At 37.1% G+C, this 116,913-nt stretch overlaps 2 protein-coding genes across 3 annotated transcripts; both read right to left on the bottom strand.

The window, feature by feature from the left end:
* Positions 1 to 20,416: 20,416 nt before the first annotated feature.
* Positions 20,417 to 22,378, bottom strand: LOC147404771 (uncharacterized). Its single transcript, XM_086437906.1, has 3 exons — positions 21,760 to 22,378; positions 21,497 to 21,711; positions 20,417 to 21,364 (listed from the first exon to the last, which is right to left on the bottom strand). Exons 1-3 carry the CDS (start codon positions 22,376 to 22,378, stop codon positions 20,417 to 20,419), a joined length of 1,782 nt encoding a protein of 593 aa, XP_086294032.1.
* Positions 22,379 to 37,184: 14,806 nt separating this feature from the next.
* On the bottom strand, positions 37,185 to 96,065 carry LOC147404770 (serine/threonine-protein kinase STY46-like). Of its 2 annotated transcripts, XM_086440845.1 has the most exons (17): positions 95,595 to 96,065; positions 95,169 to 95,283; positions 91,664 to 91,761; positions 90,658 to 90,774; positions 77,365 to 77,419; positions 69,391 to 69,501; positions 67,979 to 68,029; positions 64,823 to 64,908; positions 56,440 to 56,625; positions 56,254 to 56,361; positions 40,145 to 40,218; positions 39,820 to 39,995; positions 38,310 to 38,405; positions 38,032 to 38,112; positions 37,861 to 37,914; positions 37,599 to 37,733; positions 37,185 to 37,497 (listed from the first exon to the last, which is right to left on the bottom strand). In XM_086440845.1, the coding sequence occupies exons 1-17, from the start codon at positions 95,786 to 95,788 to the stop codon at positions 37,411 to 37,413; spliced, it is 1,824 nt and encodes a 607-aa protein (XP_086296971.1). In that variant the 5' UTR covers positions 95,789 to 96,065; the 3' UTR covers positions 37,185 to 37,410. The 2 variants fall into 2 exon arrangements, with proteins under 2 accessions (XP_086296971.1, XP_086296972.1); XM_086440846.1 differs by lacking the exon at positions 64,823 to 64,908 and having other exon boundaries at positions 56,440 to 56,615; positions 95,595 to 96,062.
* Between the last annotated feature and the right edge of the window lie 20,848 nt (positions 96,066 to 116,913).

The following is a 116,913-nucleotide window of genomic DNA, read 5'->3' as shown; positions in this document are numbered from 1 at the left end:
TCATTCTAAAACGAGTTAAAAGATTTGTCTCAGACAAGTCTTGTCTCATACGAAATGAGTTAACTCGTCCAAGAAAACTCGGTCTCGTCCATGGACGAGACGAGACGTCAAACCTAATTTTGAAACCATGGTTGGAATCCATTGGAGTATTCTTCGCATTCCAACCTTAGTGATCAGGGTGTGGAGCGAGTGCAAGAATGGGAGCAGAAGTTAGAATGCAAGAGCGCAAAATTCAAAAATATCTCAAGGTGTAGAGCTCCTCTAGAACATTATATAAATAATATACTCAAATATCAATTTTATTTTTTGTATGCTTCATTTGCTTACTCATTCCATTATCACTTACTCTCTCTTGCAAAAAATACCTCTTTTACAATTTCAAATTGTCAAATTTTATGAAAATAATATATTTTATTCAATAAATTTCATATTGAAAAATACAATCATAGGTTCACTATTATCCATAACTATTATATTTTCATTTGTCCTATGCCCATGGAGAGGATGTATTTTTTAACTATTTATATAACTTGAATAGTATCACCAATGTTGTTATGCTATTCCCAATAATATTTTAAAATTTTCATCATTACACTATAGTTGTTTTCTAATTGAAGTATTCACCAATATTTCATTGTAATGTTTCTTTTTGAGGATGTATGTGACTAATCATTATGCAAGAAAAAAATAACTATTTAATATAATGGACATAAAGGAAACCTTTGTGAAAATGGGTTTCGAACATCTTGGGAGTGAGTTCCCATATTTTGAGAAAGGGGTTAGAGAAGGATTTACTCTCAAAGTGTTAGAGCATGGATTGAGAGTGCTAGTGACACCCCCAACATAAGGGTTTGAGCTCGTTATTCCAATTGTATGTATTGCTGCCCAATCTATTATGATTTGGCAAAATTGAAGCAAACAAGTATGAGCTCCCCATCAAATACAATTGAGTTCTAAAACATATTTATTTTTTCTCAGAGAGAAAAATGCACTAGACTACTAATGTGTACTGTAGAGTTAAATAACCGCGCAATTATCTAAACCGTACACATGTCCAAGTCGGTTGAGTGGTACCATGTGCAGATCAGCATACAGGCACTACCCAATAGTAGAGTAGGTCAAAGCAGAGAGCACCTAATTTTGGTAGAAGGGCAGCACAACACTGAATAAGACCTGATCTACCTGTAGACAGCCCATTTTTGCATCCGCCTGATTAATCAACTCGTCAACCCGATTGCAATGATTCCCAATGATGGATGTGTATTCTATTGCTTTATTTGGTTACCAGATGTGTTTCAGAAATCCGGATGAGGTATCTCGAACTGACAAAACCTTAGAAACCATGCTACGCTAGGAAAATACGACCCCAGAAACATAGAAATCATCATCTTGCAGATCAAAAAGAAGTTTTACGATAAAAATCACTAAAAATTGACCAAATTACCAAAATACCCCTAACCTCAAGACAACCCTAGAGCCTACGTTACGCTTAGGAAAACTCTCTCGAACACATAAAAAAATTGGAATCAATAAATCATTTCGCCAATTTTCACAGAATTCGACAAAATTACGAAAATGCCCCTCATAAAGTTCACAATCATTTCACACAAAAAATTTCATAAATAACACAAACCAATATTTTCATTGAATTCCTTACGAAAAATCGATTCTAAAACATCCTAGAACATTAAAAATCGACTTGAAACGTGAAAAGTCCTCTCCAGGGGCAAAACGGTAATTTCACAATTTTCATGATAAAAAATTCCGAAATTAATAAATAAAATATTAAATAATTAAATTGAAACATTAATGAAATTAATTTAAAATTTTGAACCTAAAAAATCGATCAATCGGACTCTCAGGCAAAATTGTTGAGGGTTCGTGGGATATTTCTTTAAGGACCCCTCCATTTGGGGGTCCAAAGAATTAAAGAAATAATGGAAGGGGGTTCTCCAAAAATTAAAAGTAAATCAAGCAAGACTAAAGTCAAGGTATTAAAGTCAATCAAGTGAGACTAAAGTAAAAATTAAAGTCAATTAAGCAAGACTGAAGTCAAAATATTAAAAGTCAATCAATTAAGACTAAAGTCAAAACATTAAAAGTCAATCAAATAAGACCAAAAGTCATAATAGAATTCTAATTAAATAATAACTCTATCTAATAGAGTTCTAACTTAAAAACAATTCTACCTAAAACAATTCTAATTAAAACACAATTCTACCTAAGACAATTCTAATTAAAACACAATTCTACCTAAGACAATTTTAATTAAAACACAACTCTAATTGAAAGATCTCTAATTAAACACTAACTCTATCCAAATCAACCCTAAAAAACATCTATAAATAGAGGTGCTCACACCCTATTTTCGTATCAAATTATAAACCCTAGGAGAAGTAGGTCTAGAAGCTCCCATAGCCCCCCATAAACCCTAGTTTTGGAGCCCCAACTCCTTAGCTAACATCCCTCCTTCAATTTTAGTATAGAAAACGCCTAAAAACCCTCCAAAAACACCCCCAAATCCGCAACAAACTTGAAGAGTTCAGATCCAAAAGCAAGGAGATACCTCGGTCTAGGAGATCCGAAGTCAAATCCGGAAACAGAACGAAGCAAGGGAGCACGGTACAAGGAGCCCTTTTTGTCAGAACTGAGGGAGTAAAGTCCTTGCACCGGAAAGGTATTTTTTTTATTTTCTATTTTTATCTAGGTTTTAGCAATGTAATTTACTTGGGAATTTAGTAGAGACCGGCTTTGACCGGGCGGGATTGGTGCCTAACACCTTCCAATCCCGTAACATGATCCCCGAATTCAGTTTTCTCGGTTTTAGATTAGTTTTTATCCGTTTAGAGTCATTGAACGGTTCCTAGACCGTAATAACTAGGTGGCGACTCCCAAACCTCAAGGGTCAAAAGCGGATCCGCGCACCCCGCGGATCGAGGGCGCTTTCACTACCAAGCAAGGCAGACCTAGTCAAAGAATATCCATAATCTTGATATGTGCACATCAACCCTTGAGATCTCGGAGTTCTCTCCAGTATAGTATATCCAATCCAGAAGATCCTCATTCTGTTGATGGTCCAATGAATCAAGGAAGTCCCTGGGATCACCCCCCGTGACAAGGGGAAATCCTGATTCATAGGAAGAATCTATAAATAACACAATTTACACTAAGGGAGGGATCTTTTTTAGCGGATTGGAAGTCTAACCAGTTTATTAGATTGTTCCTATGCTTCTCTAACTTGAGCATCGAAGAGTTTTTGACAGGTATCACACCGGCACAAGGAAGGAGGTGATAGGACTGACTTCAAACCTATGAGGTAGAGTCTATCAACACCGTTAACCGAATTCTGACCACACAAATCTAGCGTCGTCTATGGGAAACCAATAGCATATTGATTTCAGTTGAAACAATGGTGAGATCCACTAGAACCACCGAAGTTCATACACCTCCACCTGTGGCACAAGTCGCAGATGATCAACTCGTAGCAATGTTAGAAGCCATGAGAAAATAGAAAAAAGATATACAGAAGAAGATGGATGACTTGGCCGAACAGAATCGAAACTTGAGTCAACGTCTTGAGAACCAACACCTAGCAAGACAATATATCCTACCAAGAGATCCTCAACCTCCTGTTAGGGATGATTGCATTTCAAATGCAAAAGGAAGTTCTCAACTGTTGATCCCAACAAAAGAGGGAGAGATAGAAGTTGTTATTACAACTACTCAAGCAGAGCCTGCAATAGGTCTGACTCGAGAGGAGATCAAAGAGATGGTCTAGATGGACAAGGAGACAATGAAGAGTGCATATATTGTCACAGTGGCAGCGCAAGCTATCAGGGGAATTCAGAGGTCTCCATTTACAATAGAGATCTTAGCGGGAGAAATTCAAAAGAAGTTTATGCCGTCATGTTTCACCCCTTAATCAGGGACAAAATACCCAATGGAGCATCTATTTCACTTTCGACGGATGCTTGCTTTGTGGGAAGAAAACGAAGGATTAATGTGCAGGTTGTTCCCTTCTAGCCTGCAGGAAAATGCATTAACTTGGTTCCACAAGTTGTCATGTGAATCAATAGCTTCTTTCGATGAGCTTTGTACTGTATTTGTAACATGATACATTAGCAACAGAAATAGTGGCGGAGACGTAGACGCTCTGCTCAGCATGAGGATGTCGTTTGGGGAAAGCCTCAAAAAGTTTACAAGGAGATTCAGGGAAGAAGCGATGTCCCTAAAGAGTTGTGACGAGAGAATGGCAATAATGGTGTTCAAAAACTCTTTGCCATATAGCTCAGGGTTTTATAGGTCTCTTGTGAAGAAGAAGAAGATACCAAAAACATTAAGCGAGTTGTTCGAAAGAGCAGAAACATATATTAGATTGGAAAACGATCCCCAAAATTCGACTGGAAAGAGTAAAGTAATACATACTGTGGTGAAGCCAGGCAAGCAGCATCAACCACAATAATAGAGTAGGAAGAGACCGCTCGAGCAGGACAGGAAGCGAAGGAGACAGAAAACGTATTTCTCTATGTCCCCAAGCAAGATTTTACCGCTCATCGAGAATGAGCCTTACTTTGAGTGGCCAGCGCCACTTCCTCGAGATCAAATAAATCGATATGAGCGATACTATGAGTATCACTAAGGTACAGGCACATATCACTAACAGGTGCCAGGTGTTTAGAAGATTTTTGCAGAGATTAGTAGAGTAGGGCAGACTAAGAAACCTTCCTAGAAAACAAAGGAAGAATCCACCCCGAGACAGGAATCAAAGGCCTCAGCCACCTGTTGAAGGTCAAGATGGAAGGACAGCAATTATACATGTTGTCCTTAAGCAGGAGAGTAGAAGATCATACTTGAGCAAGGCTAACGAAAGAACCAAGAGACGACGAGCAGAGCACTTTGTTCACGTCTACACAACAAAAAACATGCCCACAGAGCAGACAAAGTCCTACAAAGAGCAGACCGTGACTTTCATAGACAAGGATTTGGAGGGGGTAGTGAGGCCCCATTATGATGCACTGGTTAGGGGTGCACATGGTTCGAATTGGTTTGGATTTTAGTAAAATTTGAACCAAATCAAATATGATCGGTTCTACAAATTTGGAGTCAAACCAATCCAATTATCCTATAAAACAGAACCAATCCAAGCCAACCTTGATTCGAATTGGTTCGGATCGGTTCTCGGTTCTCATACTTTCAAAATAGAAAAAATAGTATTTTTTCTTTCAAAAGAGGAACCCTTTGGATAAGATAAAAAATAATGCCTATTTTTAAAATGAAAATGATTTTATGATTAAATTTTGACTGAAATTTGTATAAATTGAAAATTAGAGGAAGTTCAATGAGACTAAAAAAATTACAATTTTAAAATTGGTATTTTTGATGGATTAGTGGGGAAACTAATCCATAAATGGTAGATTAACGAATCCAAGCCTAGGTTCGTTAGTATATTTCATCTAACAAACACGGCATAAAGGTTATCGTAAAAAAATAAGGAATTCAACTCTTTGAAAAAAAATTTCCATAAATGGATTGATTCATTTGAGAGTTAAGAGAGAGATTTGTATACATTTTTTATGAGTTTTTGCTAGAAAAAAATAAATGAGATAAAGTTGAAGACTTTGATAAGTTACCTCTTCATAAAATATATACGTCGGATTCGTTCAGTTCTATTATACCCCTAATCCGAAACCGAACCAAATCAATTGGATTTTTTATATACAATCCGTACCCGAACCAAACTATGCTCAATCCGAACTAATCCAATTCAAAAGGCTTCGGATTGGTTCGGTTCTAGAATTTACCCAATTCAATGTGCACCCCTAGCACTAGTGGTAACCTTTTAGGTGGGCACATTTACTCTTAATAGGGTGTTGATCGACAACAGTAGTTCTGTCGACATTTTGTATGCTACGGCCTTTTTGAAGATGGGTATTAACAAAAACATACTTACCCAAGTGGGAACCCCTTTAATTGAGTTAAACGGGATAACAAACCAACCATAAGAAGAGATAGTCTTGCCTGTGCAAGCAGGTCCAACAACCTTCATGGCCAGGTTCATGGTCGTCAAAGCAAGTTTCCCATACAATGCCATCTTGGGCAGGTGGTGAACCCATGAGATGAGAGTGGTTCCTTCAACATACTACCAGGTCCTAAGGTTCCCAATGCCGCAAGGGATGTAAGATATACGAGGGGATCAAGTGGCAACCCAAGTATGTACGTTGGACAAGGAGGAGTTCTCCAAAGATAATGTCCAACAATAATAGTTACAGTGGGGAGAAACCGAGCCTAGAGAACCCCCATGCCTAGAGAACATCAAGATGGTGGATGTAAGGGAAGGTGGGAAGATCGGGATAAGAGCAGAATTGGTATCGGAAGAGTTGAAAGAGCTAACAGACTGCCAGAGGAGGAATCGAGATGTTTTTGTTCCATAGAAGAGATGCTAGAGATCAGCTCAAAAGTAATCTGCCACCACTTGAACGTAGAATCAACTATCAATCCAATAAAATAGAAGCCAAGGAGTTTAGTACCACAATTCAGATAAGCGGTTACAAAGAGGTATGCAAGTTGATCAGAGCATAATTTATCAGGGAAGTGCAGTTTCCTAATTGGATAGCGAATATTGTAGTAGTGCCAAAAAAGAATGGAAAAGTTAGAGTCTGTATTGACTTTACAAATCTAAACAATGCTTGCCCTAAGAATAGCTTTCCTATGCCAATGATAGACCAATTGATAGATACGACTTCAAGCCACGAAAGACTGTCCTTAATGAATAGCTATTCAGGCTACAATCAGATATAACTTAACCTAGTAGATCAAGAAAATACATCCTTCATCATTGAGCAATAGTTCTACCGTTACAAAATTATGCCCTTCGGGTTGAAAAATGCAAGAACAACTTATTAGAGGCTAGTAATATAACTCTTCAGAGATCTATTAGGGAGGACTGCAGAAGTCCATATTGATGACATGTTGGTGAAAAATAAGAAGGAAGATCATGTTGTTGATCTAGAAGAGGTGTTTTCACGAGTAAGGAAAGTTGGGATAAAGCTAAACCCGGAGAAATGCACTTTTGCGTTAACTTCGGGGAATTTCTTGAGCTACCTGGCTACAAAAAGAGGTATATAAGTCAACCTAGACCAGATCAGAATACTACTAGAGATGCACTTCCTGAAAATGCAGAAACAAGTCCAGAAGTTAATAGGAAGGGTAGTAGCCCTTAACAGATTCATTTTCATTTCTTCAGATAAATATAAGCCACTATACCAACTATTGCGAAAGAACACCAAGTTCGAGTGGATAGAGGAATGTGAGCAAGCCTTTGCAGAGCTGAAAAAATATCTGGGTAGATCGCCTATACTCTCTAAACTAGAAGTAGGAGAGGAATTAGGACTGTATCTAGTTATTTCAAAATACGCACTCAGTTCAGTCTTGGTCAGGGCTGGGACAGTAGTAGAGTAGCCTATCTACTTCTTGAGCAAGTCCTTCACCGATGTAAAAACACGTTATTCCAAAATTGAGAAAATGGGATTAGTTTTAATTTATACAACTTTGCGCCAAAGATCGTACTTCCAAGCACATCGAGTGCAGATCATCACAAAGTACCCCCTGAAGTCTGTCCTAGGACAGACAGAGAAATTGAGCACAATGGAAAACTGGGTTGTATAGCTAACTGAGTTTAGACTTGAATATAAGTCTAGAGTTTTGTTAAAAGGCCAAGTAGTAGCAAATTTCTTGGTAAACTTTCCAGTAGAGGAAAAAACAGATATGTTGGTAGAAAAGCTGGAACATGCTAAATAAGAACAAGAAGCAAACAACCATCCACGATGGAGTGTCTACGTGGATGGATTTCAAACTTTGAAGGATCAAGAATAGGAGTGGTGCTGATCACTCTTGACAGTTTCAAGATAGAGAAAATAGTCAAGCTGGGATTCAGAACATCAAACAATGAAGTGGAATATGAGACAATGCTGTTCGACCTCAATTCATTGGCAAAGCTAGGAGTAACTGAGGCTACAGTCTATAATGACTCATAGCTAGCAGTTAACCATGTCAACGGGATGTTTGAAGCACAAGATCCCAAGATGCGATTCTATTTGGAGAAAATCAGGTTTGCCATACTTCAAGCTGGAGAAGTTAGAATAAAGTACATATCAAGGACAGACAGTAGACATGCAGATGCCCTAGACTTCATAGCCTCAATGTTGGCAAGATAAGACATAAGAGAATTTCCATTAGGCTACCAAGAAATACCTGTGATAGATGAGCCGAAATTGGTCAGTGTTATAACTACAGTAAGATATCAAAAGGGTGAATGAGCTTGATTTTTACTTTCCTGCAGTTAGGAGTGTTGGTCAACGATTTGAATGAGGTAAGATGTGTAAAGGGTAAGGTAGAGAGATACACTATCCTAGATGGGAAACTGTACAGGAAATCAGTAGGAGGTACACTCCTACATTGCCTAATGTCAGAAGAGGCAAAGGACATATTGAACGAGATCCACGAAGAAGATTGTGGGAATCATTAAGGGGCAAGGTCTTTGGCTCATAAAGTACTCTCCCAATGGTATTTCTGGCCATATTTGTAAAAAGATGCAGCTCTACACGTCAAGCATTGCGACAATTGCCAAAGACATAGGAGAATAATCCGACAACCAACAGTGCAGCTCAATTCCCTCATCAGCCCTTGGTCTTTTGCACAATGGGATATTGATCTAGTAGACCCACTGCCCAGGGCACCATATAACATAACTTTCTTGCTAGTGGTGATAGATTACTTTGTCAAGTGGGCGGAAATACTCCCTCTAGTAAGAATTCGCCAGTAGGAGGTCCAGAAGTTCGTATGGGAGAACATAATCTACCAATTTAGCATGCTACGTAGTATAGTCAATATGAGATAATTTGCAAGAGAGCAGATCAGAGATTTTTGTAGAGAGCATAGGATAACATAGTTATTCTTTACGCCACAGTATCCCCAGGGCAATGGACAGGCCAAAACAACAAACAAAGTACTAATAGATACGCTAAAAAAGAGACTGAGAAAAGCGAAGGGAAGATGAATAGCAGTCTTGCATGGTGTGCTATGGGCCTCCATGAAAACTATCAGAACCTCCATGAGGATGTCTCCATTCGCCATGACCTATGAAATGAAAGCAGTAATACCAACAAAAAGTAGTTTTCCCCCATTAATGTTAAAAGTAGTGCATATTGACCAGAACAATCAACCGATAATCATATAACTAAATTTGGTGGAAGAAAAATGAGAAGCAGCACTGATAAGGCTAGAAAACAATCAAAAGAAACTGTAAAACTACTTCAATAAGATAGTCCTCCACAGACAGTTTAAAGAAGAAGACTTTGTGCTGCATAGAGTATTCTAGAATAAAGAAAAGTAGAATAGTGGAAAGTTGGGTCCTAACTAAGAAGGGTCATACAGTGTAGCAAAAGTAGGCTATAAAAGAGTTTATTACTTGATGACAATGATCGGTCAAGAACTGTCTAGACCGTGGAATACATATAACCTGAAAAGATATTATCAATAAAAAGATCTCTTTTGCTCGCTAATAGTTTGCAAGTGGATATAGTACTAAAATTGGATCCCACTTAGATCTGGGTCTACGTGAGTTTTCTCTGCCTTAATTGACAAAGTAAGAAACTGGTCGGGGCCCTACTCTAACGAGAGTAGCACTACGTGGGTCTTCTCTACCTTAATTGGTAGAGTAAGAAGTTGGTCGGGGTCCCACTCTGACACGAGTATTATAGCACTAAAGATGGATCCCGTCTGGATCCAAGCCTACGTGGGTCTTCTCTGCCTTTATTGGTAGAGTAAGAAGTTGTTCGGGGCCCTACTTTGTCACGAGTCCAAGAGTACTAAAGATGGATCTCACCTAGATCTAGGCCTATGTGACTCTTCTCTGCTTTAATTGGCAAAATAAGAAGTTGGTCGGGGCCCTACTCTACCACGAGTACAATAATATTGAAGATTGATCACACCCGGGTTTGGGCTTACGTGAGTCTTCTCTACCTTAATTGGCAGAATAAGAAGTTGATCGGGGCCCTACTTTGGCATGAGTAACATAGCATTGAGTTAGGCTCTTTCTAGAGTCCGATCTTAAGTGACAAAGCACAGATTTTTGTTTAACTGAAAAGCAAATCCTCGAAGTCATTCTCTACCTATGGTTAATAGAAGATTGCTGAACGACTGCAGTTTACCTTAAAATAATGAAAACGTTGTAGAATAGACGTTTCAGGAACAAAAGTGAATATTATGCCCTAAAATCCATTAACGTATATGCTGTATAACACTAAGTTATAACCTTCTTGAAGGACAGTAACTCAAAAGTACATCCCCAAAGAATATAAGTTAATGTTGCACATAATTTTTTATTATGTGGTTATTTACGAAAAGGTTACACTTAAGTAAAATTTACAAAAGGTAGAACCTTGGGGGAAGAGGTAGTAAATATAAGCAGTGCAAGAGAACAAATCTGCTGAAGTATTTAAGTAAAACATATTGTTAAAATTCAAGAACAATAGTTGAGCGCGCAACACAGAATCGTAAATAGAGCATTTTGTTAAAGATCAAGTTAAGTTTAAAAAACAGACTAGCAGATTGTGTATACAGTGTAACCAATATGAAGAAATAAAATTTATATTAAAGATAGATCTGCTGAAGTATTTAAGTAAAGCATATTGTTAAAGTTGAAGAACAACAGTTGAACGCAGCACAGAAGCATAAGTAAAGCATTTTGTTAAAGATCAAGTTAAGTTTTAAAAGCAAACTAGCAGATTATGTATACAGCGTAAACAGTATGAAGAAGTAAAGTTTATATTAAAGATAGAACAGTAGTTGATGTGAAAACAAAATTTTCTCATTAATAGCAAGAGGAAGTACAAGAAAAATCCCAGTAGAGGAGAGTACAGAAAATGATAGCAAAAACAGAGTAGCAACAGAGCACAACAAAAAATCAAGAGGCACGTCTTCACTCCATAATAGATGGATGACTAGCAGGAGATGAAACTTCAGTAGGATTTGGAGGATCGATTTCTTTGTTCTAATTGACGTTGATAATGGGGACATGAGGCAGGTCACTGACATGAACAGGTGAACCGAACGCTTTGGCTTGATCCAAATCTATGGTTTGCCCAGCCTCCACCAATTTGCCAGGAACTCAGTCTAGGATGGCAATTGGGTTCCCCTCCTCATCCAATTGGGAGGGTGGGACTCGCCCATGGTCACCAGATCAGCTGAAAATCTCTTTGATAGGAGGACCAGCAGGACCTTCATCCTCATTGTCTTATTTATCTTCTTCCTCTTCATACTAAAGCCGAGCAGCCTCAAAGCCTTCGTGATAACCCTCAAAAGAAGCTTTCTCTACCAATCGAGAGTATTGGGCCTGTTGCCTTAGCAGTCTTTTGGTCTTAGCTAATCTTCATTGACCTGAATTGCCCTAGTTATCTCAATACCAACCCTAAGGGAGCCTAACTCAAGCTCTTTCTGTTGTACCTTCTCTTGGAGATCTGCCAGCTCTTCATCTCTCTTTTGTACTCTCTCCTTGTAACTAGCCAGTTCCAGCTGAATAACATCCTAGAGATCTGTTAGCTTTTTATTAATGGCCTCCAAGTCTAAGTTTTCCTTGAAAAATTAGGCCAAGCCTCCATCTCCTCTCTAACCTCTTGGAAAAATTGGCTAGAGGAGGCCAACTCAGCCTAGAGCAAAGCAATTTTTTCTTCAAGCTTCCTAGTTAGAACAACCACCTGGTCCTCAGCCTCACACCATTTCAGAAAGGCCAAGGTTCCATAGGCGTTGGCTTGCCTGCGAGAAGAATAAAGAAGTTAAGTGAGTAAAGCCTGAAAAGTAAAAAAAAAAAAAATAGAGTGGAATGAGATGAGGATTACCTAATAAAAATTGTGAACAAATTGACCCGAGCCTAGGTCAGCATTGACCCGGTCAACAACATCCCAGTCCTTAAGAGAAATTGAGTGGGAAAGCAAAGAGGCAATAATGACAAGGTTCCTCACCCCGCAGCTCCTATTGTAGACATGATTAAAACGTGGTCAAAAGTCATTATTCTCATGTCCATCCTGGAAGAAGGCTTCACGACCCTCCAGGAGAATGCAACTTCCTCTAGATGAGTCTTAGGTGATTGGGACCCTCTTGCTCAGACTCCTCTAGAGGGAAAGAACTCCTTAAAATTTTTCTAATCAGTCTACGCCTCTTATATGGCTGAAGTTCAGAGACAAGGCTATGCTCCCTAATGGTGTCCAAGCTCTTCACCGCCTGAGCCTGAATCTCCTCAGGAAGCTTAGTGGGAGCACCAGCTGCAACAGCAACAGCAGTAGTAGCAACAACAGCAAAAACAAAAACAAAAGAAGAGGTAGAAACTGGGTCCTCTCGCTCCCCATGCACCAATGTCAGTTGACCTGCTTCTCTAGTGAGGGTGAAGGCACGAGGGGCCAGACTTTTTCTTCTTCTTCTTACTTTGGTCAGAGGGATGAGTAGTTTTGATGGTAGGGAAGAAGGACAAAGGGAATGTTGAGAGGTCAATATTTATGGTGTTGAAGGACCCTAAGGGGGTTGGAGGAAAAGGAAGGCGAAAAATAAAGGCAAAGGAAGTCTGATCAGAGGAAGCCCGTTGTGCAGGTGGCCAAGGCAAAATGGAAGGGAAAAGATATATCTGATTTCCCTCCACCACCCCCTCAACAGCTCTGGTTTGGAGGTTCACTGCCACTAGTCTCCTATCTTTGGATGTTTTGCGCTCCTATTTCCTAACCTTAACAGCGAAAATGGTATAAGAATTTGTGGAGAGAAAGGAAAGCAAAGTTAAAATCAAATTAAGTTGCAAACAGAATCGAAAAATGAAACATGGCTAGGTATCGAAAAACCAACCTTACCCTGGAAGGTCCGAGGGACTATAAATCCCTCACAATGAACGTGAAGAGCGAACTCCCAATTCCCAGAGGCAATCAGGGGATCCTTGTACCACCCTTTGTCAACATTGGGGAGAGATGGAGCCAGTGCAACTGCTGCACTCTTGAAAGACAACGAGTAATACCCAGGGCGTTGGGGGATATCTTTCAGGTTATACTTGGAGAAGAAGTCATTGGGGGTTATACCTATCTTCTCCACTATCTCCATCAGATTGTAGAAATTGCCAGACATTGGGCCTAAAGCCCAGTTCATCTTACTCAACACCTCCCTAAGGAAGGGAGAGAGAGGAAAACTAAAGCCAATCTTGGCCGACGTAGACCATAATCTTCCCCTGACGACATTCCTTAGGGTCCTTACAGACCCGAATAGACCTAGAGATAGGGATATAAAGCAAGATCAAGTTTGCAGAAAAGAAAAGAAAAGGGAATAAGATTACCTCAGTCTGAAAGAGGAAAAAATGGCAGTAAAGTAGAAAGAAAAAAAATTTTTCGCAAAATGCAAAGAGACAAGATCACAGAGAGCAATAACACAATAAGAGGGAAAATGAGCACTAAGTCACTTATTTATAAGAGAACGTAAGGAGTGTGTACGCCTAGGAGAATAGCCTAATCCAACCTAAATGTCGTAGTTTGGGAGCTAGTGCTGATGATAGTGGAGCACTTGGACAGACACAGATAAATGACAAATAGTTTAGCTGTCAGAAATGATTTGAAACGACATTGCATTAAATGCTTCGATTCATTGAGAGTAGAAGTAATTATAGATAATTAAGGCAGCCAATAAGAAAGAAGTTACGTGTCTCTAGAAGATGGTGAGACTTTGCATCTCCTCGAAAAGGGGTAATTGTAAAGGGACATAACCGCATAATTATCTACATCGTACACGTGTCCAGGCCAGTTGAGTAGTACTATGCGCAGATCAGCATATGGGCACTACCCAACAGTAAGGCAGGTCAAAGTAGAGAGCACCTAATCTTGTTAGAAGGGCAGCACATCACTGAATAAGACCTGGTCTGCCAAGCAAGGCAAACCTGGTCAAAGAATACTCGTAATCCTAATATGCGCACGTCAAGCCCAAAAATCTCGGAGGAGATCTCCCCAGTATAGTATATCCAATCTAGAAGATCTCTATTTCGTTGATGGTCCAAGGAATCAGGGAATTCCCTGGGATCACCTCCCGTGAGAAGGGGAAACCCTGATTTGTAGGAAAGATCTATAAATAACACGATTTGTACTAAGGGATGGATCTTTTTTGACTGATTGGAGGTCTAATCAGTTTATTAGATTGTTCATTTGCTTCTTTAACTTGAGCATCGGAGAGTTTTTGACAGGTATCACGACGGCACAAAGAGGGAGGTGACAAGACTGACTTCAGACCTATGTAGCAGAGTCCATCAGCACCGCTCATCGAATTCTGGCCATACATGTACCATACACCCGAATATACATATGGTAATGTTCATCTCCTACTAAAAACAAGTCATTTATAGATATTATCAAGAGATCCATACAAATCCAGTATAATTCTTTTTTTCATTCCATAAGGATCTAGATCAAATGAACGCTTATTCTTTTTCTCTCAAATGAAGATATTTCTAATCTCTCGGTGACTAATAATCAAGTGAGACATAAATTGCTTCGTATGGATCCTTTTGGTAAAAAGGAGAACAGGATTCTAGATTATTCAAGACCTGATCGAATCATATGCAAAGGTCATTGTAATTTCATGCAAAACAAAAACTAATTTTGTAGAGATCAATAATTATTTTCCAATACTCAGTACAAGTTTTTTTTATATCTATTTTCTTGATAGTCCCTACTAGGCATGTCAATGGATACCCATATATTTTCTTTATAGTCCCTAATAAGGGTATCAATGGATACCCATTTAATTGAACTCAACAGAAACTGGAATTGATTAGATGATTCTGGGTCCTTTTTTTTATTGGAACTAACTAAAATTAGTAGTCTTGGAACCTAATTAATTGAAAAGAGAAACGTAATTCTAACACAAATCCCTAGGATTTTGTGTCAAGATCTCAAGGTGCTAGCCAAACATTCTACCTCAAAGACACCATGTAATTAATTAATTAAATAAATAAATAAGCTGCGGAATTAAATCAAACTCAACTAGTATTAAAATCTAACAAAGTAGTAGAGTGCTATATATAAGTTAATTCAGCAACATGTCTTCAACAAAATATAAAGAGGCTACTCCTCTCTCAAACAAATACCCCACTCTCAAAGTTCAAACTTAAACCCTACTCTTCTAGAGAAGATCAACTATTATAATAGTATCCATACTCTACTCCTGGACAGTGGAAAAAGGGTTATCCACGTCTATGTGACCTTCCAGAGGTAAATATTCCTTAGAAGGGTCATATCGGGTGTCCTCAACAAATGGTACTTTTGAACTTGAAAATGTGGATTGTGTGAGTAACGGAGGTTACCCAGTAGGAAAACTACCATGTCTAACCAATAATCCCCTAAGTATGCAATGATCAAACAGACTAATTCCTTTGTAACATAATATGAAATTGTACAAAATAAAATAAAATATTCGATTAAACACATGCTGTAAAATTAAACATATAGAAGGATTATAATATTTCATTTTTCATTCATTTCTATCCCACACGTGAAACTTTCAACATACACACAATTTCCATAGGTACCTGGTTTGCTCACCCTAGTCAATCAGAGGCTCAACCAACCACTGGTCTATTGCTTCTCGGTACTCACCTAACCGAACAAGTTTGTTTAACCGAATATATCCAAAGACTCATCCTATCGAAGAGATTTGTTGTCTCAAATATAATCCTAGGGACTCACTCAAACTCAAGGAGTTTGTTATCCCCTAGTATAGCTGTCAACTCACCCTCATCAAAGGGGGTTTGTTGTCCACACTATAGTCATGAGAGTCATCCATACCCAAGGGGTCTGTAACCTCTTTTGACACTCTGAAACTCATCCACACCTAAGGGATCTATTATCTCACATGACAACCCTAAGAATTACCCTCACCGAAGGGGTTTGTCTCCCCAAAATGTTCCAGAGACTCACCCCACTCAAAGAGGTTTGTTGTCTCATCACAGACTTTGGGTGTCGCATGCACATGGTGGCACCACTACTAATTTTGTATGGTTCATTCTAGGTACCTGTAGATGCAAGAAATTGCCCTACACTTTTCTTTTCTCTTAGCTCGGGCGGACCTGCAAACCAGCCCACTCCGACGATCAAGTTAGACAAATTGATCAGTGTAATTTAGTTTTTTGAGAGAAGAAGAAATCGAACCTCTTTTACCCATATCCCTCTTCTTTTTATAGGCATTGATCTGGTTCGATTTCTGTGCCACCCTTTGAGGTGACATAGGGCAGTTAGCTCATTCCCTGACATGTCAGCTACAGGAGTTGTTACAACTGCCCTGCTACTTCTGGGATGACGTGAGTTGTTACCGCTGTCAATCAACTGTCGCATATGTCAGATCCGTACATCCGACCTATGCTGCCATTACCCGTACTACCTAACCTATCGGTGACTCGAGTTCGAGCTCAATCATCCATGGCACCCGAGGAGTTCAATCTGTCGGGCTTACATACCGACCATCCGAGCTTTGGAGATACTTCCGAGCTTAAACTCATGCCACGTGTCCTTATTTCAGAATTTCCCCTAAAATACCCCCTCTCGAGGATTCGGGCGGATTGCTCGGGTGCTCGAGAATATCAATAAGAAACTAGTGAGTTGACACGTGGCAGCCTCTCATTGGATCTCAGCTAGGATTAATGACTATTTTATGGCGAATCGTTACTTAGTCTTTTCGTTTTTCGAGGGCGACGGTCGGTTGGGCTGTTATCATAGTGTGCGTCCTGTCTGTTGGTTTAAATGGCGCAATTATTGCATAGAGTACACGTGGCGCCCAGAGAATTGCTCGATCCGCGCGAAAAGGAGCGAACAGTCATATTGGATCCCACAGCGTTTAATGCCTCATCATTATTGATCTGAGAGACCCCGTCCGTTGATCCCGAGTGCATATCTCGAGGCCCTTCTCGTCTATAAATATCCCACTCATTTCTCATTCGTACTTTACCTTCACTTTCATTGTCGTTATTCTGCCCTTTTTGCCTCCACTTGTGCCTTCGCTGTGTCCTCGCCGCGCCAGTCATCCAGTGGCCTGAAGTGTCCGGTCGTTCGAAGTGCAAGGTCAAGGGAAGGTAACGAAAACAGAGGCCCCTCTCCTCTTGCTTCCCCCTCCTCCCTCTTCTCTTTCTTTTTATTCAAATGGCCAAGGGAAAATCCCACGCCCCTACTCGTCCTCCGCTAGAGGCGGTTAGGGACACATTTGGTGTCCCTGCCAGTGTAGGCATGTCCTATGTGGACGAGGCCTCCTCTCTCAGGGAAAGTCCCCCAGGTACCACAATAGTACACTGGGGGCAATTCAGGGCAGGCCTCAAAGTCCCTCTGAGCAGGTTGACTCGGGAGGTCCTGAATTTTTATAGGAGGGCTCCCGGACAAATTAGCGGAAATTTTTTCCAACTCATTAATGCCTGCGAGCATATGAACAGCAGGCTGGAGGATGGCCTCCAACTCGGGCTATGGGACATAAGGGCCCAATTCGTCCTGAAGAAGTGCCCGAACAAACCGGGCTTCTTCTACTTATCTAAGAGGAGAGGGAAGCCGTCCTTGGTCGATCTTCCCGATTCGGACAAGGAATGGTTCTTGTTCCCAATTCGGATATCCGGAGGATGGGAGAGCGTTCCTGGTGACGAGCTTCCCTCTTTAGCCCACCCCTCGTTCAACCCCCAAGGTGAATTTTTTACTTTAATTCTCTTCTCCTCGCCTTTCCAATTTCTTTTTCCCCGGTAACTAACTTCAACTTTTCTCGTTTCTACAGTTCCGAGTAAAGACAAGTTCCCAAGTGATTCGGTGGTGATCGCTCACCTGCTATCGAATCCCGAGCTTTACAACTACGCCACAGCTTTCCTTCCGCCAACCATCCGTCCTCCAAGCATGGCATCGCAATCAAAAAGGCCACCACCTATCCTGGGATCCGACTCCGAGGATGAAGTCGCTGAAGTCCCCCACACCCTGCCAGCAGGAACGTCAGGGGTTGGGCATGCCGCTATGGAAGAAGATGAGGAGGAAGAAGACCATCAACCCCTTCTCAAAAGGCTCAGGAGGGGGGCCGCCCTCCAGCCCCGGAGGTCCAACTCCAACTGCCTCCTCCCCCTTCTGCCGAGGTGGTGAATCAGCCAGTCGAGAGATCTCAAACATCCTCGACTGGTTCGGTGCAGAGGGGAAGTCTTCCACCCCCCTCCCCCTGGGTCGTAACTCCAAATGTAATGGGGAAACCGGTCTCGGATAGGGACTCAGCCCTATCCGACCCGGCGGTGGCCAAGGCAGTCTTCGAAGCGTCTGCGGGACGTGGAGAAGGTTCGTAGAAGCTATGCCGGTGACTTGGCTAAATTTGCGAACGACGCCTTCCGGGCTTTGGCTGTGGTAAGCTATTTTTCTTCTTTTGATATCTTTGTTATGTACTTGAATCTTTCTAAGAATCTTTCTAATATTCTTTTTTTTTGTCTTACCAGGCGCAACATGCCGTAGCCAAGCTCGTGGAAGCTCGTGACATTTCGGCAGATAACCTCAAAGCTGCTGAAGGTCGCCTCTTCCAGTTGCAGGAAGAAAGGGATGCCGCTGCGGCCAATTCCTCTAGGCTCCAGAAGAGCTTGGATAGCGCACTATCCGAGCTAGAGCAGAATAAAGATCGACTTGCTCTGGCGGAGGGGAAGGTTTCCTCCTTGGAAGAACTAGTGAAGGCTAAGGAAGTGGAGTAACAAAGAGCCCTCCAGGACCAGCTCAACTCCCTTCAGGCCCAGCTAGATTCCTCGGAGAAGGCCTGGGAGAATGCCTACAACAGGCTTAAAGCAAAGTTAAAGAAAGTTGAGGCTGCAGCGAAGAAATCAGAGGCAACTCCTAACGTCATTCTTGAGCCGACTGCTGACATTACTCCCGAGCTTATTCCACAAGCTGAAGATACGCCAGCCGAGGAATGCCTACCCGGTCATGCCGAGAACAATGCCGGCGCTGCTGCCTGATTCTTCTCTTTTTTTTGTTGTAGTACGATTTTTGTAATGTAACCCTCTTTCACATTAATAGAATTACTTTTTGCAACTTTGGCATCATCTAATCTTTCTTCTTCTTTTCCTTTTTGTTTTTATATTGGGATCCACTGTTGAAGTTTAGTTTATGTTTTAACCAACTTTTTACGCTCGTCACTTAATCTCAGCTCCTGTTGAGGGGGCCGAGGTTTTGCCTTAGGCCAACTCCTCAGTTGGGCTTTGGTCCCGTGGGGGAGCCAAGGCTGTAGCTCCGAACCAACTATTTAGTGGGGCTCGGCTCCTGTTAAGGGGCCGAGGCTTTGTCCTTAGGCCAACTCCTCAGTTGGGCTTTGGTCCCGTGGGGGAGCCAAGGCTGTAGCTCCGAACCAACTATTTAGTTGGGCTCGGCTCCTGTTAAGGGGCCGAGGCTTTGTCCTTAGACCAACTCCTCAGTTGGGCTTGACTCCCGTGATGGGGCCAAGGCTTTAGCTCCGAACCAACTCCTCAGTTGGGCTCGGCTCCTGCTAAGGGGCCGAGGCTTTGTCCTTAGACCAACTCCTCAATTGGGCTTGGCTCCCGTGATGGGGCCAAGGCTTTAGCTCCGAACCAACTCCTCAGTCGGTCAAAAGTTTGCTTAAGGTCTGTTAGATGGTCTCCTGCTTTCTTGCTTTTTACCAGTAAATCGTCGATATATACCTCTACGATCTTCCCGATTAATCCTTCGAACATCTTTGTCACGAGTCTCTGGTAAGTGGCCCCGGCATTTCTCAAGCTGAACGGCATGACCTTAAAACAGAACAACCCTTGCTCGGTGATGAATGATGTTCGTTCCTGGTCCTCTACTGCTAGGGGGATTTGATTATACCCCGAGTATCCATCCATAAATGACATTCTCTCATGACCAGCAGTGGCATCGATCAACCTATCGATCCTTGGCAGCGGGAAGTTATCCTTTGGGCATTCCTTCTTTAGGTTCGTAAAGTCGATGCACACTCTCACCCTCCCGTCCTTCTTCGGTACTGCCACTATATTCGCTATCCACTCTGGGTAATCTACTTCCCTAATAAACCCAACCTTTAAAAGCTTCTCGATTTCCTCATTTACTCCCTGCCTGAGGCACGGAGACAGCCTCCTCGGCTTCTGTCTAACAGGTCGGAAGCTTTCATCGACATTTAGTCTATGGCACGCCACCAACGGGTCTATTCCGGGCATGTCCTCCAATGACCACGCAAACACGTCCTTGTTTGCCCTCAGAAGTTGGAGCAATGCTGCCTTCTCCTCCTGCAACATTGTGGTGCCAATACTAACTAGCTGACCTCCGTCATCGCCGAGGTCCACGACTTCGACTTCTTCAACTGTTACCCGCTGCTCCCGTTGTTGCTGCTTCTGTAATTGCTATGAAGCTTCATTCCCAGTTGGTGGCACCTTTCTCTTCTTCTGAGGAATGGCCTCGGGGCCTCGGTCTTGTTTCAAGGTCAGGTGAAAACACCTCTGCGCCATCTCCTGGTCACCCCTGATCTCCATTATTCCTTCCTTACCCGGGAAACGAATAACTTGATGATAGGTTGACGGGACTGTTTTCATCTCGTGTATCCACCTCCGCCCCAGAATCGCGTTATAGGCTGAATCCGCATCTATTACCACGAATCTTGTCATTACCACTTTTGACCCTGCTGTGATCGGGAGTGTGATTTCTCCTATCGAACTGCTCGGAGCACCATTGGACCTATAAACGAGGGTTGGTGTCGGTTCCAAACTCTCTGAAACCCCCATCCTCTTTACCGCGCTCAGGAAAAGAATATCCACTACGCTTCCCGAATCCACCAGTATCCTACGGAGCTCGACGTTTCCCACTGGGAATGCGATCACTAGTGCGTCCTGATGAGGCCTTGCCATTCCCCTCAGGTCATCCTCCGTGAACACAATTGCCCGGGAATCCGCTCCGTTGCACGTCGTTCCTGCTACCCGTACTCCTGATGCCACACTGTTGACCCCGACCATATGTCGGATCTTTTTTACTCTCTCCCGAATCGCCTGCACTTCGGCCCCCAACACCCCCGTGATGGTATGAACTATCCTATGCTCTTCCGTCTCTCGACGCCCTCCTTTAGTTGGTCTTATTTGCTCGGGCTTCCGTTCGGCTCTCTCGGCAGTTTCCCCTCTTCTTCCTCTTCCCGCCGAGACATACCTTTTGAGCTTCCCTGCTTCGATCATATCCTGGATGATATGGCGCAGCCTGTAACAATCCTCAGTAGGGTGGTCCTCAGCCTCATGGTACTCGCAGTACGATTTTCCGGGTTTCCCCTTATACCCCCGTGGAGGTTGAATGAAATCGGGTTCTCCCTTTATGTGCCTCAGTATCACAGATAGTTTTTCATTGAGCGGGGTATACACCCGGCCTCTCTTCCACCATGACTGCTCGTTCGAATCTCTCCGCCTTTTCTTGCCTCATTCCCGTCCGAGGTGAGCCGATACCTTTGTAGCATCCATTCCCCCTTCGTTGCTGGCCACCGTCTGAGCACTTCGTCTCCTGTCTTTCACGAATTCCTCCACGAGGATGTACTTTTCCACCTTTGCATACAAATCTTCCAAACGAGTTGGGTCAGACTTGATCAAAGACTCATGCAACCGTGTTCCCGGGACGACTGCAGCGATATACGCCGCGCAGGCTGTTGCCTCATCGATGCCTTCTACATCAAGGGTCTTTGTTCAAAAACGAGTTACGAATGACCTGATACTCTCCCCGGGCTCCTGTCGAAGGTTAAACAGAGTGTTAACTCCGACCTTTTTCCTTCGCAGGTGCACGAACTGCCCAACAAACATTTCCTTTAGCTCGAAAAAGTTCGTAATGGACCCAGCTGGTAAAGCCTGGAACCACATCATGACTCCGAGCCTCAAGGTCGATGGAAATAGCTTGCAGAGTAATGGATCATCGTTCTGGTACAACACCATCTGACTTCTGTAATGCAGAATATGGTCCATAGGATCCCGTGTTCCGTCATAGGTTTCGAACTTCGGCATGTGGAACGATCTGGGTGGTTCTGAATTCATTATTATCGACGAGAATGGTGTCCCTTTGAGTTCCCGAATTGCATTTCGTACCTTTTGTGCGGGATCCTTCCCTCGTGTGAATTCCTCATCCCTCATCTTGAGCATTTCCTCCACTTCCTTCTTCGTCATTGTTTCTTTAACTTCAGAGCTTCCTTGCTGCGTTTTGACTGCTGCTGAGTCTTCGGTCCAGTCTGCCTCTGTCCATGCTACTCGGACAATATGATCACTACTTCGCTCTGCACCTAGGCCTTCTTCAGTTTCCGCACGCTCACTTAGCCTTTGCCTGAGCTCCTCATTTTCCCTCATTATGTTCATTATTTCATCATTTTGTTTCTCCAACCCCCTGCGCATTTCCTCTCTCATCTTCGTGAGTAAGTTGTACATTGCAAGCATTGGGTCTTGCGCGTTTGGAGGTGAGTCTGCTGGTAGCGGATTTGATGGCTGAAAGCGCCCTCGATCCGCGGGGTGCGCGGATCCACTTTTGACCCTTGAGGTTTGGGAGTCGCCACCTAGTTATTGTGGTCTAGGAACCAAACTAACTCTAAAAAAGGCAAACTAATCTACGAAAGAGAAAAAGAGTCCGGGGATCACGTTACGGGGTTGGAAGGTGTTAGGCACCAACCCCGCCCGGCCAAAGCCGGTCTCTACTAACTTTCCAAATATATCACATTGCTAAAAACCTAGATAAAAATAAAAAAAAAATTTCATACCTTTCCGATAGCAAGGATTTTGTTCCCTCAGATCTGACAAAAAGAGCTCCTTGTACTGTACTCCCTTGCTTCGTTCTGTCTCCGGATTTGACTTCGGATCTCCTAGATCAAGGTATCTTCTTGTTTCTAAATCTGAACTCTTCAAGTTTGTTACGGATTTAGGGATTTTTTTTGGAGGGATTTTAGGTGTTTTCTAGACTAAAATTGAAGGGGGGATGTTAGGTAAGGAGTTGGGACTCCAAAACTAGGGTTTATGGGGGGCTAGGGGAGCTTCTAGACCTACTTCTCCTAGGGTTTATGATTTGATACGAAAATAGGGTGTGAGCACCTCTATTTATAGATGTTTTTAGGGGTTGATTTGGATAGAGTTAGTGTTTAATTAGAGATCTTTTAATTAGAGTTGTGTTTTAGTTAAAATTGTTTTAGGTAGAATTATGTTTTAATTAGAATTGTTTTAGGTAGAATTGTGTTTTAATTAAAATTGTTTTAGGTAGAATTGTTTTTAAGTTAGAACTCTATTAGATAGAGTTATTATTTAATTAGATCTCTATTATGACTTTTGGTCTTATTTGATTGACTTTTAATGTTTTGACTTTAGTCTTAATTGATTGACTTTCAATATCTTGACTTTAGTCTTGCTTAATTGACTTTAATTTTGACTTCAGTCTCACTTGATTGACTTTAATACCTTGACTTCAGTCTTGCTTGATTTACTTTTAATTTTTGGAGAACCCCCCTCCATTATTTCTTTAATTCTTTGGACCCCCAAATGGAGGGGTCCTTAAAGAAATATCCCACGAACCCTCAACAATTTTGCCTGAGAGTCCGATTAATCGATTTTTATGTTCAAAATTTTAAATTAATTTTATTAATGTTTAAATTTAATTATTTAATGTTTTATTTATTAATTTCGAATTTTTTAATTATGAAAATTGTGAAATTACCGTTTTGCCCCCGGAGAGGATTTTTCACGTTTTAAGTCGGTTTTTAATGTTCCAGGATGTTTTAGAATCGGTTTTTCGTAAGGAATTCAATGGAAATATTAGTTTTTGTTATTTATGAAATTTTTTGTGTGAAATGGTTGTGAACTGTATGAGGGGTATTTTTGTAATTTTGTCAAATTCTATTAAAATTGGTGAAATAATTTATTTGGTTCCGATTTGTCATTTTATGTGTTCGAATGGGTTTTTCTAAGCTTAATGTAGGCTCTAGGGTTGTTTTGAGGTTAGGGGTATTTTGGTAATTTTGGTAATTTTTAGTGATTTTTATCGTGAAGCTTCTTTTTGGTCTGCAAGATGATGATTTCTATGTTTCTGGGGTCGTATTTTCCTAGCATAGCGTGGTTTCTAAGTTTTTGTCAGTTCGAGATACCTCATCCGGATTTCTGAAACATATCTGGTAACAAAGTAAAGCAATGGAATACACATCCATCATTGGGAATCATTGCGATCGGGTTGACGAGTTGATTAATCAAGCGGGTGCAAAAATGGGGTGTCTATAGATGCCCCTCTTTGGCAGAGGGTTGAAACAACTAGATAGCAAATCTATTTTGGTAGATAGTGCGATATCTGAATGCCAAAGCTAGTGACAGTTCATCTTGCAGCCTGATTTAGCAATTCGTCGAGGTGTTCGGATCCTTGAGGGTAAAGCTCTCCCCGAATTAAAAGGTTGTTAGGTCCTTGAGTGTGAGCTCTCACTGACAGTGTCAGATCCTCAAATTTTAGAAAATTCTCCCTGACTAATGTAAATGTGCACGTGTGTGCAATGGTGTGATGCTTACTGAGTAAAAATGTGTCAGGTCCTAGAGATCTTCTCTCACTGACAATAAAGATTCAAAATTGAGATGCACTTATGCAATGAAAACAATCATGGCAAGGTTTAACAATGTGGTAATTGGAGTCGTAACATTGTAGGAACTTCATTAAATCCTATTTGAAATTCTTTTTTAGAGTTCGAAAGAATGAGTTTCATTTATCGAATTTGAACCTATTGTAACCACGCTTCTCGGGCTAAAGGACTTAAATAATCTTGTTAATTCAATATGATTCAAACAAAGCTGGAGTCTCGTTTCTCGGACTCCGACTAAGCTTTAGAGGAACTTAAACAATCCTATTAAAATTGGAGTTTCGCTTCTCGCACTCGAACCTAGTTTTGTGGGCACTTCAAAAAACCTACTCATTCTATGATTCAAAAAGTTGGAGTCTCGTTTCTCGGACTCGCACTTAGGTTTGTAAGCACTTCCAAAAGCCTACTCATTCTATGATTCAAAAAGTTGGAGTCTCGTTTCTCGGGCTCGAACTTAGGTTTATAGGCACTTCGAAAAGCCTATTCATTCTATGATTCAAATAGTTGGAGTCTCGTTTCTCAGACTCGAACTTAGGTTTGTAGGCACTTCGAAAAGCCTATTCATTCTATGATTCAAAAAGTTGGAGTCTCATTTCTCGGACTTGAACTTAGGTTTATAGGCACTTCAAAAAGCCTATTCATTCTATGATTCAAAAAGTTGGAGTTTCGTTTCTCGAACTCGAACTTGGGTTTATAGGCACTTCAAAAAGCCTATTCATTCTATGATTCAAAAAGTTGGAGTTTCGTTTCTCGGACTCAAACTTAGGTTTATAGGCACTTCAAAAAGCCTATTCATTCTATGATTCAAAAAGTTGGGGTCTCGTTTCTCGGACTCAAACTTAGGTTTATAAGCACTTCAAAAAGCCTATTCATCTAGGATTCAAAAAGTTGGAGTCTCATTTCTCAGACTCGAACTTATGTTTATAGGCACTTCAAAAAGCCTATTCATCTAGGATTCAAAAAGTTGGAGTCTCATTTCTCGGACTCGAACTTATGTTTATAGGCACTTCAACAAGCCCACTCATTCTATGATTCAAAAAGTTGGAGTCTCGTTTCTCGGACTCGAATTTAGGTTTATAGGCACTTCAACAAGCCCATTCATTCTATGATTCAAAAAGTTGGAGTCTCGTTTCTCGGACTCGAACTTACTAAGCCACGTTTCTCGAGCTTAGATTTATAGGAACTTAAACAATCCTATTAATTCATTCTATGATTCAAAATCGAGCTCAAAGTTTGAAAGATCAGGCCTTTATTGGCTTATCATGTATATGGATTCGTAATTATCATTGGACTTCGCCAGACTTTTAAACTTTTGTATGATTTTCTTTTTATCATGTGATTAAGAACAAAAACTTTAGAATTAAATGACCTTCAAAAATGCCCCTAGTTTCAAGGTTGACTTTAACTGGGACTTGACTACGAGACTGATGGAATGGATTACGCTTGAAAAATATGGACTCTGATGTATGATAGATAGAAGAACTGACATTCTCTTAAATTTAAGATTCTTAAGATTATCATATGTGCAATAAAGAATTGATCATTTTCTTTCGAATTTCTTTTGAAAAATGCTTAAGCTGGACTTAAAAAATCTTGATAAATATTAGAATAAAAGATCTTCCTCATCAAAGTGGTTGATGATTCTACATCTTCCATTAGTGAACACTTGAACAAGTAAACATACTTTTGAAGATCCTACAATGTTCAAGATGACTTCTGATTTTTTTCAACTTCAATATTGTCTTTGTCGGATGTGAGCTCTTGGCTAAAAGACAAATATCGTGGCTTGAATGGTTCTGCAGTTTCTACACAAGCTTCCTTCTGAATTTTTCTTCTTGACGGGACCTTTCCTCCCATTTGATGATGCCCTAATTTTTGCCTAGATCGCCTCTTCAGGTTTTCAATCTAGCGGGCTTTGCTCTTTCTTTTTCTGATGATACCTTGATTTTTGCCTAGGTCGCCTTTTCAGGTTTTCAACCTAGCAGGCTTTCTTTTTTATGGTTATGCCCTAAATTTTGCCTAAGCCGCCTTTTCAGGTTTTCGACTTAGCGGGCTTCTCTTTTTTTTTTTCTTGATGATCTTGTGTAACCAAATCGATAATTTCTCAGTTTCCTGCACCTTAACCGAGTCAATTAGCCTTCAGGAGGACTTAATAGGTGGGCTTAGGATATGGTTTAGAAAGAAAAGATATAAGGCTCAACTTCCCAAAATGCCCCTAGTTTGATATTCTCTCTTTTCTATCAATTATTTTGATTTTTTTTCTAAATGCCCCTAGTTTGGCATTCTTTCTTTTTGTCAATTCTTTTGATTCTTTTTTCTAATGCCCTTAGTTTGGCATTCTTTTCTTTTGAACATTTCAATAATAGATTTTTCTTTTGGATGACACTTTCCTTAAGAGAATACATTTTTCTTTTAATGACCGGGCCTGAAGTAACTTCTCAGGTTGCCTACGTACCCCAAATATTTCTTTTTTTCCTTTTGGGATCAGGTCAAAACGTAGTTCATACTAAGATTCCCTCCCAAGGTTGGTTGGTGTAGTTTAGAAAGAAACAGGCTATTTGATTTTTTTAGAGGCTGCAAGGGGTTAATGAAGATTATATTTTTCTTGGTAAGACAGGAAAATGGTTCGACCAATGAAGGCCTCTTTTTGTGAATGCTGCTTAACTCGATCAAAGTTTTAGGAATTCGATATCTGGATTACTCTGTCAACTAAGATTTCCTTTTGGAGACTTCAGTCTTCTTCTGAGAAAGAGTAATCTTCAGTCTTCTTCTACGGAGTTGAGTGAGACTGAGTTCTTTGTATTTGACATTGACTCGTTCAACTATTTCCAAACTTCAAAAGAAATCTCATATTCTTTTGTGAATGAGAACTTTCTTTACTTGAGTGAAAAACATGGTAGATCCACTTGTAAGTCTTAGCATCTTTGTCGATGCTTTTAGCTATATCATCTTTGACAGATAATCTTTGACTTTGAAATCACTCTTGACTTGATCTATGTTTTTGTGTAATTCATCCATATATCCTTATGAGATCATGTAAGAACGTTGTTGAATTTCTCAAGTAAATTTATTATTCTTCTCATGTTCTGCTAAGGAAAATGTAGTACCCATTTGCACTTCTTAAGTGTACTCTTTAATTCCAATATTTATTAAGTTTGATTAGTGAGCTCTAAGTCAATCCTCATGTTAGATATTATGCTCAAATCATTATTACACGTATGATAATCAGAAGCTTCTATATTTTATTGGAATTGAAAAACATTGATTGACAAACTCGACTACTGGATTTAAAGAATGACAAAAACTGGATTGAAACTCAAAGAAAACTCAGGGACAATTATCTACAAAGAGAGAAGGTCTTTCTGGGTGGATGGACTACTTAGACTTGACATTGGTACTTGGACTAGACGATTCTTTTGAATGACCCAAAATGACACAGATGAAGGTTTAGAACGTTTAGGGACACCTAAGATTAACCATCGATTCTGAAGGTTTGACTCTTATCCACATGATTAAAGTTTCGATATAGAATAGCCCAAGTCCGGTGGAAAATATCAAATCCAAATGCACCATAAGTCTATAGTGACCAAGAAAGTGAGAAAGGTTAGATGCGGGTCTACCCCTGATTGGGATTGAACCTTTGATCAGATAAATTAATTTGATCTTAAGATCGAATCTTTCTAAATAAAGTGGTCTGGATCTTTAAAAGTGAAACCAATTAGTCCAACTGATTTGGTATTGATCAGTTTGATCCATTTGTCCATTGGGTCAACTGGTTTAAGTGGTTCAAATTAATCAGTACATTTCACCGATTGGGTAGGACCGATATTGCGGGTTTTGTTTGATTATTCTGGATCGGTCTGCCCACCTACCTGTTGGTTGGATTGAATAAAGCAACCCAGGAACACCCATAGTCAATTCGGGTCGTGACCTATAGGAAGGCTTCTAGACTCTAGGTTTACTACGTGCAATGCATTTTTATCTAGCCACCCTTGCCCAAGCACACCTATATACCTTTCGATACGTGGTGACTTGGTTTGATATACCGTATAGGTGATAATCTAAAACTTCAATTCACTTCTCTGAAGCCAAAAACAGCCAGTTCGATCTCCAGTTGAGAGGTGGCGCACAATGCTGAGCAAGGGCCCACTTAAATACCTCTCGTCTAGAATAGACGTAGTCTATCCCCCTCGTACAGTAAGGTACAGCGGGGCAAGATCTTGCTTAGGCACCGGTTTTGACCAAGAAGTACAATTGATATACTTAGACTATCTGTTATACCTACGGGTACGAGTCAAGAGTTGTAGCTTTCATAAATGGTTTGGCATCCCACGAGGGGACCGACCACGTACTAGTACTACGCTGGCAATCGGGACATGTGACTGTGTGGCTTACAATAGGTCAAAGGCTCAGGTCGCTCCAGCCTGGGTGCATCAACATACTTCTCAGAATCACCTGATCAGATGGTATTGATGCCCCCAGTTTGATATACCGTAAGGTACGTGACTGGAGTTGTGGATTTCATGAATGACGTCGCATCTCCGAAGAGACCGGCCCACGCACTAGTGCCACGTTGGCTAAATGGGACGTGTAAGTGAGTAAAACAGTAAACGTGCATGTGGTGTGTGCAAAACAGGGTGGGGTGTGCTCGGGACCTTTTTCAAACAAATGGGCCCATGGATCCAATCAAACCAATCATACATTTAATCAAAACCAAAATCATTCAAGTCATATGAATATTCAATTAAGATCACATTATTCCCATCACATAAGCACATTAACATTACGATCAACATCAATCATGTATTTCAAGCAAGATCATGGTAAATTAATCAATAAATATGGCATATGATAATGATCAAACAAACATTGCAATATGCATAATTTTTATAATTTTTAAGGTCCAATCAATGATCACTTTTGGGTGATCCAAAATAAATCGAGATTCCAATAGGTGTTACATTGATGATAGAATGACAATGGTTGAGATGAGCTCACTCTAAAGAACATTAATTGTGCCAACATTAGATAAATTCAGATTTTCTGTAAATTAGGAAAATACAATCTGAACTTGCATCGATGATATCTAAGGCTCCCGATAACGAAATCGAGTGAACTCAAGTTCTAAATTAATCTACTCGACGAGATCTACATTTTATTAAGAGGTTCCCAGACTTAATTCTCACTAGAATATTCTGTAAGAAAGTTTTAACGTTGCTGTCCCAACTTTCATTCAGAAATAATTCCAGATTTACAGATTGAACTTGCATCGATGATATCTAAGGCTTTCGATAACCAAATTGAGTGAACTCAGATTCTAAATTAATCTACTCGACAAGATCTATGTTTTATTAAGACATTCCCAGACTTAATTCTCACTAGAAAATTCTGTAAAAAAGTTTTAACGTTGCTGTCCCAACTTTCATTCAAAAATAATTCCAGATTTACAGATTGAACTTGCATCGATGATATCTAAGGCTTCCGATAACGAAATTGAGTGAACTCAAATTTTAAATTAATCTAATCGACAAGATCTACGTTTTATTTAGAGGTTCTCAGACTTAATTCTCACTAGAATATTCTGTAAAAAAGTTTTAACGTTGCTGTCCCAACTTTTATTCAGAAATAATTCCAGATTTACAGATTGAACTTGCATCGATGATATCTAAGGCTTCTGATAACGAAATTGAGTGAAATCAGATTCTAAATTAATCTACTCGACGAGATCTATATTTTATTAAGAGGCTCCCAGACTTAATTCTCGCTAGAATATTCTCTAAAAATGTTTTAATATTTCTGTCCAACCTCCATCATTCCATCATTTTCATAGGTTAATTTGAATCTTTCATTATTTAGGAGTCATCAAAAAGTGATCCTTAATTGGAAAAAAAAAATGCAATACCCAAAATCATCTACAATAAAGATAAAAAAATAAATAAAGAGAAAAAATAAATAAAATAAATCCAACTAAATAAAAAAAAAACTAGGTCATCTTGGCAATGCTCCCATACTTGGGGTTTTTCAAGTTTGATCCTCAATAGTCCCCAGTGGAGTCGCCACTGAAAGCGCCCTCGATCCGCGGGGTGCGCGGATCCACTTTTGACCCTTGAGGTTTGGGAGTCGCCACCTAGTTATTGTGGTCTAGGAACCAAACTAACTCTAAAAAAGGCAAACTAATCTACGAAAGAGAAAAAGAGTCCGGGGATCACGTTACGGGGTTGGAAGGTGTTAGGCACCAACCCCGCCCGGCCAAAGCCGGTCTCTACTAACTTTCCAAATATATCACATTGCTAAAAACCTAGATAAAAATAAAAAAAAAATTTCATACCTTTCCGATAGCAAGGATTTTGTTCCCTCAGATCTGACAAAAAGAGCTCCTTGTACTGTACTCCCTTGCTTCGTTCTGTCTCCGGATTTGACTTCGGATCTCCTAGATCAAGGTATCTTCTTGTTTCTAAATCTGAACTCTTCAAGTTTGTTACGGATTTAGGGATTTTTTTGGAGGGATTTTAGGTGTTTTCTAGACTAAAATTGAAGGGGGGATGTTAGGTAAGGAGTTGGGACTCCAAAACTAGGGTTTATGGGGGGCTAGGGGAGCTTCTAGACCTACTTCTCCTAGGGTTTATGATTTGATACGAAAATAGGGTGTGAGCACCTCTATTTATAGATGTTTTTAGGGGTTGATTTGGATAGAGTTAGTGTTTAATTAGAGATCTTTTAATTAGAGTTGTGTTTTAGTTAAAATTGTTTTAGGTAGAATTATGTTTTAATTAGAATTGTTTTAGGTAGAATTGTGTTTTAATTAAAATTGTTTTAGGTAGAATTGTTTTTAAGTTAGAACTCTATTAGATAGAGTTATTATTTAATTAGATCTCTATTATGACTTTTGGTCTTATTTGATTGACTTTTAATGTTTTGACTTTAGTCTTAATTGATTGACTTTCAATATCTTGACTTTAGTCTTGCTTAATTGACTTTAATTTTGACTTCAGTCTCACTTGATTGACTTTAATACCTTGACTTCAGTCTTGCTTGATTTACTTTTAATTTTTGGAGAACCCCCCTCCATTATTTCTTTAATTCTTTGGACCCCCAAATGGAGGGGTCTTTAAAGAAATATCCCACGAACCCTCAACAATTTTGCCTGAGAGTCCGATTAATCGATTTTTATGTTCAAAATTTTAAATTAATTTTATTAATGTTTAAATTTAATTATTTAATGTTTTATTTATTAATTTCGAATTTTTTAATTATGAAAATTGTGAAATTACCGTTTTGCCCCCGGAGAGGATTTTTCACGTTTTAAGTCGGTTTTTAATGTTTCAGGATGTTTTAGAATCGGTTTTTCGTAAGGAATTCAATGGAAATATTAGTTTTTGTTATTTATGAAATTTTTTGTGTGAAATGGTTGTGAACTGTATGAGGGGTATTTTTGTAATTTTGTCAAATTCTGTTAAAATTGGTGAAATAATTTATTTGGTTCCGATTTGTCATTTTATGTGTTCGAATGGGTTTTTCTAAGCGTAATGTAGGCTCTAGGGTTGTTTTGAGGTTAGGGGTATTTTGGTAATTTTGGTAATTTTTAGTTATTTTTATCGTGAAGCTTCTTTTTGGTCTGCAAGATGATGATTTCTATGTTTCTAGGGTCGTATTTTCCTAGCATAGCGTGGTTTCTAAGTTTTTGTCAGTTCGAGATACCTCATCCGGATTTCTGAAACATATCTGGTAACAAAGTAAAGCAATGGAATACACATCCATCATTGGGAATCATTGCGATCGGGTTGACGAGTTGATTAATCAGGCGGGTGCAAAAATGGGGTGTCTACAATGGCTCTCCACGATTTTTGCCCCTAGCCCTTCCCATCTTGGTCGTTTTTCTCCTTGTAAGTTTCTCACGGACGACGCCAAATTGTAGATGTAAGAAATTGCCCTACACTTTTCTTCTCTCTTAGCTCGAGCGGACCTGCAAACCAGCCCACTCCGACGATCAAGTTAGACAAATTGATCAGTGTAATTTAGTTTTTTGAGAGAAGAAGAAATCGAACCTCTTTTACCCATAGCCCTCTTCTTTTTATAGGCATTGATCTAGTTCGATTTATGTGCCACCCTTTGAGGTGACATAGGGCAGTTAGCTCACTCCCTGACATGTCAGCTGCAGGAGTTGTTACAACTGCCCTGCTACTTCTGGGATGACGTGAGTTGTTACCACTGTCAATCAACTGTCGCATATGTCAGATCCGTACATCCGACCTATGCTGCAATTACCCGTACTACCTAACCTATCGGTGACTCGAGTTCGAGCTCAATCATCCATGGCACCCGAGGAGTTCAATCTGTCGGGCTTACATACCGGCCATCCGAGCTTTGGAGATACTTTCGAGCTTAAACTCATGCCACATGTCCTTATTTCAGAATTTCCCCCACAGTACCTAAGTACATACAAGCATGCACCAATTCACCGTACTCATAATCAATTCAACCATCGTATCGACATTCCAATATTTTCATGATGTTCGAAAATAATTCTCAAATGTAATTGATACAATAATGTTAATAAATAAATAAAAAGGATAATCATGTCAAAATTCAAGTTTTAGAATCATTTAAATCTGGCTCAGAGGGATTCTAGTGACATGTGATAGTGGTAGGCGGCAATGCTACGCTTATTGGGCTGTCCAGTGTTGGCAAAGGGCTGAAATCGACGGTGCCAACGCCAAATTGTGGCGGTGCCACCGCTTGCTATTAGGCAGTGGCAACTCTAGGTGTTGCCCAATGTTTGAGAAAATTTTCCACAATTTTCATCATTTTCTCTAAACTCGATTTTTTTTTTTTTTTGTTTATTATCTTTTTTTTTTAAGTCTCAAAATCATAACCTAACTATCGAAACCCTCTAAATCAATCATATATTTGACCTAATTTTCTAAAATTTAGGATTTTTGGGTTGGGAGAAACTCTACAAAAAATTACAATTATTAAAAAGGTCCAAAAATCTTCCTAACTCAATTCCTGCATTGCTACAACGATGATTACGATCTTCGATTTTCAATGTTCTCAATTCGACTTGCTCTCATCACAAAAAAAATATATGAACCTAGGAAAACCTAACAAGGGTTTTACAATATACCCAAAGAAATATCAACTTGCATCGATCACGAAAAATATATATAACCAAAGAAAAATCGCAGTTACAGATTATACACTTTCACTTATATATATATATCCCGTTCGGGGGACAATGTTGGGAGAAATTTTTTGTCCTACATGGCTTAAAAGTTTTGGATTTGGCTGATTTTTTGTAAGGGTGATCTCTATGGTGAGGAGATCACTCTAAAAAAATCAGCCCAATCTAAAACTTTTAACCCCATCAAAAGTGGTTTAGAATTGTGGACCATCGATTTTTTACCGTTAATTTTTAAATCACTTTTCATGGGGTTAGAAGTTTTATATTGAAATGATTTTTTGTGATGATGATCTCTTCACTATATTAATCATCCTCACAAAAAATCAACCCAATCCGAAACTTTTAAACCATATAGGACAAATTTTTTCTATCAAAGTGATGACCTTGATACGGAGTTGCTAACTATGACAAATGCACTAACTTTGTATATGTATATGATGTCGAAAATAGATCGATTTGATATCAACCTTCAATTCGAATTAGCAAAAGCAATGTCTCCTTGCATAATATGGATTCCAAACATTCATGATCAGTATGTGAATGAATCGAATTATGTATCCCTCGGTCTCTTAGAACCCCAATTTATAAGTTGAAGAATCATAGACCGTTAGTTTGTAAACCACTTTTGATGAGGTTAGAAGTTTTGGAATATGTTAAATTTTTGTGAGGATGATCTCCTCATCATAGAGACCATCATCATAAAAAATCAGTTTATTCCGAAACTTTTAGCCCATATAAGACAAAACTTTGGCCTTGAACCTAACCCTCTATACGTATATTCCTCACCCCAAAAAAAAAAAAAAATTTAACTAGGGTTTTATATAATATCAATAAAATTATGAGAATATCCTTAGAAAATATTCTTGAACCCCCACCTACCGAGCAAGGGGACTGCTGCCCCCTCCCCAACCCCAAGAGAACTCAACACTGAGCTCAACGAGAGGGACTCGTGGCTTGATTAACAGTACCTCCTTATTGACAGTATCATCAAGCTCCACAAACCATTACATCTTTTAGTATAATTTAACTTATTTTACTGTTATATTAGTTTTTGAGATATGAATCCCAAATCAGGTTGGATCTCAAAGGGATCAAAGTAAGTGTATCAAATCCAACCACCTTGTCATAGGTAAATTAGATGTATTCTCTCTACGACAAAAACATAGGGAGAACTCAAGATCAATATCCCTCCAATGATCCCTATCCCTAAGTTTCAAATCAAGTCCTTAATCCAGAGAATAACAGAAATATTGAGTCAGAAAAGTTTCCTGACTGTAACTCCTGGTGGCATCTAAAAACATAAATCAAATTTTAACAACTAATAATAAAACATTGAACAAAGTTATTTTTCACCCCGGACTTTAATTTTATTTTTTAATTTGGGGATGATTCGGTTAAATATCTATTTTAAGAGTCTTTGATCATCAAGCCCAAAAGTTTGTTTTTCGTTTTTTTTATAAGGCTGAGGTGTTATTTGGCCAACATGGCAGTCCATGTGCGCCCCATAACCCTTACTAAGAAATCTTACCATGTAATTAATTCTCGGTGTGGAATTACCAAAGTTTTACATGATATACTACTGGATCTTGGCCCTACTTATTCTCAACTCTTTCAACTCCAAAGTAGCTCTCAAGACTTATACTTTTATGCTAAATGAAATCCCAACTTTTCTTTTTCATAATTCATTGTTACCTAAAATTTAAAGAGTATTTTGAGAAAAATGTTTATAAAATAAAAAAGATTAATCCCATCTTGAGTGTATAGGAATTGAAATAACCCTTTGGGCCCTATTTCTCAAACCTTGATTTTTCCCTGAAAAATGCATCATTTTCAACTACTATAGGAAAAAATAAAAATTTCATAAAAATTCTTGCTTTTTCCTCCTTAGAATCCATGGTCTTCTTCCCTTGATTTATTTGGCAAAATAACGTAAGATAATAATATTATTTATTTTCTTCATATTTATTTAAGAGATGAAATTTAGAGAAAATTGAACTAGTTATCAAATCATGGGGAGATCAATTGCCGATGTTGGGTGGGGCGACAATTGGGGTTCGAAGGTTTTAGGCAAGAGGTTGAATTTCATCACTTTTTTGTTAGTCTCCTAAAAGATGACCACGGTCATGAGGTATCTCATCAGTTTGAAAACTCGGGATACTTAAAGTATTCTAGGAGGAAATTGTCTAAATTATCCAAAAATGTTACTGCATCAAGGACAACTTTTTTAACAGAAACCAACAGATAAATCCCACCTCACATGTTGTAGCAATATGTGATTATGGGTTCCGCTCTTCTCTCCTCATTTTGTTCATTTTGGATTTGCAATGTATTCGTTGTTGTCAAGAAAGATCTTGTTGTAAGCATATTTTTTTATAAATCATCATATGCTAATATAAACTTTGATAGGCCTTTTAAAGGAAACCAATCGTTAACAACTAACAATGAATGATTTAGGCTCAATGGAATGCGATTCGTTACAAAACTAGAACCGAAGTTATCAATAATAAATCTATAAAGAACAATTTAGCAGTCCCCTTTCAACTCTAGACTGACTTCCTCCTTATCTCCCTTCTATGGATCACTAGTAGGCCTTAATGATGGAATAAAAAATAACTTCCTCTCTTTATCATTTTTTCTAGAGAAAAGCCTTTGATCTTCTTTCAATGTTCTTGCTTCTTGAAAATTACCGTGAAATTATTCATCTAATAGGGGAAGTAGATAACCACATATACATATAGTTAGGAGTAGAGGGCCTAGATCCTCTTAGTATAGTAATCTAATCCATCAAAGATTCTAATTCTTAACCAAATAGAGATTTTCCAAAATAATCCAACTCTAATAAGTTAGCCAACATTATTGGCTAAACTTCTTTAGCCAGAAAAACCCAATAAGGCAACTTTAAAATCATTGGGACGGTTCTCATAAGCTTAATGGGACATCCAAGTAGACTGTAGGTCCAAATACTTCAGTTGACTTTCATCAGACTTGATGGAAGCAATTACTTTAGTGGTCTAAAGTAATAGAAATGTTTTTGAAGCAAAAAGGGTAATGTAGCCACTTTCTTTTGTTTTTTACGTACCTAAATTTCCTTTTTAACATTTTATTTGTAAGTCAATTGACAGAAATTACAATTCTCAGTAACTTTTTTCTTGACAATTGTACTTTTCACGATCTAAACACGAAGAAGACGATTGGTGGCGGGAGTGAAGTAGAGGGTTTATATTATCTAGATCATGCTCTTGCTAGTACAACACTTCATTCATCCTCTAGCTCTTTTCAATGGCACTATGGGCAGGCTAAGCCTTTTATTTATTTTTATTTTTTTTACTTTTATTGTTGGTCTTACTGAAAGAAAAATTAAAAGAAAAAAAAAAAATTTGAAACTGGAAGTACTTTATTACCTCAAGTACACACAATGAAATCATTTGAGCAGTAAATTAGTATTGAAAGGCTGCAAGAATTGTGCATTAGTAGATGGACAATGAAAGGCTGGTAAGCTGTTAAAAAGGACAAAAAATCACAATTATATTTTACAGAGAATGTAAAAGCATAATGGAAAATGGCTCACAATAATAAACAGCTATCTGTGTTCCCTCTTTATTTCAGTGGTGAGCTCCCCATCTGAGAACTGAAAGGAAACCACCGGATGATGACTTCTCCTTACCCGAGTCTTCTCCCTCATCCCCAACCTGTGTTCCAACCAAAACTTCATGAGATATAATCCAGTCTTTGTGTAAATTAAATGTCCAATAGAACCAAACCAAATAAAGACCTTTGGAGAATGGCGTACCTCCTTGGCGGTTTGTTGCAAAATCTCTATAATTTCAGAGAATTCGGGCCTTAATGTCGGGTCTTGTTGCCAGCATCTCTCAAGTAATTCTGTAAGCTTTGGATGAGTATGCTTTGGGATTGTAGGCCGAAGACCCTTAATAACAGGGGAAGAAGCAACTCAGCCTTTTTACTACAGAATAAAAGTAAAAAACTACATCTCGAAATTGTTGATAAATGGAAGAATTGAAGCTACTGAAGACAATGTTAAAACTAGTAAGTACCTTTTGAACCACGCCTACTGCTGCTTGTAAAGGGGTTAAGTACTCATAGGGAAGCTAGCAAAATAAAATGATAGAACGGAAAATTTGGTTAGCGCTGCAAATGCAATCATTGTCCTAAAAGAAACTGAAAAGTTCCATTTCCAGTTTCAAGGAAATACTAAAAGGTGTTACCTTTCCCGTTAGCAGCTCCCATAGAACGATACCAAAACTAAAAACATCAGCCTTGTGATTATAAGGTTTGTGCTCTATGACCTACGATGAATAAATATAGGGTTAAGTGGAGACCAGGACAGTAATTCCCAGAAAAACTAAGCATACAAAATATGATAAAATTTTGGGTTTAGAAACTAAAGAAAACAAAAATATTTGTATCGCATCTCCTTTTCATTTTCTATTAAACCAAATACGAGAGATGGTAGAGGAAGCATATACTGTCTGAAAATGCCCACCTCGGGAGCCATCCAACGATATGTTCCAGTCTCAGCAGTCATCACACCAGATTGAGCTTGCACCCTGGCAACTCCAAAATCAGCAACCTTAACAACCTGAAGTGCAAAGCCAAAGGAACTTTAGGTGAAGAGCAGTATGATCCCACAAGTATCCTAAGTTACAAGAATTACCTATCACACGTATATAAACTGGATAAAGGTTACATATATGAAGTTACACACCACAGTATGAAAGCCTAATACATAAATTGTGACGGGTATGTTTAAAGCCATGGGGAGAAAACTCAGCCAGCAGGCCAGGTTGAACATAATGTAAATTTAACCATCTTTCACGTACTTATGCCCGACCAGACTTATTATAGGCTTAGCTACTCATTAAATATTAAATTCATGTAGTAGTGCTTTGAAAAATTATTAGGCAAAATGTTAATACGTATTCCAAAAAATCCCTACACTATCAAACTTATGATAGTTCTATTATTTAGGGTAATTTTGTAATATTTAGGAGGACAGTTTTGTAATACCCATTTGCGATCTTGTGTTAAAGAGACCACACAAACCATCCTTTGAGTTTCCTATATATATATATGGGTTAAAAGTTGGGAGCCAAAATTTGTCTTATATGGGTTAAAAGTTTCGGATTGGACTGGATTTTTTGTGAGGATGATCTCTATGGTGAGGATATCATCCTCACAAAATCTCAGCCCAATCTGAAACTTCTAACCCCATCAAAAGTAGTCTACAAATTAACGGTAAAAAATCAACAGTCCACAATTCTAAACCACTTTTGATGGGGTTAGAAGTTTCAGATTGGGCTGATTTTGAGAGGAGGATATTCTCATCATAGAGATCATCCCCACAAAAAATCAGCCCAATCCGATACTTTTAACCAATATAGGACAAAATCGTTGGCTCCGTGTTGGCTCCCTAACGTTGGTTGCCGAACGGACCCTATACATATACATATACCATCAAGCGACTTTATTGCAACCACCCATAATTAACCACAGGTCTATCCTTAAAAGTAGAATTTTTGTTCGGTTTTTAAAATATCATAATATCAAATCTATAAGTTTGTTTTTGATAAAAATAGAACCAAAGAAAGTCATCAAGATCCTTACAACCAATGATTTAAAAACCATAGGACCACCCAGTTGAACCAGTGAATTGCTTCCACATTTGTACATAAGCTTAAAGGCTAAAAGTAAACTTCCAAGAGTTAAACTCTAAGTGTGTGAGGAACCAATTGAGAGTGTGTGAGCACCTCAATGAGTTGAGGGAACTTCTAGGACTCTTAAGTAAGTTGGATTAAATTATATCACGAAGACTATTTCAAGTGCCACATGGACACTACGTGAAGCACAAAACAAAACATATTGTCAACCTGAGCAAAATTTAATTATATAGAACTAATAGCATTTTTAATGCACCAACATACAAAAATACGAAGATGTTAATATTGAAAGAGATTAACAAACTGGCATGTGCAGGGTGCACTGGAATCCCTTACTTCATTCTCATCCATCAGAAGATTAGCAGCTTTCAGGTCCCTGTGAATTATATTATTTTGGTGCAAATAGTTCATTCCCTTTGAAACATCAATTGCTACCTTGAGTATGGAAGGAAGTTTAAACATACCCTTCTGTTTATGCAAAAAATCATACACACTTCCACCAGACATAAATTCTGAAAAAACAAAATAAAATAATATAAAATTAGCAAATCTGATGACTTAGATGGGATAATATAAGAATATCAAACACAGATTCTGAAAATGACAACTTTTACAGCACACATCAGTAAAGATTTTCCAAAGAGTAATCAGAAATATTTACCTGTCAGGATGCACAAGCTGGGAGGTCTGGTGCAAGCCCCGATGAATTGTACAACATTTTTGTGCCGAACTTTCCTGAAATGGTAACGAAAGGAAAGTTGGAAAACACACAAAAAAATGGAAATCCCAAATTCTCATTCCACCTTTTTATAAGAAATAATGTACGAAAGTGATCAGATTAATTGACACAAAGATAACAGGAGGTTAAGCTCAAAGGGATTTGATCCAGAATGTTGAAAATAACTTACTTACATAAAATAGAACTCACTGGACAAGAAACAGTATTTGTGAGGAAAGAGATCGGATTCATTAGCACACAGATAACAGGAGGAATGCTCTATAGGCTTTGATCCAGAATATTGAAAATAAGTGAACTTACATTAAATACAACTCATCGGGATAGAAACAATATTTGATCAAGACATCAACAAACCCATTACAGTTTCTAACACAAATTATCTGAAAAACAAGCCGTCATTAATTTCTATTTGAGGAAATAAATACTAATGAACTACATGCATCTAAGCAGAAGTTAGAAACATATTTAAGAGTGGTGAATCTGTTACTGTCAGTTTATTCCCATATCTTAAATGTATATACCTAACATATTATATAAAAGATTTAAAATTGCACCCAGAGAAAAACAGAATGAACGATGTTTGGGGAAACTAGACAAAATGAGCAAGGATTTCTCAGGAAAAAAAGAAAGATGGCAGCTCAAACATTTATAAAGCATATTTTCTGTGTACTTTGTGATAGCAGCTCAAACAAGTCTCTTACTTCATTCCAACTCGTATTCAGGAAAGTCAACTCACTTTTAAACTATGTAACAATGACACGTACTGTCATGCCCTGAAATCCAACACTACTTATCAACTCGGTGTAGACACCCCATTTTTGCATCCGCCTGATTAATCAACTCGTCAACCCGATCGCAAGGATTCCCAATGATGGATGTGTATTCCATTGCTTTATTTTGTTACCAGATGTGTTTCAGAAATCCGGATGAGGTATCTCGAACTGACAAAACCTTAGAAACCACGCTACGCTAGGAAAACACAACCCCAGAAACATAGAAATCATCATCTTGCAAATCAAAAAGAAGCTTCACGATAAAAATCACTAAAAATTACCAAATTACCAAAATACCCCTAACCTCAAAACAACCTTAGAGCCTACGTTACGCTTAGGAAAACTCTCTCAAACACATAAAATAATAAATCGAAATAAAATAAATCATTTCACCAATTTTAACAGAATTTGACAAAATTACGAAAATGCCCCTCATAAAGTTCACAATCATTTCACACAAAAAATTTCATAAATGACACAAACTAATATTTCCATTGAATTCCTTACGAAAAACCGATTCTAAAACATCATAGAACATTAAAAACCGACTTAAAACGTGAAAAGTCCTCTCTGGGGGTAAAATAGTAATTTCACAATTTTCATAATTAAAAAATTCGAAATTCATAAATAAAACATTAAATAATTAAATTTAAACATTAATGAAATTAATTTAAAATTTTGAACCTAAAAAATCGATTAATCGGACTCTCAGGCAAAATTGTTGAGGGTTCGTGGGATATTTCTTTAAGGACCCCTCCATTTGGGGGTCCAAAGAATTAAAGATATTTTAGAGGGGGGTTCTCCAAAAATTAAAAGTAAATCAAGCAAGACTGAAGTCAAGGTATTAAAGTCAATCAAGTGAGACTGAAGTCAAAATTAAAGTCAATTAAGCAAGACTAAAGTCAAGATATTAAAAGTCAATCAATTAAGACTAAAGTCAAAACATTAAAAGTCAATCAAATAAGACCAAAAGTCATAATAGAATTATAATTGATTAATAACTCTATCTAATAGATTTCTAACTTAAAAATAATTCTACCTAAAACAATTCTAATTAAAACATAATTCTACCTAAAACAAGTCAAACTAAAACACAACTTTAATTAAAAGATCTCTAATTCAACACTAACTCTATCCAAATCAACCCCTAAAAACATCTATAAATAGAGGTGCTCACACCCTATTTTCGTATCAAATTATAAACCTTAAGAGAAGTAGGTCTAGAAGCTCCCCTAGCCCCCCATAAACCCTAGTTTTGGAGCCCCAACTCCTTACCTAACATCCCCCCTTCAATTTTAGTCTAGAAAACGCTTAAAAGCCCTCCAAAAATACCCCCAAATCCGTAACAAACTTGAAGAGTTCAGATTCAGAAACAAGGAGATATCTTGATCTAGGAGATCCGAAGTCAAATCCGGAGACAGAACGAAGCAAGGGAGCACGGTACAAGGAGCTCTTTTGTCAGATCTGAGGGAACCAAGTCCTTGCAATCGGAAAAGGTGAGTTTTTATTTTTATTTATTTTTATCTAGGTTTTAGCAATGTGATATATTTGGGACTTTAGTAGAGACCGGCTTTGGCCGGGCGGGGTTGGTGCCTAACACCTTCCAACCCCGTAACTTGATCCCCGAATTCAGTTTTTTTGGTTTTAGATTAGTTTTTATCCGTTTAGAGTCATTGATCGGTTCCTAGACCGTAATAACTAGGTGGCGACTCCCAAACCTCAAGGGTCAAAAGCGGATCCGCGCACCCAGCGGATCGAGGGCGCTTTCAGTGGCGACTCCGCTGGGGACATTGAGGATCAAACTTGAAAAACCCCAAGTATGGGGACATTGCCAATAACCTAGTTTTTTTTGTTTTGCTTATTTTATTTAATTTTTAGTTAGTTTCATGTTATTGTTTCTTTATTATTTTTATTCTTGTTGGTACGTCATTGATTGTTTGATTCTACTTGGAGCACTTTGATTTGACATATCATCTTTATGGTTTAATCAAGGGCCATTCGGAATGATCCGAAATAATACGAGATTTCGAAGGAATACTTTTATTGAGGATGAGATTTTTGGACCATCATTTTTTTTAATATAGAAGTATATTTCAATTGAAAATTTGGGTGTGTGCTGGATTTAACATTTGACCGTTTTCCTTAAAAAAAAAAAAAAAAAAAAAAGGGATTTTTTATTATTAGTTATTTGTTTTTTCGTTTATAAGGTAGGTAGTTGTTTTTATTTTAGTTTTTTAGGCAAGATATGCTGCCCTTTGGCAGCATATAGGAAGTAGTAAAGTAAAAATAATTAAAAATTAAAAATTAAAAATTAAAAAAAAAAAAAAAAAAATCGACTTTTTTGAGGTTCTATCGACAGAAGAACTTGCTGGAATCGAGGTGTGCCATAAATAATACGATTTCCTTGCGATTTACACACCACCTCAACATTGAGAGGGCGCTGGTGGGTTTGGTGTGCTCCTAAAAAACGTATTATTCTCATTTCGGCACATCATCTTCCCAAGATGATAAATGGCTGGGTTTAACGCCGGATGAACTCCTCTCTCTGCTGTATCGATCGGAATGTCGGCCCCATCCATGACGATTTTGATTAGGATCGTTGATTTCTGATAGTTTTTCAAAGAGAACCGATTCAAACGTGATGATCTCGTCGTCCTCAATGGAAATTGACTGGTTCGAACCAGAAACCGATCGGTTCAACCACTCAAAACCTTTCGATTTGAACGAATATAATCCCTGCCTTTAAAGAAAACTCGAGTTTCTTTTCTGAAATTTGGGATCATCAGCCCCTGTATAACCAGCTCGACCTTAATCTCTCTGTGTTCTTGCTCGATTAAATTTGTCGAAGCTATCGGTTGTGGTTCTTTTCTTACTCTCGGTTCTTAATAACCAAGAACGTTAGTAGCCGAACACCGAGTTAATAACAGCGATTCTGCTGTTTTAAAACAGCACCTAAGGCTGATCTCGACGCTGGTATACCGTTATAGGCTGATCTCGACGATTAGCCTGCTGTTATATGATGATCTCGACGCTTTATCTCGACGACAACATGCTGATCTCGACGACTAGCTGCTGATCTCGACGATTAGGCTGCTGTTAAGGGTTGATCTCGACGATGATCTCGACGTTAAGCTGACGTTGATCTCGACGTTAACCTGCTGATCTCGACGTTAAGCTCGACGTTATTATCTTGGTTTTTTAAGATCAATTTATTTTCTAAAAAAAGGGGGAAATTAATTTGTTTCACAAAAAAGGAAAATCAAAACAAAAAAAATAAAGAGTAGAAAGTTTTTTAAAAAAAAAAAGGAACTTCAAAAAATAATGGAATCAAATTTTTTAAATGTTGCTAATGGCGACATATGCTCAAGTTGTTTTGTTTTGAATTTCCTTGATTGGGCTCAATTTATTTTTTTTAAAAAAAAATTAATAAATCCTCTTTATCTCATCAATCATCATTATACCCTCAATTCAAAGCCCTTAGAAATTTCGAATTATTTCGGGTCGCCCCAAAACACCCTTGATTGGACTATGAAATTTATCAAAATATTGCGATGATCGGGACTATAAACTACCATGATTGGTAGATGAAGGTGATGTGCACGCTTATTTCCATGGTTCGGACCATATTATTAATTATAATTGCCTATTTAATGTGCCATAATATCATTGGGAATGCATGTTTGATGTTGGTCATAATGTTAATCATGATTAAATGTTTATGTGATTGGAATGATGCTTAGTTTGATTGGGCCATGGGCCCATTTGTTTGGAAAAGGCCCCGGGCACACCCCACCTTACTTTGCACACACCACATGCACGTTTACCGCTTTACTCACTTACACGTCCCATTTAGCCAACGTGGCACTAGTGCGTGGCCCGGTCTCTTCGGAGATGCGACGTCATTCATGAAACCCACAGCTCCAGTCACGTACCTTAGGGTATATCGAACTGGGGCATCAATACCGTCTGATCAGGTGATTCTGAGAGACATATTGATGCACCCATGCTGGGGTGACCTAAGCCTTTGTCCCATTGTAAGCCACACAGTCACATGTCCCGATTGCCAACGTAGTACTAGTACGTGGTCGGTCCCCTCGTGGGATGCCAAACCATTTATGAAAGCTACAACTCTTGACTCGTACCCGTAGGTATAAAAGGTAATCTAAGTATATCAATTGCACTTCTTGGTCAAAACCGGTGCCTAAGCAAGATCTTGCCCCGCTGTACCCTACTGTACGAGGGGGATAGACTACGTCTATTCTAGACGAGAGGTATTTAAGTGGGCCCTTGCTCAGCATTGTGCGCCACCTCTCAACTGGAGATCAAACTGGCCTTTTTTGGCTTCAGAGAAGTGAATTGAGGTTTTAGATTATCACCTATACGGTATATCAAACCAAGTCACCACGTATCGAAAGGTATATAGGTGTGCTTGGGCAAGGGTGGCCAGATAAAAATGCATTGCACGTAGTAAGCCTAGAGTCTAGAAACCTTCCCCATAGGACACGACTCGAACTTATCGTGGGTGTTCCCGGGTTATTTATTGAATGAATGTCTGTTGTTGGATGAATGTATGTGAGTGATGTGAATGATGAGATCAAAGTGCATGATTGTCCTCAAGGATCAAAGAAATTTTATTTTTGAAAATTAAAATGGGTGCACCGACCCAGTAAAGAGTCCATTTTTTTACAATAATGACCCAGTCTATCCCGATCCAACAATCATGATGGACCGGGCAGTTAAATCAAAATGGAAATCGAATTTTCAAAGAAGAAAAAGAAAATATTTTTCAAAAAAAAAAAAAAGAGATTATTTTCCTAAAGAAGGCTTCTTTAGAAGAAACATTTTTCAGAAAATATATTTTCCAGAATAAAATATTTTCCAAAAGAAGTGTTTTCCAGAAAAAGTGTTATTCTCAAAAAAATGTTTTCTAAGAAAAAATATTTTCTAAAAAAAAATGTTTTCCAGAAGAAAATGTTTTCCAAAAGAAAAGAAAAAAAAGGAAAAATTTGCAAAAGATCTATTTTTGCATGAAAAGTTTTTATGGACCTTGGAAAACTACCAAAAAATGTTGCAAAAAATAATCAGATTTGTGAAAATTTTTATATAATAAAAACATTATTTTCCAATAATTTTCAAGAGTGCAACATAATTATTTTTCTTCTGAATAATCATTGAATTGATGAATTTTTTTAATGGATTGGTGCACAAAATTCAATAAAATCTCAGGGTTCATTTAAAATGTTATCAAGGGGGTGACACTGAAATTGGTTAAATTCACCTTCAAAGAGGTTTAAGGGTTATCATTGTATCTAAGCTCAATCGTCCATCGTCTATCTAGGGTTGTAAATCCGGTCAGTTAGAGTAAACGTCAATATCAAGTCAACAGTCAGAAATGACCTCAAATTTCTCAACATCATCCAGTTGTTCTTTGAAGATCATAGTGCCTCAATCCTGTTGGTTGTAAGCAATGTCTCAGTCCTCAGTCCCAATCAAGCCCATTGTGGGTAGTTGTATTGAGTTTTCATGAGTTATTTGAGTTAGCTCGAGTCCAATTTTTCAATGTCATATTTTCTTTAGATCGAGTCTACTTTTTTCCTATTGAGTCGAGTTAGTTTATTGAGTTTATAGAGGTGTCTGTCGTCCCTTCTGAATTTGATTGAATAAAGAAAATTTTTTAATACCTCAAGCGCATTAAAGAATTAACTAATAATCTAGCTTCAAGGATATATTTTTCTCCTGAACAAGAAAGATAAGAGTCGGGCTCAAGAAAGCAAAGGTTATTGACCTCGGAACAGAAATAAATTCCTAAAGAGATTCAAATAGAAACCATCTTATCTCCAGAAGAACACAAGGGGATAATGAATTTTCTTAGAAATTTCGAAGACTTGTTCACGTGGGCCTATGAGGATATGTTAGGTGCAAGTTTGGGTGTTGTCTAACACGGATTATATATTGACTCGTCTATATCGATGGAATCAAAGAAGATGTTATAAAATACATCACCACTATCCTTACTACATCTTGAGTTGCAAATCACATATTATCAATCGATATGGGGATACCTTTTGAACTGATCTCTGATAATGGGTCGTACTTCAAAGCTTAAATCATTACTCTGTGTTCAAAGTTGAAGATCCGGAATCACAAATCATCCTCCTACCGTCCTCAGATCAATGGAACGGTTGAAGCAGTTAGTAAGAGTATCAAAACTATCATCAGGAAAATGAGTCAATAACATCGAGATTGGTCAGAAAAATTATCATTCACGCTGTGGACATATCGAACCCTAATTCGATCCTCTATTGGAGCTACTCCCTACTCTTTAGTGTATGGCATGGAAGCAGTCTTGCCAGTTGAAATGAAAATTCCGTCTCTCAGGGTCTTATTGGAAAATCATTTGTTAGAAACAGATTGGGTTCGTCAGCAGTATGAAGAATTAAACTTGATCGAAGAAAACGAGTTAAAGCCCTATACCATGTGCAAGCTTATCTAAGAAGAGTCACCTGTGCATTTGACAAGAAGGTCAAAGCTCATCAGACTTCAAAGAAAATTGAACACTCCTCATCGACTATAGGAGAAAGTCTAAATTGGAGAAATTCATTCATTAAGGAAATACTGTCTGGAAAAGTCGTCAGACTTCAAGATCATGATGGAGTTGAACTACCAGAACCAACCAACCTTGACCAGATCAAGCGGTACTACATTTAGGGAGGCCATCTTTGGCCGAATCAATCCTCATATTACCCAGTTACCCTGTTCAACATATCCTTTCTCAACCCTTTGTAGCCTTTTCAAAAAAAAATGAATGATGCCTTTTTTCTTTCTCAGCCCGATCACCTAACCTAGGGGAGGGAAAGTTCGAACTACGTTTTGGTCTGATCCCAAAATTCTGGGGTACGTAGGCAACCTGAGAAGTTACTTCAGGCCCGACCACATCAAAGTAAAAAAAAATATATATATATATTTCCCCTACACAGTAAAAAATCAAGAAAAAATTCAAAAGAAAAAGAAATATCATCCAAAATGGGGAAGAAAGTTCAAGAAAAAATTTTAAAAGGAAATGCCACACAAGGGGCATTTGGGTTTTTGAGCCTCAAAATTCCTTTCTTTTTATACCCAGTCCCAAGCCTACCTATAAAAGTCCTCCTAAGTACCGTACGAGAAGTCAAGGAAGATAGCAAAACATGATTAGACAGCGACTCCAGAAGTTCAGAAGAGAAGGAAAAGATAAAAAATGATGAAGCCTGCTAAGTTGAAAACTCGAAAAGGGTGACTTAGGCAAAAATTAAGGCAAGCTCGCAAAGTTGAAAATCTGAAAGGACAACTTTGGCAACACTCAGAGCCAAGGAAAAAAGCTCGCTAGATCGAAAACCTGAAAAGGCGATCTAGGCAAAAGTTAGAGCAAGCTCGCTAGATTGAAAACCTGAAAAGGCGATCTAGGCAAAAGTTAGAGCAATAAAGAAAAAACAGAAGAAAATCCCAAGCTGAGAAGGGTCCGAGCTAAAACATCAGAAGTCCGAATAATCAAGTTCAATACTTAGCTTAAACCCGGCATAGACTCAGAAGCCACAAGTATCTTGTCTACGATCGATCTGAAAATGTTTACTACCCCAAGTGAACCAAGGGAGATAAGGGTGAATTCTACGATGAGTCTCGAAAGGAAATAATTTTGTACTCTTGAGCCTGACTCAGAACCTTCAATAAAATTAATCAAAATTAAAAGTTGAGTCTTTATTGCGCTTGTGGTAATCAATTATTTCAAACCTTCATACAAGGGGCATTTTCTTTCTTTTTTAATGTAACTTTTCCCCCTTATACTAGGGGCATTTTTTTGCACGATGTGTTCAATTATTTTCAAGGTCATGTTCATTGTCAAACTAGGGGCATTTTGTCTTCGAGCAATGTTAATCCAAAAAAATAATAGGAACCCCAAAGTTAAGGTTACCCTCTTGATAACAGTTCTTTCGAAAAACTTTTGAGGTTCAAAAGAAATAAAAACTCAGGTTTTAAATTCATAAAACTTTTTGATAAATCCTTGAGGTTCAAACAAAAGCATATTGGATCTCACATAGGAGATATAACATTCTTTCGTTCTCCAGATTCTTTTCCAGATTCAATCATTCTTGGAATCAATCATTTCTCTTCCAGATCTTCCAGATTTATTCGTTCTCCGATTCGTTCTAATCAGTTTTCTCCAAAATTCATTCATTCCTTTGCCAGTTTTGCTCAATCTCCGCCAAGGGTTATCTTGGATTTTGTTCAGTCTCCGCCAAGGGTTATCTTGGAATTTGCTCAGTTTTCGCCAAGGGTTATCTTGGATTTTGCTAAGTTGCCGCCAAGGGTTATCTTGGATTTTGCTCAGTTTCCGCCAAGGGTTATCTTGGATTTTGCTCAGTTGCCGTCAAGGGTTATCTTGGATTTTGCTCAGTCTCCGCCAAGGGTTATCTTGGATTTTGCTCAGTTGCCGCCAAGGGTTATCTTGGATTTTGCTCAGTTTCCGCCAAGGGTTATCTTGGATTTTGCTCAGTCTCCGCCAAGGGTTATCTTGGATTTTGCTCAGTTGCCGCCAAGGGTTATCTTGGATTTTGCTCAGTTGCCGCCAAGGGTTATCTTGGATTTTGCTCAGTTGCCGCCAAGGGTTATCTTGGATTTTGCTCAGTCTCCGCCAAGGGTTATCTTGGATTTTGCTCAGTTGCCGCCAAGGGTTATCTTGGATTTTGCTCAGTTTCCGCCAAGGGTTATCTTGGATTTTGCTCAGTTGCCGCCAAGGGTTATCTTGGATTTTGCTCAGTCTCCGCCAAGGGTTATCTTGGATTTTGCTCAGTTGTCGCCAAGGGTTATCTTGGATTTTGCTCAGTCTCCGCCAAGGGTTATCTTGGATTTTGCTCAGTTGCCGCCAAGGGTTATCTTGGATTTTGCTCAGTTTCCGCCAAGGGTTATCTGGGATTTTGCTCAGTCTCCGCCAAGGGTTATCTTGGATTTTGCTCAGTTGTCGCCAAGGGTTATCTTGGATTTTGCTCAGTTTCCGCCAAGGGTTATCTTGGATTTTGCTCAGTTGCCGCCAAGGGTTATCTTGGATTTTGCTCAGTCTCCGCCAAGGGTTATCTTGGATTTTGCTCAGTTGCCGCCAAGGGTTATCTTGGATTTTGCTCAGTTGCCGCCAAGGGTTATCTTGGATTTTGCTCAGTTTCCGCCAAGGGTTATCTTGGATTTTGCTCAGTTGCCGCCAAGGGTTATCTTGGATTTTGCTCAGTCTCCGCCAAGGGTTATCTTGGATTTTGCTCAGTTGCCGCCAAGGGTTATCTTGGATTTTGCTCAGTCTCCGCCAAGGGTTATCTTGGATTTTGCTCAGATACCGCCGAGGGTTTTCTCGGAATTATGCTCAGATACCGCCGAGGGTTTTCTCGGAACTATGCTCAGATACCGCCGAGGGTTTTCTCGGAATTATGCTCAGATACCGCCGAGGGTTTTCTCGGAACTATGCTCAGATACCGCCGAGGGTTTTCTCGGAATTATGCTCAGTTACCGCCGAGGGTTTTCTCGGAATTATGCTCAGGTACCGCCGAGGGTTTTCTCGGAATTATGCTCAGATACCGCCGAGGGTTTTCTCGGAATTATGCTCAGGTACCGCCGAGGGTTTTCTCGGAATTATGCTCAGATACCGCCGAGGGTTTTCTCGGAACTATGCTCAGATACCGCCGAGGGTTTTCTCGGAATTATGCTCAGATACCGCCGAGGGTTTTCTTGGAACTATGCTCAGATACCGCCGAGGGTTTTCTCGGAATTATGCTCAGTTACCGCCGAGGGTTTTCTCGGAATTATGCTCAGGTACCGCCGAGGGTTTTCTCGGAATTATGCTCAGATACCGCCGAGGGTTTTCTCGGAAATATGCTCAGATACCGCCGAGGGTTTTCTCGGAATTATGCTCAGATACCGCCGAGGGTTTTCTCGGAACTATGCTCAGATACCGCCGAGGGTTTTCTCGGAACTATGCTCAGATACCGCCGAGGGTTTTCTCGGAATTATGCTCAGATACCGCCGAGGGTTTTCTCGAAATTATGCTCAGATACTGCCGAGGGTTTTCTCGGAACTATGCTCAGATACCGCCGAGGGTTTTCTCGGAATTATGCTCAGATACCGCCGATGGTTTTTTCGGAACTATGCTCAGTTACCACCGAGGGTTTTTTCGGAACTATGCTCAGTTTATGCTTAGATTATATTCAAATTATGCTCAGTTTATACTCAGACTATGCTCAATTTATGCTCAGGTTTTACTCAGTTTCACACAGTGCACACACTTGCACATTTGCACTTTTTAGTCAGGGAGAATACTTTAAAATTCAAGGATCTGATACCGTCAGTGAGAGTTTGCGCTCAAGGACCTGACAACCTTTTGATTCGGGGAGAGCTTTACCCTCAAGGATCCGAACACCCTGACGAATTGCTAAATCAGGCTGCAAAATGAACTGTCACTAGCTTTGGCATTCAGATATCGCACTATCTACCAAGATAGATTTGCTATCTAGTTTGCTTCAACCTTCTGCCAAAGAGGGGCATCTGTAGACACCCCATTTTTGCATCCGCCTGATTAATCAACTCGTCAACCCGATCGCAAGGATTCCCAATGATGGATGTGTATTCCATTGCTTTATTTTGTTACCAGATGTGTTTCAGAAATCCGGATGAGGTATCTCGAACTGACAAAACCTTAGAAACCACGCTACGCTAGGAAAACACAACCCCAGAAACATAGAAATCATCATCTTGCAAATCAAAAAGAAGCTTCACGATAAAAATCACTAAAAATTACCAAATTACCAAAATACCCCTAACCTCAAAACAACCTTAGAGCCTACGTTACGCTTAGGAAAACTCTCTCAAACACATAAAATAATAAATCAAAATAAAATAAATCATTTCACCAATTTTAACAGAATTTGACAAAATTACGAAAATGCCCCTCATAAAGTTCACAATCATTTCACACAAAAAATTTCATAAATGACACAAACTAATATTTCCATTGAATTCCTTACGAAAAACCGATTCTAAAACATCATAGAACATTAAAAACCGACTTAAAACGTGAAAAGTCCTCTCTGGGGGTAAAATAGTAATTTCACAATTTTCATAATTAAAAAATTCGAAATTCATAAATAAAACATTAAATAATTAAATTTAAACATTAATGAAATTAATTTAAAATTTTGAACCTAAAAAATCGATTAATCGGACTCTCAGGCAAAATTGTTGAGGGTTCGTGGGATATTTCTTTAAGGACCCCTCCATTTGGGGGTCCAAAGAATTAAAGATATTTTAGAGGGGGGTTCTCCAAAAATTAAAAGTAAATCAAGCAAGACTGAAGTCAAGGTATTAAAGTCAATCAAGTGAGACTGAAGTCAAAATTAAAGTCAATTAAGCAAGACTAAAGTCAAGATATTAAAAGTCAATCAATTAAGACTAAAGTCAAAACATTAAAAGTCAATCAAATAAGACCAAAAGTCATAATAGAATTATAATTGATTAATAACTCTATCTAATAGATTTCTAACTTAAAAATAATTCTACCTAAAACAATTCTAATTAAAACATAATTCTACCTAAAACAAGTCAAACTAAAACACAACTTTAATTAAAAGATCTCTAATTCAACACTAACTCTATCCAAATCAACCCCTAAAAACATCTATAAATAGAGGTGCTCACACCCTATTTTCGTATCAAATTATAAACCTTAAGAGAAGTAGGTCTAGAAGCTCCCCTAGCCCCCCATAAACCCTAGTTTTGGAGCCCCAACTCCTTACCTAACATCCCCCCTTCAATTTTAGTCTAGAAAACGCTTAAAAGCCCTCCAAAAATACCCCCAAATCCGTAACAAACTTGAAGAGTTCAGATTCAGAAACAAGGAGATATCTTGATCTAGGAGATCCGAAGTCAAATCCGGAGACAGAACGAAGCAAGGGAGCACGGTACAAGGAGCTCTTTTGTCAGATCTGAGGGAACCAAGTCCTTGCAATCGGAAAAGGTGAGTTTTTATTTTTATTTATTTTTATCTAGGTTTTAGCAATGTGATATATTTGGGACTTTAGTAGAGACCGGCTTTGGCCGGGCGGGGTTGGTGCCTAACACCTTCCAACCCCGTAACTTGATCCCCGAATTCAGTTTTTTTGGTTTTAGATTAGTTTTTATCCGTTTAGAGTCATTGATCGGTTCCTAGACCGTAATAACTAGGTGGCGACTCCCAAACCTCAAGGGTCAAAAGCGGATCCGCGCACCCAGCGGATCGAGGGCGCTTTCACTCGGCAACATGACTGAGGGATGCACAACCTGCCCCAAATCTCGAGAATCGAGAATAAACCTCGAGATATGCAGGGGGACACCAGCCATGAAACCTATCAATCTAGATACCATGCCTTGGGACTCCCGTGATTTCCAAGGTAGGAATCGAGAGTCGATATGATTCAAAGACCTTTTTACCCAAAGAAATTCCATTTCCGTAACAGAGGGTAAGTGTGATAACCCCTACACTCGTCTAAATAGACCAGGTCACTTTCGGATTCTTGATTTTAGTTACCAAAAAAAAATTCTTACATCATGTGTTGAGATCCGTTGAACAAGGCAAGGGAAGTGTCTCTAATTTCGTTATTGCATTTTAGTTTAGTGGCTATATAACTATTAGCCCCCAAATGAATGATTGTAAAATCTCAAGTTTGCTTTCTAACAATTTCTCAAGATATGAGTTAGGGTAGCAGAAAAAATTAAAAGTTGGACGAGGGGTTACAGGTGATCAAGCATCACCAATGAGTAACCCTCAAAAAATTACTTAAGCTGGACTGTAAGATCACCCAAATCAGAGTTGAAATGAATCTCAACAAATTACCTCGAGATACGAAAAAATAATAAGTTTAGATTTGATCAGGCATCATGGATAGATAGATATCAAGAAATTCAGTAAGATAGATTATTAGATCACATAAATCGTACTTTGAGGCATTGCCTAGAGATGCACATAAACTATTTAAATGTTCAATCCTCGATTGAAATATCATCAATGAGATAGAACAACTTCATTGCGTAGATCTCACCGAGTCGATGAGGTTCGACTATTTGTCACTAATATCGAACTCAGAAGATCGATTCAAAATTGTGTTCATCGGGGGTAACTTTATATGTTGCATGTTGCACACTAGAGAAAAATTTTCACTCATCACCTCAACTGACCTACTCACATCAGCAACATCATTACACATTGTCTTGCATATAAGACATAATTTTCATATGTCCAACCACACCGTACCACCTAAAATTTGTCCCTCACCTTGGCTGTCCACCTCACCATCAATACCACATCAAATTTTCACTTAATGACACCATGTCTCTAGCTAGGAGACAAGTTACAAACTAACTCCCGTGCACTAGTCTAATTAGACCTTTAACTTAAACATACCTCAACCACACCGTACCATGTTACCAACCACACCGTACCACCTAAAATTTGTCACTCACCTTGGCTGTCCACCTCACCATCAATACCACATCAAATTTTCACTTAATGACACCATGTCTCTAGCTAGGAGACAAGTTTCGAACTAACTCCCATGCACTAGTCTAATTAGACCTTTAACTTAAACATACCTCAACCACTCCTTAATCATGATAAAAATCTAACTAATCTTAGTCAATTAACGTAACACTAACTATTTTAACTCTCCATATAGTTAAATTTCAGCTCAATCCATGTCACCATTTACCAACATTTCTTACAACTTGACCCTCTTCTTCTCTTAGGTCCATGTGGCTCTACATTGCCACCTCAACACCCACTTAACTACATTATATAAAAGAACTTAGACAAATCTAAAAATCCTTATACTTACATACCTCTTCCTTCATAGTTCATCCTATGCATCCCTAGAGTCCTCACAGTACTTTAACTCTCTCTCAAAACCTCCATAACCCCAACTCCATTAGAGATGAACTCATCTAAAAAACTTCTTCCAACTCCATTGAGAACTACTTAAAGTTCCTTGAAGAAATTCAGCAACCTTCTCGGGAGAACACTCTCTATACCACCTAGCATGGCATATTCAATCTTCTTTTGGCTAATTCTTATTCCTACCCACTTTGTTCTTTAGGTTTTCCCTTCACTAAGAAATGCTAGCATCAACTCTTCATATGAGAGTCCCCTCAAACATTCTTGAAGGGGGAAAATATACACCCTTAGGTAAACTAAGTGACTATTAGTAAGAGGAGGATATAGTCAGAATCTAAACCATAGTTATTTCTATTAAAATAAAGTCTTGTGTGTGTTTCAGCCCAAGAAGAACTCAAGAAAGCAAAACTGGAGCATGGAACCGAGGTCAAAGAATTGGTTTTTGCAACCTATGTATGCGATTTGAGAAGGTACCTTCGTACCCTAGGTAGGCCTCCCGGCACATTCTTTAAGTGTTTTCATTGCTGATTTTTTTTTTTTTTTTGTTAAGTTAGTTTATTCAACTTCATTAATGTATGGTAGAATGATTATGTGTTCCATTATCCATAGTTTACTTGTCATTCATGGATTAGTGATGCATGATTTAGTTGATATAAACCATGAGGGAAGAATTTTTGGGGCACCTTGTATATCTTCCTTTCCCAAGTCTTCCCGTTACAAAATTTTCATGTGATACAAATGTCAAATTTTTTTTCCTTCAGGTATGTTGATTTCTTGTTTGATCAAACATTGTGCTAGAGATTTTCTGCTAGACCGTAATTGAATTCTTCAGAGCAACTTGCATATCTACCTTTCGTGCACCTTGATGATATGGTGAAAAAATAGTAGGATGGTTATAATGAAGATAAGTTTTATTTTATTTTCTCTTATTTTAATAAATAATACAACTGTATTGATGTCCTATTGCTGACTTTGTTGCTCTATAGTCGGCTTGAGCCGAGTCAAAATTAAAAACCAACTAAAATGGTACTCCATGTCATCTATAATATCTACCCTTCAATCTTTCATCCCAACGGTTGTGATTGGGTGTAAGAATGAGGAATAGAAGTAGGAAGTATCTATAGACTTGAGGGATGTAATCTATAGAATACTTTTATAGATCCATGAAACGACCATGAAAATAAGAACTCAAGGAAATTTCTTGATAAGCAGAAAGCTATGTTCATTTTTACCCAGATCAAACAAACAATATTGAAAGAATGATTTTCTATTAGTATAAGAAAGAAACTTATGTACCATAAGACTGCCATGAAGATTAAACAAACCTCATGATATAGACTTCCTGAGCAAATTCTCGCTGCATATCTGCATTTACACGCTCAGGCTTGAGAACTTTAATAGCTACTTCCTGGCTACAGTAGGTGCCCCTATAACTGAATGAGTTAAAGAGCAAAATTAAGAAAGCACTCATACAAGATAAGAATGTGAGTTCTAAACATGAAAACACTTACAGATCTCCAAAAGATCCAGATCCAACTTTGTTTTCAAATTTTAGCAGACTCAGATCAATTTCCCAAACATCAGTCCCATCAGTTGGTATTTTCACATGATCAGGAATGGGTTCAACCCAAATTTGTCCATGCTCGCCAGTAGAAGACAATGAATGTGGTTTCGACGGCGATTGCTTCTGTAGTGAACTTCAAAAAATTTGTTACAAATGGCTGCATTTCTCATTATCATAGAAAATGAAAACTGGGAAAAAAAAACACTAGTTCAACCAATAGAAAGCACGACTACAATTCAGCGGATTAGATGGTTGAGTGAACTAACATTGTCCAAGATCCCACATGAAAATATTCTACTTTACAAAATCAACACATCAGCACTTCGAAAAATAAAAACTAAGATGAATAATCATAGAAGAAAAAACAGAACATGTGATCAAGCCTTCATTGCATAAAGGAACAGAAAGTTGCTATTGCAAATCAATTTCAGTGAGTTATTTTGGGAAGCAGAATAGGAAGCTAGATTCCGGGGTGCCAGAGGGAGGAGCACACCAATGGTATAACATTCCTGACACCATAGATCAAAGTTATGATCCCCAGTATGGAAGTGTTATGAGAAAGTGATGGACATTGAGTAAGACAAGGAACTAGGATACTAGAGTACCATGTGGCTTTTTACCAAGAATGCCAACTAGTGAGGATATCTTCTTATGCAATCAAGTACCAGTGATTTTCTAAAAAGGGATGAAAATGATTTTCCTAGGAAATGGTGAGTTAAGCGTGTTTATTTTGCCCAAGGTTTAAAATCTTGTTTCAAGGCAATGTTTTGTTCAAGAGACAACCAAAACAGCTCAATCATAACATTCCAAGGCAATCTGAAACATTGCCGAAACATTCAATGTTTCATTTTGATCTCAGGCGAAACAGGAATATTCTTCCGAAACTTTCCAAAAAGGAATGAAACTTTGAACTATATTTTTCCCTCCTCACAAGAAAATTGTTTTCCCTCAAAAATGGATTTTTTTCAAAATTGTATCAACGAGTCAGCAATTGATTTTCTCAAAATTGTGGCAAAAAAGAAATAAATGGATTTTATCTCAATAGCGAGTAAATTCTTCATTTCCCCCCTACCCCTTTCTTGGTGTTGGGGGATAGTTGTACAATATTTTATGGAGCTAACCGAACCACTAAGATTTGCTTAGATTTTTTAAGGTGAATTTTGCCACCAATTTTGAACACCAATGAACAACCTCCCAAATGATTCGCAAATTGGCCTTAATGGATCTCTGATAAAATTTTCATGGTTTCCTTGGGACTCAAACACTTCAAGTAGGGTGTCCCATATGATTTTCAATTTAACCCGTTTCAATTAAGGTGTGTCGAGATGACTTTACCTTGATCTTCTTTGCTTCCTTCGCATCTTTGGGGAGTACTCCTGAAAGGGGTCTTCCATGTTGGCTCCTCCTCCCGAGCCAACATGGCCTCTTCTATCAAGGGTTCTTCAATGACTATCATGATACTCTACCCTTATCGCTCTTGCCGTAAGAGTCTGGAGCATGTAAACCACATTTGCCAAGCTGTCTGCATGTTTATTTTCTGACCGAGGTATTTGTTATAGCCTCATTTCCTCAAAGCCTTCCAACAGTCCATAGATATAACTCAAGTACAGAAACATCCTCTCTTCCCAAGCTTCGGATCTCCCATTCACATGATTTACGATGAGTCAACTAACTAAATGCCTCAAGTTGCTTGATCTTCAAAGTGCTTCATACCCTGCTTCATTGTTAGAAGCATTGATCACAAAATGAATCACCTTCTCAATCCTTGCATTCTTGGGAGTCACAATCGCAGCTCCAACTACTGAGAAGTCTTTAGAGGATATTCTAAAATCACCCATACTATATGTGCTTGAAAGTAAGGCCTCCAGACTCGTTGAGTAAACTAAAGATAGCCCAATCTTCTAAAAACTTGAGTACCTAGTCCATACATTTGTGCCCTGGAAATGGAGCGCACTATAAGAAGTTGGTTGAACAGAACAAGATCTTGAGTTCTTGCAAGACTCGATCCTCAATTTCAGTTGGCTTGGGTTCAAATTCTTAGTAGGGATGATTTGTCGCTGTAGAAGAATCCGGAAATCTAATCTCATAGAATCAAGAAAATAGGATATTCTTCTTGATTATTCTTGATTACTCTTAACTTTCTAGAATATTCCTGTAATCTTCTACAATAAGATAGTTGGTTTATTATTCTAGATTATTCTTGAAGTTCTAGATTATTCTTGTAATAGGATAGTTGGTCTATAAATACCGCTATTGGGGCATTTGTAATGTGAATCCAAGAATTCTCAATAAATTCAATTTTTCTACATGGTATCAGAGCACTAGGTTCTGATATAGGGATTACCTATGGCGGGCTAAAATCCGTGGAAGACGGCTTTAACCGGTGCGACCAGCAAGGACTCAGTGGCGTCAGGGGAAAGCACCGCAAGTTCGAACCTGAACTCCTCCATCTCATTTAGTGGTTCGGAAGGGTCCACGAATTCGTTCCAATTAAATATCCACCGTCTAAATGGAAAAAATTACACGGAATAGTCGCAAATCGTTCGTTTGATTTTGGAAGGCAAGCCTCAAAACTGGAAGAAGAAGTCTGGTGGAGAGGGGCGTGCACTTCAGGCTAGTGTCTCGGATCAAGAGCAGCAATCTTCTTCAAGTTCGTTTCCTTTCACCAAAGAGCAGATAGACCAACTGTACAAGTTTCTCGAGTCTCAGAAAAATCCTTCTTATTCTTTGGCTCAAAAACGTAATTACCTGAAAACAGCTCTCATTGGGGTCAACCCTGATCGCACCTGGATCATCGATTCAGGTGCAACCGATCATATGGCAGGGTTGTCAAATCTTTTTTCTTCGTATAATCCTTGTGCTGGTAATCAGAAAATTAAGATTGCAGATGGCTCTCTTTCAGCCATTGCAGGAAAAGGTTCTATTATAGTATCTCCATCACTCACTCTTCACGATATTCTTCACGTTCCCAAACTTTCCTGTAATCTTTTGTCTGTTAGCAAGCTAACCCGTGATCAAAATTGTCAAACTAATTTTTTCCCAACCCATTGTGTGTTCCAGGATTTGACCTCGGGGAGGATGATTGGCAGTGCTAAACAGAGTGGAGGACTCTACTTCCTTGATGATGGATCTAAATCAAGGCGACAATCTCAACAAATAAGTTCCTGCTTTGAATCTATTTCTGTTTCCAATAATAATATTATGTTATGGCATTTAAGATTAGGTTATCCAAGTTTCAAATATTTAAAACATTTATTTCCTAAGTTGTTTGGCAATAAAGATCCATCTATGTTTCACTGTGAAATATGTGAATTTGCAAAACATCACCGTACATCTTTTCCTTCACAACCATCAAAACCTTTCACTATTATTCACAGTGATGTTTGGGGTCCTAATAAGATAAGTACACCTTCTAATAAGAGATGGTTCATCACATTTACGGACGATCATACTCAACTCTGCTGGGTGTATTTATTGAAAGAAAAATCAGAGGCCGAACGCGTTTTTAAAAATTTTTACAATATGGTGCAGACTCAATTTCAAACTAACATACAAGTTTTCAGGAGTGATAATGGGAAAGAGTATTTCAACATGACCTTGGAAAAAAAATTTCTTGAAAAAGGAATAATTCATCACAGTTCTTGCATCGATACACCCCAACAGAATGGTGTTGCAGAAAGAAAAAATAAACATCTGTTGGAGGTGGCTCGTGCGTTACTTTTTGCAACTAAAGTTCCCAAGTATCTATGGGGAGAGGCTGTTTTAACTGCTGCGTACTTAATAAACAGAATGCCCTCCAAAGTTTTACAATTTCGAACTCCTTTCCAAGTTTTCACAAATTATTTTCCAACTGCTAGACTTTCTGCTGATCTACCTCTAAAAATATTTGGTTGTACGGTTTTTGTTCATGAACATCAAAAAATTGGAAAACTTGAGCCCAGAGCTATAAAATGTGTCTTCATTGGTTACTCCACAACTCAGAAATACTATAAATGTTTTGACCCGATATCGAAAAAATGTTTTGTCACAATGGATGTTACATTTTTTGAAAAACAATCATATTATAAGGATATTCATCTTCAGGGGGAGATTTTTAAGGAAGATTCATTTAACTCGGGCAATGTGTATCTCTCAGATGATGTGTTGTTCTCGCAAGAGTCTGAGTCTAGTATCTCTGCACCTACAGTAAATGGCCAAGATTCATTCCTTGAAACTCCTTCTATTATGAGTAATGTTTCCCCTAAGCCTAGGCCTACATTTGAAAAACAATCTAAAAATCAGAATTCTGAATAACAATTTTTGAAAATCGAAAATAAGGAACAGCCTACTATAATGTCACAACATGATAATAGATTCAAGGATGGTGACCGAACTTGGAAAGAGATTGTTTACTTGAAGAAGAATCATAAGAAAAGAAAAGACGAATTGACTCTACAGCACAGCCATGATTCTGAACCAAGGACGAATCAACAATCTGAGTCTGTTACAGGTAATTCTCTTTCTTTTCTCGACAGCCAGTCTAAGCCTTCTGATTTAGACATTCCTATAGCTCTTCGTAAAGGGGTTAGATCTTATACTAATCATCCACTGTCTAAATTTGTATCATACTCGAAATTGTCTTCATCTCTTGCTGCTTTTACCTCTCAATTGTCCAATGTAGAAATTCCTAACAGTGTACATGAGGCTCTAAAGGTTCCAAAGTGGAAGGAAGCAGTACTTGAAGAGATGAAAGCTCTTGAGAAGAACAATACTTGGAGTGTTGAGGCATTGCCAGCTGGGAAGACCACTGTTGGTTGTAAATGGGTCTTCACTGTGAAGTACAACTCTGATGGTTCAATGGAAAGATACAAGGCTAGGTTGGTAGCAAAGGGATTCACCCAGACATATGGCATTGATTATTCTGAGACTTTTGCTCTTGTTGCAAAATTAAACACGGTGAGAGTACTTTTATCCATTGCTACTAATCTGGACTGGCCCTTGCAACAACTAGATGTGAAGAATGCCTTCCTCAATGGTGACTTGGAGGAAGAAGTGTACATGGATAGTCCGCCGGGCTTTGAGGAAAAGTTTGGCTCAAGAATATGCAAACTAAAAAAGTCCCTGTATGGTCTCAAACAGTCTCCAAGGGCTTGGTTTGAGAAGTTCACACAGTCTGTCAGAAAACAAGGATATTCTCAAGGACAAGCTGATCATACCTTGTTTTTCAAGTTCTCTTATGAAGGAAAGGTTGCTATGCTAATAGTTTATGTTGATGATATTATTCTCACAGGTGATGATGTGATCGAAATAGAGAGACTGAAGAAGAGCCTTGCTTTAGAATTCGAGATCAAGGATTTGGGAGCGCTAAAATATTTCCTTGGCATGGAAGTTGCTCGTTCAAGGAAAGGAATCGTTGTCTCTCAACGAAAGTATATTCTTGATCTTTTGAAGGAAACCGAGTTAAGTGGTTGCAGACCGGCTGAGACTCCCATGGATCCCAATGTAAAGCTTTGGGAAGAGGGAAGTGTTCCTGTTGATACTGGTAGATACCAGAGATTGGTTGGAAAACTAATATATTTATCTCATACTCGACCGGATATTGCCTTCTCTGTCAGTGTTGTTAGTCAATTTATGCACGCACCTTATGAAGAACACCTCGAGGCGGTCTACCGAATTTTGAGATATTTAAAGTCTACTCCTGGAAAATGTCTGTTTTTCAAAAAGACAAATCAAAGGAGTGTTGAGGTATTTACTGATGCAGATTGGGCAGGTTTCGGTGAATGACAGGAGATCTACTTCAGGGTATTGCACCTTTGTGTGGGGAAACTTGGTTACCTGGCGAAGCAAGAAGCAAAATGTTGTTGCCAGAAGTAGCGCAGAGGCTGAGTTTAGAGCAATGGCTCAAGGGATCTGTGAGGTATTGTGGATATACAGAATCCTCGAAGAACTCAAGATGACTGTGGAACTTCCTCTGAAGCTGTACTGCGACAACAAGGCTGCAATAAGTATTGCTCACAATCCTGTCCAGCATGATAGGACGAAGCACATTGAGATTGATCGACATTTCATTAAGGAAAAAATTGAAGCTGGAATTGTTTGCTTGCCGTTTGTGCCTTCTAGTCAGCAAACAGCCGACATCTTGACTAAGGGGCTTGCTAGACTTAACTTTGAACATCTGATAAGCAAGTTGGGCATGATTGACATCTATGCACCAACTTGAGAGAAAGTGTAGAAGAATCCGGAAATCTAATCTCATAGAATCAAGAAAATAGGATATTCTTCTTGATTATTCTTGATTACTCTTAACTTTCTAGAATATTCCTGTAATCTTCTACAATAGGATAGTTGGTTTATTATTCTAGATTATTCTTGAAGTTCTAGATTATTCTTGTAATAGGATAGTTGGTCTATAAATACCACTATTGGGGCATTTGTAATGTGAATCCAAGAATTCTCAATAAATTCAATTTTTCTACAGTCGCCCCTCAATTAAGTGTACTCCTATGTTCAGAGTGCTGACAGTAGGAGAAATGATACAACTCAAAGTTCCAACAACTAATAGATCTACCTTGTTTTCATTTTAAACTCTGCCAAATAAAAAGAGCGGGGCTCAGAAATCCAATGGTAAGGCAAATTTCGGGGTAGGTGATTGGGACAAGCTTAAATGTGAACATTATGGCAAAAAAAATGACATACAGGATTTGATTGGTCGACCCAGAAATTTACTCAAATAGGACCATCCACTTTTCCTAATGCAATAGGGGATGCTTCTATGTTGGCAGAGGCCTCATCACAGTCTTCCTCTCAAGATATGGTCATTATTCCCAAGGAAGAATTGGAAAAACTTCATCATGCCATAGCTCAATTGGAAAAACCATCAGCTACCTCTTTTGCTCACTTAGGTATATTGGTTTTACTCATCATGTATCCACTTTCTTCGTCTAATCCTTCCTAGATCATTGATTCTATGTCATCCATGTTTTCCTTTTACTGTATTTATTCGGGTCAAGACAAAGTTAGGGTTGTTGATGGCACTATTTCTTTTGTGCTTGGGAAAGGAAGTATTATCATTTCTCCAAATTTCTCTTTATCCTCGGTCCTGCATGTTCTTAAGTTTTCTACTAATTTGTTATTTATCAATTTTATCACAAAGAATTTGATTTGCATTATCACCTTTTTCCTTCTATTGTCTTTTTTAGGACTTGAAAATGAGGAACACGATTGGCACCAGACATGAAGCTGATGGTTTATCCTCGGTCCTTCATGTTCTTAAATTTTCTATTAATTTGTTATTTATCAATTCTATCACAAAGAATTTGATTTGCAATATAACCTTTTTCCTTCCATTGTCTTTTTTAGGACTTGGATACGAGGAAGACGATTGGCACTAGACATGAAGCTGATGGTTTATAGGTAATGGAAGAGGTGTAGAAAAAACCTCCATGGATGTTTGTGAAGAAGGAGATCCGCCAAAGCAGTAAGGAGTAGACTCAAATAATGTCACATCCATAGATACAAATCATTTCTTGGATTCAGGATGATAACATGTATACCCTTTTTGACTAGAGGGGTAACCCAAGAAGATACACTTTACATCTTTTGGATCTAGTTTTGTACGATTTCCACAATGAACATGAATAAAACACACACAACCAAATGTTTTCGGTGGAAAAAGAAACATGTCTTGATTGGGACGCAAAAGGGTAATAGGAAACTTGTTATCTAACCCACAAGAGGGCATGCAGTTAATGAAGTACGAAGTATTGACAATCGCATCGGAACAAAAGTGAGGAGGAACCTGCATGCTAAATAGAAAGAAGCGGCCTACCTCTAGAATATGACACATCTTCCATTCTGCCACACTATTTTGCTGTGGGGTTTGAACACAGGATGTTTGATTAATGATACCCTGATTAGCAAAATATGAACCAAGGCCCTCTCTCATTATCAGAACAAAGAATTTTCATGGTATCAAATTGTGTCCAAATCATTTTGTGGAAATTGATAGAGATCTGAAATACTTCATCCTTGTTTTTCATAAGATTTAACCAAGTAGCACGAGTATGATCATCATGAAATATAACAAAATAACGATAACCAAATAAAGAAGTAACGGGTCCCACACATCAGTGTGCACAAGTTCAAAAGGAATTGCAAACTGTTTATTTCTTATTGGACAAGAAGTTCTAACATGTTTTGCAAGCTGACAAACATCACACTGAAGTTCCAAAGATGGATGAAGATACAATGATGGAATTAACCGACTCAAAAACTGTAATGGTAAATTACCCAACCTAACATGTCAAAGCATTAACAAGTTTTTATTATTAATAGTTTTAATAGATTGATACATAGTACTCTGATTTGCGGTGTTCTCGAGTAGATATAACCCAGTTTCTTCACAACCACTGCCAATCTTATTCCTTGTACTCAGATCCTGAAAAACACAATAAGTAGGAAAATATGTGACACAACAATTTAGATGTTTGGTTAGGCTGCTGGCAGATAGAAGGTTGGTAGTTAAATTTGGAACATGGAGAACATCTTAAAGGGAAAGATTAGGAAGAGCCTGAATCTCCCCCTTTCCAAAGATAGAGGATAGAGAACCATCAGCAACCCAAAAATTTTCCCAACCGGATAATACAGAATAAGAGGAAGGCATACCCGTCATGTGGTCAAAAGCACCAGTGTCAATGATCCATCATGGGGTAGAAAGACGTGTAACCAGATGAGCTGATGCATCAATACCTGACTAAGAAAAGGATGTGAATGGACCAAGGTGGAGTTGAGAGAGCATACTATGCGACTAGCTAACTCGACTATAGACAAGGAGTCATGTGCTGGAAGATGAAGCTAGTCCACAGGTGTAGACTATTGAGAAGAAGAAGAGTTGGCAATGTGAGTAGTGGGGTTGGTAGATGAGAATTTATTAAACTGAGTTGGACAACCATGTAGGTCCCAACAAGTCTCCTTGGTATGGCGACATCTTCCAATCAGTACATTTCAGCTTATCTTTTTCATCAAAGGGTTTTCCATCAAGTTTTTCCTACTTTCCTTCCAACTTTTCTGTGAGGTGTTCAAAGAGGCTAGTGCTGACCTTTCAGCAGCATAACTGATCGTCGGTTGGCCTCACTTTAAACTAAAGTATAGACCTAATTGAAAGATGGAAGTGTGTCACATCTAAGTATCTGAACCCTTATAAACTCAAACTGGGGGCTCAAACCAGCAAGAAACTCAAATATACGTTCTTTTTCCACATCTTGCTTGTATGCCACTACATCTTCCTATACACTTAGGTTTGTAAGATTTAAAATGATCCTATTTTTCCCACATTCTCCTGAGTTCAGAATGGTGGACTTCACGAATGGATCTACACTTGTTGCTTGGGGAATACCACCATTCCCCGTATCAGCCCAACTCACTTGATGACATCCCTCACAGATTGATCACTTCAATCTTGGAACACAAGAAACAAAAAACTTTGGATCTCCACTGACCCTACACTTCTTCAACTCGAAGACACACACCTCAACAGATCTCCACAAACCCATTTTAACTGCAATACATACTAACTAGATGTATCACCACAAAGAACAGCCTCAAATCGAAGAATGTTCAACTAATAATCCACCCTAAACCACCCTAGGGTTTATAATCGGAGAACTGAAGGAGAAGAAAAACCCACCAGCAGAAAAAATAAATAAATAAAAGCTTTTAAAGCATTTAGAATGCCCCCCTAGTAGGTGTGATTTGGGTAGGAACCCACCCTAAGGTTAGGTTTTAAAAAAAAAACTTCTCTCCAAGAAACTTCCGGGGAGAAAAAAATGTACCTTAGATTTTTGAATCTTCAATCCCTAGATCACTTCTGTTAGAGCTCTGATACCATGTAGTTTTTCATAAAATAATCAAAGGGAATAGTGAAGAGAGGAGAGGCGAAGAGAATAGAAAAGAAGAGAAAAGAGGAGGTGAGATCAATGGGTTCAATACCTCCCAGGATCTCACTTCTAAATTAATTTGTTATTAATAAAGTGAACTGACTAAAATACCCTTAGCTATCAATTACATAATAAAATGAAAGAAAAAACAGATATTAATATATCTGTGTACAGTATCCTAGTAACATGGAGAAGCAAGAAACATGTAGTAGCCCAGTTAAGTGCAGAGACAGAATTTAGGTATATGGATTATGGAGTATGTGAATGTTATCGCTAAGGACTTTTTTTCAAGAACTAGGCTTTCCTGTTGAAAGCTCGTGAGGTTGTACTATGGCAACAAAATAGTGATTAATATTACGCACAACCCAATCCAACATGATAGAACGAAACATATAGAAGTTGAACAACATTTTATTAAAAAGAATATTTTTCTAGCATTGTGTGTACAACTTTTGTAAAGACAGAAAACAAACAACATATAGTAGCTCGGTTAAGTGCAGAGACGGAATTTAGGTCTATGGCTCATGGAGTGCGTGAAATGTTATAGCTAAGGACTCTTTTTCAAGAGCTTGGCTTTCCTGTTAAAGGTTCGTGAGGTTGTACTACAATAACAAAATAGCAATTAACATTACACAACCCAATCCAATGTGATAGAACCAAACATATAGAAGTTAATCAACACTTTATTAAGGAGAATATTGTGTCTGGCATCGTGTGCATACCTTTTGTAAAGACTAAAAACCAACTTCCTGACATTCTCACCAAATCAGTTAATAATATCCAGCTTCATGGTTTTTTAAGGCAAGTTACGCATGATCAATATTTATGCACCAACTTTGAGGGAAGTGTTTGAAGGACAAAACAGTCATTTTACTCTTCCTATGTATCTGCAAGTCTTTTATTCTTTTGTCTAGGAGTATTTATGTCTCTCTGAATATATATTAATATAAATAAGAGATTTTCTGGATTCATGATCTCCACTTTCCCTTATTATTCTTCTCACTATTTTCTCTCTTCTTCTCCTCTTCTCTCAATCTACTACTTTTTTTTATTGAAGTTTTCCACCGAATGGTAAGAGAAGAAATAGTGAATAAGTTTACTTGGATTAATATTATCAAAACTAACTTGGCCATCATCTCGCAGCAAGAATTGTGTAGGGCCAAAAATCATATAAGAGAAATGGCTTGGATACTTGGAAGACAACCATGGATCATTAATGCTTCTGAAAATATCAGGAAGAAATTAAGGAATGTCTAGCATGATGTTCTAGGAAGTTTTTGAAACATTAATCCAATAAAGAAGCATTTCAACAACATACAGTAAGCAAATATTATTAGAGCATTACAAAGGTGTAACTTCTGAATGGATGGCTTTAGTAACCATATATAAAAGCAAAAAACCAAATTGTTCACTAATCTTTTTTTGACATCGGAATGAGAAAAAACTGAAAGGTTCAACTAACAGATAAAAAATAACTATATGTTATAGCAGCTCCTAGACAAGAATTTCATCCTTTATTTGCACAAACTTGAAAGTTTAATCAATTACTATCGCGTAAAGCAAAAAAATTACCTCAATCCTCCAAATTTCCTTCTCCAGGGCATGTCTAAGCTGCTCAGTTTCCTAAAAAAATTCAAAGTACAGGTAAATCAAATAGCTCATAGTGAACTGAAAGGAACAAAAAGGAATTTCAGAATTCAGACAAATAAATAGTTGTTTATTTGAGACTGGAAACCTAATCGAGTGTGATGCAGTTACTTTGAGATAAAATGCAAACCACATCATCACATGGTAGGCAACACTGCGAACTCAGGTGAAACACACCAAGAACAAATTATGAACAATAATCATAAAAAAGAATGAATGAAAAAACAACTTCTGGGAAATGTTATATGGATGCCATTAGGTTGACCTCAATATCTGAACCTAGATTATACAACCACGGAGCAAGGGGAACACAATCCTAACAATAAAAATTAATTCCAAGGAAAATGCCACATTCCACTTATGATTTTCTCTATTGTCATTAATGCAACCATATTAAGTTTTTGCACTATATATTTTGCTATGCACTTTCAAAGGAAAATGCCATATTTTGCCATGCACTATATTAAGTTTTTGACACAAAATTTCAAAGTCTGAAATATAAGAACGTATGTACATTCATCATCATCAAAACCTACTTATCAGAAATTAACCCATACATACATACATATAAATATATAACATATATTCATCCTCATCAAAACCTAATCTCCATGTGTGTGTGTGTGTGTGTGTGTGTGTGTGTGTGTGCGGGAATGCTAACATCCAAGACTTCATGTGAGGTTAGCAACCTCCAAAACATCATTCTTCTAGAGATGCCCTTAAAAAGGGATTTGTCTTTTAGTACAAAAAAGCAAGGCTTTCTTATCATCATGAAACGGCAAGTTTTTAAATAACTTTTTTAGCCAACATTTACAAAAATGTCATTAAACAATGACAATAATACAGCTTGGTTTGCTAAAAGATCAAATAGAGAAATGCTTTTAAGGGGCATTTATGAACAAAGCATGATTGTAAAGATTGCTAACATAAAATTTTGACAAAATACTAAGAGTTAATTTGGGGGAGATTAGGAAAGAAGAAAAATCATTTACTAACCAAAAAACTACACAATAGTACTTATTTATTTGCACAAAATTAATAAATAAATCAAAACGAGACTCTAAAATTTACTTGATCTGAGGGCTTGAATGTTGTATTGAATGTGGAAGGTACCATTGGAAAAGGAGAAAGCGAAAGGGGTCTTAATGGTTTTCATTGGTGTATAGATGCTTGAATGTTGTTTTGGATGCAGAAGTGGTGCCATTGGCAAAGGAGAAAGTAAAAGATATGTTGGGGTTTGGCATTGTTGAATGACATATGACACAAAAATGCTGAATACATTTCAAAAGCAAATAAGACATTTCAACCATAAATGGAGGAAAAAGCTTCGGAAATACCTCATATGGCCAACCATCTACAACAAATACATCCAAGGAATAACCATCCACTGTAGAAAAAGCATGTGCCTCTTGGATGTTCAGACCAATCTCCGCAAGTAATGAGGTTAACTGGAAGTTTAACATAGAAGATATTATCACAAAGCAAAATGAAAATAAATAAGATATAAAGATAAATGTAATTCTTATTTAGACTTTAGTGCTGGAAATTCATTGCATAACTTTGACATGCACCATGCGACCAATTTTATTTGGTGCCTCATAATAAGTGCCCGAGTGAATAAGTTGCTAGTAAAATATTAGAAGGGATACCAAAGTTGAATTCCAGGTGAAGTAGCAAGAACCACAAGGTTATTTACACTTCAAATCACACGTTATTTCTTACATTGCATGTCATTTGCAATGTTATAGTGTTAGTTGATGAGACAAGAGAGGGAGTCAATGTAAAACTATAACTTTGGATCACTACTTTGGAGTCAAAAGTAGAAGCAAGACAAAAAAAAAGTGGAGTGCAACTTCAGTACTGACACCCGTGGAGAGGAATGCCAAATAAAAATTGATGGTTAGAAAATACCCAAAAGTAACTATTCGTTATCTCAGTTCTATTATACATAAGGATGGAGAGATTAAGGAGGAGGATTCCCAAAGAATTAAAGCTAGTTGGTTAAATGAGGGGTGTGCTACCAAAGTGCCATGTGATCAATACAACCCAATCAAATTAAAAGAAAATTTTTATTAGACGATGGGAGATTGATTATACTTTATGGAGCTGAATGTTGGGCGCAATCAAAAGCACCATGCTAATACATTGACCATACTTGAGATGAGGACGCTCAGATTAATGAGTGGAGAGTCTAAGAAAGATAAAATCAGAAATGTATGCATTCACGAAAATGCAGCAGCCTTAATAGGAAATAAACAAAGAGAAAATCGATTGAGATGGCGTAATTGAGCTATGAAGGCCATTACAGCTTCAGTTAAAAGGAAAGTGCAAGTTGAATGTTCTATGCCGATTATTGAAGTCAAAGTTAGTTAGGTTTATTTTTTTTTTATTTTTTAAATAAGAAATATTCTGGTTGTTATTTCTAGAATATTAGCAGAGTTTATTTCCTAAAATAAAGGAGATATTCTCTCCTTTAAATAGTTGTTTTTCTGTTCCTATTTTTGAGGGATTTGGAGCTGTTCCAAATAGCATATTTAACTTGTACGTTTCTCTTCATTCAAGTAGTAATAAGAGTTGATTATTTCATTCTAAAATCTTCATGGTATCAGAGCTAGCCTCTAATATCATTTAATCTCTTTCAAATGACCAAATACGGCATGGCCACTAAAAGACAAAACTCAAGGTCTAAAGTTACTTCTAGCCCTGAAACAATTTCAGCACCTGTCAATCATGGTGGATCTAAAACCACATCTCTCATCACTGGCCACAAGTTCAGCGGACATAACTTCCTCCAATGGTCTCAGTCCGTTATGATGTTCATATGTGGCAAAGGGAAAGATGAGTATCTCACAGGTGAAGTTTCTATTCCAGCAAAGAATGATTCAAAGTACAAGGCTTGGAAGACTGAAAATAACATGGTCCTGGCTTATTAACTCAATAAACAACGATATAGGAGAAAATTTTCTTTTGTATGGGACAGCAAAAGAAATTTGGGATGCTGTCAGAGAAACCTATTCAAGTTCTTAAAATACTTCAGAACTATTCGAAATCGAAGCCATCCTCCATGATCTGCATCAGGGAGATCTTTCAGTCACTCACTACTTCAACTCTCTCACGCGCCATTGGCAGCAGCTTGATATGTTCGAGGTTTATCCATGGAAGTGTTCAGAAGATACAACAATTTATAGGAAGATTGTTGAACAGAAAAAAACTTTCAAATTTTTATTAGGTCTCAATAAAAATCTTGATGAAGTTAGAGGGAGAATAATGAGCACAAAACCACTACTGAGTATTAGAGAGGCTTTTTCTGAGTTTGTAGAGAAGAAAGCAGAAAAAAAGTAATGATGGGACCACAAACTTCTGCCTCCACGTTTGAAGAATCGGCACTAGCTACAAGAGACTTTTCCAGCAATACTCAAGGTAGCCGACCAAGAAGAGGAAGATGTTGGTGTAACCATTGCCGCAAACCTGGACATGTCTATGATACCTGCTGGAAACTTCATGGAAAACCAATAGATTGGAAGCCTAGAGAGCGTCGTGGAAATGCTGCTACAACTATGGAAAATCATCCAAATGTGCCTAAACCAAGTCCTTTCTCTAAAGAGCAGTTGGAAGCCCTTCAGAAACTCCTTAATCAAACTTCACTGCCACAAACTAGTCCTTCTTCTGGTATGGGAATGTTAGCCCTAAAAGGTAAAATTTCCATTGTTTTTTCAGCCACTAAAAAATGTGCAAACCATGGATACTGGACTCAGGAGCATCTGATCACATGTCTGGAGATGCAACTCTATTTTCTGAGTATAGTCCGTGTAATAATAATTATACTGTTAAGATAGCAGATGGATCCCACTCCAAAGTTGAAGGCATTGATTCCATAAAGATTACAAAGGATCTGATGCTAAACTCTGTTTTGCATGTTCCTAACCTTGATTGTAATCTTCTTTCAATTAGAAAGTTTACAGCTGATCATAATTGTGTGGCTAAATTTTTCTCAAACTTATGTGAATTTCAGGAACTGGATTCGGGGAAGAGGATTGGTAGTGCTAATTTGTGTTCTGGACTCTCTCCTCAAAGGCGAGAATTCTCAAATAAGACAAGCTAAAAATGCTAGTTGTGTTTCTTTTGTTAGTCATTCTGATCTTAGTTTATGCATCAATAAGGATAGTGAAGTAATGTTATGGCACTATCGTTTAGGACATCCAAATTTCTTGTATTTGAAAAAATTATTTCTTTCTCTCTTCATCAATAAAAATTCATCCCATTTCTATTGTGAAATCAGTCAACTCTCTAAACATACTCGTAGTAGTTATCCTAGTATTTTATATAACCCATCTCATCCATTTTCCATGATTCACAGTGATGTGTGGGGACCTTCAAAAGTAAGAAATATAACGGGAAAAAGATGGTTTATGTCATTCATTGATGATCATACTAGGTTAACATGGGTCTTTCTTATGAAAGAAAAATCTGAAGTGTGTCAAATTTTTCAAAATTTTAATGTGATGATACAAACTCAATTTCAAACAAAAATCCAAGTCTTAAAGACAGATAATCCCAAAGAATACTTTCAATCTGTTCTTAGAAATTATCTTATAAATCAAGGAATTATTCATCTGAGTTCTTGTGTTGAGACTCCTCAACAAAACAAGGTAGCTGAGCGGAAAAATAGACATTTGCTAGAAGTTGCTAGATCTATCATGTTTTCTACCTATGTTCCTAACTTCTTTTGGGGGGAAGCAATTCTTACAGCTACTTATCTAATCAATAGGATGCCATCTAGAGTTCTCAAATTCCAAATTCCTTGTCAAACACTTCTCCAATCCTATCCTTCTACTAAAATTCTTTCATCCGTTAATCCTAAAATATTTGGTTGCACCGTGTTTGTTCATATTCATCAACAACATCGTACTAAATTAGATCCAAAATCTATTAAGTGCATCTTTTTGAGATATTCTTCACATCAAAAATGATATAAATGTTATTCTTCTATCACAAAAAAGGTCTATAACTCTATGGATGTTACATTTTTTTATCATCAATCCTATTATCCTAAATCTGAAATTCAGGGGGAGAATATGAGAGAATTTCAATTCTGGGAAAATGTTTCTAGTCTAGAATTTAATACACAAGCTGATATCAATCCATCCGTTTCATCTTTGCCTATTTTGTCACAACCAGCCATTGTCCAAGACACACAAGTTGTTGTTCCCACTCAAAATCCAGCCGAAACAGTACCAGTCGAACCAGTTTCAGCAGAACAAACACAAGCTACTAACAATAATCAGCTTCGTGTCTATACTAGAAGAAAGAAACCTAAAAATGAGATAGAATCCATAACATCTATCGCTCATGACCAAGAATTTGAACTAGATCCAAAACCTGCTCAAATTCATTCAGGTATGGAAAATCTAACCATGATAATATGGATTTTGCTTGTATTCCTGATGATTTGGATAAACCGATTGCACTAAAAAAGGATGTTCGAACTTGTATAGCTAATCCCATATGCAATTTTGTGTCATATAATGCCTTATCATCGTCCTACAAGGCATTTGTGTCTACTCTTGATAGTGTACGGATTCCTAACTCTATACATGAGGTATTAAAAGATCTTAAGTGGAAGATAGCAATTAATGAAGAAGTTAATGCTTTGATGAAGAATGGTACATGGGACATTGTTGATCTTCCACCCAGAAAAAGGGCAGTCGGTTGTAAATGGGTATTCACAATCAAGCACACGGCAGATGGTAGTATCAAGAGATTCAAAGCTCGCTTGGTAGCAAAGGGTTTCACTCAGTCTAATAGAATTGACTATCAAAAAAACGTTTGCCCCAGTTGCAAAACTTAATACAATCAGGGCTTCTTTCTCTTGCAGCAAATCAAGATTGGGCTTTACATCAGTTAGACGTGAAAAATGCATTTCTAAACGGTGATCTTGAAGAAGAGGTATATATGGTGATACCTCCTGGACTTGAAAATTGTTCAAACTACAACAAAGTATGTAGACTTCAGAAATCACTATATGGGCTTAAACAATCCCCACGTGCATGGTTTGATAGGTTTGCGAAATCAGTAGTCAAATGTGGATACACACAATGTGATCATACTTTGTTTGTTAAATTCTCTCCAGAAATGAAGATAGCATTGCTAATTGTATATGTTGATGATATAATCTTGACAGGTGATTATGAAGATAAGCTCTTAAAATTGAAGAAAACATTGGCTGAAGAATTTGAAATCAAAGACTTGGGATATCTCGAGTACTTCCTTGGCATGGAAGTAGCAAGATCCAGACAAGGTATATTTGTTTCTCAACGCAAATATGTACTAGACTTATTAAAGGAAATAGGAATGCTCGGATGTCAACCTTGGACTACACAAATGAATTCAAACAAGAAGATTAGTTTGGACAAGGATGGTACACCAGTGGATAAAGGGAGATATCAAAAACTTGTAGGGCAACTCATTTATCTCTCACACACTCGACCTAATATAGGTTTTTCTGTAAGTATTGTGAGTCAATTTATGAATAGTCCAACTAAAGTGCATATGGAGGTTGTTTACCGAATTCTTAGGTATCTTAAAATGACTCCTGGAAGAGGTATTCTATATAGGAAAAGTGATAATAGAGAAGTTGAAGTATACACAGATGCAGATTGGGCAGGTAATATTTCAAATAGAAAATCGACCTCGGGATATTGTACCTATGTTTCGGGAAATCTAGTAACATGGAGAAGCAAGAAGCAATCTGTTGTCTCAAGGAGTAGTGTTGAAGCAGAGGTCAGGGCACTTGCTCTTGGAATTTGTGAAGGAATGTGGATAAGAAGACTGCTATGTGAACTAGGAGTAACTTCAAAGAGACCAATCAAGATGTTGTGTGATAATCTAGTTGCTATAAGTATTGCAAAAAAAACCAGTCCATCGTGATATGTTGAACTGGATCGACATTTTATTTCTAAGAAGATTGAGAATGAAATTGTGCAGACAGTTTATAGTCCTACACGGCTTTAGATCGCAGATATTCTCACGAAGGCTTTGCCTAGGACTAACTTTGAAGAATTGAGTAACAAGCTAGGTATGATTAATATTTACAACACAGCTTGAGGGGGAGTGCGGATTATTGAAGTCAAAGTTAGTTAGGTTCATTTGTTTTTTATTATTCAAATAAGAAATATTCTGGTTATTATTTCCAGAATATTAGCAGAGTTTATTTCCTAAAATAAAGGAGATATTCTCTCCTTTAAATAGTTGTTTTTTCTGTTCCTATTTTTGAGGGATTTGGAGCTGTTCCAAATAGCCTATTTAACTTGTACATTTCTCTTCATTCAAGTAGTAATAAGAGCTGATTATTTCATTCTAAAAGACTAAGAAAAGATCCAAAGGAACAAGGATTGTGTTAGTGAGAGCAGATACAAACATAATTGCAATAACTACATGGCTTTAGATAGAATTGAGTGGAGGAATAGGATTCGTTCATAGCGAACCCCAAATTTTGGGATAAGGTTTCAATGATGATGGTGACCATGTTGCACTGGTGAATCCACGGTGCAATTGAAAAGTTGACAGGCATACCTTCAGATAACTAGTAGCAATCAATGCTAACTCCGAGTAAGAAAGTCTAAGAAAAACATGCGTTGAAATGATATGGCCCTACTGAGTACCATATGTTAATAAAGATAGTGATCCACATTTGGGTTTAAATAATATGCCTCCACTAAGCACCATGCATTAATACATATAGCGATCCAGAAAACAAAAAAAAATTGTAACAAAACTACTAAATTCCATTTTAGATTCATAGGTTCAAACGGGAAAAGGCTGTAAAACAAGGGTTTTGAAGAACTCTAATGTTTTTATGACATGCAATTTATAAACCTAATAGGGAAACAACATAGACAAACAGAAAATAAGGGTCCACGTGCAATATGTGAAGCTTCATTATGTATGTCATGATTTGGTTCCATGTGTTGCCTAGGCTCATCCCTTGGTGACGCAATGGCTCAAAAATCAGCCTGATTAGTAAATTCGTAGACATTGGACTTGTGCATTTTCTTGTCCGGGTTTTCATGAACAGACCCATGGAATCCATGAGTCAAAAGCAGTGGGTCCAAGATAATGACGAAAAACTACCATGAAAAAAATGAGTTTGATTAGTCACTTGTGGACATTTAACTTAAGCATTTTCTTGTGGAGGGTTTCACGAACAGACACATGGATTCCAAGAGTCAAAAGCATTGAGTCCAAGATCATGATGAAGAACCCTCATAACTGAACTATGAATCACAAAGCACAATGATTATTGGGATGTAGGTTCACTTGGGGATTGGTCAAACATTCATGGGGTTAGCAGATTCAAACATGTGAAAGAATAGAATCATCCATTATCCCAGAATAAGAAACTGTTTCATAATTGGAAGGGATGGAAGGGACTACAATGAATAAATGTAAGAAGATATCAACATTCATCGATGATTGACTATTTCAAAGGCAATCATTCATAATCAGTTCCTGTATATAAACATGCGCACGTTCGATGGGAAGGAAAGCACCTTTTGAGAGATCGTCTTCAGCATTCTTGATTGGTTGTTTCATTGGTGCAAGCAATTCATTAAGTGTAGGGGATTGTTTTTTGAAGACTTTGAATTTAGATGGGAAAGTGTTATCAGGGAGTAGTTGCATTTTGTTTTTGCTTCCTTCTTATACTTTTCTTGAGGACTTCTTGTCCTCTTATCAATAAATTTGTATTTTTCCCAAAAAATTGTATATAAACTGGACCCCCATACCACTTCCCTAAATGCATGGTCCATTGTGTAGAACGAAATTATATTTGCAATCTTCAAGGAAAAAAAAATGTATTATGGCTCAACCTCCAGTTTTCACTTGTCAAGGAAGGGAGAGACAATAGGAAAGTCGGGTAAATAGCACCGAACCACGACACAGAGAGCACTCCCCATGCATCATGCATAGATTAACCATCACTTTTAAGCTACTTATTGTGAGCACTTATCATCAGTATTCACAGAGATTACATTGCACCAGTATGTATATGAAGTCAAAAGAAATGAATACTACCAGCCATACAAGAGCCCTGCAGCACATATTGTTTATGAAATGGATTTGTTCTGATTAAAACAAGAGTTCCTATATCCTGGAAACTGCTTGTGACACTGAATATGAATACCAAAACAGAGCCAACCTTTGGTGGAAGAATAGAATCTAGAAGAAGTCTTTGTCACAATTTTATCCACAATATCATTCAAAAATGGGAATAGTTGACGTCATATACTAGAGTAAGCAAACCAATCAATTACCTGACTCAGCAGTTTTGGCTTGTCCTCCATTGAAAAGGTTATTTCATGCATGGGCCTGGATGATTACCAATGATATCGAGACATGAATGTCAGTATGAATATTTAGATCATAAATTAACTAAAATTTTAGCAATTAATAGTAGTAACACTTTCTTAAACACCCTTGCAAAAATATTTGTGAAATGGAATTAAAGCAGTTTCTTGTCAATCCAGGTATTCTAGCAATACCTTCATGAGAGTAAATGAAAGCGGTGAATGGGAGAACTTCTTATACACAAAGAAAGAAGAAATGAATCTACTAGGATGAAAAATAAATGATAATAAGAAGATAATGTTGAACTGGTAACAGAAAAGGCATGAAAAAAGAAGGATATGTAAACCAATAATCCATCAAGAAAACAGCAATAAGAATAAACTCAAATAAATTGGTTTCATGAAATTCTTTAGGATAAGGCATTTGTTGTGGGCACAAGGTGAGGAATGAAACATGGAAAAATGCAACCTACAAGCTCATAACCACTAAACCATTAATGTAAAATGCAGGAGAATAAAAAGATTATCAGGTAAAAAATTTCCACTTAAACTACTACAAAAAAAAATTAGATAAGTAAAGGGAAATATTACTAAAGGAAACTAGAAGGAGAGAGGTAGAGGTGACTGTCCCAAACAAGAAACCCCAAAATGGGGAGCAAATTATAAGGAAGACAAATTACAAACCCAATCCCATCTAACCATAAAATCCTTAGAAAACACTCTCTGGAGTTCTTGCAAAAATTTCCCCAGAGATACAATAAACCCATAAATGAAGTAATCAAGATTCTAGCGTAGGCTGCTCCCTATCCTCAAAGATACTAAAAATGTCCCCCCAAGGTTGCAGTTCAATTAAGAGAACTCTTAAAATTAAATTAATTACAAAATCCTAATTAGTCTTTAATGGTGATTACATAGTCTAATAAGTGGAAAAGAATAAAAAGGACGAAAGACATAAAAAACTAATAAAATAAAATTATTCAACACTCCCCCTCAAGTTAGTGCATGGATATCAGCAACGCCCAACTTGGACAAGACACCTTCAAAAGCGTTTTTGTTAACACCTTTAGTAAGAATATTGGCAAATTGTTGAAATGTACAAACAAAGGGAGTACAAATCTGCCCAAAAACAATCTTCTCTCTAATGAAATGTCGATTAACTTCGATATACTTCATTCTATCATGCTGAACCGGATTTACCATTATGTTAATAGTTCATTTATATCACAATATAGTGAAAATGGGATTGTCACGGGAAGACACAAATTAGCTAGTAAGGTCTTGAGCCACAACAACTCACTCACTCCAAGTGCCATAGCTCTGTACTCTAACTCAGCACTGGACCAAGAAACCACATCATGCTTCTTATTACGCCAAGTTACCAAGTTGCCACCTACTTTAATTCAATACCCAGAAGTGGACCATCTATCAGTCACTGAACCAGCATAATCTACATCAATTCATGCCTTAATACAAAGATGACTATGATTACTGAACAAAATACCTCGACTAGGATATCCCTGAATACAATAGACAACAGTAAGATGAGATGTGCGAGGAGAGTGTATAAACTGACTTACAACACTAACAGCATAAGCAATGTTGAGACAAGTCATATACAAGTAGATCAATTTTCCCACAAGACGCTGACACTAGCCAATATCCGCCAACCACTCTCCCTCAGAATCAGCCAACCTATGATTCTGCTCAATAGGAGTATCAACGGGACGAGAACCAAACTGACTAGAGTCACTAAGTACATCAAGGACATATTTACGCTGAGAGATAAAGATACCAGAGTAAGACCACAACCTCAATGCCCAAAAAATAGCGAAGATGCCCAAGGTCCTTAATCTCAAATTGACGTCCGAAATAAAGTTTTACCTCTGTAATGTCGGCACAATCATCTCCAATAAGGAAAATATCATCCACATAAACAATCAAAACAATAGTTTGGCCATGGCATGACGCAAGAAAGGGTATGATCAGCAGAACTCTAATGGAAACTAAACTGATGCATTGCCTTAGTAAAGTGCTCAGACTATGCACGAGGTGACTACTTCAGTCCATAGAGAAAACGGTGAAGACGATAGACATGTCCAGAAGAAGCAGCTGCAAGAAAACCAAGAGGTTGGACCATATAGACTTCTTCCTAAAAATCACCATTAAGAAATGCATTATTGACATCTAATAGAAAGACGGGCTACCCTCTAATAGGAACAACAGAAAAGAGAACTCGAATGGCGGTCATCTTGGCAACAAGAGTAAATGTCTCCTGGTAATCAATCCCATAAATTTAAGCATAACCTTTGGCCATCAGACGGGCCTTATAACGAACAATAGAACCATTAGGATTATGCTTAATGGCGAACACCCAACGGCATCCTACAGCCTTCCTCCTAGTCGAAAAAGAAACTAGTTACCAAGTTTAAGTTTTTTTAACAGCATTCAATTCATCAATGATAACTGCTCGCCACTTAAGATGAGCAATAGCATGCAACAGAAGTAAGAAAACTCTGATAGGCAGGTGAGAAAGCGAAATCAAATACATAATTAGAAATGGGATAAGTACAAGTGCGCTTACCCTTGCGAGTTGCGGTAGGACGATCATTACAAGGGACAGTACGAGGCGGAGCTAAAGGCGAGGAGCGAGCTGGTCTGGCATAGAAGTGATGGTAGTATTGCGTGGCTGCCGAGAGTAAACCTGCAATCAATGAGGTGACGAATTGACAGGAGATGGAGAAGGAAAAACGGACATGGGAAGATGAAATAACAAGGGAGAAGGTTCATCATCAAGGGAATCTAGAAGAAACCACTCAGGCTAAATGCCAACTAACCCAATGTAGTATGGGGTAAGTTCAAAGAATGAGACATCCCGAGAAATGAAACACCTTCGAGAGGGAGGATAATAATAGTGGTATCCTTTCTGGGTAGAAGGATAACACAAAAAAATACATTTTACGGCCTTAGAGTTAAGTTTAATGCGAGTTTGGTCAAGAATTTGAACAAAGCAGACACACCTAAACATACGCAAAAGAAGTGGAAACAAGGGACGATCCGGATAGAACTGAAGGAAGGGAGTGGCAAATTGAAGAACCTGGGAAGGGGTCCGATTAATAAAGTAAACAACAGTAAGAACTGCATCGACCCAATAAGATTGTGGTACGCTCATGCCAATAGAGAGGGCACCGGCTAATTCCAGAATATGACAATTTTTTCCTTTCTAATTGACAATTCTATTGTGGAGTCTTAACATTGGACATTTGATGTTCAAATGTCCAATGCCAGACTCTAAACAAAGCTTCAATACCTTACTATAGGTGTATTCGGTACCATGATCAAAACGGAAAGTCTTGACGGTACGACCAAACTAGGCATGAACCATAGCAAAAAATTGTTTGAAAATCCCATATACTTCACTCTTGTGTTTCATAAAATAAACACAAGTGATACGAATGTGGTCATTGATGAACAGGACAAAAAAGTAAAAACCAAGAGTGGATGTGACGAGGGAAGGACCTCACACATCAAAGTGAAGTAGGTCAAACAGAGCAAATGCAATAGTATTCATACTAATAGGATAATAAGAACGAAAAGGTTTAGCTAATTGACAAGTTTCACGAGAAAAAACAAGTGAATTGGTATTATTAAATAAAGCAATGAACATATGTTTCAAATATTCAAAGGAAATATGGCCTATGAGTAAGTGTCAACACATTACAAGTGTCTTATTAGACCGACTACTGCTACTAAGCTAAGAAATAGAATGAAAGTTAGGTAAAATAGGTGCGTCCAAGAGATACAAGCCATTTAGTTCATGTCCAGTGCCAATCGTCCTTTTCGAATAGGGAGGATGTACCGGTCACGTTATCTAAGACACCAGAATCAATGATCCATGGTGAAGAAGTGGTGGAAACAGTGTGCAGATGCAAAGGTACCTAAGCGAGCGAAAGTAGAGACCGACTGAGATGAAGTCACCATCTTATTAAAGAATTGCCTGAACTTGTCAAGCTCGGCCTGAGACATAGATACAGAATTCAAGGAGGAGGTAGTAGCTAAAAGGAGTGCCTGATCAGTAGTCGACTAAAAGACTACATGAGCTGAGGATCGTTGAGACAGTTGACATTACTGATTAAGACGACCATGATGCTTATAGCAACGGGCCTTCACGTGACCCACCTTTCCACAATGATCACACTTATGTCGCTGACGTATAGGCAGAGATCTACTAGAAGGTTATGGAGAAGGTATGCGAGCAAGCATAGCAGAATAGTCTCCAGAAGAGGGGTAGGACAGTTATACGACGACTCTCATCAGCCAAGATATAAAAATACGCAGTTTGTAAGGACAGAAAGGGATCCATACCCAATAAATGAACTCTCGTATACTCAAACTCATCCCGGAGACCGGTTAGAAACTTAAAGACTCGATTCTTATCCAAAATTGACACATATAATGCCTCATCAAGAGGGTCTTTCCAAGCATAGGACGAGAAATAAAAAAGTCAACTCTTCCCATCAAGCACGTAGCTATGATATATAAGTGGTGACTGAAGAGTCACCTTGCGAAATGCGGGAAATCTCACGCTCTAAGTTAAAGATCTGGACATTGTTTTGACGTTGCAGGTAGATACTCTTTGCAGAATCCCATATCTGGTTTCCGGTCTTGGAAAACATAAAGCCAACTGCAATGTGTGGTTGCATAGATGTAACCAGTTAAAAACGGACCACAGAGTCATTAGAAAACTATTTGGGATAAGTAATATTAATCGATACAGGTTGTTTGTCCACCCTTATGAGGTAACCGGTATTTCCTTTTCTACCAATAAACATTTCAACCGATCGTGCCCAAAGAAGATAATTAGAGCCATCTAATTTCAAGGTGGTCATTTGGATGCTTGGAAAGTTAGTTGAATGAGAGGGAAGACCACCCAATCCATCACTATTACTAGTGATCGAGGAAAAACACGTCTCGAAGGCCATCAAAAAGTCAATGTGCTTTAGTTTGAAGAGAGTTCAAATAAGAAATTGATCGTAGTACCCTAAAGGTAGCAATACACGGTCGTAGAGGCGTGGAAGGTGATCAAACAGTGTTGTAGGTGACTAGAGCAATCATTAACTCAATCGTAGGGCACCAAGGAGCAGTTCTGCCGCTACTGTAAGCTTCAAACAGCAACTTGTTGTTGTAACCTTCAAAAAACAACACTGTTGTGAGCACAGTCCCCAAACACCACAATTGCTGTGATCGTAGCCCCCAAACAACACTCTTGCTATGATCGCAACCCCCAAACAGCAGCTTGTGATCGCAGGTCACGTAAGTATTAAAAAACACAGCGCCTTCCTCAATTTTTTTAGCAAACAGCCAAGGAGATGTTGCCGCAAGTCTATGTGGATAGTCCAAGGGCCATCGTTTAGCCTAACAACAACTATGTTGTTGCTGTAAGGCTTCAATGTATTATAACGACCCTATCGCATGATGCGATAAAACCCTCATAGCGGTGATGTTTTAACCTAAGACGAGAGGTGTTAAAGATGGATTTAAGAGAAGAGGGAGACGATAGGGTTTGTAACAAGGAGGGGGGTGATGGAGGTAGGCTCTGATACCAAGTTCAATTGAAAGAACTCTTAAAATTAAATTAATTACAAAGCCCTAATTAAGCTTTAAAGGTGATTACATAGTCTAATAAGTGAAAAAAGACTAAAAAGGACAAAAGACAAAAAAAAACTAATAAAATAGAGTTATTCAACAATTTCTAAAGATATGCAACCAGCAGGAAAAATGGTAAGCAAGTAAGAAATGAAACTTCAATCACCTTCAAAGAAAAGATTTCTTAAAGAAAAAGCTGGGAAAAACTTCTTTCAGGATACTAATCCAAGCAATTCCAAACGTTCACAAGAAACCAGATTAAAGAAAAAAGGCAAAATTCATTCAATAATTAAAAGTTTATGTTACGTATTCTCATAATATCTATTTACAAAAAATAAACCCTTAACCAACCTACAAACCTTAAGAACCCGTTTGGATACACTTTAAAAATTAATATTTTTACATTTAAAAGTTGAAAAGTTAAAAAGGTTTTTTGGGTTAACTTTAACAAAAAGTCACTTTTAAAAGTAAAAAAATCTAAACTTTTTGAAAAAGTAAAAAAGAAATTACTTTCTACTTTTCAGAAAGTACTTTCTCCCGAAATTATTTTCTCCCACAGTTACTTTCTACTTTGTATCCATAGCCAAAATCCTAACCATTCATATAAAATGACATATTTCCTAATAATGACTCAAATACCCCAATTTTCATCACTTCTATCATATCAAACTTTTTACATAGTTTTAACACTACAAACATCATAATTTTCATATAAGTCATGAGATAGCTATGTTGTTCTTGAAACAAGCTTTATAATGTGTATCGGCTTCTCAATTGGATATTTGAGTACAAAGTTAATGAAATTCTAGGCACTGTGGGATTTGAAAACTTGGACCTTATTCCTGGCAAGTGTTCATCATGGTTCCAAATGACTCGATTAAGATTTAGAAGGCCAACTACTTTGGTATGCATCACAAAGGGTAGCCTTTGAGCTCATTAATTACATTTAACATTTATTCCACGCAATATTGGAAGATGATTTTCCTTCATTGTTAGCAAATAATTTATTTAGAACTTGGGAGATAGCATCCATGAAGACTCGGTCTTTCGGATAAGGTACCCTAATTGGTCTCAACTTCCCAGGTTTTTGTGGTTTAAGAAATCTTTTTCTATACATGGGAGAGAATTGATACTTAGATTCCATCAAAGTTTCTTCATTTCATTGATCTCCGAAATGGATATCAAATAAGTGCATGTTTAGTTGACTATGTTGAATAATCAGAACCAATGATGAAGATTCAGTTTCTTCCATTAATAATGTTATTTTTGTTTCTTCATCAGTTGAGTTAGTTCCAACAATTGAATTAGTATTGGGTTAGCTCACTTAAGGAAACAGAGTGGATGAAGGGATAGGCTAAGTGTACTAGCTTGGCAAACCGGAGTTATGTGTCCTCCTCGGGGGGGGAGAGGCCGGTAACCGATTTCTAAGAAGTGCCCTTCTCCGAACAAAAGATTGAAGTTCAGTAACAACATTTTTTTCAACTTTCTAAAGACGAAGAAGGAGAGACATTGACCTCACATCGCAGTAATTCATTCGCTTAAGGTTGTGATGTTGGATTGCCAACTTAAAAATAAAAAATAAAAAATAAAAAAAACCGTTATTTCAACATCTTGATCAATCCCAATTGTTTAATTGTATAACTTGTAGGAAAAAGATAAATGGCCAAAGTTGGAAATCATTCTTCACATTCATCTTTTTTCCTATCGAATCTCTAAACCAAAGAAAAACATATATTCAAAAATCACAGTACTTTCGAAGCCTATAAGTACTTTGAAATAAATTTCAAGTCCATTTCTTACTTCTCTTCTAATTAGTATTAGTAGAAGCAAATCCCTTCTTTAAGGCTATCTTTGCTTTCAGAGCTTGCGTCCGGAGAGGGGCTTTTTTTCTGTGATTGGCTTCTTATCAGCTTTTGGCATCGTTAATTCAAATGAGATTGAAGATCCCACTTTTCTAGTTAACAACAAAATACAGCTACAAGTTTCTATTTCAATATTCTATCATTCTCTTGGTATATATTATTCAAAAATAAGAATTACATGCATATCACATAGTTTAATTCAAATTTTGCATATCGAACCTTTCCATGATATAGGAACCAGCTATCAAGAATTATAAGATGTAATACATATATATATATATATATATATAGGGTCCCGTTCAGCAACAAACATTTTGACAAACATTTTGGCAAAACATTTTTCAAAACATGGGTTAGAGGTTTTGGAATGGGCTGATTTTTTGTGAGGATGATCTCTACGGTGAGGAGATCATCCTCACCAAAAATCAGCCCATTCCAAAACCTCTAACCCATGTTTTGAAAAATGTTTTGCCAAAATGTTTGTTGCTGAACATTTCCCATATATATATATATATATGTATATATGCATGTATTGTTATGGTATGAATTTTCTAATTGTTTCCTTTACCTTTTAGTTTCAATGAGTAGATGCGTGGATTTTCATCTACGGCCAACCTTTTTTAGAGTCACCTTTCATTGGATTTGAAATGGGTGTGAGTGGTAATCCAAAAAGAAGGATTCTCTTATCAAGGTTGCGGTTCAAATACTAGGTAAGGTGGTTCGATTGAAAAAGGGGAAGGTGTGATGGTTGCCTTTGTGTTATTTCTGATTTCTAAATTGATCTCCTTTCCTCATGAAATTAGACTGATTTGAATTGTATTTTCGGAGCTAGATGGATTTAGGTCTTCACTTGACAAAGCTTGGTTTTGTTCGAATGTATCTCCCAGGATGTGAGCAAATGATATGTGTGCTTGTACACAAGGCTAATCTAAAATTATAAATTTTGGATGTTCAAGAGATACTAGAAAATATATCTACATAATCAAACCATGAAAAAGTGGGAATCTAGCATTTATATGGTCCCCAACTAAGAAGTTTCCTCCGCTCTTTCCAAGTACCCAAGGTACGAGGAGATGTTTTAGTATATAATTCATTAAAGGGCTTTTGAATATGGCTCTATTATACATTTAGAATAGATTTCAAAACAAATTATATAATTGCATAGTTTTTTGGAGTATGGTGTTTCTACTTGTAAGTTCTGGGGAGATTTTGGTTGAATTCTGACGTCTCAGAAGTTTCTTGGGGACTCGATAGCAAAGTATTAGTGAGCCAAGAATCTAGAGGTCGTAAATCTTAGTGGGATTCCAACAAAGTTTTGACGCTTTTGTGTCCTTTTAGGGAATTTAAGGATTCGAGGATAGGGATTTAGGTAGAACTGCAGTACTTCTGAGACTTTGGGGATCAAGTCTTGGTAGGGTCACGATACTTCAAGGTTTCGGGGGACTTCAGGAACTAGGATTTTGGCAGAACTTCAGTGATTCGGGGTTTAGAGTAGGCCTGTCAATGGATAGTCAAAAATTCAAATTCAGATATTTATTTAACATTTGCATGTATTTCGTATATGGATTCAAATATTGATACATTCAATCCAATTGAAAAATAAACAAATAAATATTATATAGATAGTAAAATACTTTTCTTTAATGTATTTTACACTTTTCTTTGATGTATTGTACACATTCAATCTATCTTCACTCCAAATTCATGAGACTTTGGGTTTGCTTGCGAACTAGAATCACCATGGCTCTCCGGCGAACGCCCATTGCAGATAAGTTCCTCTATCTCCCCCTCTCTCACATCTCCAACATCAAGAAAAAAATCCTCAATTTTTTTACTCCAAAATCCATCGTTTTAAAGTGCTTCCCCAAAATCCTATCTTTCCCTAAGGTTTAAAAATTGAGGTAAATACAATCTGAAAGTCTAAAATGAAGGATCATGGGTCTGAGAATTGAGATGAATGTGTTTGGAAAAAAAAATAATGGTTTTTTAACATTGATCGAAGAATAAGGATGTGGGTTTGTTGCTTTTGCTTGATAGGTTGAAGATGAATGGTTTGGGGGGAAAATTAAGATTTATTTTTCATACAAGTTGAATAAGAGGGGTTTTGGTACAAGTTTAAGATGAATGGGTTTGAAGATGAAAATCAAGAGCTGAAGATGACTAGGTTTGATAAAAAAAAATTAGGGTTTTCCTTCCACCAGTAGGTTCAGGCTTTTTTTATTAATCAAAAATTTATTTTGTTAATTTTTTAGGATTTTTGAAAAACAAGGGTTTTGTATAATTTGAGTTTGAATCGGATATTTTCGAATATCCGATAAGTTAATCGGATTCGATTCGGATATTGATTTTGAATATCCGCAGGATTCCTGATTTGAATTCGAAAATTGAAAAAAAAAAAAATATATATATATATATATATATATATATATATATATATATATATATCGGATTTGAATTCGGATATAGGCATATCTGATTTGATTGGTATCCATTGACATGCCAAGTTTAGGGGACTCAAGATTCTGGCATGGCTTCAGCATCAGGGTTTGGGAAGTTGGGAGAATAGAAGGCTTCAAAAAGCTATATTCAAGATTTTGGAGGGTGGGGAAGCTCTTAGGTTCACTCCAAGGGCAAAAGGGGGATTTTCAAGTGAGTAACAATGAGGGGAGGGCCTCTTATATGGCCCCATTTGAATTGAAGAGAACACTCAAGCGGGGAGGTTTTTCTTGTACACTTTATGCACAACCGAATTTCAATCTGGGTCTTTGTTAAGACCGACTTTGAAGTTTGATCTCAGTCATACCCTGAACACTCACCTAAAATGCCATCAAGGGCATGCTGGTGGTGGTTAAATCACCCCTGACATGACAGAATTTCAATATTTGAACAATGCTGAATTTTTTACTCACTTGCATTAACTTAGGTCATATGACATCTTTGGCTTCTTAAGGTCCATTTTTTGAAATACTTCTGATTTTAAGGTCTAATTCTTGATTTCCCGAATTCTTGAAAACTTTTTCAGCTTCTGAAATTCTTGATTCTCCTCCTAGATTCCTCAGGATTGCTGATCTTTGGGATTTCTGCTGCTTCATCAAGCATTATGATAATGTGTTGCAAATTTTGGGGTGTCTACACAATGTTTATTATTATTTTTTAACTATGAAAATAAATCATATATAAGTAACTAATGCCTAACAAAAAAACTATATAAGTAATTAAGATTTTCAGCTATGAAATAAATCATATATATGTAATTAATGCCTAGCAAAAAAATACAAGTAATATTTTTTTATAAGTAAAAATTTATTAAGAAGAGAAAGGATACAAAGAAGGCTAAGGCGATCGAGATGACCAGCCACAAAGCAAGCACACACTAACTATTACACAAGGTGTCCCATTTAAAAACAAAATCTTCAAAGAACACGCCTTTAAAATCAGATCACAACTTACACCAAAAGAACATGAAACCTAAGATGTTGAGAATAAGCTCCTGGGAAGATGTTTTCAAGCCTTTGAAGATCCTCTTATTTCTCTCGAACCATAACCCCCAAGCAGTGGCAAAAGGAAGAATTTTCCTTCTCCTCGCAGCCATAGACAAATCCCAACTTTGGAGAAGAGAGAGTCAAATTAGAAAATAACCAAGAAATCTTGGAAAGGCCAAAGAAATGAGACCACACAAGAGAAGATACTTTATAATAAATTAAAATGTGATCCACTGATTCGCCATTCAAGTTGCAAAGAAAGCAAAGTTTGGAGTCACAAAACCCTTTCAAATTAAATTATCAAGAGTAGGTAATTTCTTGAGCACCACTAACCAAGCAGAAAAACGCACATTGGAGGGAACCTTTGAACCCTAAATGAATGGTGTGGGGAAATGATTGAAAGAAATATGGGAAGTGTGCAATCCAAAAGCAAAAGACTTTACAGTGAATATATTACTTCTCGTACGAGTCCACTCCCTTCTGTCATCATCCACAAATGTCCATTGAGCCTAATCAAGGTGAGCCATCAAGTTTGTCAAATCTTGAAGTTCCCAATCATTGAAGTCCCTCCTGAAACCCAGATCCCACACAAGCTCCATTCTCTCTAAGTTCAAGTAGGCATTGCACAGCTTTCCTTTTTTAGAGGAAAGATCATAGAGCCTTGGGCATTGATGGCACAGGGCAGAGACACCACACCACCAGTCCTCCCAGAATCTCATCCTATTGCCTTTGCCTATTGGAAAATAGTAGTTAGTAGTCTAATTCTATCTTTTCTGCTCTTCACTTCGATTAATAAAACTCGAAGGTATTGCAGCCAAACTTTTTTGAAAATGAAAGATTTCAATTCAATTTTTAAGCAAAAACCTGAATCTGAGTGTGAACCTATCCTTATCATAAATAAAACAAAAAATCTCAACTGAAGATCAGTCATCTTCCCCAAAACCTCTGAGAATCCGCTCCAGGTATGCCTTTGTTTGGTTCACAGAATAACATTCTCTAGACTTATAATCATTTCAGAGTTTCTATACATTTGTGCTGATAAACAACAATTGCTTTTCTTCTGCTTGTAAAACAGTTCAGACGATGGAACAAATTCATCTTTGTGATTAACCCATATCAAGAGCACGCTTAGTTTACCCTTAGTGAGGTGATAATTAAGCAGCCTTTTACAAATATATATATAAGTAATTGACCAACCAGTAATCATTTTTAATCACTGTTGAGTACTAATTGTAATTCTGATCTAATAATATATAATCTTTTCACTATCAAAAAAATCTAATAATAAAAAATAAAATAATCTGATTTAAACTATTTTCGTACGAAATTAAAAAATATTTTCACAAAATTAATTTGATTTAAGTCATAAATTGAGCTAGGGTTCAAAACATATAATTATTCAAGCACAAACATGGTATGTTAGACTGGAAAACAACTGGTTTTCCACAATTTTCTAAAATGTTCACCCTACAATTCTACACAAAAAGAAATGTAGCTCTAGATCATTTGTTAGTGCGTCATAGATTTATAGATATACTGCATTTACATCCCTACAACTTTAATCCACAATGGATCTGCATTAAAAAAATGTATGGATGGATTATATGATAACCTTTAAACAAGGGAAAAAAACCTATTTCTTACCTTGCATGCTTTCATCTTCAAAAATTACACAGAAGAGGTTTTTCTACTTATTGATGCAATAAAAATGATGTGGGGATTAAAAAATAATGGGTTTCTACACATTTAAGTGTAAAATCTATGGTTCGGTTAACTTTGAAGTGATGAGTTCAAGTCCAGCTTACCCATCCAAAAATAATCTATGGTTTGGTTGACATGACTGATACATTTCCATCGAAGTATTTAAATTTTTTTATTTCGACTTAAATGAAAAACTAACCCTAATAAGTAAAATTTCCCAAATATTCAGATATGTTTCCAAAAATATTGCATTTTTGAAAATCCAATGGTGGTGTGACATTAGTTGAGAGCAAGAAATTCTGTCAATTTCAGTCGAAGTGCATCAACATTTACTTCTATATCATCCATGCATGATCTATCCATCTCTTAGTACCATGAGCATTGAAGATGTAATAAGATTAAAAATATTAGAAAAAGATACAATATATCAAGCATATCACTAACTTATTCCAAAGATAATGCAACCAACTAAAAAGCACACTGAAGTATTGTAGTAAAATGGATAAGAGAGGGAAGAGAGAAATTAAAATATATATATACTAGTATGAGCTTAAATTTTGGACAAGATTTACCGAGATGATTGTGGACTCTCATTCGCAGAGCTATCTCCATCTTGAACATATGATTTGTTGGCTTCAAGTGCAAGGGTGTCAAGATTAGGTGATGATCCGAAGGCAGGTGGTGGATGACTGCTGGGAATTAATGAGAAGATAAAAATCCCAACAACAAAATCCATGAAAGTTACAATTATATATAAAAAAAGAAAAAGAGTGTGTCTTCACCTATGACAAAGCTTTTTTTTTTCACTTCAATAACCCTAATTATACAAGAATTTACATATCACCTATGATTAGCATCTCCTTTTAGTATTAAAGACCCCATGTAGTCTTCAATTAGTAATTTCTGAAAAGAGCCCCTCCCATCTTTCCATATTTCACTCTTCCTTTTAAATCTTTGGTTGTCACACTTAATGCATCTTACTTCTTACTCTCCAACTTCTCTTCCGCATTCTTGCAATTCTATAAACATCTTCATCACCATCCTTTTTTACCAACTATTGTACAAGCATGCCTTATAGTTTGCATCACTTACTACTTTATTTGTTCCTCCTCAACACTTACATATTTCCAAAGCTTTCCTCACTCTCGATCATCACAAATATTACCAGGACCTCTTTTCTCTAATGCCTTCTAGACCTCACCAGACCACCATGACCCATTCTGACATCTAAAGAATGGTTTCAGAAGTTCTTTAACACAATTGTCCATTTCATCCCACGACACGGTGCCTTTCTTTCAATTCCTCCAACTATAAAAGACATTTAAAATTCCCCCACCTTACCATGGAACCTTTTACCTCCAATCTTTCTTCCATCTCTTAATGGAAACATAAAGAAACAACTAACATGTGGTATGTATTCATAAACTATCCTAGGATAAACTAATTGTCTTTGCATATTGAAAGTTAATACATTCTAAGAAGGAAAAGTAGATTCAGCTTGGCTACTACTAGATCCACAATTGAATACCACGAAACAAAATATAGACAATGTACAACTAAGAAGAAAACGAACTATACCTCTTTCTGGTAGGGTGTTTTGAACTTTGAGGATCTTCTTCACTTGGAGAGTTTGAAGGGAAAAAATCAATTGAATTTTCATCAGATATAGGAGTAACCTGCAACAATATATTTAAGTTACAGATATTAAGACATATAACACTCGCAACATGAACAAAATAACAAGAAAAATGAAGGAAAAAAGTCCTCTCTAAACATTCAACATTAAAAGTTGGGAAACGATACACAACATGGAAAAATGGAATCAGGTGTAGCATTCACATAATCATCCAGTTTATTAACTAAGGGCATAAAAAGATGAAGTAAAACACCTTCAATGTCTTGTTGAAGAGAAATTTCAAGCAACAAATTGAGATAACCAATCAGGTCAGACTAGCATCCATAAGTTGGATTATATTTGGTTGAGCGGAAAAAATAAAACAATTTATCCCATTTTGTTGAATAGGTAGCATCGCAAAGCATATAAGTAGTTTAGAAATAGCGGTATGCTTCTTTATATAGTTAGCTAAGGATCAAAACTATTGAAATTGGTATTGCTTCCAACATTATTAAACAGGGAGGCATGGGTTTCAGCACCTCAATGGTCTAAAGCATGAGACATAAGCCTCAAGACAAGAAGTTTATGCCTCATGGCGAACTTTTTAATCAAGTCATCCTCATTATTGTCAAAGCCTTGCACTAAAAATTTGGAGTTAGCAGAACGAATCTCATTCCATCATTTAACACTGTCTGTGGTTTGGTAATTCATTTGTGTTCATACACACTATCACTACCTCAATCCATATCTTTTTTAGTCTCCATTTCGCTCTTTTAGAACCTTAAACTTGCATGTTCCTTCTAATTGGGGATATTATCGATCTTCATTGCACATGAAAAAACCATCAAAATTGGCTTCCCTTTAGTAAAAAAAATTCTACATTTGATGAATGCATTCATTTTATAATTTTATCTTCCTTAATCCTTCCCAACCATCAATTTCAACATCCTCATCTCTGCTACTCTCAATCTATAAAAATGTTTCATCACCAGCCAACTTTCAACTCCATAAAGCATAGCCTATCTTACAATAGTTTTATAAGATTTTCCTTTTAATTTGATTGGGATACATCAGTTACATAGCACCCTAAAAGCAAAACTCCAACTCTAATTCTATGGGCAACATCATACTACACGTCAATTTGGAAAAGGAATTAAAGAAATAAGGATAGTTTATGCCCTGGTGGGTGAGCCAAAAAGTGATGATGTTGAGGGAAACAATACTCAGCCTCCTCAAATTGTCCAACTATTGGCGAAAATTGAGTAGTTGATCCTACTTGAATTACCTAGTTGGTAGTACCACCTATGAAGAGTATGCAACAAGTAATTGACTTAGTTCCTAGAGCATCCTTGCCAAATCAAGCACCTTAATAGTATGTCACCCATGAATCGATTGGAGATGTGGAGACAAGGAGAGGAATTCAGACAGAAAGGGCTGGTATGAGAGAGCAAGAGTTTGAGTGTTGTTCCAACACTAGTTACTCCAAAGAAGAATGGATCTTGGTGGATGCGCGTTGACAGTCACGTCATCAACATGATAACTATCAAATACCGATTTTCTATACCACCACTAGAGGACATCTTGTCCAAGTCATCGAATTTTTCAAAACTTGACTTGAGGAGTGATATCACTAGAAACAGATCAGCCTTGATGACGAATGAAGACAGATTTTAAGATCCCTGATGGTTTTTATGAGTGTCTCGTATAGCCTTTTGGACTCTCTAATGCCCCAAGTAGTAGGGTTGAAACCTGGGTAGACTGGCCCGAACTCAACCTGGGCTCAACCCTTTTGGCCGACAAGGTTGGGCAAAGTTATGTAAAAGATGAGTTGAGCCACCTCAATTCAAATTGAGGGCTCAAAGCAACCCAACTCAACCCAAACCCGATGCTATATACTAATATATAAATGTTTTTTAACACTAGTTATATACTTTTATTTAGCTTTTTAATTCCATCTCATTATCATGACTTGTGTTCGATTGGATATTATTAACGAGGGCTTTGGTTTAGTATGGTTTGTCTAAATATTCTCTCAATAATGGATTTGAATGTTGTATGCAATTTTATTTGTTAGTGATTTTGTTTTCGATGTTGTATTTCCTTTTAAGATATACAATTTATTTGATTATCAAAATGAATTTAGGGTTGTTCAACGAGCCCCACCCTCCAAAATTTACCTAACTCGGGCTAACCCGATCTCAACCCGATTTTAGAATATCAAGCTCGGGTTGAGTTTGTGTTAGTGAGCTCAGGCCCAATGTTGCAGCTCTACCGAGTACATTCATGAGCATTATGACTGAGGTACTATATCCTTATATTGGTTCGTTTGTCATTTCGTATTAGGATTATGTTTTTATCCGAGCACTTCGGCATCGGTGACATTACTTACTACATCGTGAGCTAGTGGTATTTTTGGATCATGAGGAATTACACTATCCCAACTCCCAAAAGAAATTAAATCTACATCATGCCAAGTGTAAGGATTATCTTTAGGAGTTCAATTTCCTATTGAAAACAAATCAAGTGAATCCAATAAGGCAGTAGCTGCATCGACTAGGCAGGTTATTTTATTTACTACTTTGAGGGTTCTACCACTTGGGTTGAGCCTGGATTTACCCTATAACCAGCCCAAGTTGTAGCCCTATGCACAATCAACATATATATTAAACGGGCCTACCTTGGATAGCATTATTAGGCCCAATTAAAAATCGTCTTGTCTAAAAGACCCAACCCAAACTAATACCCATATGTGTGGGGCCCCATCCTATTATGGATAAAAACCACTATAACAGCAAAAACCTAAAATATACAGATTCAAATTTCAGGAGACCGAGATTCAAATATTTCTTAAGTTTGAGTGTTTTGACAACTTGAAAAGTTTTATTTTATACAAATGAAATATTTTATGTGCTATTGAAATTCCTAGGTGTGACATCCACACTTCTTGCAAAAGTACTAGAATACCATAGGTATTGATTTCAATCTCATCCAATACTAATCAAGCAAGAGAAGCTCAGACCATTTGGGAGTAGAATCTGTGTAGTAAGCATGTAAAACATTCAAAATAGCATCGCATCGTGAAGGAATGGATCAAAGACCTTTTGTTCAAGTGATATTGAAGTTTTGAAAGATGTAAGTTCTGTTTCTAAGAATTTTGTCTTTGATGGGATCTCATTATTAATAGTGTCAGGTGGTAGAGTTTCGATTACTTTTATTTTCATTTTTTCCCTTTGTAGACCATCTTGACCTCTAAATAGCATCACATCAGTCATAAGGACATATGACCACTAATGGGTCGCCCAGGAAAATGAGAAAGAAAAAAAAAATTAAGAAATCAGAGATTCCTACTTTCAATTTCAGAATAATATTGGAAAATAAATTTCTACATATTAGAAAACAATTAATTCAGAGGCCCTAAGACAATAATTGAGAATCTAATAATTTTTTTCCAAAAAGTTTTTTTCTTACCTGCACAAGGCGGACTTCAATTGCTGGTCTATTAGCAGACTCATGAGCCATTTGCAGTAATCTCTTGTGTTTGAGAACATCTTCTGCCCTCTCCGCATTGACATCCAACGCATATCTTCAATGCAGTAAATCAAATCCACCGACAAAACATAATCATTGAATAACCACAAACATAAATAAGCAGTAATTTATACCATCAAATATCATAATTCACAACATTATAATCTAATCCAAATAGGGGGAAAAAATTAAAACATAAATGAAAAATAATACAACCACCTTATAAATCAAAAAAGACTAAACATAAATTTGAACCCTCGAATTCCATATTCAAATATCAAGATCGAACAAAAAAACACGACTGATACAACTAAAACAACACTTAAAAATCGAAAAGGAATAAAAGAAATGTTGAGATTAGAATACCTAGCAGGCAATCGATTAAAATGAGTCCAAAGCTCATCTTCGAAACTAGGAAGATTCGCCTCTTCGTTATTAGAATCCTTGAGTCGACGAAGAACCTCGTTGTAAACCTCAAGCTTCTGTCTTTGTTGCCGAGGGTTTGTTGGTGATGAATCCATAGTTCTACTACTGCAACTCTCGTTATCTTCCATCGTCATTAAAGAACACAAGATCACAAAATCAAACACAGAATCAAATTGAGAAAACTCCCTCACTATCTCTATCTCTCTTTATGAGATCCGAAGGTATCTCTAAAGTTTATGATCTCTCATGATTAAAATGCGAAAAAGAAAAAGATTCGTACAGAAACCTAAGAAAGAAAATGAGAAGATTTGAGAATTTGTTTTGTTTTAGTTTCTTTTGCATGAGAGAGAAACAACTCTCTCTCTCTCTCTCTCTCTCTCTCTCTGTTCAGTTTTGGTTTGGCGGAATGTTTAACGGCGTACTGCGCACTCATCCGCCCATGTCGACGTGGATTTTTTTAACTATGTTTAGCCACTTTGCTTATTTGGAAATATTATTTTATATTTTAGTTGATTTCCCATACATTTTGGTAAATATGGTAAATATTTCTCTCCGTCTTTTCAAATGACATTGTTCTCCTCTTAAAGACTTTCATCCAATGACCTAAATACCCTCATCTTCAATACCCTTGAAAATCTTCTCCCAAGAACTAGTTATTTTTAAGCTCTTCAATATCGGGATCGGGTAAATATTTAATTACCTTCAAAACCTTTTTAAAAATGAGTCTGACTAACCTTACTAACATAGTGAGGAAAAGCTGTCTTACTAAATCTCATACACCATCAAAAAGATCTCGAGATATGTACACTAAAATCTCGAGATTTAAGCCTTTCTTCTTCACTATCTTAGTAAGGAAAGGGTTTCTCTTTGGAAAACCCTTTCTATACAAAAGTTGTATCTTGCTCTCTAGGTTTGCTAGTTGAATGAGATAGAATCCTAAAGTTAAATATTTGAAGGAGAAAAATCAAAGTAAAATCCATTTAGATTTTACTTTCCAAAAATCCTTTTTTTTTCATAGGATTGATTGAAGGTTGAAAGTGAAAAAACCTTGAGATGGAAAATTAGGGCAAAAAATTGTATGAAGATGATGGCTTTGGAAAAGAAAAATCAAGGGACTTTGGCTAGAGGTTTGGAAACAAGGGCACTAAGGTCATTTTTTATTAGTGTTTCATAATAGACTAAGGTTTAAGGCTTGTAATCAATTTGGAATCACAGGTATTTCTAATATAAACAAAATGTGTAGGCCTATGCATATACCTTAAAAGAGTGTTGATAATATGACGAACTTTTGGTGGACAGACTTGACGCACACTGACGTGGAAGCACATAACTTATTGAAAAATAAAAAGAGAAAATTTCTCTCTCAACCGTTCTTTGCCCACATATTTATTTTTTTAGATTTCAAATCTTAAAAATGATTGTTTGGCCCACATTAACAATCCAACAACACAGACATCTAGATTTCATGAAAGTATTATATTCAAAAATATAATAATAAATATTTTTCGAGCTTGATCCATGGTATATAAAATGGACGACTACCGGGCACCCACATTTAAAAATAAAATTCGAAGGGTGAAAAATAACATTTTATTTTATTTTATTTTTAAAGTTCATATAGTTTTATCCTCGACAATCCCATTTCATGGGATCATGATTTGAATGTCACAAGGTGATCAGATCTAAAAGTTTCTTTTTTCCACTATGGGCAGGAGAGAGAAACTCTATTTTTCTCTTTTTTATTTTTTATTAAGTTATGTGCTTTCACACTAACGTGCGTCAAGTCCGTTCCCCAAAAGTTTGTCATATTATAAGCACTCATCCTAAAATACTACATATATGATGGAATAAATAAATTTTATTTTAATAATATCTATGATGCTATCTCCACCTCACCTACATCCAATAACCTTTCTTCTTTGGGTCAGGTACGACACCCAATGTTAGAGAGACAACATAGAGCCAACAAGTTTGTCCCATGTAGCTTAAAAGTTTTGGATTGAGCTGATTTTGGTGAGAATGATCTCTATGGTGAGGATATCATCCTCACAAAAAATCAGCTCAATCTGAAACTTATAAGTCTATCAAAAGTGGTTTAGATTTGTGAGCCATCGACTTTTTATCAAAAATTTGTAAACAAGTTTTTATGGAATTAGAACTTTCAGATTTGATTGATTTTTGGTGTGGATGATCTCCTTACCATATAGATCATTCTCACCAAAAATTAGCTCAATCTGAAACTTTTAAGCTACATAGGACAAACGTGTTGGCTCCTTAACGTTCGCTAGTCAAACGCCATCTTTCCTCTTTTTATCCCCACCAATCGTATTTATCCACACAAAAAAAATGAGAAAAACTTGGTTATACAAACTGTAAATAAAAGTCCTATGTCCACTAGAAAATACATCGATGAAATTTTTGGCCAAATCCTTAGAGGAGCTAGATTACAAAAATCATTTTGATTGGTGTGATTATAAAGGTACAAAAATGCAATCAATCAAGACTTACATCCATATTGAAGAGGAATCTCAAATGTTGGAAATACATATGTGCACAAATTTGGACATCCAACAATGACATGATCCAAATCACAATGAGAGTGATCATCATATTAAATAAGGGTCAAGATCTCTTAACTCCTAAGAATGACTAATTTAAAAAACACATGATCCCAGTCCTTTAAATGAAAAATCTAACAGTAGAGATTTATCCTCAGTATAATTATCTCTGAGATTTGTGTTATTAAGATACTCATAAATCTCAATCATTAGATTTTGTATTTAAAAGGTTAGGATCATGTGCTTTTTTCATGAGTTATTTTTAGGAGTCCATGGATCCCAACCCATTAAATATGCCTTTAGATATTATTTTCATTTTCAAACCTTAAGATTTTACCTACTTCAAACTTCTTCAAAACTGAAGGACAAGATGATGATATATGGAGACCTTTTCCTTACTAAGATAGTGAGGGAAAAGGTCTTACTAAATCTCATCTATCATCAAAAAGTCCTCGATGTGAGTAAAATAAGACCTTGAGATTCAATACAAATTTCAATGACTTGTTTTACAAATCTCAAGGTCTTTTGACGGTGGATGAGACTTAGAAATACCTTTTTTCCTCGCTATCTTAGTAAGGCTAGTTAGACACATATATATTTAGGTAGAAAAATAAGGATTTTTTTTTTTTACAACAAGTTAAGATTAAGGTGAGGTTGAAAATGATGGATTAAAAATGAAGTCGAATGGATTAAAAATATTTATCATAGAAGTAGAAGAGCTTGAATTGATTTTTGAGAGAAAATTAAGAGTATTTTGTTACAAACAAAAGAAGAGGATATTTTCATTATTTTTTATTAATTTATAAGAGAAGACTGAGGTAAAGGGGGTACGTCATCAATTAAAAATACAATCAATCTAAAATGTTAAACAAAACATGGAGGGGAAAACTAAATCATTCTCAAATTAACAATACTAGAAGGTGACATGTGCAAACGCACATGCATCTAAAGTTCTTATTTGTAATTTAAAATATTAATTGAAAGATGATTTTAAAGATTACGTAGTGAAAAGAATTTTTTCTGTAATTTTAAAAACTAATCAACCAGTTTTAAGGGACGTGGAATTATAATTTTCTTGATTTTTTATCAAAATGATATTCATTATATTAAATTTAAATTTGGGTGTCCAACCACTTCTACTCCACCTTGTCTCATTATATTATTAAAGATATTGGCCATAGTAATCACCAATCAGTAAAGTTTTTGTGAGTAGGTTCACCAAGATGTGGGCCAAAATATGTGATGTTTCACGTGTATGTGCAAATAATAACAAAACTCCTTAAAAGCAAAAGTTGAGATAGGTTGAGCTCATGAGAAAAGTGTGGATGAGGGTGAGCACTTGGAGGCATTTTGTTTGTGTCTTAGTGATGAGGGTTTATGAGGACGAGAATTGATGTTAGAATGATAAGAACGTGACATCTCATTGGGGGACAATAATATCTGGGTCTTACACTCTTTAGTTCCACTACTTTTGACATTCTTAGTTCTTTCAAAGACAATACATTAGAGCCTTTCAATTTTGATCCGACGATGAGAAAGAGTTCGAGTGGGATTTATATAATAATAAACGGATTATCTGAGACAACACACGACATATGATGTGTGGTTGTTGTTGCTCTCTACCGACCTAAACTTGTCCCAAATTATTGGTCAAATTTTCGTGATTAGACATTGCTAGTATGTTGCTTAAATGATATATCTTTTTTGTTCTCTTTAGATGGTACTTGAGCAACATTTGTTGATTGGATTTTTCATATGAAATGGATGTTCACCCTCTTCTAAATACTCAATAAACGTTGAATTTCATTTTTTTCATTTATACACATGAAAAAAAAATGAAATTCAACCCCAAATTCCATCCCTAAATTTTAAAGGTTGCTTATATATTTTTAATGGGATGCTTATTTTTTAAGGACACATGACTATTTTTTAAAAAGATTTTGACACCCTATCTTATTTGGACATCCCATCTTATTCTTCTTCTACTACTACTATTCTACTATTCTTCTTGGCACCACCACAACTCATCACTCATGTCTATACTTCTTTTGTGAAACCACAAAGCAATAAAGAAAACAAAAAGCACACACATGAAAAACATAAGAATTTATGTGGTCCACGGATCAAAACTAATCATCTTCACTAAGAGTTCAAAAGAGAACAGTACAATAATAAATACATAGGACGTGTTTGTCTACCAAGATAGTGTATCCAAACTTCCGAGTAAGATGTGTTATCCATAAAAAAGTTGTATGTTTCACACATAGAAAATAGAAAATAGAAAGTGATTAGTCGACTAAAAAAATGGGGAAGAGGATTCCCACCAAAACATGGGGAGTCCTCTTTCCCAAGCTTGGCAAACTTCCTTCTTTTTTTTTCACAAAAATATATTTTAGTTTTAATTTTTCATATTTATTCAAACTCTCTTGACCGAACTCATCTCCCTCTCTCTCCCCTATCTTCCTAGGCATAATTGATTTTATGGAGTTCTTGATTTTGAGATAATTCAAAGGTTCACATTATCAATGATTTTTATTTGTTGAGAAATTTAATTTTCTTAAACATTTCAGCCAAAAATATTTTTCCAACCTCCATACATTTATATATAACACATATGATTTACAGAATATGAGTACAGATCATCAGTCGGCTTAAACATGAGTCAAACTAACCTCACTAACTTAGTAAGATTTTAAGTCCTACTATGGGTCGTGAGCTCATATTGTGGTATATCCAAAAAGATGATCTGGTCACACAAGGATGTAGAGAAGACAATTTTAAGAACTTTGAATTGTTTTTTTTTTTTCTTTCAAGAATAATTATTTTTCATCATTGTATTTTACTTTTAAATTTGTGAGTTCATTACCCATCCATTTTCAACACCTTGGATGATGCTAAAAAGAGATATTTCTTTTGATTTTGTGTTTTTTTTTTAACCTGAGTATTTTCATGAAATCTAGAAAATTATGGTTTTGGATTGCTAATGTGGTGATTCATGTGTGCCCAACTACCTTTAGTAAGATTTGAAATCTTATAAGTTAGTTATGAAAGTTTTTTTTAATATTGCATTTTAATTAATTGATGTCGTATTTAAAAAAAGAGTATTTTCTTTATTGAAATCACTTCGACCCTTTTTCACTAAATAGTTCAACGGGGTCCGATTGGTAAATGGGGATTTTTGGAGAAATGGGAGTTGTCACCTAGTTTAGGTCTAGGAACCAAAAATAATTTTAAATAGACATGAGTCGATCCACGGATCAGAGAGATGGGTAAGGGGTCAGATTACAGGTTTCGGAAGGTGTTAAGCACCGAATCTGCTCAATCAAAATGATAGTCTCTACTACAATCTAAAATTAACCTATGGTCAATAGGGGAGATTATAGTCAAGGCTAAGGTCCAATCAACATCATCAATTTACATCAGGTTTGCCAAGCAAATCTTATGACTAATATCCTCCAATTATTACATGATTTCTCAAATGCTGTACAAAATAGAAAGATTTGAAAAAACCTTAATTTAGGCCCCATGATTCAAAGTCAATTAAAAGAAATCCACATGCAAATGTTTTTCAAATTGTCTAAAATAGAAATTCATGAAAAATCCTCTAAATAGGGAAACAAAAAACTTCTGAATTAGGACTTATGAAGTTTCTAAATTAGGAATTTAAAGCTTCCTAAATGAGAGTTCGAAAAATATATGATGAGACCCCGAATTAGAAGTTTTATAAACTGAATTCTCCCAAAATAGAAAATTTCCAAAAATATCAAATTCCAAGATAAAAAAAAATCTCGAATTTCCATGCACGCATAATTTCCAAATGGGAAAATGTAAAATCTTATCAATTTGGAAATTATTAAAATATAAAACTTCTAAGTTAGAAATTTATTAATGTACATTTTCCCAAAATAGAAGATTATACACTTTCCTTATTAGAAAATTTTCAAATATCAAATTTTTGAAATCAACTTTGTTCACAACCTTTTGGAATAGAAAATTTGAGTAAGAAATTTCAGCAATTTATAATTTTCAAATAAGGATTTTAGATCATGGAATCTCAAAGTAGAAAATCACGAATTTACAATAAATCACCAAATTGGAAATATAGATAACGCAAAAGAAACTCTACATTCATTTAAAAAATATGCATAAAAAAACTTACTCTCTTAATCCTATTAATAAGCAAAGACGAATAAAAAACATAAAAAAATATATGAATATTATCGTGATCCTATTGAAACGCAAAAACAAATAACGACATGAAAAAAAAAACTAAAAACATTCTTCTAATCTTATCAATATGCGAAGATAGATAAATAAATAAAAAACATAAAAATAATATATAAAGAAAGTAGATTCCTTATAAACTTATCGATATGCAATAAAAACACATAAAAACACAAAGAAAATATATTAAAAAAATGTAACAAAATCGCCACGTAGCATCACACAAAATCCATCTCATACCAAATTTTATGATGATCATGATGCTACAAGTCGACATGAAATTTCAATGTGGAGGCAACTTTACCATACAAAAACAGATAGGAGAATCGACAAAGTGCTATGGAGAAGAAGGATGAACGGTAAGAGATTACAAAAAATGAAATAAAAATAAACTTACCAAATGGTCCGAGAACAGCGACTTGATTCCTTTAGGTATGGCCCGAAAACCTGTGAGTACTCGCTATTGTGGAGACGCGAGAGAAGAGAGTATGGAGAGAGATGAAGGCAGAGAGAGGCTGTTGTTATAGGTACTGTAATGGTAGAGAGGGGGATGAAGGCTGAAAGAGTTGTGGCACCAAAAAATGTGGTTACAACAATGGTGAAAAGGAGGATGAAAGCTGTAAAATCCCGAATTTCTAATTTGTATCTCGAGAAAATAAATAGTGAAATTTTGAGAAAATCTTGAAAGTGTGACTCAAGGTAAAATTGTAGGATTTGGTTTTCATCATTTTTAATAAAATCTGAACTCACCATTGGATTAAAAATGATCGAAAAATATATTTTACCCTGTAAGCACGTTCAAATGCGAATCCGAACATAAAAGTTATAAAATCCTCAATTATCGAGTCGGATCAGACTAAAATAATGACTTTTTGCTAGAGAAAGAATTATTAAGATTTGATCATACCATTAGGTTCGTAACGAAAAATTATTGAATAAGAAATATTTATTTATCATTTTTGGATCATAAAAAGTCGAATTATCATCAAAAACGAAAATGACATCAATTTTAAGGGTCACCTCAGGCAAAAAATGTAAATTTTTGTTTGAGACAAAATTTGTAGAAATTGACCATATCATTAAATTCAAAAGAAAAATTAGATAAAATAAAGTATTCATTTGTCAGTTTTGGAGTCTAGATGATCAAGTTATCGTCGATCAAAACAATAGGCAAAATACCAATTTCGTCCCAAAGTTATATAAATAAATTTTTAAAATTTTTTTTAACATCATCTTCCCAACCCATCCAAAAAAAAAAACCAGCCAACGATTTTTTTTTTTATTTAATTTATTTTTTCTCAACGTTCCAACTCAGATTCGTTGTTAATCGCTCGTCGTCGACGACCGACCCAGAAGGGAGAAACTTCCATAGTCGCGTTCTCTACAAAATCCACCCAACCTCTTTTCATTTCACTTTCTTTTTCACCCCATATCGTCAAAAATCAGTCATATTTATATACGGGGGTTTCGAAACTTCGACCTCGAATTTCATCTGTTTCGTGATCAAACCGTCATCTGTCGTAGAAGGAAGAAAGGACGACGACGTCGAGATCTTCGAAACCACCAGGTTATATCCGAAAATCGACTGTCTCAAAGTGTGAATCACCTCGATTTCTGTGTTGTTCATCTTGATTTTCGCGCACGCGCTTCGATCCTATTGCCTAAAGACTGTAAGGAATTCTCAATTTCTATTAGTAATCGTAGATTGTAAAAATTACATTTAGGATTTTATTAAAAATTTGTGGTGAGTTTTCAAAAATATAGAATTTAATTGATTATTTCAAATTCACGTCAGAACTTGCATGTTTGATATGTTTAACTGTAATTTGTAACAAAATATACGTGGATAGGATATCTCACTGGGTTATTTCCGTCAGTTGGGTCCTGTGCACCGCTTAGACTCCATTTTGATATAAGTTTTGATATTTTTCAATGTTATTCAAAAAAAATGAATTTTAGAGTTGAAAAAAAATGATTTATTATTCAGTGAACTCATATTTAGTTGATAAATATCATAAAGTGGATATTTTGTTTAAGAGATTGAAAACGGTAAAAATTGAAAAACAGGAAAAATGGTATGAAACGGTAAAATGTCAGAGTCACATCCAGGGGGTGATGTCTGCATTTTACATTGTTTTGTTGTTTGTAGTTTGGTGAACGAATATCCTGGGATAATGTTACTGGTTGCATGTTTATTTATTTTATGTTTGAGCGAGGCGTTGTTTAGTTTTCTGTTCTGTTATTTATTTTAGGTCGGGTGGCCACATTTGAATGGTAAGAAACTGGATATCCATTCTCAATCCTGTATTATTAATTTCTCTTTTGTATTCAAATGAAAATAATATATATATGTAGCTATTTTGTGAGTCGTTAAAGAGTCTGTGAATGCCTGAAGGGATAGTGCGTCATATCTCCGGAGTGGTATACTATCCTGAGATGTATGGTCGAGACCACCAAGCTCATACGTAGTATGGGACGCGTATGAGAGTGGAGTCACAACTGGAATCTGAGTTATTTCTCTCTATCTTTACTAGTGAATTTATAATGTAAAGGTGATCGTATACGAATGGTTTGTATATTTAAGAATCACATGCACGCCTGATAGGCATAGACGAAGATGATTAGTCAGTGATCACTAATAATGTATAGTAGTCGAACGTTCAGACACATCGAAAAGAGACCCATTGCTTACGTTCACGTCAAATGGCCACCCTGAGTCGGATAAATGGTCAATCAAGTGTGGTAAGTGCAGCGACCGACCACAAAATCAGGAATTAAAAGCTAAAGAAGAATTATAACATCATATCCCGACTGGAAGTGATCCAGTCGTGAATCCCAACTCTCTAATTTCAATATTCTACCTAAAACAATTATAATTAAATACTAACTCTATCTAAACAAGCACTTAAAAAAATCTATAAACATGGGTCCCTACAACCTATTTTCGTATCTAAGAATAAATCTTAAGAGAAGTAGATCATAAAGATTTCCTAGCCTCCAACAAACCCTAATTTTGAAGTCCCAACTCCTTACCTAACACATATACTTCGATTTTAGCTCGAAAAATACCTAGAAGCCTTTCAAAAATACCTAGAAATCTATAAACAAATCCGAAGAATCCAGATCTAAGAAAGAGATACCTCGTCTTGAAGATCAGAAATCAGATCCAGAGACAGAACGAAGCGAGGAGTATTGTACAAAGAGTTACTCTATCAGATCTAAGGGAACGATAACGTTGTCTTCAGAAATGTATTTATTTCTTATTATTTCTTTTTATTACTTAGGTCTTTTAGCAATGTAGTTTATTTGAAAATTAGTAGAGATCGACGTTTGCCGGGCGGGGTTGGTGCCTAACACCTTGTAACCCCGTAACGTGATCCCCGGACTCGTTTTTTCTTTTCTTTCGTAGATTAGTAATATTTACCTTTTTATAGTCAATTCGGTTCATAGACCGTAATAACTAGGTGGCGACTCTCAAACCTCAAAGGTCAAAAGTGGATCCGCGCATCCTACGGATGGAGGGCGCTTTCAATGGCGACTCCACTAGGGACCATTGAGGATCAAACTTTAAAAACCCCAAGTATGGGAGCATTGCTAAAATGATCTAGATTTTTTAATTGTTAATTTTTATTTATTTATTTGTTAGTTATCTCTATCATTCTTTTTGTTCAATTATGGATCGTGTGTTTGAGTTGTGAATATTCAATTTTTGCATGTCATTATTTGTTTATGATTTAATCAAAAATCATTTGGAATGACCCCAAATAACACAATATTTCAAAAGGATAAATTTATTGAGGATGGAATATTGATTATTGGACCATGGAGATTGTAAAAAAAAAAAAGCAAAAGAAATCTTTTATTTTATTATCCATTCTTTTTAGGTGTATGTCCATCCATCTTTGGATAGTAAGAGATTTGTTTTTTTTTGTTTTTAATGTGTTTGATTTGTTGATCGTCGGTGTTTTTTTATTTGTTTTTCTTCAATGTGTGCAGGTTTTTTTTTTCTTTTAAAAAAAGAGTTGTGATGTCCATTGACAGAAAAAAAAAAAAAAAAAATTAAAAGAAAAATAAAATAAAATTTTTTTTAGGGGTGCTGTTAGCCAACAACACCGTTTTAAACTAATTTTAGGCTTGGTGTGTTAATAACAATTCATTTTTCTTATTAGTTCTATCTTCTTCCCCAATGGAAGAAACAATAAACCAGCAAAAAAAAAAAAGTCCTCTGCTCTTTGTTTGCTCTCTCTCTCTCTCTCTCTCTCTCACAACTTCATCTTCTTGAATTAAAGTTTATCCAGTGACATCGACTTCGACAGAGACCGATTCAATCTCTCTGTTCGATCGGTTCAAGTCAGTCCGATCGACTTGGAACTCTACATAAATCACAAATTTCCCATGATTTAGAGCTTAGAACTGTTGGTTCCTCTTGAAACCGACTTGAGTTCAAACGATTTAATCAAGGGAAAATTGACCCCTCGCCTTTCTGTCGAAGAAAATATTAAGATTCGCCAGTTCGGATTGTTAAAAATTCAGATATTCGTCCTTTTGTCCATTTTGAGTATAAATAATTTTCAAGCTTTTCAAAAATTCAGAGGTTTAGAGTAGCTTGAACCTCGTTTTTATGGCAATCTCTCCAGCATCTGTTTTCGTTTTATTACTACGGTTCATTCAATCGAATCATGAATTTTTTTTATTTTGAAATCTGTATTCGGTGCTCCGAATTGGGGTTTCGTTTTACCTCTTTCGTGAGTTCTTCATCTCAATCTGAACTTGCTGAAGTTTTTCTATGTTTTGAGAAGGATCGTTGATGTTTATGGGTTTCCTTTTTTAATCTAGATTTCCTTGACTATATAGTTTTGAACCTCGGAGAAAATGATGATTAATAGGATTTTTTTTCTTTCTTCTTTTTTTTTAAAAAAAGAAAAAAAGAAAGGGGAAAAATAAATCTGAAGGTTTTCTAAAAAAAAAACTCTCGAACAAGTCAGATTTCCATGAAGGTTTCCGTTTTCTTTGAAACAATAGCCATGGGCTCGAAGCTTTGCAAACCCATACATAAAGAGATTAGATACATTATGGGGGGGGGGTTCATTGGTAACCTTTTGTATTGTTAGTAAAAGAGAACAATTCCTAACCTTTTTTTTTCTGAGAATTGTTAGTGTCACACTAATGGTTACTTACATGATATCAGTTAGGTGCAATTCTTATTTTATTAAGTTACGTGGTTTTATTTTAAGGAAACCTATGCAATTTTTTTTTTTGTTATTCAGTAAAAACAAAAATCATATTTTTTTTTTAATTTTAAGATGATCATAGCCTTTTGTTCCAACAATTATCATCCCGTACTCAAGCTCGATATCCTTTGGAATATCAATTTATTTAGGGTCACCCAAAAATTACTTTTGATTGGACCCTGAAAATTACAAAATTTGTGCCTATTGTGATGATTAGATCTAATTAATTATTATAGGCCATTATTCATTGATGGATTTGCTATAATTGATCAATGCTAGAGATGTGCATGTTTAAAGCTTAAATTGAACCATATGAATATGTTTCTGATCAATTTATGCATTTACCTATGTGGTATAAGACCTTTGCTTGTATGGTTTAATTAGGCCCATTTGTTTGAAAAAGGCCCTGGGCACACCCTACCCTGTTTTGCACACACCACTAGCATGTTTATAGTATTGCATTGCATGTTGCATGTCCCTTATAGTCAACGTGGCACTAGTGTGTGGCGCAGTCTACTCGGAAATGCGACGTCATTCATGAAAACCACAACTCTAGTCACGTACCTTAGGGTATATAAAACTGGGTTATCAGTACCATCTGATCAGGTGATTCTGAAAGGTATATCGATGCACCCAGGCTGGAGGGACCTGAGCCTTTGACCTATTGTAAGCCACACAGTCACATGTCCCGATTGCCAACGTAGTACTAGTACGTGATCGGTCCCCTCGTGGGATGCCAAACCATTTATGAAAGCTATAACTCTTGACTCGTACCCGTAGGTATATCAAAGATAATCCAAGTACATCAATTGCACTTCTTAGTCAAAACTGGTGCCTAAGCGAGATCCTGCCCTATTGTACGAGGGGGATAGACTACGTCTATTCTAGACGAGAGGTATTTAAGTGGGCCCTTGCTCAGCATCGTGCACCACCTCTCAACTAGGGATCAAACTGGTTGTTTTTGACTTTAGAGAAGTGAGTTGAAGTTTTAAATGATTACCTATACAGTATATCAAACCAAGTCACCACGTACCATCTGATTAAATATGCTCAAGAGGTATATAGGTATGCTTGGGCAAGGGTGGCTAGATATAAAAACCTTACACGTAGTAAGCTTAGAGTCTAGAAACCTCCCCTATAGGTCATGACTCGAAATTATTGGGTGTTCCCGGGTTGTTTATTGTGATTGATGAATGTATGTGATGATGTGAATAATGAGATCAAAATGTATGTATGAGATCAAAATATTTTGTTGTCCACAATGATTAAGATTTTGTTTTACCTTATTAAAATGGGAGCATCGACCCAATAACGAATCCATTTGTTGCAATAATGACCCAATCCATCTCGACCCAACAATCATGATGGGCCGGGCCATTTAAATCAAATGGAAATCAAATTCTTTTCTAAATTCGGGTTTCAACCCATTTTCAAAGAAAAAAAATGATTTACAAAAAAAAATATTTTCTAGAAAAAATATTTTACAAGAAAAAGTTATTTTTCAGGAAATGATTTTTCAAAAGAAAAAGTAATTTTACATCGACCTTGGAAGTGTACTAAAATACGCTTTTGTGTTAAATCAGGATGCTAGGCACATGCGATAACCCGATCGATTAGTTAGTCAAAACAACCATCATAGGGATACACCTTGTAAAGAAGATCAATTTTGGGAAATTCATATTGAGGAGTGTTCTTTACTTCCACGAATTTGAAATAAACTGGAACTTATTACGTGCTATGGTTAAACGCTAGAACCCTTACCTTCATATATTCCATATAGGGCATATGCACTTGTGCCCCACTCACGAGGATTATTGTGGCATTATGAGGATATCCACTTCAAGACCTCTAGTCAGGCCCTTATTGAAAATTGGATATTCTAGTGACCTCACCACATGACTGAACATTTCAAAAGAAGAAGCCAAGACTAGTCCATAACGGGAAATTGGATTTAGTACCTTTACTGGGCCCGTATTGCTCTCGCAGTCATCCCGTCAATGTAAAACCCGAAGCCTGGCGAGTTATTAGAGATTACCGTTTATGCTTAGAAATCTTAGCCCAATACATACTGAATCCAATAGTGATAGCCAAACTATCCCTGAGTCATTCATCAATATAGTCTCTCAACTCTTAAGGAAAACCAACCTTGTACCTCTTATCCTAACAGAAACTTTCTCAGGTTTAAATGCCATATAGAATGGTGAGAGAGAAAGCTTCAAAATAAGCCCTTACCTACTCTATATGTGGCTGTGTGACCGTCTCAAAATTATAGATGTTCCTTTAAACCTCGAGTATGGGCCAGAGCACTTTTCCAAAAGAAACTTGTTAGTGCGCCACAGCTCCATCAAGGCTTGGAGCAAATGGTTGGATTCCCGCCTTGTCCGCCATATTGGTTTGAGATGCCCTTGGTGGATGAATGATCCCCCACTTCTAGAAACCAAAGGATCCCATTATATTCGTTTAATTGAACTAGAGGAAACATATTTTTACCATCCTAATTTGATCCCAGAACAGTACGATGTACCTACAGAGGTCTCTTTGCCTCAACCCAAAGCTTTCTTTCCTCCCGAGCCATTGACTGAGAAGTTAGTGCATCTCATTAAGAAGGCTTAGAACAAACGCACCTTAGGGTATCCAGATGGATCAGCATAATTCAAAGAGCTAGTTGTCAGAGCCAAGATGATCAAGCCTAATAACAATCCCGATGACAACCAAGACAAAGCCAAGCGTCCATGTAAAGAATAGTTTAAATCAGATTTATTAAAAGATGTTTTAATGAGAATATTTCTTTGTCAATCATTTTCAATAAAGCTATTTTTTCTTTTGAATAAACATTTATTTCATTTTTGAATTATCATTGCGTGAATGGATTGATTAATGGATTGGTACACAAACTTCAATAAAATGATTCCTTAAAATGTTATCAAGGAGGTAATACTGAAATTGATTAAATCTACATTTGATGGGGTCATATAGGATTATAATTGCGTCCAAACTCAAGCGTCCACCTTCTAATTAGAGTCATAAGTCTAGTCGGTTAGAATGAGCTACAGTACCAAGTCAACAAGTAGAGATGGCTTCAGAATCTGAGCTCACATAGATTTATAAGATCTTGGCAACCTTTGCCAATGATATCAACAGTATTAGAAGAAAAGTAGAAGTATTAGAATAGACCTCGAAATTAACGGGCAATCCCCTAGATGACCCAAAAGGAAAGAAGGTAGAGGAGAAACGTCCACGTGAAGTCTTTGAACTCGACAGAGACGAAGAGTATGTTGATGAAAATCCGGTATTAGTAAACAAAATGTCTCAATTAGAGTCAGCTATGAAGAGTATAAAGGGTATCGATGAAATTGCAGTAGGCATTGAAGCTCTGAATCGCATCCTTAGAATCCATTTGCCAGACAAGTTTGTGATACCTGAAATGGACAAGTTCAGTGGGACAGGGTGTGCACAAACACATCTTAAAGTGTATGATTACTAACATGGGCACCATGGGGCTCAGCGACGAACAGATGACATTATTGTTTCAGAGAACTTTATCAGGATCAGCACTACGTTGGCTGATGTCTCAAGTTTCAGTTACTGTGGGTACATAGGAGAACATTTCAAAGGCCTTCTGGCATCAGTATAAGTACAGTACCGAGATTGAGACTTCAATAAGGGATTTAAAGGGAACTAAACAGAAAAATGGGAAGACATTCACTGATTTCATTGGTCGCTGGAGTGCCAAAGCTGCCCAAATGTGGGATAGACCTTCGGAGAGGGAACAAGTAATGATTATCATGAAAAACCTTACACAAGGATATGCTTAGCGCTTGGTTGCTCAACATCTTCCTACCTTTGAATCCCTATTACTAGTCGGAAGCCAACTCGAGGATGCGTTTGCCTCTGGGGTTCTTTCTAACCCCTCGAATAACAAGTCTAAGAAATCCTATGTTCCCAAACCTAATACCAACCATGTTTACATAGCCAACATGTCAGCTACTCCAACTCAATCCCCAGCCCGGACTAATAACCAGGTTCACCCAAGTCAAGCTCGAACTCCGTGTCAGTTTACCAATCTAAGGATGAGTCTCACTATACCTCTCCACAAATTGATGAAAAAAGGTTTCTTACCTCTATTTAACCCCGACTTTTACCCAATCCCTTACTAACTGGACACAACTCTAACTTGTTCTACGAGTTCCATCAAAACTCTGACCATCACACGAATCGATGTATCACCTTGCATTATGCTATTCAAAACCTTATTGACAACAAAAATGTTACAATCCCTAACCCAACATCACCAAATGTCACCACTAATCCATTACCCACATATTACTTTCCACCAACCCTGAACATGGTTTCCCACACCTCATTACTATTTGATCCCATCTCTCTCGTCCATCTAATCCAAGTCAAACCACCAAGTTATCCCCTTGTCGGGATAACTTTCACTGATGAAGCTTTCACTACAAACTATGAATCATTTGATCTAACCATAGCTAATACGTATTGTCCATCCCCACCTTATTACAGTAGCCCCACATTCACTAGTTATCTTTTGGCTCAAATGAATCCGGAAAGCCCCATCTCATTAACAGAGGAAGATCCATACTTGCTGACTGAAGAGAATGAGCCTTTCTCTATTTCTTGTGATGAAGTTAGACATATGACTCGAAGGGGTAGAGTTTTTAAGCCACAAGAACTCTGTGTTGATAACCCTGCGACCTTGAAAAGAAAAGAAAGAGCAGATCCCATTAAAGAAAATATCGAAGAAGATAACTCCGTAATCAAGCATTTGAAGAAATAAGGAGCCAACATCTCAATTTGGGATTTACTCATGGCTTCCACTGCTCATAGGGAGGCTGTTCTCAAAGCATTAAGTACAGCCCAAGTCTCATTTGATACTTCTCCAAATCAGTTGGCCAGTATAGTAGGGGCAACTTACGTAGAAAATATCTTATCCTTCTCGGAGTCAGATCTTCCAAAGGAGGGAGCAAGCCATACTATGCCATTACACATCACAGTTGCCTGTAACGGGATGAGGGTGTCTCTGATTTTGATTGATCATGGGAGTGCACTGAATATTTGCTATTTGAAAACTGTTACTTGTCTCGATTTTAAAGTTGAAGATCTCAAGCCCACTAATCAAGGGGTTAGGGCCTATGATAACATCAAAAGGAATGTACTGGAAATTTTACACCTTCGATTGTCCCCAGACATAGCTGAATTTCCTGTGGAATTTTAAGTTATCGATATCCAGTCTTCTTTCAATTTACTATTAGGGAGACCATGGTTACACCTGATCAAAGCCATACCTTCCACATTGCACCAGAAAGTTAAATTTATCAAAGATGAACTAGTAATTACCCTTCATGAAGATGTCGAGATTGTGAGGATTGTAAATAGTATCGAAGTCAAGAATGAGCCATTGCTTGAGATTCAGCCAGAACAACAGGGGATAGAGCTTAGCGGGTTTGAATTTGAGAAAATCTGCTCAATTCAATAGGATTACTTAGTAAAAGAATATTGTCCTATCGAGAATACCTTTAACTGCTACATGGCCAACATGTTCAAAAAAATGAGATTTTTCCCTGGTATGGGCCTAGGTCGCAAGCAACAAGGTATTAAAGAAGCACCAGTGATTAAAGAAGTCATCGGAACATTCAGGCAATGATATAAGCCTACTAAGGAAGATTGGGCCCAATATTGGAAGACAAAGCAGGACAATGCAATTACAAAAAGGCAAAGGCGCACCACGGATCTCATTAAAATGAAACCTTATCGTAAGACCCTTAATGGCTATTTCGTGAAAGAAGGAGAAGATTTTCGTTAATGTGGGTTCCTAGAGCCGTTCATTGATCACATCACAAGTACTCGTCTGTCGGGATTTGAGATATTCTTTGGCATGGAATGACCTGAAAAGGACGCAAGTACAGAAGCTGAAGAAAAGGAAGTTGAAGACTGGTAGCTCAATCTGGACTCCCTCAATATTGAGCAACTATTCATTGAAGATCACAGCGTCTTAATGTTATCGGTTGAGAAGGAGATCCCAGATCCTTAGTCTGTAATCAAACTTGTTATTGGGTGTCTCTCTAATTATCATGTAATTAGTCAATTGCTGCACGTCAAGACTGGGTTTGTCAGTCCTATTAGTCCTATTCAGTCTGACGTACCTGATGAGTCATTTATTTCTATTGAGTCAAATAAGTTAGTTATTTTTACTGAATCTATTATTTCTAGCGAGTATGTTTTTTTGACTAAGTCAAGTGAGTATGTCAAATTTGTAATGAGTCCTGTTACTCCATTTTTTTTAATGAAATGAAAGAAATTTTGATTGAGCGCAATAATAATTTAACTAATAATCTGACTTCGGAGGGAGAGTCTTCTGACGAAGAACCTCCCCCTGAAATAATCAAGTTACTTGAACAAGAGGATGAACGTCGGGCTCAACCTTTAATAAAGGAAGTAGAGGTTATCAACCTCGGAATAAAAGAAAGTCCTCAAGAGATTCAAATTGGGGTCACTTTAGCTCCCGATGAACGCAAATGAATAGTAGACTTGCTCAGAAAGTTCAAAGACGTGTTTGCTTGGTCTTATGAGGATATGCCGGGAGTAAGCACATATATTGTTCAAAATCGGATTCTATTATATCCTGATGCTCGATCAATCAAACATAAATTTTGACGTATGAAGCCGGAATAGACTTTGAAGATTAAAGAAGAAGTTACGAAGCAGATTAACGCTAGATTCTTGGAAGTAGTAGTATATCCTGAGTGGATTGCCAATGTCGTCCCAATGCCTGAAAAGAATGAAAAGTCCGAATGTGTGTGGATTTCAAAGACCTAAACAAAGCAAGTCCAAAAAATAATTTTTCTTTACCACACATAGATATTTTAGTAGATAGTAGGCAAGGCATGCTCTGTTGTTCTTCATGGATGGTTTTTCGGGGTGCAATCAGATAAAAATAGATCATCGAGAAATGCAAAAAATGTCGTTCATCACACAATGGGGAACATTTTGCTACAAGGTTATGCCTTTTGGTTTGAAGAACACTGGAGCCACCTATCAAAGAACAGCTACAACTTTATTGCACGACATGATACACAAGGAAGTCGAAGTCTATATAGATGATATGATAGTCAAATCCAAGGAACGACTAGGGCACGTTGCTACGTTAGAAAAATTCCTCACAAGGATTCAAAAGTACCAACTCCGCCTCAATCGGTAGAAATACGTATTTGGAGTAACTTCTAGAAAATTATTGGGATTTGTGGTCAGTCAAAGAGGGATTGAAGTAGACCCTGTGAAGATTAAAGCTATCCAAGAGATGCTACCGCCTGAGACTGAAAAGCAAATTCGAGATTTTTTGGGTAGAATCCAATATGTCAGCAGATTTATCGCTCAACTCACCAACGTCTGCGAACCTATTTTCAAGCTTCTCAAGAAGAATGAACCAACAGTTTGGAATGAGTAATGTCAAAAGGCTTTCGACCAAGTCAAGGAGTATCTCTTGAACCCACTTATTTTGGTTCCCCCTACACCGGGTGAACCACTTCTTCTTTATCTGTCAGTCACAGAAGAAGCTATGGGATGCATGCTTGCATAGTATGAAAAAATACTCGCAAAGAAAGGGCTATCTACTACATAGGAAAAAAGATGTTAGAGTATGAACGAAAGTATTCGGCTCTCGAAAAAATTTGCTTAGCACTGGTTTGGACTACTTAGAGATTCCGACACTATATTCTATCTTATTCAATTATCTTGTTATCTCGGATGGATCCTCTTAAGTATCTCCTTGAGAAACCAACACTGACAGGGAGAACCGCACGATGGTTACTGTTTTTATCAGAGTTTGACATCACGCATGTTACACAGAAATCTATCAAGGGGAGAGTTGTGGCAGAATACTTGACAGATCACCCAATAGTAGAAGGAATAAGACTTGTTGATAAGTTCCCAGATGAGAATATATTGCATGTTGAAGAAGAACCGTATAACCAAACATGACAACTGTATTTTGATGGAGCTGCCAATCAGAATGGGTATGGAATAGGGGCAGTCCTATTTTCTTCAGATCGATGCCAAATTCCGATCACCATTAAGTTAGTTTTTTCTAACACCAATAGCACAACAGAATATGAAGCATGTATCGCTGGGCTCAAAGCTGCTTTGAATATAGGCATTACAGAAATCGAAGAATTTGGGGATTCAGCCTTGATCATACATAAATCATTATAAGAATGGAAGACTAGGGATGAAAAGTTGAAACCTTATCATGAGTATCTATTAAACTTAGTGAGTAAATTTAAAGATATCATCTTCCAACACTTGTTAAGAGAAGATAATAGATTTGCTGACTCTTAAGCCTATCTATCTTCAATGATCCATTTGCCCCCTGGCATGGAATTGAGACCGATTACTGTCAAAGTCAAAGATAAACCTGCATATTGCCATCAGATTAATATTGCTACTCAACTATCCGATGGAAAGTCATGGTACACAGATGTAAAAAGAGTGTTGGAAAAGCAAAAATTCCCGAAAAAAGCATCGAGGAAAGAATGACAAACCCTACTAAGATTAGCATCTCAATTCATCTTGTGCGCAGGAAGTTTATACAAAAGGTCTTATGATGGGATTCATTTTTCATGTGTTGATGAAGATCAAGCTAAACAGATAATGGTTGAACTACATTCAGGAGAATGCGACCCCCATATGAGTGAGAAAATGTTAGCTAAGAAAATTATGAGACAAGGATACTACTGGCCCACGATGGAAACAAATTGTCATCACATGGTCAAAACTTGTCACAAATGCCAAATACATGCAAACCTCATACATGTGCCACATTCTCAATTAGTTGGTTTGACTTCACCGTGGTTATTCTCAGCTTGGGGAATTGACATTATTGGTAAAATATCGTCTAATGTCTATATATTATTTTACTAAGTGGGTCGAAGCTGCCCCTTATGCTGTTCTCACTGCATCTCGAGTTGCAAAATTTATCCAGACGAACATCATCAGTCGATACGGGGTACCTTCGAAACTGATTTCTGATAACGGGTCACACTTCAAAATTGAGGTTATTACACTGTGTTCAAAGTTTACAATCTTACACCATAAATCATCTCCTTACCGCCCTCAGACCAATGGAGTAGTCGAAGCAGCTAATAAGAATATTAAAACAATCATCAGAAAAATGTGTCAATCACATCGAGATTGGTTAGAAAAACTGTCATTTGCACTATGGGCATATCG

This window comes from Akebia trifoliata, chromosome 4, assembly GCF_017979445.1.
Source record: "Akebia trifoliata isolate Shusen 1 chromosome 4, ASM1797944v1, whole genome shotgun sequence".
In the NCBI taxonomy this organism is placed as follows: Eukaryota; Viridiplantae; Streptophyta; class Magnoliopsida; order Ranunculales; family Lardizabalaceae; genus Akebia; species Akebia trifoliata.
The sequence above is the reverse complement of the archived record's forward strand: the minus strand, read 5'-3'. Positions and strand labels throughout refer to the sequence as shown.

Coding starts and splice junctions, on each gene's coding strand:
- LOC147404770 (XM_086440845.1), bottom strand. CDS start 95,788: ATGACGATGGAAGATAACGAGAGTTGCAGTAGTAGAACTATGGATTCA. Junction 77,420..90,657: donor GAGAGTCCACAATCATCTCG/GTAAATCTTGTC, acceptor GTAATCATCCAG/GCCCATGCATGAAATAACCT. Junction 64,909..67,978: donor AGGAAATTTGGAGGATTGAG/GTAATTTTTTTG, acceptor TGTGTTTTTCAG/GATCTGAGTACAAGGAATAA.
- LOC147404771 (XM_086437906.1), bottom strand. CDS start 22,378: ATGAGGGAAAATGAGGAGCTCAGGCAAAGGCTAAGTGAGCGTGCGGAA. Junction 21,712..21,759: donor TCGACAGGAGCCCGGGGAGA/GTATCAGGTCAT, acceptor CCCTTGATGTAG/AAGGCATCGATGAGGCAACA. Junction 21,365..21,496: donor GGGGAATGGATGCTACAAAG/GTATCGGCTCAC, acceptor AGGCACATAAAG/GGAGAACCCGATTTCATTCA.